The sequence below is a fragment of the Parasteatoda tepidariorum genome, chromosome 10, assembly GCF_982258835.1.
Source record: "Parasteatoda tepidariorum strain Cologne lab strain chromosome 10, Ptep-v5.0, whole genome shotgun sequence".
Classification (NCBI taxonomy): Eukaryota; Metazoa; Arthropoda; class Arachnida; order Araneae; family Theridiidae; genus Parasteatoda; species Parasteatoda tepidariorum.
Window position 1 is genome coordinate 99,822,540 of NC_141764.1, and position 144,179 is coordinate 99,966,718.

General features: G+C 31.5%; 3 protein-coding genes, 2 long non-coding RNA genes and 1 pseudogene across 10 annotated transcripts; 2 read left to right on the forward strand and 4 right to left on the reverse strand.

Moving 5' to 3' along the window:
- Positions 1–3,801: 3,801 nt before the first annotated feature.
- Positions 3,802–4,548, reverse strand: LOC147803158 (uncharacterized). The gene has a single exon (XM_087152937.1). The coding sequence runs from the start codon at positions 4,546–4,548 to the stop codon at positions 3,802–3,804; it is 747 nt and encodes a 248-aa protein (XP_087009063.1).
- Positions 4,549–18,685: 14,137 nt separating this feature from the next.
- Cpes (Ceramide phosphoethanolamine synthase) lies at positions 18,686–115,376 on the forward strand. 6 transcript variants are annotated; one of them, XM_016056966.5, is made up of 8 exons: positions 18,686–19,000; positions 57,324–57,363; positions 96,575–96,868; positions 101,209–101,491; positions 104,719–104,990; positions 106,120–106,242; positions 110,125–110,205; positions 113,475–115,376. In XM_016056966.5, the coding sequence occupies exons 3-8, from the start codon at positions 96,599–96,601 to the stop codon at positions 113,502–113,504; spliced, it is 1,059 nt and encodes a 352-aa protein (XP_015912452.2). In that variant the 5' UTR covers positions 18,686–19,000; positions 57,324–57,363; positions 96,575–96,598; the 3' UTR covers positions 113,505–115,376. The 6 variants fall into 6 exon arrangements, with proteins under 6 accessions (XP_015912452.2, XP_015912453.2, XP_015912449.2 ...); XM_016056967.5 differs by lacking the exon at positions 57,324–57,363 and having other exon boundaries at positions 18,751–19,000; XM_016056963.5 differs by lacking the exons at positions 18,686–19,000; positions 57,324–57,363 and adding an exon at positions 62,373–62,570.
- On the forward strand, positions 28,325–36,523 carry LOC147803159 (uncharacterized). The gene is made up of 2 exons (XR_015429808.1): positions 28,325–31,325; positions 35,370–36,523. It is a non-coding gene; the product is annotated as an uncharacterized LOC147803159 (long non-coding RNA).
- On the reverse strand, positions 42,226–43,491 carry LOC147803160 (uncharacterized). The gene has a single exon (XM_087153498.1). It carries the CDS (start codon positions 43,217–43,219, stop codon positions 42,461–42,463), a length of 759 nt encoding a protein of 252 aa, XP_087009624.1. The 5' UTR covers positions 43,220–43,491; the 3' UTR covers positions 42,226–42,460.
- On the reverse strand, positions 82,990–84,726 carry LOC147803161 (uncharacterized). The gene is made up of 2 exons (XR_015429809.1): positions 84,604–84,726; positions 82,990–83,189 (listed from the first exon to the last, which is right to left on the reverse strand). It is a non-coding gene; the product is annotated as an uncharacterized LOC147803161 (long non-coding RNA).
- A 15,164-nt stretch (positions 115,377–130,540) lies between the features above and the next one.
- LOC147803162 (uncharacterized) overlaps positions 130,541–144,179 on the reverse strand; it is a 17,928-nt pseudogene continuing 4,289 nt past the window's right edge.

Here is a 144,179-nt window from a genome sequence, read left to right on the forward strand (position 1 = left end):
ATCTGCTTCTCATAATGGCATTGTGAAGGATTGCATTTGAGGATGTATACGAGGTTGGTTTATCTGCTGCCTATAAAAGGATTGTGAAGGATTGCATTTGAGAATGTATACAAGGTTGGTTTATCTGCTTCTCATAATGGCATTGTGAAGGATTGCATTTGGGGATGTATACAAGGTTGTTTTATCTGCTTCTCATAATGGCATTGTGAAGGATTGCATTTGAGGATGTATACGAGATTGGTTTATCTGCTGCCTATAAAAGAATTGTTTTAGCGCGTGTGTTCATTTATGCTGGAGAATGATAGTCCATTCAAACGATGATATTAAACATATAACAGATTTAATGAATATAAGTAACTACAGTGTAGTCAAACATAATTGTAATACAGCTTCAGAAATGACGCGAAGGAAATAGCGAGAGTCTCTAGCGTCAGAGCTGATCGTTGAGATCCGCCATCGTCAGGTGCTCGAGCAGGAATGAATAGTGGCGTTCCCCCTGGTAGAGGTGAGGAAAAGGAATGACGTCAAACTCCTTGGTATCGCCATCTGTTGATGGTGGTTGATACTAGTCGCTACAGGAGCCTCCCTCTAAACGACGGAGTCGCTGTCACAAGTCTAGTCTCTGTGGGCTTTTTACTATTCGGCCTGCACGTGTCTTCCGGGTGGGATTTGTAGGAGGTGCAAATGTGACACGTTTGGTTACAGGCTTGGGAATAGTCTGGTCTAGGTTCTCCTCGGGTAGTGGAAAGGTCTCGTTGTCTAAAAAGTCCTGGTTGAGGAGGTAAGCAGGCTTCACTCTATCGATACTGACAGTCTTTGTTTTACCTTTCACGGAAATGGTGAAGAATTTATCTAGTCTTTTTAGAACCAGGAAGGGACCATCGTACACCGGTTGCAAAGGCTTCCGCTGGGCGTCGTGCCGGAGGAAAATGTGGCTGCAGGTGGCAAGGTTCTGAGGGACATAGACATTCCTCTGAATTCCATGTCTGGAGGTAGGAGTGGGCTTTACCTTTTCCATGGTACTCTGTAGCCTCCTTGTGTAGGCATCTGGAGGTTCGCCTGTGTTCTCTGAGAGAATTTCGTTTGGCAGGCGAAGTGTTTGGCCGAAAACCATCTCGGCTGTCGTGGCCTGAATATCTTCCCGGAAAAAGGTGCGAAGTCCCAGCAAAATGGATGGTAAACATTCCACCCAATCGTCAGTCAAACATGCACGTAGAGCTTGTTTTAGTTGCCTGTGTTGTCTTTCAATAAGACCGTTTGATTTTGGGTTATACGCGGTTGTATGAACATGGGTTATGCCAAAAAAATTATTAAACGAATGAAAAAGATTTGATTCGAATTGCGCTCCTTGGTCGGTTACGATTTTTCTTGGTACACCGTAACGCGACATCCAGTTCGTATATATAGTTTTCGCGCAAGTTTCGGCAGTTTGGTCGGATACGGGGATAGCTTCAAGCCACCTGGAAAACCTATCGATAATCGTTAAAATGAATCTACAGCCTTGAGATAAAGGAAGTGGTCCAACGAGATCTATATTGATTTCTGAAAATTTTTCGGATGGCACTGAAATATTTTGAATAGGGGACCTAGTGTGCTTGTGCACTTTAGATCTTTGACACTGAATGCAAGTTTGAACAAAGTTAGCAACATCTTTTTTAATATTTTTCCAAAAGAATCGCTCAGTCAATAATTTAACAGAAGCTTTAACACCAGGGTGGCATAATGAATGAAAAGAATTAAATACACATAAACGAAAAGGTTCGGGGACATAAATACGTTGTTTCCCGTTTTTGGTATTGACGTACAGGTTTAGTCCGTGTTCGGGAATGTATATTTTTTCTATGCTCAAACTATCAGCTTTGGGGTCGTTTATTAGTTCTCCTAACTCTAAATCGTCGTTTTGATACTGAGCTAAAAGATTGTAATCGATTTTCGCCGTACTTATGGATTCAGAGTAGATTCGCGACAAAGAATCAGCCGGGGCATTTAGACGACCGGGTAAGTACCTGATGTCAGTTGTAAATTCACTGATGTAACAAAGATGTCTTTGAATTATCGGAGCTGCTTTTTCCAATTTTTGATTAAAAGCGTGCGAAATCGGTTTGTGATCAGTAATCACTGTTAAAGCGCGACCCTGAATAAAATGTCTGAAATATTTGATTGACAAGTAAATCGAAAGAAGTTCACGTTCGTACGTGCTTTTTACGGTTTGAGCTCTGTTAAAAGCAGTGCTATAAAATGCTAGAGGTTTGAATTTATCTAAAAGTTTTTTTGGATCAAGAATCTCATTTTCTATAGAACGATCGTCAAGTTCACAAAGTGAAGCACCTGCATGTGTAGCACTGGCATCGGTTAACAAGAACAAATGAGAATCTGGCCTTGGGTGAGCTAATAATGTAGCATTTGCTAAAGCGTTTTTCACATCTTCGAATGCTTTTAGCTGTTCACAAGATAAGTCTATACTCTTTTTTGGTTTGTATTTACCCTTAAGTAAGTTATGTAAAGGGGATAAGATTGCGGCGCAATGCGGTATAAACCTTCTATAGAAAGTAATAAGACCTATAAATCGTTTTAATTGTTGAAGGGTACGCGGGGCTGGGAAACTTTTTACAGCTTCTACTTTATCTGATAGAGGCTGAAGCCCTTCGCGTGTTATTTTAAAACCTAAAAATGACAATTCATGGACGCCTAATACGGATTTCATAGCATTCAAGATTAACCCGTACTTCGAAAGTCTTTCAAAAATTATTCTTAAGTGCTCTTCGTGTTCGGCTTCTGAATTACTGTATACTAATAAATCGTCTAAATAGCAGAAGACAAAGGGGAGGCCGCGTAAAATGGTATCCATAAACATTTGATATGATGATGCGGCTCCCTGCATTCCAAAATTTAGCCGCGTAAATTCGTATTTACCTAACGGACAGACGATAGCGGTTTTATGCTGGTGAGCCTCGTAAACTGGAATTTGAAAATAGGCTCGAGTCATGTCAAGTTTACTGAAAATTTCGCTACCAGCTATCTGATTGTTTACATCTTGGATGTGCGGGACGGGATATAATTGGGGATTCGTGATTTTATTTAGCATTCTATAGTCACAGGTCATGCGAAAAGTGCCCGCTTTATTTTTGACTATATGAATCGGTGAACTATAGGGTGAATTACTCGGTTTTATAATACCTAATTCTAAAAGGTTCTCGATTTCTTTTTTTTCAAATGTATATTGTTCTGGGTTTAGTCTGAGTGATTTACACTGAACTGGAGCGTGATCTCCTGTTTCGATATAGTGCAAAACATCGTGCATAGGGGGATCGATTTTAGGGTTAAATGGTCTCGTTAACGAAGGAAATTGTTTTAAAATGTTGCCATATTTGTTTAGATTAACAACAGTAGAGATCGAATGAAATAACGAATCTCGAAAAATTCCTTTGGTGCTAAGTTCGGTAAGAGGGTCAGTTAAACAAAGTTTTTTAAAATCGATTAAAAGTTGAAAATGACTCAAGAAATCTGATCCTATTATCGCGTATTTTGTTTTAGCCAAAATGAAACGCCATGTGAATTTTCGTCGCAAACCTAAATCGACAGAAGTTAATTTAGTGCCAGCGTTTGGTATAAGTTCGCCGTTTGCGGCATATAAATTAAATTCGTTGCTATCTTTAATTTTATTTGGGTTAGAATGCGGTAGAATACTGATTTGGCTTCCACTATCGATTAAGAAATAAGTACCGCTTATAGCATCTTTTACAAAAAGACGACTTTTATTGTTATGCAAATGAACGGCGTGCGTCTCGTCAACCGTTCGCGTTACTCGTTTTTTGAATCATTTACGTAGTTAGGAACAAAATTACAGGGGCTTCTACATCTGCGTGCCTTATCTTTAAATTTTTCATGATAAAAACACATGCCTGAATTATTCTGTACGCGGCGGGGTGTGTTAGATCGGTTTCTACCTTGATATCTAGTTCTGGATTTACTTCGAGATAATCTATCAACTTTAATTGTGAGCTCTTCAATTTTGCTGCTTAATGCTGCAATAATAGGGTCGGGATATTTTGAAACAGCGTGGGTGTCAAATTGCTGTGGATTCGATAGAGCAATTATTTGATCTGCCTGTCTTGCTAAAGCGTCTAGCGGTTCGTTAGAAATCGCGAGTATACCTTGCACAAAATTAGGCAATTGATTGAGAAACAAAGTTTTTAAAAATTCATCCGATAGCGCATCGTCTGCTAATTCTCGCATACGTCTGAGCAAAGTTGTAGGTTGTTGGTTATCTAACTTCAGTTGTGATAACAAAGTTTTAATTTTAGTCTGCTTAGATTGCGAAAATTCAGCGATAAGGGTTTGTTTTAGTTTTGCGTAAGTACGGTCGTTAGAAGTCGGATCTAGTAGCGGTCTGACTAATTTTAATTCCTCGGGTCCGAGGGATCCTATAACTAATTGAAATTTAGTTAAATCATCGTCGATTTTATTTAAGAAAAACGTGGCCTCTACATTAGCAAAATATAGATCGGGTTCTTTACTCCAGAAACTGGGCATTCGGATGCCTGCCATGTTTGAATTTGTCACGTGTAGCTTAAGACTAAAGGTTATTCGAAAGACAAAAATACACCTAAATTATAACTAAATAAAAGCTCTACGAGATGCCTGACAAACAATCAAGTAAAATGAAATACCACTGACCTGTTATTTTTGTAATCCTTGGCCGATTAACATAGGTTGCGTGTTCAACTCCGGGTCACCATCTTTAGCGCGTGTGTTCATTTATGCTGGAGAATGATAGTCCATTCAAACGATGATATTAAACATATAACAGATTTAATGAATATAAGTAACTACAGTGTAGTCAAACATAATTGTAATACAGCTTCAGAAATGACGCGAAGGAAATAGCGAGAGTCTCTAGCGTCAGAGCTGATCGTTGAGATCCGCCATCGTCAGGTGCTCGAGCAGGAATGAATAGTGGCGTTCCCCCTGGTAGAGGTGAGGAAAAGGAATGACGTCAAACTCCTTGGTATCGCCATCTGTTGATGGTGGTTGATACTAGTCGCTACATTGTAAAGGATTGCATTTGAGAATGTATATGAGGTTGGTTTATCTGCTTCTCATGATGGCATTGTGAAGGATTGCATTTGAAGATGTATACAAGGTTGATTTATCTGCTTCTCATAATGGCATTGTGAAGGATTGCATTTGGGGATGTATACAAGGTTGGGTTATCTGCTTCTCATAATGGCATTGTGAAGGATTGCATTTGAGGATGTATACGAGATTGGTTTATCTGCTGCCTATAAAAGAATTGTTTTAGCGCGTGTGTTCATTTATGCTGGAGAATGATAGTCCATTCAAACGATGATATTAAACATATAACAGATTTAATGAATATAAGTAACTACAGTGTAGTCAAACATAATTGTAATACAGCTTCAGAAATGACGCGAAGGAAATAGCGAGAGTCTCTAGCGTCAGAGCTGATCGTTGAGATCCGCCATCGTCAGGTGCTCGAGCAGGAATGAATAGTGGCGTTCCCCCTGGTAGAGGTGAGGAAAAGGAATGACGTCAAACTCCTTGGTATCGCCATCTGTTGATGGTGGTTGATACTAGTCGCTACATTGTAAAGGATTGCATTTGAGAATGTATATGAGGTTGGTTTATCTGCTTCTCATGATGGCATTGTGAAGGATTGCATTTGAAGATGTATACAAGGTTGATTTATCTGCTTCTCATAATGGCATTGTGAAGGATTGCATTTGGGGATGTATACAAGGTTGGGTTATCTGCTTCTCATAATGGCATTGTGAAGGATTGCATTTGAGAATGCATACAAGGTTGATTTATCTGCTTCTCATAATGGCATTGTGAAGGATTGCATTTGAAGATGTATACAAGGTTGGTTTATCAGCTGCTCACTTGCGTAAGCCATGTGTTCGGCAGCAAAAACAACGCAAAAGTTCGAAGAGTTGCTTCGTTTAACCACAACAATTAAAATGATGAAAGACTCCTGATATATGATGTCAATAAAAGATTGTTTTAAAGATCCTCTTATGGGTGTAACGGTGTAACTAAGTAGACGCTGACACCCAGATAAAGAGAAATGCACAAAGCGGTCGAGGAGGAGCCTCTTAACTGTTTTGGTTTGATGTTGATGTTTGCCTCATAAATAAGGGATATCCAAAGCTAGGAAAGAAGCTCAACCGGTTCTATCACGTAACGAGCTTTGCTTTCTATTTTTTATGAAGAAATGAAAAAACTTTTAGCAGGCTCCAGAACCGGTTTTTGTTTACATTCAGAGCAAGGAAGTGACTTTTATGAGGAAAATATTTACGTTTGGCTTTAAGCTCGATTAACAGTTAATTTAGCTACGTCACAAAATAAAAATTCGATTAATTGATCATTAGTGAACGTGGCCATGCATGTCGCCTAATCGATGATTTTAAGAGCCTGGTTATGGATGTGGTTATATGGATTATTTTTTATGAAGAAAATTTAAATACCTGGCCATTTATATATCTTAGTGAATGAATTAAGGAACCTGGTCATTTGGGTGAATGGAGAGGCACTTTCTCATAAAAAGGAACTTAAAAAGACAGGTCATTTATGTGACTTAATGGAAGATTTTAATGGAAGTTTTCGAAAAGTAAATTAATGACATAATGTTAATTTCCCTGATTGTAATACTATTTTAATCCATTTCATTATTTTTATTATGCTTTTAAAAGCGATTGATTCTATCATTGTTTCAATTGATTTGATTTTTTTTTAGATATTGAAAAATACATAAACGACGTTTTTAATCGTAATACTATTTAAAATCTTTTAATTCTTTGTGTTATATATTTAAAATTATTGATTTTATTTATTAGTGTGTGGATTTTTTATCGTAATAAGTTACTTTTTCAGATAGAGCAAAAAATAAATAACAATAATTTAAATTAAAATTCACTGATACGTTATTGTTTACAGGGGCTCCAAGAGTTAGGCCATTTTTTTGTAACCAATAATTATATTTGTATTCAATCAATGATTCTTAATTTGTTTAAAAATTTTGAATGTTTAAACGGAATTATTTGTGTAAAATGCCAATAAAAAAAGTAGCAAAATTTAAAAAAAGAATATTTTTTCACTAACTTCTTATTGAATTAATTATGAAAAAAATATGCATTTATAATAAAATTTCATAATTATAGCTCATCCAACTTTTCAATTCAAAATATAATCCCTAAATTCAAAACTTAAGAATTATGTTTCTCCGTATACTATTCTCCGTATACAGTGAAAGTCATAACTCAGCTTATTTTATTCATTTTCAGCATATGCATAAGCCAAAAACTAATTTGAAATATTAAAATTTTTGCATTAAATATTTACAAAATGATTAGTAGTTTTTTTTCTTTTTTTTTGTAAGTACATTTACAACTGAAAATGAATTTTTTTCGGGGTTCCGCTAAAAGGAGCTCGATCATTTAGGGTTCCATCTCGGATCTGTAGAACAACTGACTTTTGCACTTTAACAGTAACATATTTATAAAACTAGAATAGCAGTGTTCACATTATTTTGTTTATTCTTTAAATTTTTTTACGTGGTAAGGTTCGGCTCTTGACATCTCTTCAATGAAGGGTGACACATGAATAGCATAAAACCAAATGGATCGTTTATAGTTATGGAAGAAGCAGATCTTTCTAACCATTTTATATATCTCTTGAGAGTCATTACTTAATATGGATAAACGTAACGGTAGTTGAAGTGCTTCGAGATTGGGGGGGGGGGGGCGCACTACTCTCTCTAATGGAAAAAATGTTCAACCCTCCCTGCTGTTGATATTTTTCGAACCATAACTGCTTGTATGTTCTTTCGTTAAGTAATATAATAATATGGTGTGCTAGTTTACTGACATTGGTAAACTTATGTACAACTGCGAGCATTTTCGAGAAAATTTTCTAACTATTTTGGGCGATAAAGAATTTTTTTTACTTAGAAACAAGTTTTTTAGCTTATTTATTTATTTATTTTTTTAGTTTAAAAATAAACTCAAGAATTTGCTCCATTCTCGATTAAAAATAGAATAGACAATGTCTGTCTTTCTAGACTTTGTAAAATGGAATAAACATTAAAAGTTTTTATCTGAAATCAATTCTTTATTTCAATGCCTGAAAGCTATTGCTTTGATGATTTTCCTAAGGATCTTTTTTTTAAAAATATTTTCACGTTTTATTTTATTGTTAAGAAAATAGGAAGTATTAATTTTGAAAAAGCTGTTACCACACTTGGGAAAATACATATATGAGAAATTTTGATTCCCCACAACATCAATTTAACGTTGTCATAGTTACAGACAATTTAATTTCCATTCCTTATAATCTTTTAACATTTAAAATTTTTTAAACATTCCTTTATTTATTTATTTATTTATTTTTAAACATTTTAAGCTTACTCGAAGACAGCTCAGTGATTAAGACACTGAAATGTGATTGTAAATAACTGGGGTTCGACTTTCAGTGGCTGGTAAAGACCCCTCCCTAACGTCAAATCGATGGGTATCGGCTTGTCTAGGAAGTAAAGGCGGCCTATGCGTAATGCTGACCACATTGCAAAATTATTCCGTTAGTCGAGAATTCGTGAAACCTAATCGTTCATGACCCCTTAGCCCACAATATGCTGTTACGGGAATATTAAACTTTTTAATTTAAAATTAAGCTTTTACGATTGCTGGCTTTTTTAAGAGTCAAGGGTAGATCAATTGTATATTTTTCACGTGATTTGAGATGAGATTACTGTTCTATATTATACAGTTATGATCTGCATTTTTCGCTCTTTTTAAATTCGATATTATTGCTGAGCAGTCTGAGTCTCAGTAGCTCAGTGATATAATTCGAATCGACAAAGCAGAAGGTCCCAGGTTCGATACAGGAAGCGGACACTAATTCCCAATTTTTCTTATTTAATTCTATGAACATTCCAGAAGCTTCTGGTACATTCAATTTACATCATTTCCTTTTCATTTCTAGGAAGTTTCTAGAACGTTCTTTGTTACTATATAAGCGATCCCTTCATTGTAAACAGGCAGTTGCAGGGGCGGATCTACTTAAGGGCTTTTAGGGCTGCAGCCCAGGGCCCCGTAGATACAAAGGGCCCCAGTCTCCACTGAAAACAATAGGTGGTTTTTTGAATTTAAAAAAATATCTAATATTAAAAAAAACTATTATAAGGTTGGCAACCCTGAGATCAATCAACCCATGCATGTGTGCGTCTATCTAGCGGAACAGGGAATTCCCCGTCCCTTGTTTTTGGTCAGTGTATTTTTTCGCGTCTATTACGGGGGACTTCCTGCCGCACCGCTTAACGTCCGACGTAATTTTTTTTTTTTTTTTTTTTTTTTTTTTTTTTTTTTTTTTTTTACCCGCACTTCTGTTCTTGTCGTCAAAGTGACAAACTTGTTTAGTTCACTAATAAATGATAACTTAAAAGTTATAAAGACCGGACCTTTCTCTTACTTTATTTATAATTGAAAGTACATAATCAGTATAAGAAAAGAGTTCCTGTTATTAGTTGATAAGTAAAAAGAATTATAAATCATGTTTTTTTTAATGTATTTTTTCAATACTAAATGAACTTTTTAATCGATTTTTAATGATAATTTGTGAATTACTGCACTCATTACAAAGTATTAAAATGTGACGTGAAGAACAATATTACATGGATTATCTCGTTCTCTGTTTATTGTCAGAAAATTTTCAAGTTCATTGATTATTTTCAGAAAAATATCAAAATCTTATTTTACAATATGTCTGGTAAAAAATATAAAAGTGGAGCTGAGAAACGGAAATTACAGCTAGATCGAGAAAAAGAAAGAAAGAAATGTACAGAAATGGAAACTTTTTCCAAATTAGAACATAAAAACGAGAATGAAATAGCTACAAATTTATTAACAAGTGAAAAGGAAGGGATCTTATCCAAAGAGAATCTATTTGAAGGGAGTAGAAAATCGCAACACCAGGAAAAAAATACAAGTGGTGAAAATGTGCAAAGTCTTGACTACCAGCAACCCTCTGATCCCACTGAAAACTATATTGTTCTATATATTGTAACTATATTATAACTATATTGGTGATCAGCAAGAGGATGGTAATTCCGAGGCGGAAAGAAATTTAGAGAATATTAGTTTGAGTTTGAGAAATATGTTGACGTGGGCTTGTGGCCAGAATTGCTAAATAATGATTTCATTAATGACATCCTCTCACATGAAATGACTGACTTTCAGAATAAAGATCCGAAAAATATATATTCAGCTTCAATAAAGAAATACAAAGAACAAAACAGAACATTTTCAAATAGGTATTTCATTAAGAAAATGAAAAATGGTCAATCACTGGAAAGATCTTGGCTATGTTATTCAAACAGGGATGGTACTGTTATTTGTTTGACTTGCAAACTTTTCTCTTAAATCCCTTCTCAATACACAACCGGATTTTCTGATTGGAAACACATAGGAACTTGTTTAGAAAATCATGAAAATTCTAATGAACATAAGAAATCAATGTTAGTGTGGTTGACACGAAAAGAAAATAGATCTGTTTTAGACATGCAGCTTCAGAAGCAATTAAGAAAAGAAACAGAATATTATCACAATTTCCTAAAACGGGTTATTGCAGTGGTCAAATTTTTAAGTATAAGGGGCTTATCATTTAGAGGTTCGGAGGAAGTATTTGGTTCTCCACATAATGGCAATTTTATGGGTGCTCTGGAGCTGTTGGCAGAGTTCGATCTATTATCCCTGAACACATTGAACAACGAGAATTGCGACCAAAACCGATAATATCGTACTTATCAAAAACAGTATATGAGGAAATAATTGAGATTATGGGCCGGCAGATAATTAAACAAATTATAACTCAAATAAATAACGACGACACAAAGCATTATTCAATTGTGATGGATTCTACTCCAGATCTATCTCACAATGATCAACTTGCTATTGTATTACGATACTGTTTTCCGGGAAAAGTGTATGAAAGATGTGTATCCTTCATTAAAATTAGTAGTCATACTGGCTTACATTTATTTAATATTCTACAAGACTATTTAGAAAGCCCTGGTTTAGATATTTGCAAAGGCAATAAGTTAATTATGCCATTAAAAGACTTCGTGAACAGCATAAGGTACCAATCAGATCAGAAGCTAAAGGAATACGAAGAGAAAGCTAACAAATTAAGTACTAGTGTGGGAATAGACATAAACAAGAGACGACGCATTACTCCAAAATTTTCAGATAAGTCTACAGATAAAGTCTTAGTATACGGCGCAGAAAAATTTAAAAAAAAAACGCTAAACGTTCCGTTGAATAAGCTGATTATGGATTTAAATAAAAGGAGCCAAGTCTATGAGATGTATAGCAAGACATTCAAATTTTTAAAGGATTTGCAAGACAAAAATATGGGAAACTTAGATCTGGAAAGTGCACGCAATATTGTTGATTATTATCCAGATGACGTAGACGAGCATTTAGTGAATTAGTTAAAATCTTATTTACTTCAGTCTAAGACAGAGTCTTACACCTCTTGCAGTGAAATTTTTATGTTAATTTATGAAAAGAAACTTGCTGATGTTTTCCCAAATTACTATACTACCTTAAAGATTTTTTTAACTTTGCCAATCAATAGCTGTGAAACGGAGCGCTCTTTCTCCAGGATGTCTTATATAGAAAACAAATATAGGACAACAATGTCGAACCATCGACTAAATCATTTATCAGTTCTTTCCATAAATTGTGATTTAAAACGACTTACAATGTGATGAGCAAATAAAGGAATTTGCAGCACAAAAATGCAGAAAGGTTGCTTTATAATTTATATAACATAACTGCACATGACCTGTCAATTTCTTTTGCAACAATGTTGTACAGTTGCTGTTTGTAAACACAAATAAAAATAAATAAATAAAATTATTTTATTGTCCTATTTTTTTCTATATACTTATCTACATCACTATAGAAAACAGTTTTTTGCCAAAATGGCTATTAGGACCCCTAAGTAGTTTCAGTCCAGGGCCCCACAAATTCACGATCCGCCCATGGGCAGTTGATAGAAAGTTCAGAATTAAAATCGATAGCTCGTTCTCAGCTTATAAAAACATTCAAGCCGGAGTGCCCCAAGGTAGTATCCTCGGGCCACTACTATACATCTTATACACAGCTGACTTCCCTATTAATAACGATAATCCAAACGAATTCACAGCCTTATATTCCGACGATACAGCAATTATCACGAAATCTATGAGCCATTTACAAACCTTCAAATGTATGCAAAAGAAGATCTACAATATCAAAAAATGGTGCTCACAATGGAAGATAAAACTACACCCGGATAAGTGCCAAATGATTATATTCAATAGTAAAAAGAAAGGTAGAACTATTCCTGATATTGTCCTCTGCAAGCAGATCATTAAACCCACAAAGAGTGCAAAATATCTAGGAGTCATTATCACCTCTAATTTAAGTTGGAAACAGCACATAAATAACATTATTAGAAAAGCGAATGTTGCCTATTGGGCCCTCAACTCCATATTAAACTCGAAGTCATCTTTAGACTTAAAATGCAAGCGCACTGTCTATCTAATGGCAATTAGGCCAATCCTAACCTATGCCTGCCCCGCCATTAACACTCTAAGTGATCATTTAAAAAATAAACTCTCTATGGCAGAAGGGAAGATTATAAGAAGACTCGCCGGCGCAACTAAATGCATTAGCAATAATAGCATAAAAAGGTATCATAAAATTGATGACATCAACGTCTATATAAAAAATTTAAATAAAAATTTCTACGATGAAGCAAAAACCTGCACCACCAGCAATTTTAACTCACTCCTAGATATAGAACTAATTGACGACAACACTAAATTTAGCCCACTCACTGCCTTTTTCCTTAGGGATATGGTGTTGCCCTAGCACACGAAATACAATCAGCTCCACACACTCAAACGAACCCCCTCTCGATTTTTTGGTGCTAAGTACCCCCTCTTCCTCCCATCTCCATTCCTCCTCATCATCGAGTAGTTACTACAGATGAATCGGTTAATGCCGCTTCGCGGCAGCGCACCGAGATTTATGTGATTTCTACCATTCTACCATAAACAGGCAGTTCTTAGTGCAGACTGATTCTCGTCATTTGTACTTTCTTCCCTTTAATAAATTCGTTATTTAAAATCTCATCTTTTCATCTGTATTAAACCACTTTAACGTGACATTATTAAAAAATTGTATAAACTAAAAATAATTAAATAAGTAAGGAAATAAAAAAGGTTTTAAAATGTTTAATTGCACCAAAATTAAAAAAAATTATGCTTGGTCTCTAAAGAGGACAACACTTCAAAAATAATTGAAATTTTCGAATGTATTTGAACTAGTGCATCATGAGTAGATAATTAAAAAAAAAAGCTATTTTCTATTTTAAATAAATTACTTATATGTAAATTAAATGTTAAATAGAAATTTAAAACGCAGTATTTTGACTCACGAGTTTTATAAGAAATTTGAAAAAGAATTTTTTTTTCTTCCTCTTTTTTTATAATGTGTTTTCTCCTGGAGGGAACAAATAACCTTTCCCATCCTTCTACATCCTTCTGTGTCTGCGCCACTTGTCTAACAAAACTAATGAAGTTAACTTTTTTGTTAGTTGAAGGTCATTTTTAATTTTATAAGTAATCCATTATTTCCCCAAGAAATTTCACGATAAAAAGTATTTTTATAAATACCTACAATGGGATACCTGAAAGTAACGCAGTGTGGGTCTCTCGATCCTGATTGGTTCTTGAAACGTGGCATTTGCTTAGGTTAGCAACTGTTCTTTCCATTCTATTTCGAGTAAGCCAAGCCCGTCAAGTATTGATTCTCCTCAATGAAACATTCTAGATTCTTACACAAAGATTTCAATTCTACCACCCTATATTTACTCAAAGACAAGCACGAAGCCATGTGGAACATAAATAAACTTATTATGCATCGAAGTTGCCAGGTACACAAAACAAAATATATCACGGTTACAATAAAATACATAAACAAATAATAAATATAAGTCAAGTAAATGAAGTTGACTAGAAAGAATTATATTTCAACACATTCCGTGTGTGATACGGAGCTGTATTTAATTAACTCAACGTTAATTAACATTTTAAGTTATGTAGAGAAACTTAGCTCAACTTTAATACTGCTGATAAAGATTAGCTGGTGCTGACGTCATAGGTCACGTGCGCGAAAATTGGTTGTCTTCTTCTTCTTCTTCTTGGAGTGCAAGTACCCAATTTTTATAAACAACATTTTATAAATACAAATAATTTAACAAATAAATAGCCGTGATGACTCAGGGGATAGAGCGTGCACCTTCCAATAAGGTGAACCGGGTTCGAATCCCAGTCGATAAGAATTTTGCATCCGGCTTGCACCGACCACAGTCATGACATGAAATATGCTCTGTGGTAGAGTGATCATGGGTTAGAGCCCCCTTGCCATCAGGCTAACCGTGGAAGGTTCGCGTAGTCTTCCTCTCCATGTTACGCAAATGCGGGTTAGCTTCAGCAAACAGTCCTCCACGAAGGCAAATTTCTCCCAATACTCGATCCAGCAGTTCCCTTGTCTTCTGGATTGGGTTCAAAACTACAAGGCTGCGGAGTTGAACATTAGTAGTTGTAAACCCATAAAATTGGGTTGGCTGTTCAACGACGGTTATAAAATAAAATAAATAAATAATGCAAACTATTCTTCTTGAAGATAAGAAACGAAAACTAAAACTAGAATGCTAGAAACATTGATAAAAAAAAAAAAAAATAGATTGCTTACAAAATCATTTAAGTAAATTTTAGGTCGAACAAAAATTAATACTTAAATCTATTCGATGCACTTTCGTTGGAATTATGGGTCAGAGTCGTCAGTCTGTGCTTGGTCTTGGACAAAACATTTTGCAGGGCCAACGAAATTTTTTTCGCAGGGAAAGTGGGCTTAGGAAAATGAAACTTTTTTATCAGGTTTTCACTCATAAGTAAAATTGTTTTACTCCCGGTTACAGTGACATTGAAATATTACGTAAACATTTTTTCGACATCTCGCATTTAAATAAATATTTACCAGTCGTTCTTACTCAGAATTTGCGTAATTGGTACAACTTGTTACATCGAATTCAGGTTTTACTTTTTACCTACGGCGCCTTATAGCACTATTCTGGACCATCAGTTGTGCCATTCGTAAGCAAAAGGGTTAATCGAGCTTAAGGAGGATATCCAGCTTATTGATCAACCAGCAGCTTTTGTAAATTATTTTTGTACAGACTATATTTCAGCTTAAATTCCTCTTGTTCACCTAAATCTAGTTTCTCAGGAATCAATTTAGGTGTTTTGCATAAATATTGGATGCATAATTGTAACAAATTGCAATGAATGGAGACTTGGCAAATACGGTGCACTCCCGATTATCTGGGTTAATCATTGGGACAGGTCGCACGGACAATCGGGAAACACGCAGTATGATCTTTCTCCAAGATCGTGATAACGTAGACGATTTTACCTTTGACCATGCTGCTGATATTCCATATAATACAATCCAATAACGAATATTGCTTCCAAAAATTTGGCAGTGTGCCAAAATTTGGAAACTTCATGAATCAAATTTTTTTAATCTTGAAAATGTTTCTCTTTATATTTTTTGTGTGACTCCGGAATGAGCACGGATAATCCGCAAACCGGATAATCGAGAGTGTACTGTATTTGTACTACTCTTTCTGTATGAATATCGTGAGCTGTATCAACTAGATATTTTTGCTGTGGGTAAAAAATTCTCATTAGATGAAAAATCACCAATGGGATACCTGCAAGTGACGTTGTGTGGGTATCTTGATCTTGAAGGGTTGTTGAAATTTGTTTTTACTGTTCTTTTTTGAGTAAGCCAAGCCCATCGAGTATCTATTCTATTAAGCAACACATTCTATATTCTTTCACAAATATTTCAATTCTTTCGCTATATATTTCTAACTTAACGCAAAGACCGCCACGAAGCCACGCAGAACATAAACAAATGAATGATGCATCGCAGTTGCCCGGTACACAGAACAAAAATATATCACGATTACAATAAAAATACATAAATAATGAATCTAAGTTAAGTAAAAGCGATAAATTATATTTTAACAAATTCGATGTGCGACACGGCATTGTATTTAACTAGCTTCACGTTAATTACCATTCTAACTTATGTGGAGAAACTTAGTGCGACTTTAACACGCCATCTTGTTTATAAACAATTAGCTGGCGCTGAGGTCATAAATCACGCTCGTCTGTGTATTAGTTATCGTCTTCTTCTAGAGTTGCAAGTACCCCAATTACATCGGTACTTAAACCTATTAAACTGGTAAATAGTCAACGGAGTTTTAATTTGCGCACATTTGGTTATCTAGCTTTTTCTCAAAAGTTTTTCAAATCTTTAGTAAGTACAACGACATTAGCGACTTCCTAGTTACGGTTCATTCCACATCCCCTGATAGCCACCAGGCAGTGATTGTATTGTAAACAAACATACTACGTAGATCAGTATACAATAAAAAGATTTTGATTTTTAATTTTTTTTGTTTTCCACCCCTTATTAGCAACATAAGCAAATCACCAGCCTCTCCCTCGCTTATGTAAGAATATCACACCAGTTCACCACCCCTTACTTTAATTTACACTTTTACTGATTTACTTTAATATTTTTGTACTAACACTATAAATATTTTTGTGCACTTTAACGATGTTAGCCTTAGTTTTTATTTTAGCACAAAGGTCGCCCACTTGTGTATTTTGTAGGTAAGTATAGTAAGTAAACTAACAAACTATGGGGGCCATATTAACCCAGATTGCGGCTATCCCCTCAGAATCAGAACCGGCGGTCAGAAATCCAAATCAATCAATCAATAAATAAAAATGCACGTTTATTCAGAAAAAGTGCTTTTTCGTGTCTGATTTCGTAACTTAAAATATCGTTTGCATTAATTAATTAGCACATTTGAGGTCAAGACCTCTAACCATTGAGAAACAAACTATCCTGAATAATTTTTGATCTAATGATCAGATCTTCACGTTTCAAGACTCTATCTTAATAGTCTGAGGGTGTGTCCTTGAACAAGCTAATTAGTTGGTGTCAGCGATATTTTAAGTTACGAAATCAGACATAAATACGCACTTTTTCACAGAATAAAATACCTTTTTATTCAACGGATTAATATTTCTGACAAAATATAGGGGGGGGGGGGGTAGCTGCAATCTGGGAAATATTGTCCCAAATTATTTAGACAGGAGAACGACCCAAAGTATGAAACTCCTAATGATAATTAGGGGGTCCAAACTTTTATTCCCTAATCATAATAATTTTAGGGGGTCAATGATAATTTTTTTACATTATGATAATTGTATTTAATATTTCACCATATCTTGAGAAGTTTTTAAGCAAATTGAAAAATTTTTGCACACAATTATTAAATTCGTTAATCCAAAGTAATTCCATGCAAAAAAATAACTTTATTTGCATACTTATTATTTTCATTATTTTATTTAATAATAGTCGAAAAAATTATTTGAGGAGTACGATAAGGCAAGATGGATTGAATGAACTTTAATGTCTATTGAAAAATGAAAGAGCACGAAATATTGATTTTATCAATGAATTTGCGGTAAAAAAAGGACAGGAGAAATAAATTTTAGGTTAATAATGTAATTTTCTCGAAATTTTTTATTTCAAATTAATACAAAAATTCCTCATGAAAATTTATGCTGGAAAATTTAAAAAATTGCTATGATTTTATTATTAATTAACAACAGATTAGCAATTTTTAGTGGATTGTGTTTCAAATTATTGATGCATTTATATTTTGTTCGAATTGTAGACATTAATTTTATAACTTTTTATTTATTTCATATTACTATTTTTTTAAATTTTTTTATTCCCGTAAAGTCTTTTTTACAGATTTACCTTAAATATTTTACAAAAACTGAAACTAATCTAAATTTTTAAATATTAAATCTTTATTCCAGACATTTATTTTAATGCAACCTGATATATACCTTTCTCAACAAACTTAAGTTTATAAATCTATCTTTCAAACTAGAAACATAAAATGCGTTTAAAAATCTGTATTTAGTATGTGTTTTGTAATTATTTTTTAGATGTCTTAAAGTCTTTAACACTTATTTGTGTTTTGTAACCAAAAATGAATTTTTTTAACTATGACAATATTTTATATTCTAGTGTTAAATTTAAAACTTTTATTATTCTGTGATTCCATTTATAAGTGAACAAGTAACTAATAAATTTAAATATATTCGATAACACGATACATAAATAGCTAAAATGATGATGCAGTACAGAAAGTTTTAGAAAGAGTTGAGAGAAAATTTACGGCACTAGTTATAATGGATTAAAAGTGAAAAGAAATCAGATTTAAAAGAAAAACAAAGTCAAAATTTCTCATAGATAATATAATTTGTTAAAAACACTCCATATTCTAATTGATAACAAATTACATTCTCGTTTACACACAATGGCTGCATTCCATAAATCATATTCTACTGTGGACATCCTCATTCACAAACATCATGAGTCACTGCAACAGTCTTTTTATTTGGCAAGCGCCAAAAACGATAAACTCTGATAATGTAGCAAACCTAAAACGGCTTAACGTTTGTGAAAGCATGGCATTCCTGGAGAGAGGCTTGCGTCTGGCTTTGTTTATTTCCTACATCTTGAGATGACAGAAATGTGTTCATTCTGTTGAAAACACAAGTCTTGGCGGACATCAGATTCATTCCGCTGAGCAATCGTTATGAAATAAACACGTGAAACATTTTTCCACAACGTACGTAGAATTCATCCATCGAACTGTATTGTTTTAAACTCGCTAATCGAAGATTTTTATGAATGAAATGTTTGAATTCGTGTGTGTGTGATCTTAGAATAAAGTGTAGCGCGAAGCCATCGTTGAAGTTTAAGTGAAGGTGAGTCCTTATTTTATTTTTATTTTCTCGATTTGATTTTTATGTTTTATGTGCTTCGTTTTGAAGTTCGTAAATTATTATAAGAGATAACGTAATCCAAGCCGGTATATGAGAAATACATATGTGTTTAATATCGTCTGCGTGTTAAGATATTCCCCGTGTTTAAAAATGTTAAAATAACTGACTATCTTTAAAGATTAATAGATAATTTTAATACTAGACAATGTTTAATATTAAGAAAGCAAATTAGAGTTGGTTTATGTGGAATGCGTCTATCTTTTAAATCGTCTGCGTGTTTATTTTCTATCTAGAAAGGAAGAATATAGAACGTTTAAGAAACAAATAATCTTTATTCAAAGTTTGTTTATGGTTTATTTGTATATATTTAATTCTTTTGCTAAAGAAAGCTGATAAATGTGATGATGGAAATATGTCTAATATCTGCGCGTAAGTATTTCCATTATTAAAGGAAGAGATTTAAAAAAAATGTTTAAAGAAGAAATAATTTTATTCTGAAATTAGTTTACGGAATGTTTTCCTTAAATATTTAGTTGTTTTTTTTTCCATCTAGAACAACAGAAAATGTCATTAGCATTTAAATCGTCAAGTTTAGCTATATTATTATTAATTCGTTGTGATTGTAAATTTTAGAATAAAATTTTTGTAGGATTTACAGAAGTTTTGTAAGATAGTTTGAGTACGATTTTTAATCTTTTTTTTTTTATTGTTCTCTCATATATTTTATAGTTTTGAAGACTGAAAAAGAAGAGAAAGACTAATATTTTGTAAACAAATATTTTAATGCGAAACTGAAAAGAGTTTATTAAATTTAGTTATTGTTTAATTTCATAGATATTTAAATTTGTATTTGGTTCAATCAGTCGATTTTATTTATGATTTTTCAATATAACATTCCATTTTTTATACTTTATCCTCATTATACTTTTGTTTCCCTTTCATTTAATTTTCTATGAAATTTGCGTTTTAGTTACCTTTTTTTTTTACATGGTAATTTATATGATAATTTTCAATGAAAGAAAGTTGAGGAATTAGCAAATAATCAAAAACCTTTTTTCTATTGATGAGTAACAAACTAATCTATGAATTGAATAAAATTTCTCATAATTATTTTTTTACTTAACTTTAAAGTGTTTATGTCGTAAACTGCAATTTTAAGCCAGGTATTTTTTTTATGAACGATGCTAAACTGTTAGTTAATTGGCTAAATAGTTTTATAATTAAAATATATCGATATTTAAGAATTATACTATCATATTTTTAAAATGTATTTCAAATTGGAAGAAACAGTTGGTTTTATTTTAAATACTCAAAATGTAAGCTTGAAGTACAAAGTTTTAATATCGTTAGAGTTAATGTAGTATATCTACATAAATATAGTTTTATAATTTTGTAATAAAGTCTAAAATGTACAATACGAAAAAAAAAAAGTGATTAGCTTTTGATCTAATAGTCTGTTTTTCATGTAATTCCCAATCTTAGGATTGGGTCTTAGTACGTGAACCAATAATTATAGGTTCAAGGGCATCACCTTAAATATGCAAATATATATAAAGAATTTGTCAGAATTAGATAAACCCCTTCAAATATACATACTGCAGCTACTTAACAAACTACGCTACTGCATAAAACTTAGTGATTTTAAGCTAGTTAGTACTAATATTGAAATAAAAAGATTAATTCTAAAAATACAACTATACAGTGCAAAAATGAACACTGCGGTATTAATCGGAAATTAAGTCTTCAAACAATCGCTGATCATTGGAGAAAGTATAAAATTTCTTTTCCTTGCTAGGCAAGAATTTTGATATAAGTTCTGTGATTTTTCAATAAAATGAACAAAATGCAATTTTTTTTATTCTTACGTACAGTAAACTTTTTTACAGGCCACAGTTGACTATAGTTATTGGGCTACATCTGGCTCATGAACCGCATGTTTGACATGCATGCTTTATGGAAAGAAAAAAAAAATGTTTGGCCACAGTAACTTAAATTCCTTCATGTGCATACGTAGTTGAAAACCAGTCGCCCATTCTCGGTCGAAGAAACAAATAGATGCCAATTTTTCACTTTCACATCTTGACTTTCTTTTGTTTATTGTCGAATAACAGCATTCATGACACGCCTTTCTTTTTCTGTTTTTCATAACTGGATCTGTCGTTTTATGATTTTTTCCGTTCTCTCCTGTTTTATTGTTAGAATTGTCCTTGGAGGTAAGGCATGATTTGCTTTTCTTTCACAAAAACAAATCCGCTATTCTATGGAGGTCCCGTTTCCTGTTTTTGATAGATTATTACTCAGGCAATATTTCATATCGAAACTAAAATGTGATTTATAGTACTGGAAACAGTGTCACGGAAAAGTCTCTGTTAGAATTTTATTCATCGAAAAAGAAATAAATAGTAATTAAGAAAAAACTCATTAAAAATACTGTACTACTACCCTGTGATAGATGAGGAATTAAATCCATTCAAGTATAAATGTGTGTTTGTAGTAGAGAAAACGTTTTTTTCCCTATTTGATAATTTAAAAAAAGTTGATTCTTTTTTAAACTTATAAAAAAGTATTTATTAAAAAAGGTACTGGTCGACCCATGTGTCGGCGACTGTTTTTCCGAGTTGTCACTATCATGAACATTGATCCCTGTAACCGATAATAGCGAATTGTAATATCGTTATGTGTTGTCAAAAAATATAACAATATTTATCAATATATCGCGATATTTTCCCAATTTTATTAATTTCTATTTTTTTGCATTCGTTGTCATTTTCGTTACCCAAATAAAATATATCAACAATTATAATTTCGTATTATTGGATATTATCTTTTTGATACGTTATGCTACAGATAATGATCACGATAATACAGTATTCGATTCTTATAGTAGTTATCAATAGTGATTGCGGTTATATCTTATTAGATATTTATTTTTATCGGTAATAATTTCTTATCGTCAAGTATTTTTTTTATGCTGTTAGTTAATAATTATTTTTTGCGCACTCGTAATGTAACGACCTCCCGTTATAACGTCTCTTTTAGTCTTGACCACGATGGACGTTATACCTAGCACCCACCGTACGATTTTAACATTTAACGCACCGCGCATGAACGGAGAGAATAACGCTTTGTTTTAGTAATGAGGGCTCCCACGTTTTCGGGGAGAACAGGGAAAACCTGATATTGTCAGGGAATTTTATTTTTACTCTAGTAAGCAGGGAATAGTCAGGGAAAGCTGCAATTCTTTGCAAAGAATCTGGAAAATTCTTATATCATACCTGGAAAACAACCAGTCCTAGAAGAATTGTCAGTAAAAGTATGTTAACAATTATTGAGATTCGAGTTAAATAATTATAACATGTATTATAATTATGTTACTAAGTTCCACTTGTTAGTGAAACCTTTATATGTTTCCATTCTTATTCTATTTTATGTTTTTGCTCATAAAATCTAATATTTGACATTACAAATAAAAAAAAATTAAAGTTTTCTGATGATGAATTGCAAGGTATAGATAAAATAGGATATGGATTTCCATTGAAATTTTTTCCTGAAAAGTCGGGGAATTATTTTTCTTCTGAAATTAAGTGGGAACAGTGTATGAGAACTAATAAATTGATAGCTTATGTCAGTAGACATACGTTATATAGAAGAAAGAAAGGGTAAATACTATGTTGATACATCTTCCTCTAATGTAATTTTTGTAAGTGCTTTTGTTCTCTTCTAATTAAGTAACGGCTTCATGATTAAATAACTATGCTTCGCTTTTTCTAGCTATATACAGATTAGCTATTATTTTTATATTACATATATTTTGTATCCAATGGACTTCAGGGGATTGCCTTCGGAAGGGGTCAATTTAGGATTTTTTGCTAAGATCCTGTTTTTGGAATTTTGAGAAAACAATTTGAATCTTTTGCATGACAAAGTGGAATTATCAGTTAATTTTTTTCTTTCTCTTCAAAGCTTTGACCGCTTTCCCGTGAAACATATTTTCACAAGAACCGCATTTACATAAGACTCTATGAAGATTTAAATGTCGAAAATTAAAACGACTTGTGTTTAGTGTTGGTTGTTACAATACTTTTTATATAAGTTTTTATAGTTAGTTCCTTTAGTTGCATTTAGTTATTAATCAGCACAAAAATAGTCATTTTTACGTCTTTCAAAGTAATGGAATTTGAAGTTGTTAAAAAAAAGAAGGCTTACATAATGAAATTTACTGTAGAAGAAAAGGTTTTGTGAAAATATCGTCTTCGAAGTAAAGAACTTTGTAAAAGGTCCTTTTTTGAGGTTACAGATTTTAAAAAGTTCCTTTTGGAGGTTTAGATTTTTGTGAAGGGTCTTTTTTTCAAATTTTGAATTTTTATGAAGGGTCCTTTCTGAGGTTTGGACATTTGTGAAGGGTTCTTAAATGGTCCCAAATTTTTTTTTTAGATTGTCCTTTGATAGGTTAGGTAAACACAGGTTACGCAACCACGTTGTGTTCTAGTGATATTGCCTTATTTTTTTCCTCCAATTCATAAGTTTATAAAAATAAATACATAAGATAGAGAAAAGTTACTTCGTTTTTTACTACTTTTTTACGTTACTAACGTTACTACTATTTAAATTACCTATTTTTTCCGGATTATGAATATTTGTATTAGGTTAGGCTAAACTGACTAAAACGGGGGGGGGAAATGAACATTTGTATATTTAGGAGAAATTTGGGCTAATTAACGATCCCGTCTCCAAATATTTTATCTTTAAACGGATCATTCGCGATACTCTACATTTTAAAAATGGACCCTTCAAAACTTTCTCTCGAAAATCGGAGTATGTGATAATTTTAATTCATAATTTTAAATCATTCATTCTCAGAAGTTACACTTCTTGAAAAACATAATTTCTATGTTTTTTTTTTTTTTTTTTTTTTTTTTTTTTTTTTTTTTTTTTACAAACAAGCAGAAAGAGTCACCAAGCTAATTTTAGATTCAGAAAATTATTATTATTTTTTAGTTCTTCATTTACATCACACTAGAGCTGCACAGTGGGCTATTGGCGACGGTCTGGGAAACAGCCCTGAGGATGATCTAAAGACATGCCATCACACTTTTGATTCTTTGAGGAGGGGATGGTTTCCACGCTTCGATAGCCTGACGATTGTTGCCAAGTGCTTATTTGGTCGCCTGCGTGCGAAGTCAAGCAATTTATGGTAGATCATTTTTAACGTTTCTAGATCCCGCGCATCTTCGGTCCCTTCGCAGACCGATCAAAGTAATCATTCACCCGCACACTTACCGCAGCCAGTGATCTTTTGGGAACTGTGTCTTTATGATCCATCTTCTGTGAGATAGGAAAATTGCTTTTCTAACAAAAGACTGGGAAATAATCAGATTTTTGATTTTTCACAAAATCTCAAAAATGGATCATTCATAAAAAGTCTGGATTAAGCCCCCCCCCCGTTCTTCAGCGAAATTACATAATACGACAAGTATGCGTATTATGTAATTTCAGCAGCTATCAGACCAGCGTCATTAATTTATTGAGTAGCACGTTTTAATTGATCATTTTTAAATATTTATGGCTGTTTGATTTAACCTATAATAAGCTTTTGTTTGGAAGTTTGCCATTCTATTTTTTCTTCTTCTTCTTCAATTCATGATTAATTACATTCTTATTTTGAAAAGGAAGCTCCATTTAAGTATTGATGCGTAAATTGGAAGTAAGAATCATTAATTGTTGGTGTTGTAAGTGAAAAGCAAGCCCATCCATTGTGCGTGCTTTTTTTTCTGATAGTGTTACCGATGTTTTATGAATCGCTACTACCTCTTTCATGTTTCTAATCGCAATTAGTTTCTTAGCAACCCCGAATAATGTTAACGAATTATTTCTAAAACTCCTGTTCTAAGTACAATATCTCCAATTTTAGATTTTTTTTGGTTTTCTTCTTTATCTGATTTCTAATACAATATACATTCATTAGGTATTACAATAATACACTAAGAACCTGTTATAACAGTATGTATTAGAAATATGACTTTATCAGGTTCCTAATACTTAAAATAATAACAAAATTCTCTAAATACCAAGTATAACAATGTGCATTGGAAACATGACTTTACCATTTGTTAATACTTAAGATAATAATAATATTTAATTATAATAATATGTATTAGAACCATGACTTTATACCAGTTCCTAATGCATGAATAATACCTCATTCTCTAGATACCTATTTTAACACTATGTATTAGAAACTTGATAAAGAAATCCGAAAATGGCAAAAAATTCAAGATGCTGCTTTTTTACTTAGGAATGCAGAACTGTTGAGTTATCTTTACTTTTTTTTCGATCTTAATTTTTAGGTTAAGTTCTTTGCTGTCAAGAAATTTAAATGTTGTTATGCAAGAGCTTTTGAAATGTTTGATATTTATGCTGATTAATAAATCTGTGTAATTTAGTCGCAATTTTATTTTATAACCGTCGTTGATCAGCCGCTTCAACTTCGTAGCCTTGTCATTTTGAACCCAATCCACAAGACAAGGGAACTCCTGTATTGGGAGAAAATTGTCTTCGCGGAGGACTTTTTGAAGAAACTAACCAGCATTTGCGTTACATGGAGAGGAAAACCACCCCCGGTTAGCCTGATGGCAAGGGGACTCTATCCCATGATCCGTCTACCACTGAGGATATTTTAACATCAGCACTGTGGTCGGTGCAAACCAGGTGCGGAATTTGTATCGACCAGCCATCGCATCCATTCAAACCCGGTTCACCTCATTGTAAGGCCCACGCTTTATCCCCGAAGCCATTATGGCTCCCTTTAGTCACTATTAAAAATTTTAATCTTGTAATGTTAGACTCAATTCAGAAGACAAGGCAACTCCTGTTTCTGTAAAGACAAGTATCAGTATAAACTCTCCTTCTTGGAATACTTTTTGAGTGAAACTGACATGTACCCAGCACATAAAAAAAAAAATCGAACCTCTCGAAAGCCTCCCTCTCATTCTCAGACTTGGAAATAAAGGAACTTATCGCAAAACGAAATATCGGACACATTCAAACTAGCAGACGCCTGGGCGATATCAGAAAGCGATATATCACCAGAAAATATCACTATTTGTGGCATATCGCAATATTTTCCCAATTTACCTAATTTATATTTTTTTATATTGGTCAAACTTTACGTTATACAATGTAAATTTATTAGCACTCAGGAATTTTTTATTGCATATTGTTATTCGTTACTTATCGAAATATTATTGTTGTCGATAATTATCGATATGTTAGGATGGACGGCTGCCTTGAAGTAGGCTCAAGTGGACTGTTGGGCCAATGACTAGTAGTTATAGCATTCTATAATTATCGCGATCATATTTTATTTAACTTAGAATGTGTAATAACAATATAAATAATAACAGTAACGTTTTCGACATTTATTGTGGATAATAACCGTGTTACAGCGGTATTATAGTTGCCGATACTTATCGAACATTTGTTATTTATAGAGATAATGCTTTTGAAAATACCGTTGTCGCGATATTTAAAAAAGATGGTTAGTTAACGAAATTTTTCAGCTCCAACAGACACAATACTAAAATGGAAAAGAAATAAAATTAATTTTTTTTAAAAAAAATCACGCTTCTTTAGTGGACTAAAAAGAAAAAAAACTATATTAAAAATTGCCATATGAACCTCTCTTCTTAGTTGTGATTAAAATTTAATTACATTTTATCTTTTTTAATCCACTTGAAAATTGTGGTGTTAAAAAACATTTTATATTTTCTTATTTAATTGTCGCAACTCTTTACCCTCACTCCAACTATTATCTGCCGCAAAAGAAGTTGTAGGCGTAGATGAGATTACTCAACCATGTCACTGTTGTATCACATGTTGACTTAATAAACAATATGTCGGTAAGAAATAAAAGGAGTAGTATTATATTTCCTGAACATGACCTGGTTGTGTGCGTGTGTTGAAGGTTTACTTTTTTTAGAGTTATTAATACATCTGATTGAGCGTTACTTTTCCTTGAAGCGCTTTTATTAGAAATTTTACCGTTCATTTGTCCTTCATTGATATTGTTATTTTCTGACCTTGAAATTTATTGAATTTAAATATTTTTATGTTTACTTCCTCTAATTCATAGTACTGCAGTTAAAAATATTATTGCATACGTCATCGGTCTTGATTGAGTTTTCGGAAATTCACTGTAGAAGGTGGAACCGAGTACGGCTTCTATGACTAGTTGTCATGGGTTATTACTATGAGTTGTGTTGAAGATTAGTCAGACTATCGTTGATTTTTTTTACGATGATCTTACTCTCTTCACTGCTTTTTCACTACCACTACAGGTTTCCACATCTTTAATTTATTTTGTTTTATTTCTGGATATTTTGTTTTCGCGAACGGATCTGTTAACGCAGCCATTCCCAATTGTTTTCCACAATGGAACACTAAATGATTGAGCTTCTTAAGTACATAAAAAAAGTTCATTAGCAGCTTTCAATATGCCATTCAAAAATTAATTATTATAAATATATTTAATGCGAAGAATGAAATGTTTGATTTCATGGATTTGTTCTTGATGCATGCATATGCTAATAATGAATAAAATGAGGTGAAATAATTGTGTGTATATATATATATATATATATATATATATATATATATATATATATATATATATATATATATATATATATATATATATTCTCGAATTTTAGTTAATTTATTTTGAATTGATAATCTCTTTTTATGAATGCATTATTTCTACAAAACATTATTTATGAAAAAATAAATATATATATATTTTTTTAAAATTTTGCTACTTATTTTTTCTTTTGAATTTTACAGAAATAATTTCATACAAACAAATGAAATATCAAATAAGTTATGAATTGTAGATTGGATATAATAGTAATAATTTCAGGTATAATAGAAAGTCCCAACTGACGAAATCCTTGTGATCTTTCGGCGGTGCAATTTTTTTGGAAACCGCTACTGTTACAACTTTTGATTTTGTTATTTGTGTTTGGCGCAGTGAAGCCGCTTTTGAATCTTGTTCCATTTAATCCCTCTTCCATTCTTCCGCCTTCCATGTACTTTTAACTCAATTTCTGTTACCAGGTCTCGCGCAACATGTTTTACTTGGACTTTGCATCATTAAATTTACAGTTTTATATACGGACTTGGTGTCATTACACCCATATCTTGTTTTACTTGAACTTTGTTCTATTGAATTCACAGCATGCTCTATTTTGACCTGTGCTTGCTTCTAAATCTATTGCTTCTGAATCTGTGCTTCTGATTCTATCAATCTATTTACTTGGACAAATTTTTTTTTGCCTTTTAATTTGTTCTGTGTATTCACTGTTCATATTGCTTCTTAATTTTTCTTATTCGTTTAGCTGCTCCAACTTATTTTTAAACACTGACGGGAAAATTTGCTAAAATCTCAACTCAAAACCCTGTTTCAAAAGAGGCATTTGTTTTTACAAAGATTATATATATATTATTCCTGCTTTTAAAAGTATTTCACATCGTTGCTTCCGATTTTACATAATTGTTTCAAAAATTGCATTGTTTCTGTTTCAAAATAATTTCCTATTATATCCTTCTAAATTTACTTTTAATTCTTAATTAACATTATTGCCTGGAAAATATTTTAAGTGAAAAAATATTGTTTCGAAATCGTTACTGTTCTAAAAAATATTGTTTCGAAAGCTTTTCAATGTACCTTAACCAGTGGGCGGATTTTTCGAAAGTTCGGCAACTCCAGTTCACTAAACAATTTTCTGTTTTAATTTTCCTCTAAAATTCCAGACAAGTCTGAGACTTTAAATCCCCAATTTCGTCTTGTATTGGCATCTTTGTCTGGCGAAGAAAACCATAGCCAATGTTTGGACTGAAAAGTTCAACCATTCATTCCAATAAATCATTCGGCGAGCTTCTTTCTGTTTGGCTTCTTTTAATTTCATGAAAGATGGATTGGTTGAGTGACATCAAAAGAGAAGTTGTTCCAGACTGAGTTGGTGTCCAAAAAATAAACGCTGAGAGAGAGAGAATATCCGTGTGCTCATTTTTCTTTCTTTTTGCGGATCGATAACTCCGCTCTTGAGCTTCCCAGGAGGGCAGAAATGATGTCCGGGATGATTCCTTGGAAAAACTTTTTGTGTTCGGGAGCTGTATCGATGTTTTTCAAGTTTCTGGGTTTCCACCTTCCATTTAAAGTGACTCGGGAAGAAATTGGATTTCTTCTATGCATTTGTATGTTAGTTGTCGAAAAGTTTTTTTTTTTTTTTTAAGTTTATTTGAGTCAATAGTTATTTTTCGTATGAGTGTAAATAGGAAAGGGAATAAATAGACGCTTTTGCAATAAGAATTCGTGTAATATTAGAGATATGTACATCATAAAAATTACTCGTACTCATACATTTTATATTGTGCAGTGCGCAAAAGAAAAAAAAAAAACGAACCACCCTGAATAATAACTTTTGATCTAATGATCGGACCTTCGCGTTATCGAATCTTAGAGACAATGCAGAGACTCCTTGTTTTTTTAATGTTATTTAGCTACAATTTAAGTCTATTTTAAATTTTTTTCTTTCACAAAATAATAAAAAATAAGTTGGTGGCAGCTCCATGTGTGGCTGGTCTTCAAAAAGTAGCACCTCACTGGGCTCATGGATTTATTTTCTGAAACATAAAAACATTATCCAAAAAGTATCATAGCGGTTTTTTGATATTCGCAAAATTACCAAAATGGCGGCAACTTAAAAAAAAAGTTAAGTTTTTCATTAAAAAAAATATTCATTAAAATACTAATCGAAATATAAAAATATTAAAAAAATTCCTATGCTTCTTTCTAAAGAATGTATTTTTACGTAATTTAAAATAAAGAACAGCTTATTTCGTTGTATAGATCACGAGAAAAACGTTAGGCCAGGTCAAAAGACAGCGTTTTGAGAAAAACGCGTTTAAAGTTTTGACTTATGGTAGGGGAAAACGTTTAATTTCATGTATATAATGGTCGATAAATGAAATGCCTACAGTAAGTTTCTATATACAGTCAACAGAATGGATGAGACACAAAAAGAATGTCGCCCCTACTAATCCGGCCGAACGGGCCTTTTTACCTGCTTAGCGACGACTCTCTATTTTCCGGTATAACTTCCAAACGAAGTTAGGTACTGAGAAATCGTTTTACACTGACGTTAGGAAGGGTACACGAATGATGCAATCAAATTTTTTCGAATTTTTGAAATATTCAGGGTGGGGTCCCCCCTTAATGGTTCGAGGGGATTACCTCAAATATGTAGATTAATTAGTGAAGACAAATAATTTATGTTACGAAATCTGGCACAAAAGCGTTCTTTCCCTGAATAAACATATTTCAGATTTGCATTGTTGACCCCCTAAATATTAGTCGCAATCTGAGAAATGGGGTCTTTGTTAGGAGAGCGGTGCAAAGTTTGGATCGCTTAATGTTAATTATACATTTTGCCCTATCTCGAAAGCTTTTTAAATGAATTGAAAAATTTTTGCACGCAGTTATATTTGTCCAAAGATAATTCCGTGCACAAAATAGCCTTTAGTAATAGTCGAAAACCTGCAAGGCTTACAACTTCTTACATTATTTTAAAGAGTGTAATTGGCATGACAAAATACAAAGTTTGAGCGAAATTGGTTGAATACTTTCTGGGAAATCGAGATTTAAATATCTGACTTTCGTAAAATTTGATTTTTGTCACAAACTATTCAACCGATTTCGTTTATTTTTTGTGCACTCGAATGCTCATTTTATTTCTTAGAAAATGTGTCATTAATTCCGTTTGCATTTACTAAATAGGCATGTTTTCAGCTTTTAAAACTGAAGTTTATTGTGAAGAAAACTTTAATGGGAATATAGTAGAATTTTTTATACTTTAGTTTGTACGTAAGAGTATCCATACCGGGTAAACTTTTCGCGGCAAATTCTTTTAAATCTGCATAAGTCATATAAAATTTAAAGTTTTGAGAAAACTCATTTCTGGTAAAATAAACCATTGTGGAGAATGAACTTTCGACAATGTCAACTTTCATCTATCATGAGGTACCCCAAGAGAGAATCGAGTTAAAATGTCTCATATACTAGTGAATTGGTATTTAATAATAGCAATGGTAGACACGCTATAGTATTCTCTCACCAGAATTTTATATGTAATAGAATTCGAGGAATGGATATCTAAATACTTAGTTGATTCATTGTTGTTTCGCGAGAGGCCGAGAGAGCTGTATAAAGGTCACCGGATTTTCAATACTGATTGTGAGAGCTGTATTAAGGGTGTCTTGGAGAGAGATTCTACTTTCGTCGTTCTCCATGTTAGTCTATGGAGAATTATATGATTCTTAGCCTACTCATTATATAGTCACTAATTAACATTTTGGAATTTCTTTTGCTTCATTGTATGCTTTGAAATGTCTACTATTAAACTATCTTACAAAATTTTCAGTTGGAAGATTTTAAATATTTTTAAAACTTTTTTGAAACTAACATGTTCTTCGAAAGACTGAAATTTAGGAGATAAACTTTAATTACAAGTTTATTTTTAACATTTTTGAAAAAATTTTAAGACAGATTTAAAGCTTAAGACACTCTCTATAACTTAAGATTAATATTTTAATTCTAGGTTTTATACATATTACGTAAATCGTAAATTAGTTTCAATAATTTCAATCATCAGACTCAAAATTTCCTTCCCCTTCTAACACCCTTTTCAACATAATTACCCACAGCGAAAATTACCCTTTGCACCGCAGGAGGCTGAAACCAGCTTTCACTGTGATTTATGACTCTCCCTACCACCTTTTCTTATGTGCATCCTCATGCATTTCTGTTTGTATTTCATGCTTAGATTTTGTGGAGGAGCGTTTGTTATAGATTATCGTAGATTGCTAATATGGGACATTACTTTTAAAATTAAAAAAGAAGGCTGCATTGACGTCGTCAGATAAAATTTATGTATGTATATATATATATATATATATATATATATATATATATATATATATATATATATATATATATATATATATATATATGTGTATATATATATATATATAATATAAACCGAAATACACGCATGGATTGATAAAAATAACTTTTTCTAATATATGACAAAAACATGACATTAAACAGAAGAAAATTATATTTCACAATCAAATCAATATCTTTTACTAACATTCAATATCTAATTATGAAAACTGAAACATCTTGTTTCTATGATGGAGAGTGTTCCGTAATCTACATCCTCATATATAATTTTAGAATCTTCTTTAAGAATTAAGTTTAAAAAAATATACAAATTAGGAATCGCAAAATATAATTTAAGAGCGGGAGAAAACGATAAGAAAATCGTCAGAATCACTATTAAGATAAACGGAATTAAAACTTTAAAAACAGTTTGATTGCCGAATTTAGTTTGAAGTGTCTCAAATAAGTGTCTTTCAATTCCTCTATGTTTTTTCGGAATCTAAACATACATTTTTAATCTCACCTTCTCAATTGATGAATGATCATGTTTTAATTTTTTTTTCTTCCCTAAAGTGTTATTTTGTGATCCTTTTTTTTTTTAATCTCATTTGTGACAAGATTTCTAGACATTTATCGAGGAGGTAGTATTTACGGAACATTCTATACACAATTCAATGAAAAAGTACTGTTAAGTGAGCAGAAAATTACTAATCAATTACAAATTATCTAATATCGAGTGATAATCAGCAAAAAGATTGATATCCATCGAATTTAAATCAATGTTTCTTTATTTGTCATGACATTTACAGAATACATTTTTCTTTTCGAAAACTATCAGTGAGACAATTGATTTTGTGAAGAAATAAAGGAAAGATTTTTTACTATGCATGGCTCTCTTATTTTATTGAAAATGTAATTAATAAAATATTTAGAGTAATCTATGTGTAATTATCAAGTGAACAATATATATATATATATATATATATATATATATATATATATATATATATATATATATATATATATATATATATATATATATATATATATATATATAGAGAGAGAGAGAGAGAGAGAGAGAGAGAGAGAGAGAGATTTCAAGCGTAACAGAGGGGAAATCACCCAAATATTTTATTCTAAAAAATATATTTAATATTTTTGAAAACAAAAATTCTATTAGGATATGCTACTTTAGGGTGCAATGTTTAATTAATTGGCATAAAATAATAAAAGAACCCCATGAATAAATTGATTAAATGTAGTTTTAACAGAGGGGACAAATAAAATCCCATATTTTTATCTAATCCCATATCATTATCTTTATTAAATCCCATATTATTATAGCACTCTTATTTAAGCTAAATTCTGTGATTTAGACCATCCGAAACATTATCTGTGTTTTATTATTTTTTTATAAATTATCACATTTCGAGGAAAAATAAATTATTATAAGACAGAAAGGATATGGAATGTAACAGAGGGGACGTCTTACAAATTTGACTAAAAGTTAAAGGGAAATATCACTATTAAATGTGACTCTTCGGTTATTTAAAATTGGAGTTGGCAGCATTACTATAATTGAAACCCGTACTACATCTTTGTAGTTATATTTGAAAGTTTTTGTTTTACCAGACTCTGTTTAAAAAGAAAAAAAAGTGCATCCTTTGCTTCTTTCTCAATTTCAGCTTTTCGGGCAACGAAATTAACTACCGATTTTTTTCCAAGAACTTTTTACACTTGCGAAACTATCTATAGCAACATCAAAAGATTCCCAGTGTTTTAAATGGTGACTGGCATACATTAAATACGTCGGGTCCCAAAGTCCACCAAGTTCCTAAACAAATCTATGCCTCTGGGGGTACTGATCGATGTGTTGCCTTGTCTTTTGGATTGGATTCAAAATTATGAGGCTACGGAGTTGAACATTGGTAGCCGCAAGCTAAAATTTGGGTCTGCTGTTCAACGACGGTTATAAAATAAAAAGTCAATCGAGTGATTGTCTCAAGTCGCTATATTTAGTAATTCTATGTATTTCTTAGGCAAATAACGGTGATTTTAATAGAAAATTCACATTTTCGTCAATAGCACATACACATTTTATATGGTGTTTTACCTACGTATGAAATATAGATAGGAGACACTATATATTTGAGATAATTTTTGACTTAAAATATAAGAAAATTTTTTTTTGACAGTAATTACTGCATAATTAAACAGGAACAATTTATTTAACAATATAAATCAAACTATACGTAAAATCGTTTTATTTTTAATAACGGATTCTTCTTTAAAAAAGAGTTTGTTTGGTAGAATTAGTCAAAATCATGAATGCCCTCTATGATAAATTTTCAAGCAGAAGTGATAAATAAATTTATATAGATTTATATAGATGATAAATTGTCATGCATTGATCATGCAGAACTCAAAAAATAAATAAATAAATGAATAACTTTTGAATTTATAAATTACAACAAATTTACTTAAAAATGATACCAAATACAATGATATTGCTTAAACTTTAAAAATTCACTACTGGTTTCAATTGGCACGGAATTCAACAATCATATATATATATATGATTACATGAACAATATCATATATATATATATATATATATATATATATATATATATATATATATATATATATATATATATATATATATATATATATATATATATATATATATAAAATCGTCGTTTGATTTGAACTTCAAATTATCTTGGTTGAGATGATAATAAACTAACGAAGGAAAAGAAAGTAACTATGAGAACTTTAAAATGAAAATGATAACTATAAAATATTACGCTTTACTTAGAATTGTAGAAAGAACACAAAATACATATAGGCTTTATGAATTTTCTTAGAGTTCAAGCTTAAAAACACTGAAATTATCTAAATTTAAAAAATCGGAAAAAAGTAACAGTGAATAGTAGAACCACGTTTGGAATTTAAAACGCTATGCATGTAACATTATGAATAAAATTTAAAAAGTGAATAATGAAGTAAAAGAAATATCTCTAAGAAATTTTTTTATTAAAATTTTAAATAATTAAATTGATAAGATTTCACGAAGTATAATTTATTTGTTATAAAAAGAAAAACTTGCTTATTTCATTCACCAGGAAAATAAGAAATTCGTGCTTTTACTTAGTCCTTTTCTGAAGTAAGGCATGACCGCAGTGGTCAGACCCATGGAGTTGTCAGACCTCCCAAACAGTGTAAAAAGAGTGTGAAATGGGGGTTTGACATGATTGACGACTTAACTGTACTACTTGGGGGAAAGAAAAGCACCTGGTTATTTTTGTCCGAGTGTCTCATCGAAGTTTTTCCTGACTCCAAGACACCCTTAAGATCAGGATGTGTGCGCGGTCGCTCCTGTGTTGCTTATTAGCAGTCTAGCTGGGACAGGCTTCGACGTGTGTGAACGAGACAGCGCGAGGAGGACAATTTCGTATCTCAAATAGCAAGTCAACTGTTCAATGTGGACCAATCATCAAAGTGTCCGATAATGTGTGACTCTGACGATTTTGAATATGCCAATTTATCAGAAAGTTTCAGCGGTGAAAGTTATGATCCCTTGAGTTGTTTCAATTTGAATGTAATATTTTGAAATTCTGAATAAACCTGTAATCAAATTGTTTAACAGTAATTTGTACAGTAATGTTTTTTTGTACAGTAATTTTTTTTTAATAACGTTTACACAAACCCCCGCTCCCTTATTATTCCCACAACTGAAATTGCAAAAAATAACTTACACTATGCCTATATATTCATCTTCTGTCAAAAAATAAATAAAGAAAGAAATAAAAATAAAAAACTCCATCATTTTTTACCTGAGGTTAACTTAGTTACTTCAAATTTCTATTCTTGCTTTATTAATTTTTCCAAGAATTTTATTAGAAGTTTCCCTGAGGATGGAAAGTATACGAATCACTAATTCCTGAAACGTGTTCACCAGGTGACTTGACTCAGCTTCGGTTTATCCTTATCTGAAAAATCATCTTTTTTTCATTTTTTGATGCTGTGTTTTTTAAGTATTATAAAAATAAGTTTTACAAAAAGATTTTTACCCTTTTTTCATTCAAATTTAGAATACATAAAAGTTTTTATATTTGCATGAAAAATCAAAATAAGTAAAAGTTTAATATTCAAATAAAAATCGACAGGATTTGGGTAAATATGTTTTCAATTTAAACAATTAACAGAGTTTTTCTTAGTTCTTTCGCCGAGGAAATAAAAAAACAACCGTTTAACTGCTTTAAGCACTTTAGCCTAAGCTATATTTTCAAACTATATGTACCATACTGCCGCAAAGAATTATCCAGACCGGACAAATGACTTAATTATTTTAAAAGTTATTTAATTCTTTGAAAATTTGCCAGATTTTTCTTCATCGAAATAAAACCATCATAATCGATGGAAAATTTTAAATTTTTACAAACTTTTACGAATTTAGATAATATGCAACGTAGGAGTAGCTTTTTGAAGCATAAAAAAAAGAAAAATTCCAAACATTTTTCAAAACTAAAGTGTTTATTCCTACGATGTTTTGCGCCATTTTTAGAATTAGCATAGAGGGCGCTCCCTAAAAATAGGCTGGCTTAACTTGACCTAACACTCATGATTAACTGTTGCGAACTTGCAGCAATAATGAAAATAGAATATTAATCTGAAAAAAGTGATATTTCATACCATAAAAAAGAGCCTTTGAAAAACACTCTCAACTAGGTAATTCTCTTTCTTGTGCTGGATTTAAAAAAAAAAAAAAACTATTATTGCAACAATTCTTATGTTAAAAATACATATTCCATTTTATTATTTTTGTTAGTAATAGCAAAAAAAAACTTTTTATTTCATTAAAAGATTGTTGTTTATATGTTTGTTACTAACATGAGAATTTAAGACCTTTTTAATTTTTGGTTTAGTGTCTTTGTTCATTCATAAAAGGAAAATGTGAACACCATGTGAAGAAAAATGAAAGAACGAGGATTAGCATGGTAACTGGTTGGAAATTACCATTACCAGAATATACAGAAAAATATTTTGAAGATAATTTTTTTGATTAATTTTACGTTTTTTATAGTTTTATATATATAGAAATAAAGATGAAGTGTTTTCTGTTCGCCAAGAGCAATTTTTTAAAAACACAATTGGAACTGCTTTCCCTTTTCATTTTTTTTGCTTTCCCTTTTCAATCTTGAAGCGCTTTCTCCTTTCTTAAATTGTCTTTAATGCAACCTTGGAGCTTTTTCGGTCGAATTAAGTTTCCTTTAATCTGATTAAAACGCTGCATAAGTGCTTGAAAAAATTGAGTTGGCGTATTTTTGTTCTCAGAAAATTGATATTTCTTCTGAAGTTTTGCCAAGAATTAAATAAATGTGACTAAATTTTAACTTCTGTTTCATTATCATGCATAAGATCTATTTCGAAATAATTCTCTTTTTTCTTTATTATTTTATTTGTCTTTGGTCTGCGGATGGCTGGAGCAAATATTAAACATTGTTTACGTAGTGATGGTTGAATTTAACGCTGTTTTTCGAAGCTGTGTTGCTAATGAAAATAAAAAAAAAACAATAGTTTAAGTGCCTTACACTTGAAGCAATGTGGTGATGTTAAACTATGCTTATAATCTTAAGGTGAAGAATCATCTGGTTTATAGAATAGACAGATGACTTAAATATTTTAAAAAGTTTTTCAACTGTTCTAAAAATCGCCAATTTGGCGACATTTTTCTACCGAGATGAAAATTATCAAGATCACTGTCTTGTTCTCAGTTATTATACATTTATACCAGCCCAGGTAATGCAGCAATGGAGTTAAGTTTTTATATATTAAAAAATTAGACCACAAACGCTTTTTATTTTCACAAAACTGTGACTTTTCTCCATATTGATGTTTTGTGCCATTTTCAAAATAGTCGAAGACAGCGCTGGCTTTAGATGGCCAAACTTGACCTAACATTCATGAGTAACAATTGCAAAAATCACAGCAGTTATAAAAACAGCATATTATCCGCAACCCCCCCCCATCATTTCATATTACGACGGAGCTTTCGAAAAGCAGTCTTAACTAACAATGGTTAATAAATGCGTTCCAAAAAATCTACTTTCTTTTTCACCCGGAGAAAAGGTTGATGCGTTTGGCATGCACGGGAAATAGTATAATTAGAGAATTTTTTTTTTTTATTTTTTTTTTTAGTTTTCTTTTTTGTGTCCATCGTTAACATACTTCGAAATTCATTATGTCTTCAAGGTTTTGTGAAAAACTTTTAAACAAAAATTTCGTGTAGAGTATATGTCTGGAGTTATAAATGGCTAAACAGATGTACAGTGCTAAAAATAAAACAGATGAACAGTGCACAAGAAAGAAAAAAAAGCTTTATTTGAATAAACATACTTTTTTTCGACGCATTTAGATTTCTAACTCTCAAAAGGGTATCTGAGAAATTGGGACCCAATAGTTCGACCAGAAGGTTTGATGTTTTTTATAATTCGATTTTTCAGAAACAATTCAATCGATTTCGTTCAAATTTTGCATTTTGCCACATAAAATTACATTTTTTAAAATGATGTAAACATTTGTGTACCTTACATTTTTCGATTATTATTTTTATAACATAATAAAAAAATAATAAACAACTATTAAAAATTATTTTTCCATGGAATTATTTTTGGATAAACGAATTTTATAATTGTGTGCAAAAATTTTTTCAATTTGCTCAAAAAGTTCTCGAAATATAGAAAAGCACGCAAAAAGTGAAATTTAGCATTAAGGGGTCCAAATTTCGGACCCGCTCTCCTGATCAAACTATTGGGTCCCTATTTCTCAGATAGCAGCTACTTCTATACTTAGAGAAACGAAATAAAATTCTATATACTACTATAGCCGGAAAAAAAGTTTTGTTTATCTAGAGAAAGGGATCAGTTTGTGTCTGATTTCGTAACTTAAAACTGTTCAAACTAATCAGCATACTTGAGGTCATTCCATCATTCCATTAAGCATAAGTCTGAAGTGTTGTTTCATCGCTTTAATACAAGACATCTTATTCAGAAGGTTAGTAAGTAAGTATTTATTCATCGTTGCTGTTCTATCTTTTTCCTGTAGCTGTTGCCATCCAACATATAATAAAATATTTATAATCATCTCATTAATCGATTCATTATCGATTAATAATAATACTACAGAGTATCCCCCCAGTGTCAGAGAATTATACTCTGAAACGACATAATATTTTACATAAAATTTTGAATATTACTCTATTTACATCATTGAAAATAATATTTTATACTAAACAACCTTGCTTAGTTAATAATGTTAATAACTAACATAAGTTGCCAGTTTTGCTGGAAAGTGTACATATCTTTCAGACCTAGTCACAATTTTGTCGGATTCCTTGGGAGAATGATTTTTTTCTGTATGTAAGGATTTGGAAATTCCAGGTTTTACAACCCGTAAGTTTGATTCAACCTTCTCTGTAGTAGGAATCAAATATGCTGGCTTTACACGGTCTATGGACACAGTAGATTGCCTGCCATTTAGTTGAATTGTAAGGTTTTTAGCTGATCGCTTCAAAACCTTATGTGGACCTGTATAGGGTTGACATAAGGGAGGTTTTACACAATCCACTCTTAAAAACACGTGAGAACAAGTGCTTAGTGTGGGATTAACGTAAAATGTAGTTCGTCCATGAGCAGATGTTGCAATTGGATTCAATTCACGCATGATGTTTCTAAGACGATCAACAAAAATATCATTACATGGTGGAATGATGGATGTTTCTAGCATGTCGCTTGGAAGTTGAAGAGTTGTTCCGTATACCAGTTCGGCACACGATGCGTTGATATCCTCCTTTACAGCAGTACGGATTCCTAAAAGGACTACTGGAAGTACTTCTGTCCACTGTGAGTTTTCATGCGCTTTTATTGATGATTTTAAGTGGCGATGAAATCTTTCCACAATGCCATTTGAAATGGGATGGTATGCTGTCGTACGAATTCGGCTTGTTCCTAACATTCCGGAAAACTCACGATATAAAGATGATCGCATCTGAGAACCTTGATCTGTTGTAATTATCGAAGGGCATCCAAATCGAGATATCCAAGTGTGGAAAATTGCACGACAGATGGTTTTAGCTTGCATGTCCACAATCGGTATGGCTTCTGGCCATCTTGAAAATCTATCGATCATTGTTAATAAGTAGCGGTAACCATCAGATGAAGGTAACGGGCCTACAATGTCGACGTGTATTTGTTGAAATCGAGCATCAGGTAAGCTGAATGTTCCTAGAGGGGCTTTGGTGTGTCTTTGAATTTTAGAACGCTGACAAGGTTCACAGCATTTCACCCATTCTTTTATGTTTTTCTTCATATTTGGCCAAACATATCTGGCACAGATGAGCTTAGTAGTAGCTGTAATACCAGGATGTGATATGCCATGCAAGTGCTCGAAAATTTGTCTTCGAAATGTTGTCGGAATGAATAGACGTGGAGAACCATTTGAATTGTCGTATATTAAGTCAATGTCTGTGTTTTGACATGGTTTGAGTTCAAGATGAAGAGAAGAATTTTTATTTTGAATAATATCTTGAATTTCTGCATCAGTTTGTTGAGCCTTCGCCAGATCGTGAAAATTCAGAAAATTCGATTTAGTAATTGAATCTAATTCTATACGCGAAAGTGTGTCTGCTACTATATTTTCGGGTCCCTGTACATGTCTAAGGTCAGTTGAATATTGAGATATAAAATCTAAATGGCGTAGTTGTCTTGGGGAACATTTATCCGGATTTTGTTTGAATGCATAGATTAGTGGTTTTTGATCAGTATATATTTGAAATTCTCTGCCCTCTAACATGTGTTTGAATTTTTTTATTGCCGAATAAATAGAAAATAACTCGCGGTCATAGGTTGACCATTTTTTTTGAGAATTATTTAATTTCATATAAAAAGCTAAAGGCTCCCATTTCCCCTCTGAAAGTTGCATTAATGAACCCCCTATTGCAAAATCCGATGCGTCGACCCATAAGCTTAAGTTTGCACCAGGAATAGGGTGTTTTAAGAGGGTTGCCTGCGCGATTGCTTCCTTTGCCTTTAAGAAGGATTTTTCTGCGTTTTCATTCCATTTTAATGGCTCATTTTTGACCTTAGAATGATTTTTCTTTTTATTTCCTTCTAAAAATTGTATTAAAGGATTAAGGATATCAGCGGCTTTTGGGATAAATCTGCGATAGAAATTAAACATGCCTAAAAATCTGCGAAGTTGTGTTAAATTGGAAGGTTGAGGGAATTCTAATATGCATTGTACGCGATCGGGTAGAGGTTCGATTCCTAATTCTGTTAATTTAAAGCCTAAGAAATTTAAAGAATTTTTACTGAATGTACATTTTTCAACATTGATACAAAGACCATATTGTTCTAATCTTGCAAATAAATTCTTAAGGTTTTGTATATGTTCACTATGATTTTTAGACGCGATTAATATGTCGTCGACAAATGCATAAATATTAGGTAAATCTCTAGTGACTTCGTCAATAAATCTTTGGAATGTAGCTGCTGCGTTGCACAGTCCGAACAGCATGCGTGTACTTTCGAATAGTCCAAAAGGTGTACAAATGGCCGTTTTATGAATATCATCAGGGTTAATTGGAATCTGGTGATAGGCCTTTACTAAGTCAATGTGACTGAAAATTTTGGCGCCATGCAGCTCAGATGTGAAATCAGCTACACAAGGAATGGGATATTTTTCCTTCACTGTTTGTGCATTTAGTGCCCTAAAATCACCAACTGGCCTCCACTCCAGTGTTCCCTTTTTTGGGACCATGTGAAGTGGGGATGCATAATTACTTCTAGATGGTCTTATGTGCCCTAATTCCATCATTTTTTTAAATTCTGATTTTGCAATTTTTAGTCTATCCGGAGCTAATCTGCGAGGTCTTGCTACTACTGGAGGACCTACCGTATTTATAAAATGAAGGGTGTTATGTTTTACGGGTTGATTGGGATCCGGTAATTTAGTAATTGAGGGAAATTCTGCTAAAAGTGAATGAATCACGGAATCACCTGATATTGTTTTAACTGAATGCAAAATTGTTTCCTTAACATGACCTTTTGTTTTAAATTTAGTCGTCAAATCTCTTAGACATTTATTGCGTAAAAAAGAGTGAAGGAAATCGGCACCTAAAATTGGCGTCATAATATTAGCAATAAAAAATGACCAAGAAAAAATTCGTCTTAATCCGAAATCTAAAGAAAGTGTTTTTTGTCCATAAACATTAATTGGTGTAGAATTAGCAGCGAAAACTGTTTGCAGAGGATTATTTCTTTTTTGAATATAATTTGCCGGGAGAATGGACACGTCGGATCCAGTATCGACCAGAAATGATAAGTTTGTTGTCCGGTCTCGAATGAACAGGCGACGCGATGTTTGTGGCAAAGAACATGTCGCGTTTATTCTTCGCCAACTCCGTTTTCCCGAAACTTACATGGCATAACGCATTTTCCTGGTTTACATTTGTTTCCAAAATTGCGATGGTACCAGCAAACAGATGAATCTCGTTTTTTAACACTATTACTTATCTTCCTGCGATAAGGAGAACGAGAGCGAGAAATTTCAAGTTTGTCAATTCTTTCATTTAATTTTTTTATTTGGCGAAGTAATTTCTCTTCCATTGAATTTGAATCGTTTTCAGTTATAGAGTGGGTTTCCATGGGAACTGGCGTGACTTCTAATATCCTATCAGAAATGTCGGCTGCTTTTTCTAAAGTTAAATCTGAAACAGCTGCTAAAATCGTTTGTACTGATGTTGGCAAACGCTGCAAAAATAATTCTAACATAAGCTTTTCAGGGACTTTTAATGTTTCTGCACGACGTTTCATAATCCTTAATAGTTCGGAAGGCTTCCTGTTACCCAGTTCTTCACCAGACAAAAGTTGGCGAATTTCTTGTTGCGATGACTCGCCTGATCTAACAATTAATTCTGTTTTTAAATTATTGTAAGGATCTGTAGCATCAGGATTCATTAAAATATCTCGTACAATCGATGCAATCTCTGGCGGTAATTGAGAAACAATGTAATTATATTTGGTTATAGATTCTGTTATAGGTTTGGGAGATGCCAATCTAAACGTGCTTTCACACATAATAAACCAAAGAGCAGGATCTGATCTGTTATATAGTGGTATTTGTACAGCACTTACCTCAGACATGGCGAAAGAAGTCTGAATGGCGTCACCAGATTTTTTTTTTTTTTTTTTTTCAAACTGAGATCAGAATCAACTAAACAAAATTCTTGATGGGTATAATTAATATCAATTCAAATCGTCCGCATAGTCACCATTGAAGTGTTGTTTCATCGCTTTAATACAAGACATCTTATTCAGAAGGTTAGTAAGTAAGTATTTATTCATCGTTGCTGTTCTATCTTTTTCCTGTAGCTGTTGCCATCCAACATATAATAAAATATTTATAATCATCTCATTAATCGATTCATTATCGATTAATACTAATACTACAAGTCGTTGTACATGAAAATTCGATCATTAAATCAAAAGATATTCAGGGCGTCCTTTTTTGTGCACTTTACGATAAGAAATGAAAGTTGAAATATTATAACTCAGAATCTACTCGGCGTTTTCTTTAAAATTTTGCATTTTGTCACTTAAAATTACACAGTATCAAATATTGTTAAGTTCCGATTTAATACTAAAGGCGATGACTTTGAATATTTAAAATTAATTTATAAGATAAAATTGTCTTCATGTTTATTTGAAAGTTTAATGGGGGTATTTTAATAAGAATTAAAACTAATGTGTTAGATGTGTCCAAGTTATTTCTGGTCACCCATGTTTTTTTGCGGCGACATTTTTTTGGTGTTAAATTGAAGAGAAAAACTTGATTTTTAATTCTATTTACCAGTTACAATTATTATTTCAGTTTCTTTTGCTATAAGTAGAGGCACACTGGAGGTGGTTTGTTGGTAAAAGCAAGTGATAAATGAAATAAATATGAATAAATAAAAAATAAAAAAGTGGGAAAAAATTGCACTCGTCTTTTTTTTTTTTCTTTTTCTTTTTTTGCATAAAAGTTAAATTATTGCAGATTTTCGAATTTTCATTGAAAAGTAAACCTTTATAGCCCAAAATTTTTCGAACATATTTAGGTTAAAAAACATATGTAAATCTATTATATATCTTACGTGGCTCCCAAATTTTGGCTGTATTTCTTTTCCGCCGGTGGCAACGTTTGCTTTGTTTTGAAAACACCAAAGCATTCTGCCTTTTAATGATGTGTTTCTGATCTAATATATATAATTCTCTTACGTGGCTCCCAAATTTTGGCTGAAGTACTTTGTACAACTAAATAAGATTCTTTTCACAACACTTAAATATTTACTTTATTTTCTTCATATATCAGTCGGCAAAGAATTCTGTTAGGTTAAAAAACATTTCACTAAAAAAATAACGAATTCGCGATCGCAACGCTCGAGTACGCCGTCTAGCGGGAGCCTGAAAATATCGGACATTAATTTATCACGTTTTCATTTAGTTCCATCAAAGTCATTGACTGAATCAGACGCCATTTTTTAGCAGCAAATAAGAAACAAAATTTCCCTAAGGAAAAGGCCGAAGAACTTGAAAAAAATCTCCAGAATATTAGTAAATCTTTCAGGAACAGAACACGCCAAACATTTGAAGAAAAATTCCTCAATAATTTTTTATTTCTATTATCAACAAACTTGCAACTGATGACTTCCGATTTCGGATACTGTTACAGATGTGTGTATTAAGGTAAAATGCATTTCTTCTGTCTTCAATTCATTACGAATTAAAGTGAAGTCAACATTGCTTTCGTCATTCCAGTGAATAAATATGAATTCAGAACATACAGAATTGTAATAGTTATAGCATATTCTTCTTCGTTATAGAATAGTATATATTTCTGTATCCATATAATTCGGAAAACAACAATAAAAAATTATCCAAGTTACTTGAAATAGTGCCATTTGTGCTGATTCTTAATTAATTTAAATCGTTTTCTTAGTAAGTTTTTTTTAATTTTGAAAGAATAAGTTCAACTAGAATTCAGCTATTCTGTTTTTAGCTGCATATTCAAATTCATATCAATTATAAAATTTTGCTGTGTAGTATGTTATCTAAAAGTAATGAAGGTATAAACTATGTATCTATTATTTGAGAATAAAGTTTTTAAACAAGGAACTTATCATTTTGGAATTCTCCGGGAATCATAAATCAGGTAAGTGCAATGATTTTTACAATAAAAAATTTGCTTGTAAATATTTTTTTTCATTTGATGATGGTTCTCTACAGAATGGTTTTTTACGTCTGATTAAGAACTATAAGAATAATAAAAAAAGAAACAATATGAAAGTTTTTATTTCAATGTTAATAATTCTTAAAATCGTTTTTTTTATCCTAAGAATTCTTTATTTTCCGTTTTTTAGTTTATAATTTTTTGATAAAAATTGTTCTCAAAATACTTTTGAAAAATTAAATGGTATAACATTATGTGTTTATGTATACTTCTTGTATATTCCAATGTTTGAAATAATATGATTCAGAAAAGTATGGAATAAAAATTCGGTACTTACGACGTATTAACGCCACCGCCGCTACAGATTTGGCGGTTTTTAAGTGCCGCCAATCTACACTTAAAATTTTTGCGACAGTTCATAAAATAAAACACTTTATTTAAAATCAAAATAGTTAATTGGATTTCGGTGGAAAATGAGCCGATATAGAGTTTAGCATAGATTCAAAACAATCATATCACCATATGAACTCTGATGAATAAGATTCCAAATGAAATAACATTTCCAAAACGTACGTTTGCCAAGATAAAGTTTTATGTTGTGGGAATTGGTACATTTTCGTTTTTTCGGTAAAATATTTCCCTCCTGAAAAAATAAAATTGCATCTTGTTTTGTTTTTGGTAAATTCCAAAGACGAATATTCGTAGCACTAAAAATGGCGACAAAAAAGAATTGTCTTTTTTTTTTTTTTTGTTTCGTCAGCATTCTTTATTTTACGTTTCTTAGTTTCTAAATAATGATTTTTATTGAAACTTGAAATTTTTTGATAAAAATTGTTGTCAAAAAACGTTGTTTACAAAATTAAATTTCATAAAATTATGAGGCTTATGTATACTTTTTGTTCATTTTAATTTTTGAACTAATATGATTCTTAAAACTATAGAATGTAAAATTTAAATGGGCCTTTCATGTTATATCATTAAATTTAGTAATACTATTTCTCGGGCATTAGGTTTTAACTCTTATAAGAATATACATATCTTTTTCTGTTAATGTACAAATATTTTTCCGATGTGTTTTGGATATTCCTTCTCTAATAAAAAGAGATACCATTTTGTTTTCTGTTGTACAAGAAAGAAGATCAAGCATTTTTCTTTTTTAAATTTAATAAGCCACATTAAAGAAGGAACGTTGCAATGCTACACGCTACATTAACGACGTCTCCAGAGTAACTGAATGACGGTTCATATGGAAATCGCAGGTAAGCGTCTCATACAACAACGCCCCCTATAGTTCGTTGCGATCGCGAATTCTAAAAGAAATAAAAATTAACAACTTAAAAAATAAAAATGCTGTTGCCAGCCATAGAATTTTTTGAGAGTTAACTTAGCAACATAAATCAAAATGACATAGTAGCGCAACTAGATCAAAATTATGATACCTGAGCGCTTGACGTAACAAATCCTTCAATTCTAAAAGTGTTGTATCGCCAAATGCCAAAACAAAACTTACAACAAAACTTTAAAACAAAACTTACAACAGTTACTTTTCTCAACAACTGAAATTTAGAATAGTGTGATTAAGAAAAATATGTGAACTGTTTGCAATTTCAAATTAATATTGAAATGTACAGGTTTAGAATTTTCTACAGTGAAAAGTTTTCGGAACTTCAGTATTCAAAAAAGTATACAAAAACTAGATGTTAAGAACGTATCCAATGAGCGAGCAAAGCGAGCATTGGATTGCGAAGCAATCCAAAATGAACTGTGAAAGCAGTTCCGGGGGTTGGTGAGCGCCAGCGAGCAGGGGGCGAAGCCTCCTAGTAATAAATAAAAAGCAATAATGCTAAAAAATTGAGATTTTTTATACCTTAAATTTGTCGCCGTAACTCTTCTTTTTGAAATTGTATCTGTTTTCATGGTCTTTGGACAAATTATGGTACTTTTCATCAACACAATATGTTTGTTACCTTTTTTTTCCTTCTTTCTTTTTATAATTGATGCCTCGCCTATTATGTTTGAACACTCAAGCTCCTAAATTCAATTTTCTGAGTAACTACTATTGTTAAATTTAAGATTTCACTAATTCTTTGAGGCCTTCTGGTGTTGCCATGGATCGCCACCAAGCCTACCTTTTTTAATCCAATTTTCTTTTGCTGAGAGGTCATGTACGCGCACTTACAGCCTCCAGTATTCTCCGGATGCCCCCTGTCGGGGGCGAGAAGGGGTTAAGCTTTGATACCTTAAATTTGTATTTTTGTATTTAAAAAATTTTAATGATAAAATTTCTGTGTTTTTTTTCTTCAAAAGTTATTCAAAATAGTTTGTAAAACAATTATAATAATTTTTCTGAAAATTGTTTAGTTTTTAAAACTTCTATTGAATATAAACAAAACGCGACTTTAAAAGGGTTAACATTACTTTTTGTTTAGGACGTGGTGGCCGCATTCTGATAATTTAAGAGGCGCTTGTTAAGCATTTTTACTGTAAATAATTCCAAATGTATACTAATACTATTGCTTCGAATTTAACTCAATTTAGAAACAGCTTCTTTAAATTCTCCTGAGTGATAAATAATCGCACCTCAGAACAGCTTCTAAGATTATACCAAAATGCTCGTGGTGATTAATTGAAACCTGTTTCCGAGAAATTACACACTGTACTTATTAAAGTATACCGTTGATTAATATAGGAAAAGTTTTTTTTTTAAAGTCTTAAATTGCATTCATTTACAAATAACGCTTTAAAATGACTTTAACGAAACGTTTAACTATACAAAACGGCGTTTGTCTGAATTATAAATAACCACCCCTTCAACCTCAAGAGAGAAACTTTCCTCGAAAACACGTCGTTCAGCTTAATTTAATTACTTTCATTAAAGATCGCAACTCCTTGAACTGCACGCAAAACTAAGAAGTTATTGTTTCAAATTAAGATTAAGGATTTCATTTTCGTCGGAAAACTCATTTTACAGGAAAAGGTTGAATCTGTATTGGGCTTTAATTATTAACAGCAGTAATAGTTTTCTGTGCAAAATTTACGACTTCATTCTGCATTTCTTTTTAAAGATGAACGACCTTTTTTAACGCTTATGTATTACATTCTGTGAAATAATGGTGGGTGTGTGTAATTGAAAAAGATCTCTCTGTGTATGTATAGATATATAAAAAAATGTATAATGTGTTGTGATTTTGGTGTTGCTATGGTAACGAGTCACTCCTATCATGGTGATTACTCCTTTCTCCATTTCAGCGCCTATGTTGGAATTTGCACGCACTGTCGAACTAGATGAATATTTGAGGAACGTGACTTTAGTTTTCTTGTCTACATGGTTTAAGGCTTTAGTTACCTTTAAAAAAAGTTCTTCCTTATAGTTCTCTTTGGAAGGTTATTCGGCGTAGGTTTTATTTTAAATCTGAATGGATTATGATGGATTATACCTTTTTGGTTTCATTCCAGAAACGAAAGCATGACATTGATATTTTTCTGACCCCACCCCCACTGAAACTTGTCTTTGTTTTTAAGTCATTTTTATGCATTATTAATGAGTGAGATTCTTTGGGGATATGAAATAGGTACATACACACTACCCTACATGAGTGGAAGAGACACTTTCAGTTTTTACTCAAGAAATACTTGAAGAATTATTTTATAACTTTACAGGTGTTTAGATCATGCGATTTCTCATACTTATCAATGTAGTTGAAAGCTTTTAAATTGTTTGAGGGGCCGGCAGTAAATTGCGAACGAAAAAGAATATTTTTGAACTAACCCATGCCAGAAAATGTTAAATTAGCTTGTGTCTGATAACGACTACTTTGATTATTGTACGCAATAACTGCATAGAATTTCTTTAACCGAACTTGAATACTCATAGTTACGGACATTTTTTTTTTTGCCTTGCGATCATACTATAACAACAAATATTCAATAAAGTTAAATAAAATTTTCGGAGCAATTTTAAATTAATACCAAAAATATCATTTTAAAATTTAAACCGTTTGATTATCGTTTTGATTGTGATCATTTCTCGACTAACTACACTCGTTATATCTGGAACTCTGTGTCTGGTGATAATAGTTCTAATCGTGTCCTGGTCACTACAAACAAAATTTATTTCTTTATTATCGACAGAAAGAATTACCGTAAGTCGAAACTTCGACCACTGTCCGACAAGGCGGAACGAAGGTTTTACAGGCCCCGGGACAAAATTTATTGCTCTTCTACATATTTGTATAATTATTTTTTTCATCACCCTTTATAAAAAATCGTAGTTTTTTTTTTTTTTTTTTTTTTTATTTTTTATTTTTTTTTATTTTTTAAATAAGAGCAAAGAAATTATCTGCAATTTTGTTTAACAAACTAATTAATAAGCTTTATATTTTTTGTAAGGAATTTTGGTGGGGCCATCAGCAGTCCCGAGAACAATCGTTCCTCTCTTTCTTGAATACGCGATATTGCTGTCCAACTAGCTAGAGCTTTCAAATTTCAACTGGAGTTCTATGCTTGACTACTACTCAAGTAACAAGTTTTTCCAAAATGATGCTAGCACCCGAGCCGTGAGGGCTCAAGGGATAGAGCGTTCGCCTTCCAATGAGGTGAACCTGGTTCGAATCCCAGCAATGGCTGGTCGATGCGAGTTATGCATCCGTCCTGCATCGACCACAGAGCTGACAAAAATGTCCTCAGTGGTAGATGGATTATGGGTTAGAGTTCCCTTGCCGTCAGACTAACCGTGGGAGGTTTTCGTGGTTTTCTTCTCCATGTAACGCAAATGCTGGTTAGTTTTTCTAAGAGTCCTCCACGATGGCAACTTTCTCCCAATACTTGATCCAGAAGTTCACCTTTCTTCTGGATTGGATTCAAAATGACAAGGTTACTCAAAATTGGGTCGGCTGTTCAACGACGGTTATAAAAAAAAATGATGCTAGCAATATTTATCGCCCATCTAACTTTTTGACATAAACTAACATAAATTCAAAACTATAAATTCAAAAGAAGAAAATAATAAAATAAAAGTTTTTAGTAAAGCAGTGTCAGGAATTGACTTTCACACTATAACTAAATAATCTCTTTAAAGAAAAACATTAGATAATTTTTTATAGTAACCAAAACTTAATTATTAAACATTTAAAACCAAATTTGTGGATAGGTTAAAATTTCAACCGAGAAAAATGATAAGGCTCAAATTTTATCCCTATAACATTGTAAATAAATTCTGTGAAATCAATCATCTGTGTTAACTTTGAAATTTTGGAATTTTTTAAAACGAATTATTTTTAATTTTATTTAACAATACGTTTATCGACAACAAACGGAAATGATAGCGAGAGTCAATCGTGGGAATTTGTGAAAGAAGCGAGCCGACACCTTTATTTGAAACAAAATTTCCCCCCTGAAATTATGGGATGTTTTTTTTTATTTTATAGAATTATAGTGCTGTTGCATAGTACGCTAGCTGCGCATGATATGTGTTCTTAGTCAATGTTGATTAAGCCCATTTTATTTTATTTTATAATCGTCGTTGAACAGCCGACACAGTTTTGGTTTTACGACTTCTAATGTTCAACTCCGTAGCCTTGTCATTTTGAACCAATCCAGAAGACAAGGAAACTCCTGGGTCAGTACCCCCAGAGACATGATTGATTATGGGAACATGGAGGACTATGTGACTCGACAAATTTAACATGCATTAGTCACCATTTTCTACACGGCCGACTTTGGCCGACGGGGATCGAACCCACGCCCTCTTGGACATAGGCCCAGTGTCCTACCAACCAGGCTATCCCGGCCAGATTATTAAATCTGCTTTTTTTTTTTTAAATTTTATAACCGTCGTTGAAAAGTCGACCCAATTTTATGGGTTTACGACTACTAATGTTCAACTCCGTAGCCTTGTAATTTTGAACCCAATCAAGAAATCAAGGACATTCCTGGATCGAGTAGAGGGACCTTCCTGGAGAACTTTTTGATGGAGCTACCCCGCATTTGCGTGACATGGAGAGGAAGACCACGAGAACCTCCCACAGTTAGCCTGACGACAAGGAGACTCTAACCCATGATCCGCCTACCACTGATGATATTTTACATCGGCTGTGGTCGGCACAAGCCGGATGCGGAATTCGTATTGACTGGGATTCGCACCCGGTTCGCCTCATTGGAAGGCAAACGCTCTATCCCCTGAGCCGTCACGGCTCGATTAAGTCTACTGTAATAATCAAGCTTGAATTACCAGAACGAGCATAATTCTATCTAAAATGATTTAAAACAATTTGGTCCAAGGACTTTGTAAGCGCTGAAAAGTACATACACTTTTAAACAAATATTGACCCGCAAAAGACAATATTTTTGAACTACTTAGTCATTTATTGTATACGTTTTAGTATTAAATATACATTTTTTAGATAACTTTTATAATAACAGATGAAAACAATTTATTTCATTTACGGTGGAACATTAGAAAAGAATTTTGAATCGTTTATTCTTGAGAAATTCCAACTGCCGTTTCAACATATTTTTGAGTCAATAGTTCAGTTATGGTGATTCACAGATGTATTCTAACGTTAAAAGAATTCGCATTTTTTTCAACGTAATTCATGCGTCGTTCATTTCTTTTTGTCACCCTGGAATTTCTCTGCATTTTCGCACTGAATAATAGAAACGAGTGAATAATTTATCATGAGTTATATTTAAAAAAAATATTACTAAAACATTGAATAAACCGTGGCACATAATTAACTTGTCTTGTATTAATTTTCATTTTATATTTACTTTTTTTCTATTTTTTATGCAAATTTTATAGATTTAATATGATTGACAAATTATTTTGATCATGTTGTGATTATACTGACAAATATAATTATATTGATATATTTTGATTATATTGTCAAATAATTTGACAATGTTTATTTCTTTTAAAGCAGTTGTATGGGAAAAAACTCTGATATCAGACATAAGTCGACTGACAGACATCTAACATGAGACTTACTTGAATAATTTAGTCAAGAAAAGTAGTGCAGAATTTTTTTTTTGGAATGTGTAATGAGATATTTTTGCATTAATAATAGTAATAGTAATTCAAGAAACAAATTATTTAAAGAAAAACTTAATTTTTGTGTTGCTTATATGTACTATATTAAGTGGTTTTTCTCATTATCAAACACAAGAAAGATATTTAATGATTGCATGCTATCCCTAGTTCACTCATTTTTTTCACATCAGATTTAGTTTACTACACCATTTGGACTCTTAACCTTAGTAACGAAATATTTAAATGTTGCAATTAAAGTTATGTTTTCTATATTTATCATTGCTATTATAGATCTCTGTGTGTCATCATTACAAATAATTATATCGTATTTTCTATATTTATCGTAATATATGGTGATTTCACGATATATCATGCGAATACTTTAATTCAAATATCGTTATTGTGATATTTTAAAAATATCGATATTTTACAATATTATAAACTCTTCTGAAGCTATTTCGTCTCTCGTGAACGTAAAATTGACAGATCTCAAATTGGATTGGTACAAGATGTCTTTTTCAGAGATGAGACGGGAATATAGGTCTCGGGATCGTGATAAAATTTTCATAAACATTTTAACTACTGTTGAACAAATGTTTGATACTGAACGTATATAAAAAAAAAAAACTTAAAAAATTACAATCTGTTCGGTACTTTTGCTTTGTGAAAGTAACACTAATTGTCAAATGATGCTTTATTTGAATTTTCTTTTTTAATTTTTTTTAGTCATTTTGCTGTTTCAGTCTTAAAGATTTCAGTTTAATCACAGTCTTGATTTCATTCGTAAACTTAAAGGTTTGCGAAGAGGGTTAAAAAATTGGGAATCCTACACACGATAAAAAACTTGAAAGTTTGCTGTTGCTGATAATTCCTCTTCGACATTTCCCTTTTGCATTCAATTCTAGGTTTTTCTCTTCGCTTTTTGCGTTGTTTCTAGCGACACTTAGACAAGCCAAGCTCGCCAATCGTAGGCTTTTTGTCAATTAAGTCTGGAAGGTGCGTCTTTCGTTTTACAGGAGAGCACCATAGGGGTGAAAATACGTTTTAGTTCAGATCTCTACGGATAGATGGCAGCACCACTCATTCGTGAGGTCACTTCCTCAATTTAGACATATATCTGAAAGAAAAGGAAAGTTTCCCCAGATTTCTGTACTCATAGTACGGCTCAGCAGTCGAACACAGGACTGTTGATTACACAGATTTACGACCACCTATATCACATGTACTCGATCTTAGCGGAGTCGAGAATCGAACCCCGGCCCCCTCGGTCTGGAGTCCGATTCTTTTACCACTAGAAAAAAGGTTTTAGTGATCAATTTCCGTATTTAGCCACCTAAGACCAAATGGCAAAAGCGCGACATTTGGCCTTTGTCCGACGTATATGTCCGTCGCGGTCGGACTTGGATTACAATTCTCTGGGCTCAGACCTCCAAAGGAGAGCCTACTCTCCTTTAAAACATCTTTTAACTCTTTGAATGGAAGTGTTTTTCAACGCTAACCCCACAAAGTTAACAAATTGATGTAAAAATTCATTTCAATAAAATATTCTACTAGAGTCAAACTAAAATTTTACAATTCTGGTGTTTTATTTTTCAAAATACAATTTCAGGTATCTTAAAGAGTTGAAAAATGAATATGCTTTGAGACTAAAACTAGCACTTAAGTTATTAGTCGCAAGCGTTTTGTTATTTATTTTTCTTCTTTTCCGTCGAGGCTGGGATTAGTGTTTATAATCGCACTTCTATTCCGGAAGTTCGGATTTTCTCAAAATAAACTTTAATGACCTGGAAACATGATAATTTTTATTTTATGGTATCAGCGGATGTTGGAATATTAATGAGTTACATTTTTAAATTTGCCCTCTAAAATTATTTCTTTTCACTTTATTTTTAAATGTGAAACTAAAAAGTATGAAGGATTAGATTTAAGGTTATGAAATGATTTGAACACCAGATGAAGCACTGCTTAACTCATTCATTTTAATTTTATTTTTATTATTTGATTTATTAATGAACCACCTAAAAATGGTTGTGCAATGCGTATGCTGAAAATGAATTAACTAAGCTGAATCATGGTGTTTTGACTTTTAATTATAATTTCAATAACAGATGGAGCCACTGGAGCCACAGTTTTTTTTTTCTTCCCTTTTTTTTCAGTTTTAGTTTAGATTTATTCATTATGTTGGTAAGATGAGTAATATTTTATGTTTTGGCATTATGGCCATTGAAATTTCAATTACTCATTTATAATTCAATTAAAAATATTTCAATGTTATCTACAAATCATGCTCTGTTAAATCAATCAAAGAAATAAATTAAATGTCCGGTAAGATTTAAAATATTCTTTGTTGTGCTAAGTTGTCATTATTGCCATTTTCCCACATTGTATTAGTTTCTATCATTTTAATGACATTCTATTTAAATTTTTGATTTTTCCATTGTAAGTTTATGATTTATTTAAAATTCATTCCACATGGTTTTCGCAAAAAGAACTGTTATAAACTTTGAATAGTTATTGGAGGAGTGTAATTCTTCATTATTGAATTTAGTTATTTCATTTTGAATTGAAAAGCTCTATGAGACCAATAAAATTGTTTAACTTTTTCATAATTTATTAAGTACATTCTTATTAATTGTTTTTTTAAATTTTTGCTATGGCCAACACTTTTTAAAAGTTGTTGGCCTTTTTATATAAATAAGTTCATATAAACAAGCGATTTAATAAATATTTTATGTATTAATGATTTGCTCTAAATATAATTTCCGGTTTAAAAAAATCAAACTCGCGGAACCCTTGAAACCCTACCACGGAACCTTTGAGTTTCGCGTAACACTATTTGGGAACCGTATCTCTAAACAAATAAAGTTAATTTTCGCAGAGCGCTCTTCGTACTGTCATAACTCAAAAAGTATTTTATGAAACATGTTATAAATTTGCTCATTTCTAGAGAAATGTTTTAAGAACATTCCGTTATCAAAATTTTGCAGCGACTGTTTTTGATAAAGAGAAAAAAAAAGTTTATTACAATCAGAAATAGAATTCAATCTTTTATGAAAATATTTTTTTTTGTGTTCATAATTCAGGTTATATGAATGATAAATTTTCAATTCTTTGATAATCTGGCATTAAAACCTTTTGATTTTCTTAATGAATGCAAAACATTTTTGTGACTATACTTTCAAAATTACCTATTTAACTCAGATGTTAGAATATTTAGTAACATAACCTTTATTAAATTTATTCATTTAACGTTATTACTTTCAATCTAAAAAATTATTATCATTATCAGAATATTTAGTGACATAACCTTTATTAAATTTATTCATTTAATGTTTTTACTTAAAAAGATCAAGAATATTCGTTTTCTAACTGCAACATTAAATAAATACTGTTCTTATCTCTTATTGTATGGGTCTAAGTAAATATTTATCTATTCTAGGAAAGTTTTTATCTTTTTCTAATTGAAAATTATGCTTTTTTTTCCCTTTTTTTTATTTAAAAGAAGAGTATTTTCTGTTTATACAGCATCTTATCATGGTGAACAAAGTAATTTCGCCTGGCGTTTTTACTGTCTAAATTCATTTTTGGAAAAAATTTGTTTTTATTTTGTTTTAGGATAAGTTTAAAGTCTTCTAATCACTCAACGAGAACAAAGGTTTGTTCCGCGGCTCTTTTTTTTTTTATAGTCTTTGCAGTTTAAAATAACTTACTAGATATTGATGTTAAACAAGGTATCACAAGATATTGAGCTAAATATTGAAATAATAGAGCTCAAATGAAGGCGAAAATTCACAGTTGAACTTGCAAGCATAATATTCCATATCTAAATATTCCTTCAGATAACTTGACGCTGTTAGTTGAGACCTTTACATTGCTGAAGTGGAGAAAAAAAAAAAAATTCTACTAATTTGCATAGAGGTAAACCTGAAAATAACTACTTGCCCCCAGGAGAGTAAAAAAAAAAAAAAAAAAAAAGTGTGACTATTTAAATAAAGAACCGGCTATTTTTTCTCGTGTGTTTCTTTTTTATTTTGAAATTATTAGATGATAAAGTACATTAACGCAGAAAAAGACTCTGGAAAACGGAATTTTCATTAAAATGCCCAATAGGTCTCCATTCAAAAGTACTCACCTAATAGTGTACGCAACAAACAACCCTCATATTATCGAGCAAAAAAAAAACGATCTGTTTTAATTATTCTCCATTTTACGTCGGATCGGTATCCCTTTTTCTTACAAGTGTGAGCTGTATTGAAAAAATATTGTTCCAATTGTTAAATCACGGTGAACCATTTTTTTTTTTTTTTAGTAAAAGAAACTGATTATGAAAAGTGAAGCAAGTTTCCTCCATTTAACTATAAAATTCGTTTATCCTACAATAATTTCAAGCAAAAATAATTTAAAATACTTATTTATTTTTAAAAATATAATTATCATTGAAAAATGTTGAATTACTAAAGTATTCGCGTTATATCAGACTGTAATATAAAATGCTAAAAGTTTGAAAGACTTTAGATGAATAGTTTTTGAAAATTATTTTGTTTAAAATTTGATTCAATAGAAAATAGGATTTCAATTGAAAATGAATTACAATCATCAAAGGAATCAAAATTTTTTCATTCTTTTTAATTCAAAAGTGTTTTTTTAATTAATGAAGAAATAAATCTTTCAAAAGTAACGAATAATATCTGAATTTTTTCTTCTTTTGTAAACGTGCAAATGTCATAGAATCAGTTGCAACCTCAGTAAACAAAGGGAATAAATTGCTACATTTTTATCAGGGTGTCAAAATTGAATAATATTACTTTGCAAGTATTGTTTTTTATTTATTGGGAAACATTTGAACGTTTCGTTAAATTCACGCACTTCAACGGTTCAAAAAAAATTATTGTGTCATTAATTATTATTATTTAACCTGAACCAATTTGTTTTTAATGTTTATAAAAATGTGAATTTCTTAAAATAAATCATGCTCGTTTACTTAGAAATTCCTTTCTGTTTTTTATTTACAGGTACATAAAACCGCATTTAAATTCATGTTTCCTGTATAAGGTGAGTTTTTTTAAATTTATTTTGTTCTGGAAAATGTAGCCTCTCATGAGAATTACTCAGTTTATCCGTAAACGAAGTTAAATTTTCCAACCTACTACAGGCTTGAAATAAAATTGAATTAGTTCAAATGTTGTGCAAACAAATAATTTCATAATCATTAAAAAAGTTATTGGAAATCGGATTTCTACCCAACTGAGTCAATAACAGAATTGAGGCTGTTATTTATCAATGCAGTCTTGTGGTTATCTTATTATTTTTAACGATTAAAGATAAAATGTTATCTCATGAAATGTGTAAGTGAATTGATTACCCCTGTGTCTGACACCGCATTTAGCAAATGAGGTGATGAGCGGTGACGTTTCACAAAAAAGTGTTTTAAATATTAATAACTTTACTGTGGTAATGAGTTTAAAAATAACGAAGATTACTTTATTTAATCATCAAGTGAATTGATTCCTGAAAATATATGCGCCATATAAAATTTTCTTGCATTTTCACAAAAGTATTAGCATTAATTTTTTTTCTACACTAGAAATCGATTACGAACTTTCTTTGTATTGACGCATAGCGTGCATGGATGCGATAAATTTTCGCTAACTTTATATGACATTTTCTGAAAGCAGTGTTTTTAATGTGAGCAAACACGACAACTTCTCTCTTTTTCAACCGATTTGATTAGAAATTCAACAACCAACAATTCTGTTGCTTTAATTGTATTCTTTTTTTAAAATATTGGACAAGAAAAAAGTATGAATATTTAAAGTATGAGTATGAAGAAAAAGTAAGTAAAGTATGAGAAAAGTGACAGCATTTTTTTTCTACTCTAAAAATCGATTCTAAACTTTATTTGTATTGACGCATCGCATGCATGGATGCGATTAATTTTCGCTAACTTTTTATGGCGTTTCCTGAAAACGGTGTTTTTAATGTGAGAAAACACAACTTCTTTTTTTTTTTTACCGATTTGATTACAAATTTAACAACCAACAATTCTATTGTTTTAATAGTATTCATTTTTTAAAATATTAGACAAGAAAAAAAGTACGAGTGTTATTTAATTCATCATAATCGTTATAAAAAGAATATTAAGTGCATCGGAAACTTTTAGTATAAAAGGTGTTTTAAGGAAATCAATTAAAAATGAGATAAGTTCAGAGAGCCTAAGAAATATTTTTTTTTTTTTAAGAAAGTCACTTCAATTTTTTTCTAGTTTTAATTATTTATATAAAACTTCTTTTCATTTTTTCCATTAATTTGTATTTTTAAGTATAATAAAAACATCGGAATATAAAGATGATCATTATTGTTTTTACAAGTCATTTTTTATTCGTTTATTTAAATTATTAATAGCCCGTTTTCTTTTGACGATTATCCCTACGGGGAGATCTCCGTATTGTGATCTGTGGCAGAATAATCGCCATGTCTTGAACCCTTCCGGACAGGGGCCAGCGAGAAAATGGAAAAAACATCATAGAAAGGGACCAACTCGAAAGGTATAGCTCGTAACTATTCCTGGCCAAACATCTGCATGTTTTTATTTTTTTATTTTAAAAAATGCAAGTTTAAAATCTATTTGGCACCTTGGCAATTGTAGTTAGCGCAACAGATCTTTGTGGGTCACATCCCCACAGTTTGAAAAGCTCTGAAATAAAGAAGAAAAATTACTATAAAAGTAGGCTGCAGATGGAGTTGATGTGATATCAAGATCTTAATATTGACGTATCGCCATGATATACACCATAAAGTATCGATATAACATCAAAAGATATCGATATTTTATGATATATCGGAAAATATCCTTAATTTAAAAATAATTTATATTATTTCTTCATTATTCGGTATTTTTTTTACCAAATGAAATTTATAACATTCAAGATAATATTATATTCGATCATTATCTTTTTTGCAAAATTCGTGGCAAAATGCATTTCATTATCATCGTTATTCGAAATAGTGTGATGTTTAAATAGTGTCGATAATGATCACCATTTTTATCGTATTTGATAATAATCGCTTTAAATTATCGTTGATAGTATCGATAATCGTCGCGTTATTATAGTTGATAATTATCGTATATTCAATATTTATTGTAGGACATTGTAATCATGACATATTCCGAGAATACAATTTCAAGTATCGTTATCGCCGTGTTTAAAAAGATCGATGCTCCACGATATATCGCCCAACTCCAATATGGAAATGTCGATTTATTTAAAAATAAAACCTTGCGTTTTATTTAAGTACAATCCATGTTGATAGACTTAAGACATGAAGTCTAATGTATTCGGAATTTTTTAAAAAAAAATTGTCTGCCGCATCTAAGTTTTGAATTATTAACGGAAGTATTACTTTTAAATCGTCTGTTGTTGAAAACTCCTTCCGTCCTCCTTTATTTTGTTCTAGCCCTCCCAATTGCAAGATCGGAAAGCTGGCATATTGACAAGAAAGCCGGAAAGGCTCTCCGCTCCGAGTCAGCTGTTGCGTCATTCTCCTCCCCATGTTTTAGTCACGTGACTTATGACGCTTTCGTGTGACAAAAAAATCGTAAGGTCAAAGTCTCAGGTCTTCATTTTTATACTTTTCTCTGCAATTAATTCTGTTTGTTTTCTCTGAGGACCTCCCCATTCCAACTATTTTTAACTTCCCCCTCCAAATGGGATGACGCAGAAAGGCTTAAGACGTCACTTTGTATTTACTAAAGAGATGAATTAAGCCATTGGGGTAATGGTCAATTAGGCCTCATGTCGCCTTTCATTTCTTATATTTTATTCATGTCATTGTTCCACTGGCTGCAGAGAGATGCTGGCGCATCTATCGGCTACAACTTTTATTGATAAAAATAAAAGAGAAAAGTTGATTGGAACTCCTGACTTTCATCCCATAACTCATGAACATTATTTCTGATGATTCTATGATTACTTCTGAATTAAATAATAATAGGAAATTAGTTTTTAAAAAAATAAGGGGTTATGTTTCACTTCAAGAAAAAAAAGTTCGGCTACGTTTTTCTACAACAAAAAAAAAAGTGTAGATTCTTTCTTGGGAAAACAATTGTCCAAGAATTACCATGCCAGTTTTAAAAGACAATTTTATTGCAACATAGACACACAGAGAACACAATGCATAAAACATAAAAATAAACACTCGCCCAGGGGATAGAGCGTTTGCCTTCCAACGAGGCGAACCGAGATTGAATCCTAGCGATGGCTGGTTGATACGAATTCCGCATCCGACTCGTACCGACCACAGTGACATCCGACTCGTACCGACCACATATCCTCAATGGTAGACGGATCATGGGATAAGATTGCCCTTGTCGTCAGGCCAACCGTGGGAGGTGTTCGTGATTTTCCTCCCCGTGCAACACAAATACTGGTTAATTCTATCAAAAAGTCCCCCACAAAGGCAAACTTCTCTCAGTACTTGATCCAGGAGTTCCCTTGTCCTCTGGATTGGGTTCAAAATTGCAAGGCTACGGAGTTGAACATTAGTAGTTGTAAACCCATAAAATTGGGTCGGCTGTTCAACGACGGTTATAATTATAATAATTATAATATAAAATCACGTGACTTGAGCAGTGATCGCTCAGAGGATAGAGCGCTCGCTTTCCAATGAGGTGAACCGGGTTAGAATCCCAGCGATGGCTGGTTGATACGGATTCCGCATCCGGCTTGCGGCGACCACAGAGGTGACATAATATATCCTCAGTGGTAGACGGATCCTGGTTTAGAGTCCCCGTGCAGTCAAGCTTACCGTGGGAGGAGATTTCGTGGTTTTCCTCACCATGTAAGGCAAATACCGTTAGTTCCATCTTGCAGTCATGACTTACTGTAACAAACTCAAAAGAGTTATTAAAAAAGTTTATTATATATTCACTAAAAATCTTTTATTTCATATGTGGAAAAAGCGTTCTGAAAAGAGTCTTTGAGTCCCAAAAATTAAGTCCGAACAAACTTATAATATTTTTTAACGCATATAAATATCGATTTTCTCTGTATTAAGAAAAAAAGAGAAAAGAATTGGGAGTAGCTGTTTTAAGTGCTCAACTTTACACGACATTTTGTTTTGCTTTTAAAAAACTATAAGACTTAGAAATTTTAAACTATTCAGATGTGTAGCGAAATGTTCAGGGATTACGATGTATGAAATAGAAAAATTATCATTCGATAATTAGCGTAGACCGAGATTAATTACAAATAACTGTTAAACTTGCAGTAAAAAATACCATGTGGGTCGCTCTGCAGCTTAAAGGGTCTTTTTTATTTATCAACTGAAAGAGTTTTTTTTCTTCTTCAAAATTCCAATTTGTACGAAAGCTATTGTAATTTTAAAGTATATTTTCAAAATATTTAGAAATTTAATTCTAGAGAAGAAAAAGAAAAAAAAAACGTTTCCTATTGGAACTTTTATAATGATATGTTACTTTAATATGTGATAATTACTTCTAATTTATTTTTCCTTATTATTTTTTCTTCCAAATGTGTATACACTCCGAATGTATACACATTAGGAGTTTAATTTTTCTCTTTAAAGTACATTCAATTAATTTTCATATCAAGGTAATTATTAATTTCGTTACAATTAACGTAGTAAAATGTTCTTACAAAAAAATGATAGTAGTTATAGATTTTATTAACAAAATGTTCCTTGTTTTTGTGGAAAATATCGAATGAAAAGCAATCACGGAGGTTGCTGAGCGGAGCGAAAAGGGGATCGAGCCTCTTGCTTTTTTACACAATTTCGAATCTGTATCCCCGTTGCGATTTTTTTTTATTTTATCATCTTGAATTCGTCCTAAATTAAAAACGCGCGTGATTCTAAGCCATTTATATCGTCATTAACTTTTGAAAACCGCCATTCATTAAAGCGAAAGTTGTCGTTCGCGATACTCAGTATTGTTTCTTAAGTGGGGATTGAACTCTGACTTGCTCATTATGGTTCGCTGACCGTTGAACAAGATAATATCTCAAGATCATAAATATATCTAACTTCCATCGATACACACGTCTCTTTTACACTGGAGACCTCTTTTAAGAGAGTCATACACTCTTCCAACAGAATCTTACTTGAAACACAAAAATCGGTAGATTTGGTAGAGGTTTTTAATAATGTTTCCAGCAGTTGTATCTTCGCGACGAATCACCAAGCTCGGATTAGTGGATATTTACTCCCCAATCGCAAATCATAAAAGAGGAGGAATATTTCAGGTAATCTAAATATTTAAATTATAATTTAAATTTTTTCTTTCTTTTTTAGAATTTGAGTAGCCTACTGTTATTCGAAAACACATTTAATTCTTGGGGGAAAATGTTTGGACTAACTACGTTGCTATCTCTATGGAAACAAGATTTTTTTTTAACTTTAATTGAGTTGCTGTTTTTTTATTATTTTTATTTAAATCATATTTATATGTTGTCTTGTAAAAATGTTTGACTTTGCTGTGTTATTTCCATAGAAACAGACCTTTCCAATCTTTATTTGGATGCATTATACTTTTATTGAATACAGGAGTACCCACTTATTACGATGAAAACAATTCTTTGCAATTTATTCCTCTGAAAACTGAGCTCACTACTTGCTCGCTATCGCTCGATTAACCTCCGAAGCTTGGTTTTAGATCTCTTCGCAATCTGAGCTTTCCTTTGGATCATTCATAATACTACTTTAATATCCATTATACTTTAAATTATCAGGGATGAGATTTTTCCTCTTTTTAGCGGATTTCCGCTTTTTTTACTTTTATCTCTTAAATTTCAGCTTTTTTTTTAATCAAAAATTCAGATTTTCTAAAAATTTCATTTTTTTTTTATTATAAGTCTTTCGCTTTTTCAGAAAATTCACCGATTTTCAAAGAGGAACAGAAAATTCAAACTACATAGCTACCAATCCTTTCTCATTTTTGCCTGTTTTAGCTATTTTCTGCCCTTTTACACGCAGCAGATAAGATTTTCCGAATTTTTTACTCGCACTCCAGGTAGATCCGATTTTCGTAGTTCAAACGACGCTGCTTCTGACAAGCCTTTTAGAGGTCCCAAGCCTGGAATCTGCTAATATCTCGATTTTTATTCACACGATTTTAATACAAAACATAGCTTTTCATATTTGCGTGTTGCGATTCTTATTCACGCGATTTGAATATTGTACGTTGCGATTCTTATTTACGAGATTTAAAAATCCGATATTGTGATTCGTATTTACGCCTTTTTAAAAACCTATGTAGCGATTCGTATTCACGCAAGTTTAAAATTAAATTTCTTGATTTGCTCATGCGGTTTACAATATCGAACATTGATTTTCGTATTTATATGTGATTTTAAAATAAGGCATTGAGATTCGCATTCACGCATTCTAACAATTATGCATCATAATTCCTATTTATGCAATCTAAAAATTACGCATCATGATTCGTATTTACGTGATCTAAAAATTATGAATACTGATTTGTATTTACGCGTTTTAAAAATTCTATATCCCAGTTTGTATTTTCTCATTTTCAAAATCGTATACCCAGTTTCATATTCATGTGATTTCAAAATCCATAATTGTTATTCATATTCACGCAATTTTAAGATCAACTATCGCAATTCTTGTAAGAAGTAAATTTCTTTTTAAAATTAGTTACTATAAAGGTGACTGTTTTTCTAACGATGATTATTAGTATATGTAAGTGTTACAACATCAGAGAAACTGGAAGGGAATATATTCGAAACTTACATTCTGTGCTTGCAAAGAAGAAAAAATAGGATTTGTCACAAGATGTTTGAAGATGGACTAACGACTAAATATAGCAAACATAAAAGATATAGCAAACAAAAGCAATCCCTTAAAAAGGGATTTAATGAATTTTTTTTTTTTGGAAAAAGAGTTAATTAACTCAACATCAAAATTTTATTTATAATTGCTGTTATTTATGCTATAAAATACAAAATTCTTATTAAATAAAAAAACAATTATCTAAACAGTTGCTGATTGTCATGTAATTTTTCAAAACTAAAATAGCAATTTTTGTATGTTAAGGAGTTACTATATATTTCTACTTCACTGTTATTGATATGTTTCAGAGGGCTCTAGTTAGATTAGACTAAAATATGAATATAATGATTCGGTCCATTGTTAAAGTTTTTTTTTCCAATATAATTTAAAAAGTAATATTACTGATATATTTGCTATAAATCACATAACAGTATTTATTAAAAGAAAAGAAATATTAATGTATATTCTCAGTAGTTTTAATTTGCTAAACCAGGTAGTTTTTCAAGTAATAATTGTCTCTTATGTGAACCGAGGAAAAATATAATTTCCAGCTTTATTTTTTAAATTGATAATTTTTATTTTCACTAAATGTTAAGTATCAATGTAATCATTTATATAATAATAGATTAGTACACAATTGTATGTCAACACATTATTTATTACCTTAAACTGTCTGGAATTTATTATTAAAGGGTTGCGCTTGCGTAAAATTTACTATCGTGGAAATTCAGCTTTTTTGTCTTTTGGCTAATCTCATCCCTGTATATTAATTATTTTAGAGGTCATGCTCATTATAGCTCAGCCATCTGAGACTTTTCACTAGAGGGTGGAAACCGTATTAATAATAAAGATATTGGAATTGATGGATATTTGTTCCTAATAATAATAATAATAATAATAATTAAAAACACAATTTTGTGAAGTGTATCGGCTAAAGATTATAATTTAAGTTCTAGTAGTTTTCGATAAACTAAATGTTTCGGCGAAAGGAGAAAAAAAAAACTTTTTTCGAAATATTTCAAAATTTAGTAATTGTTTTAGATGGTTTACTATTTGCTGACCGTCACTCGATATCCCTTGGAACTACTTGCTGAGTTCTTAAATTCGTGCGTATCTCAGTGGACTGCTCGTACAACTTGGTTCCCAGTACATCCCCGAAGTCAAATATCGCTGGTTGCGGTCAGTGACCACTTTAATCTTACTGCGAATGAACCGAGAGTGTACGGTGTCGGTCCTCGTTAAACTGATGTACCGTAAACAGTTCGACTTCGCATTCACGCTGTCGGTCTGCCAAAGCGGGGAGGCCATCTCATCTGCAGAGGATCAATATTATGATGACTTGTCTTTGGATCATCCCTAGGAATGTTTCCCAAACTGCCGCCAATAGCCCATTGAGCGAAACGTGGTGGCTTAGGGAATAGAATGTTCGCCTTCCCATGAGGTGAACCGAGTTCGAATTCCAGCTTTGGCTGTTCGATACGAATTCGGCTCCCGGCTCGCACCCAACTCTGTGCGGCCGTAAAAATATCCTCAGTTGTAGACGGATCATGGGTTAGAATTCCCTTGACGTCAAACTACACATGGGAGGTTTTCATGGTTTTAGCCTCCATGTAACGCAAATGCGGATTAGTTTTATCAGAAAGCCTTCACAAAGGCAAATTTCTCCCATTACTTGATCCAGGAGTTCAATTGTTTTCATGGGTTCAAAAGTACAAGGCTACGGAGTTGAACATTGGTAGCTGTAAACTCAAATTTGGATCGGCTGTTTAACGACGGTTATAAAATTATGAAATAAAATAACCCATTGTACAGCTCGTAAATAAACTTCTGCTACTTGCATTCGTTCATTTTCCCTGTCCAACATAGAGTGGGACGGAATGCCGATAAACTTGAGAAAAATTAAAATATTGAAGTGATTTCATATTTGTTCGTAAGAAAACAAAACAAAATTACAATTTTATCACCTCAAAACCAATTAGAAATTTAAATTACTATTTAGATTTAAAAATAATTTTACTGATTAGAAATTAGCGTATTGCTCGTCTGCAAAAAATTATAACTCTTCTGCTGATCGTTTTCCGATAAACCAGGGCTCGAAAAAAGTCAGAAATTTTACCCGTCCCCGAGGACGGCTTGTCCAACAATGTACCCGTCCTCCTTTGAAACTAACCCGTCGTTTCTAAATAAATAAAAATATAATTTTCTCCTATTTATTACTAACAATTATATAAATTGCACAATGAATTAGTAGTTACTAGGATTACAAATACTACGATAGCATTATACGGTAATAAAAGAAATACTAGGTTACTAATAGTAAAACCTATTATTTCTTTAATGAAATAATTTATTTCTTTAATGAAATAATTTATTTCTTTAATGAAATAATTTATTTCTTTAATGAAATAATTTATTTCTTTAATGAAATAATTTATTTCTTTAATGAAATAATTTAAATAACAAAGGTCAAGTTATCTGTCAATTATCATGTCAATTTATCCGATGGTACTGCGTTTTTTAAATGAATCAATTATGACGTTTGCCAGTTCCACAATCAAGCCAATGATTTACAGAGGTTTCTGCACAGAAATCTGAAAGAGGTTTTTCATTTATTAAGACCAGCACGTAATGTGTTTTTCTTTTTCTTTTTTGTAAGTTCATCGCTGAAAAGCCCCTTTCAACCGCTGCAGTACTCCCAGACAGAGAAAACATCCATTCCACCATGCGCAGTATGTTGCTGTATTTCGAGATTAGAGGGTCATTTTAGAAGTGAGGAGCTAGACTCTTGTAAGATAACAAAAATTGAAAATATATCACGAACATTAACGGGAAAATGGCCGTCCGCGCGGACGTTGGATTCGAGAAATTTGTTGTCCGCGGGGAATTTTTGACCGCCGAGGACGGGTGGACGGGCGGTTTTTCGAGCCCTGCGATAAACTAAATAAAGCTAAAAACGAAGACCATAATATACCCAATCATAATCAATCGAAATCATAATATACTCAAAAACTAATGTTCTCCTATCATCTTACATTAAACTCTTACTTTATCTGTATACATGAAATAAAATTTATATCAGATATGATAAAACAATATTACGTGAACTGAGTCTTGCCGAAAATTGACAACTTGCCAAAACATGAAAGAAAATTTACTTTAAATACGCGGTAACTTAAATATCTCAGTCGAGAGGCTTGTTTCTCAATTGCTGGTCCGCAAACAACTGTTCACTGGTTCGCAATCTTACTCAAGTTAGAACTTATTGAACTCACTTTAAAACTAGGGTTGTAAGAACTAAAATCACACTTCAATTCAATGAACATATAATACTTCTGGATAAAATCTTGAAACGAATAGATTTATGCAAAAGGAATTATATTTTTTTGTACCTTTTTCTTTGTCTTGAAACTACGTTTTCGGTTCGGTTAACTACATTTTCATTTCGGTTATATTAAAATAAAACATCGAAATCTTTCGCCTGCTTTACGTGTTGCTGTTACTGGTTTGACACTTTGAATTGACTTGTTAGTATGCAACAAACAACAACTGTACTTAGTTATTTATTTAAATTATTTCCGTATTATTTCCTTTTTTGTATTTACTTCGCATCTCTTGCTTTTTTTCCCCATTTGTATTAGAATTAATAAAAATGTTATCTATATAGGAAGCTTCGCTTACCAACTCCCCTAATAGTTTCTCATTCATCATTGTTTTTTCCCCCCTAATCTGTATATTTTCTACAAAAACATCTTATTTTTAAATGATACAATTATTTTATGTTTATATAAGAACATTTTGTTAAGGTATTAATCAAAACCAAATAGACAAGTACCTGTATTCGTAAAATAATCATCTGTTCTTGAACAAACAAAGAAAAAAAAATTAAATCAAAGGAATATAGATTACGGATCTTAATAGGAAGACATAAGTGAGAAGTAATTTAACTCGTTGACGAAGCTTATAACATTTCAAATAGAGAATAGTTTTTATCGCTCTTTATAATTTTTTTTAAATTTTTAATAAAACCATATTAAGATTTTTATATCAGACAACATATAATCTCATTCTCTCTTTCTGTGAAGAAATAACGAGCTTGTGAGCGAAAAATCAATTTTCTGCAACAATGGATGAATAGTCAATACTTAAAGCAGAAAAATTGAAAAAAAAATTACGAAAAAGCACTTAAATTCATTTGATTGAATTGACACATTAGAACCTTGTACGAAATTCGCGCTATGTTTACAATCATAACGGGCTTTTTCAGCATGTCAAATTATAACTCTGTAGTTGCATTTCAGCGGGTTACAGACAGATAGTTCAAACACGGTTTTATTAATTTTTTTTACTTGTTTTACATTTCTTAACTAATTCTCGAACTAGTTGTCGAATGTAAACTTTTTTTTAATTCCGAGTACATTTTTTCACAGTTCATAATAATTTAAAAGCTTTATATCTTATAGTTTTTGCTCAGCAAAACTAAATGTAACGTAAAAAAAAAAACATTGCGAAAGAAATACAAATAATTGCAATAACTGTTTTTTTTTTCTTCGAAATTTGTTTAAAAGAGGAAAAACTTCTGTTAAAGTCAAAAACAAAATTAAACTGAACACAATGTAGCGTTAGATTAACACCCAAAGCAACAACCCTTACGTTTTTTTATTATTTTTTTATGTATAGAGAAATATGTTTCGGCTTAAAAATATTTTTCATCGTAAAGAGTGTGTATGTGATACAACTTTCCAGGAAACTGTTACAGTGTCACAATTTTGTGTATGTAAACACAAATGTCGATAGTCCAATTTATTATTTGGACTTATAACATGAAAATTATTTAAAATTACAATTTTATTGTGATTAATGAGTTTTATTTTCCACAAAAAAATCCGGAAAAAAAATATCAATGTAAACTATTTAGCTATTTCAAAACAAATTCGAAATTTAAATCAACTTAGACGTTTTACTCGTTTTATTTTTACCATAAGATTACGTGGCTGCAAGAAGCAAAAAAATTCTAGTTTTCTTGAGAATTGTTTTCGCTAAACTGTAGTACTCGGCGCTAAATAAACTCGCTACAGTTTAAACATAAAATAACTTGAAAACAGATGACCGGATCAATAACATGTTGATATCAGAATGTTCTTCGAACAGTTCTCTAGAAATGTGTACGGAATTTCACATTGCTTCATCTAATAGCTTTTTTTTTTTTTTTTAAATTATGACTTTTATATCTGCTTTATTTACGAATTATCAGTTGGATGTCGCCATTTTGTTTTCATACAAAGCTTATACTATCACCAACTGTGGAGAGCTGGAAAAGGTTTTATGATTTGCTTCTTTTTGAATAACTCTGATTTTGTAAATGTTCACAATTTGTCAGTAATTTGCTTTTTCAGATCAATATATACATTCTCCTGATAGTTTGTACACAGGTGACCTATTTATGAAGGAAAAAAAATAACAGTAATTAAATGTTTAGTTTTAGAGAAAAATCTTCTTAGAATTGTCAGTCAGGATTTCACCTACAAAAGTTAGTTTATTGTAGCTTCACTTATTGTTCGTCCAAATTTTGTCTCTGATTCAAGTTGTAATTTTTTCTTCTTCTAAAACTACTGCTAATTTTTATGAAGGTCCACATTTCTTTTATCATATTCCAAGTAGAATATTGATTTAATTCTCTTTATATAAGTAGGTTATGAAGAACAAACAGAAAGCACGCCATCTTATCAGTAATAAAAAAGAGAAACTGAATTTAGATAACATTTCAGTGCTCTTTTATAGCCTCCATATAACTAATAAAATAAATTCAACTGTGTGATTCGTTTCAGAGTTTTCCTATTAATGTTACTTTATTATTTGAATTTATCTATTTTACACACTCTACAAAACCATATTATTATTATAATATTATAACCGTCGTTGAACAGATTTGGGTTTACGACTACTAATGCTCAACTCCGTAGCTTTGTAATTTGGAACCCAATTCAGAAGATAAGGGAACTCCTGGAACAAGTATTGGGAGAAATTTGTTTGAAGAAACTAACTCGCATTTGCCTTACATGGAGGGGAAAACCACGAAAATCTCCCACGCAGAGCTTGACGGCAGAACTCTAATCCATGATCCGTCTACCATTGAGGACATTTTACGTCAACATTGTGGCAACTTTATGGCATCATAGACACATAGAGAACTAAATTACAAACTGCGTAAAACATAAAAATAAACATTTCATAACCTCGTTGATAGAGAGTTCGCCTTCCCATGAGGTGAACCGGGTTTGAATCCCAGCGATGGTCGATACGAACTCCGCATCCGGCTCCTACCGACCGCAGTGCTTATTTAATATATCTTCAGTGGTAGACGGATCATGGGTTAGAGTCCATTTGTCGTCAGGCTAACCGTGGGAGGTTTCCGTGGTTTTCTTCTCTATTCAACGCAAATGCTGGTTAATTCCATCAAAAAGTTCTCCACGAAGGAAAATTTCTCTCAGTACTTGATTCAGGAGTTCCCTTGTCTTCTGGATTGGGTTCAAAATGACAAGGCTACAAAGTTGAACATTGGCAGTCGTAAAACCAAAAAATTGTGTCGGCTGTTCAATGACTGTTACAAAATGAAATTATATATATATCGAGATAACTTAAGCGGTTAAAAGGTGCATATATAACCATTATTAATTTTTAAAAAAAAACCCTGATGTGTGTTAAACAAACTGAATGATCTTATTTTAGAAGTAATAATATATATTTTATTTTCAGATCGTAAAATTTTTAATAGCAGTGACGTCAATGATTATACATATGTCTATTGACGTCAATATTTTTTAAACCATTTTGAGAGTAACTATTTCCTTATTATTTATTGTAGGAATAAGGCTCTTTATATTCGTGTTAAAAGAGCATTAATTTTATTTCCAACCTCAATCGATTTTAAGCTCGTGTTTCCAATTGTTTCGAATCTGCCAAACATATTGAATTGCAAACTTTTAAGTCTCTATTTCCATTGTTATTCCTTAAATAAAATTTTGTTGTTATTTTCTTTTTATTGATTTTAGGGCAATAAAGATAGTTTTTTCCCCAATAATTTTTTTCTGTAAACTTGTTATGTGCATAAATTTAGGATTTGAAACGAATTTTTTTTAAAACTGATGTTGTTTGTATCTGCATAAATAAGTTTTTTTCCAAACAAGGATAATCAAGCAATTATATATACTTATGATCATCTCTAGAGATCATTAGACACGGTTGTATTACAATTACTTCCTATTTATTGAAAAAAAATTCAATTTTTTTAAAAATAATTTTTTAATAAAATAAAACTTTTTTTTTGCTATTAACAAATGACAATTGTAGTTACTCATAAATAAAATTGAGGAAAATCATAATTAGGTTAGAATTATTTTAATAAAACCAACTTAAGAAATGTTATTTAAAATGTAATTAACGATAAATTTTTGTTAAAAAATTAAGGTATTTTCTATTAAAATTATTTTTTTTCTATACTGTTAGGTACAACAATCCCTTAGAATAAGGAGAGAATAGTAATGTCAATACAAGGATAAATTTAGATAGTGTAAACTTAATTATGTTATAACAATATTAATTTAAATATTTTGTACTTTAATATTCCATGAGGGGCTTCAGAAGTACATTTACAATACACACTATTGCAAAAGAAAAAAAAAAAGAAATATTAAGCATTTCTCAATTTATGTCACTATAGGCTCTATAATTTCACCACAAAAAGATGTTTGGCTCATAATTATTATTAAAAATTGATCATTGAAATTTTTTTAATTAAATTTAAAAAGTAAATTAACAAGAATTAAAATACTTTGTAGCTTGCCTTTACTAAAATAGGTTATAATTCGTCTCGTATAATATGTTTGCCCTAGAACAATAAAAAGTTTATTAGCAGTATGAAATTCAAAAAATATATAATATTGAGTTAATAGAATTTTGTGTCTTGCTCATGCAGTTTAATAGCATATAAGTTAATAATTGGTCTCCAACAGCAGATGGTTGTCCCTGAACAATTAAGTATAGCACTAAATGAACAATAATTGGTCTGTAGTAAAATGTTAGCCTCAAGAAATAAAATAATATTTAAAAAGTATTAAATTAAATTAAGATTGTGAGAACTTAATCAGTTCAGTGTAAATTGATGTGAGTTAAAAAAAAATTATACTTTGGTTTTCCCATAATGCGTTTCCTGTATTAATTGATTTACTGTAACTGTAAAATAAATTAACCAAATATTGTGTTTAAGTCAATAATTAATAGTCGAATAGCAGATGATTCTCCCTGAACAATCAAATATTTTTATAGCACTATCTGAACACAATAATTGGTATATAATAAAATGTTAGCCTCAGAAATTAAAATCATATTTAAAAAGATATTGAATTGAATTAAGATTGAGAGAACTTAATTTATTCAGAGTAAATTGATGTGAGTTTAAAACAGGGTTAGCATTTCTTCCAGGATGAGGCAAGAAACTGGTCAAAATAAAAAACCTTATTTCATATTATTTTTTTATAGTTTTATGCAGAATTTTAAAATATATGTATCACTTTATATCAGAGTCCGTTTGATTATTTATACTTATCAGAATTTGATTAAAAGATTAGTATGCTTTTGTAAATTGAATTCAATATGCGTTTTTTTAACTGTGTATATGTTCTTCTGGGATTTGTTAATTTAGTTGCATTAATGAAAATTTGTTATTTTAACAGTTCTTTATTATAATTATAAAAATTTGGATTTACTATACATTATTACTTAAAATATTGAAAAACTGCGGTTATTTTAATATCTTAAGTAACTCATTATATTTATTTTTTCCAACTTGTTTCTCTTAAATTTTCACTTATTTAAAAACGATGTATTAAGAAGCTTGAAAATTAAAACTATTATTTAAACCGGATTGCAATTATAAACTGCTTAAAAAACTGTTTGAATATTTTATATTTCTTTTCGAAAAAGAGTTTGTTCCATTTCTTCCACTTGGGATGGAAGAAACCTATTTCTTCCGGGGCTATTTTTTCCATAGTTTTTTTCCCTTGGATTTTTCTTGGTTTACTTTGTACTGTGCACCAAACAAATAAATAAGCAAATAAACATGCCACCCTTAATAACTTATGATCCTAATGATCTGATCTTCTCGTTGTAATACTCAATCTTCATGATTTGAGGGTGTGACCTCAAATATGCTAATGAATTAGTGCAGACGATATCTTAAGTTACGAAGTTCAGAGAAAGTCCGTTTCTGTGTCTGATTTCGTAACTTAAAATATCGTTTGCTCTTATTAATTAGCATGTTTGTGGTCACCCTATCGAGCCATTAATATTGAGTTCTAGAACGTGATGATCCAATCATTAGATCAAAAATTATTCAGAGTGATCCGTTTTTTTGTTGTTTTTTCCCCCCTGTACCTTCACTTTACCTTAATGGATTCTAATTTACCATAACTATAAAATAATTATTTTACCAAACGTTGTGATGTTTAATCGTTTTAAAATCGATATTTTGTCTGACTCAGCGTATATGCCTCAGAATAATAAAAAATGAGTAATCATATTTGAAATTTCGAACAACGCACTGAAAATGAAAAAGAACAGTTTGAACCGTAATCCACTTTGATTAGGTAGTCTCAGGTTCTTGAATTTTTTATTCTATTTAAAGAAAAGGAAATAGTAAGTTTATCACATGTTATTCAATTTTTATAGTATTAAATACATTTTGGTAAAGATGCTTCTTTTTTTATTGAATGTAAGCACGATAGATAAATGAAAAGGAAAAAAGACAGCCGGTTTTGCTTGTCAATCAATCCCCTTTTTTTTATCTGTCAATAAAATGCTATCTTATGGCGTGACCTTCTCCCAACCATCTTTATTCTCGTGATTACGAACGGCTCAGTTTTTATTTTGTAGGCGTAGTTGGCGTATCATCGTGATTGCTTCCTTCTGTTATGTGAGGTGTGCTTTTGTTTGGCTTCGTAAAGCGCTCAGTTTTGGCCGACTTTTTTACTTTAATTTTATTACTTACCGCAAACTAAAATGGTTTGTGATTCCGTGGGACGAGTTTCTGGTCAGTGATAGTTAAGGAATCGCGGGATGCGTGTTTACCATTTACTGTATTTGGATATAAATAGTTACCGGCCGCATGAATGGTAAGCTATTTTATTTCTACAATGATTCCTTCTCTTATTACCTTTAGAGATAAATGTTATTTTCTAATGTCATTGTATAACGTTTACGTTACACTTTGTATAATATAAATATTATTTATTGTATAATATTTATATTGGATAATGAAATTTAATATATTTAATATAATATTTTAAACTATTGTATTCTGTTTCTTTCTTCAATATGCAGAAATAAAACGTTATTCCTCATTTTAATTAATATTGTTAAATATTTATGTTAAGCATTGACATGTTATCTTCCGCATTATTTATAATTTGTATAACATTTATTTTAGCATATTATTTGGCATATTATTTAAACTCTTATATAAAGTTTCTTTCTTCGTTATGTAGGTATGAAACTTTATTTGTCATTGTTAATATTATTCATAGATATTCGGCATTAAAATTTTATTCGTTGTATTATTTATAATGTTGTATAATAATTATAATCTACAATGAGTTGTTATTTATTATATTGCTTAGACTTTCGTCTAGAATTATTTTTTTTTTAAATATGGCAGGTATGAAACGTTTATTTTTTAGCATTATTAATATTATTGTTAGATATTTCTGTTAAGGATTAAAATGTTATTCGCCATATTATTTTTCACAAGTTTAAACTTTTTTCAGAGAGGAAGTAATTTTTGTAAAAATATTCAAGGTGGTGTTTAATCCGGTCAGTCTAAAAATCCTGGATAGAGCCCAATATTTTACGTAGATTAAATAAGTGTAAACTCCGTTTCTGCCATTATTTAAATTAAATTAAAATAAATAATGATGAAGAAAATAAATTTTTATATGGAATTTTCTTCACATTAAAATGTTTTTTAATTGTGTGCATGCTTCATTAGTGCTGGAGGTATGGCCGAATACACAAAAAGTGGAATAAACTATGTATGAATAAGAGGTCTTCAGCTGCCCTGCAATTGATAAAAAAGAACTACGTAAATGCTTTACGATAGCTTTTGAGAAAAGAGGCTTAACAGCTATTTTCTTTCCCTTGCTTATTCTAAAGCCCTGGATACTTAGATAAAGGAGCGACATGCCGCCATCTTGGTGACTGTAGCTCTCTTGTGACAGCAACTTTCAGTGTAGAAATACTGAGTTTCTATTTTTAAACGTGACTTTTTATTGATTAATGTTTTCGTATTGTTAAAGATAACTTAAATATTTACTATTTTATCTTTTAATTCTTTTTTTTCCCTTTTGAAATTACATATTTTGTTTTTATTCCATGAAAATAATACCTTATCTATAAGTTACTTTCTCATTTTGTCTTTCATAATATGCTAAAACTTTTTTTTCTAAACTCTTTGAAATTTTCTGAAGTGGGTTTCTTTTGTGAGATTCAAAGGGTTAAATATAGTTAGATATAATTAAAATAATATCAGTTTTTATATGCTTTGAAATTAAGACACGTGATAAAACGGTCAATAATTAGTAGATGGGAGCTTTGTCACTTTTAGTAACAAAATAGATGAGTTCTGATTTATTCAAAAATTTATAAATATTCTGAGGATTCTTATTCAAATTCCGGATATTAAATGTAACAAACTTATTTTGCACTGTCGCAAAACTTTACTATAATGTATGAAATATTTAAAAAAATAAAGAAACTAAGAGTTCAAATTATTTGCTCTACACAGTTAATAAATAATATGTAAAATTTGTAACCAATGAATAAATAAATTTCAAACTTACCTTTTGCACTCTGTTGTTATCGTTTGGATTCCATTTATCTCTGCCAATTCTATGCAGACATATTTTCCGTCTTTTTTTTATTCCGACCTCCAATAAGTAAACGATATAATTTAGTAATATTTCGCAGGTTCTTTTTCAGATTTTTCAATGTGAAATGATTTCACCATAAACCTTTCTTGGCATAAACGATTTTATTTAGATGCATACTTATGCCACGGCACAAACATGAAGTATATAGAAAATAATCGCATAATCGATGAAACTTCACGCTCCATCATAAAACATTCCAGTCTTCTCACACCAAGCTAGAGAACACTCAGCTTCTTTTCTTTTCTTAAGTTTTTTCGTATCTCGCAGCGCCATCTATTGTCGACGATTCTTACAAGTCCCCCCAAAGGAAGCACATTCGTCACCTTAGAGACAATGCTGCTGAGAGAGAGAGAGAGAAAACCTGAAAAATACAATAAAAAAAAAAACAGCAACCCAGCTTCTATTCAGGTGATGAAATTCAAGTGAGAGCTCCAAAATATGCAGCTCCCAAAAATCATAAATATATATATAAGTATATAAAAAAAACTATATTCCTTATGATAAATAAAAACATAAATATAAACAATTCAAAATATTACAAAAAAAAATTATTTATTTATATATTTTTTTCTTTTACACGTTATCAATGTAAAAAAAACACTTTTTTTTTTTTTTAAACAGCCCTGACATTTAAGTTTTGTTCCGAGTTTAAGACAAATATATATACATGATTTCTTTAGGAATTAACTGTTAACCTTGATAATGCGTCGGCATTTCCATGTGAACTGCCCTTACGGTATGTTAAAGTCATATTATAGCGTTGTAATGCTAAGGCCCACCGAGAGAGTTTAGCCCCATGAAGGGTACTTCGGGTCAGGTAAGTAAGGGGATTATGGTCTGATACAATTTGTACCTTGGCACCGAAAATCCAAGTATCAAACTTTTTCAACGCTTCGATGACACAAAACGCTTCCCTCTCAATGGTTGACCATCGTTGTTGGCAAGGATTCAGTTTTTTGCTAAAAAATGCGATGGGCATCTCTTTCCCTTGTTCATTATTTTGAGCTAAACATGCTCCAATTGCAAACGCAGACGCATCAGTATAGAGTTGAAAGGGTTTATCGATGTCTGGAGTATGTAGTGATGGCATTTTAATCAGCTCTTCTTTAAGTTTGTTGAAGGATGCTTCTGCTTTCGAGTCCCATGAAATATTATTCGGAACATTCTTTTTAGTAAGGTTCGTTAAAGGTAGAACTATTTCAGAAAAATTTTGGATATATTCTCTATAATAGCTCACCAGCCCTAATAGACTTCTAACTTCCTTTTTGGTGGTAGGCTTAGACAAATTTTGGATGACTTCTACTTTTTCAGGATCTGGAGAGTGAGTACCAGAACCTATAATATGGCCTAAGAACTTCACGTGACTCTTTCCGAAATCACACTTTTCTAGATTTGCGGTTAGACCAACACTTCGCAGAGTTTGAACCACCTGGTCGATGTGGTAGAGATGTTCATCCCAGGATCTAGAAAATATCGCCACATCATCAATATATGAGCGACAGTAGCGTCTATGGCGAGCTAGTACTTTATCCATGGATTTCTGAAAGGTACTTCCAGCATTCTTTACACCGAACGGAAGGACCTTCCATTGGTAATGGCCAGCATGAGTGACAAATGCTGTATATGGTTTGGCGCTTTCCTTCATCGGGATTTGCCAGTACCCTTTCGTTAAATCGATTACTGTTATAAAGTGGGCTTTACCTATTTCAAAAAGTAGGTCTTTTGCGATCTTCATTGGATATGCGTCAGGAACTGTGAAGCTATTCAGAAGTCTAAAGTCAATGCACAGTCTAACGCTACCATCCTTTTTTGCAACGCATACCACAGGATGTGCCCATTCACTGTCACTGGGCTCTATTAGATCCCATTCTAGTAATTCCTTAACTTGGCGATCAACTTCGTCTTGTAGCGAAATGGGGACACGATAGGGTTTTAATCTCTTCGGACTGCAGTCTGCTGTAACTTTTATGTCATGACCATCGACATGGGCTTGACCTGGTTTGCTACTAAAAACATCGGTGTATGATTTTAACACATTGAATAGTTCCTTTCGCTGGTAATATTTCAGGTCACCTTTCATATTTTGCAAGTGGGTCCATAAGTCTTCAGTAGATTTGTCCATAAGATCCGCTGGTGCATAGTGGATATCTCCAAAGTCTTCATCTTGGTCGAAAATGATACCAATATGATCCACTCGAACAATATAAGGCCTTAATTTATTTATGTGGAGTTCCCTTATACTCCCGTTTTCCATTTCGACTTTGGCAGAGTGAGGTCTGGTAAGTTCGATTACAGTAGCTGGTCCTTGCCAAGTACTGAGCAATTTGTGAGATGACGATGGAATTAGCACGAGGACTTTGTCCCCAACATTCAAAGTCTTATCCTTAGACCGTAAGTTGTATCTTGATGTGTATCCGTCTTGAGAGATTTTGGAGTTTTCAGCTGCAATGTCATGAGCTTTTCTTATTTTTCCGATAAGATCATGTAGGTAAGTTTCAATTGAGCGGGATGCAGTGACTGGAACGCTACGTTCGCCTGTCCAGATCTCTTTCAATAAGGATAAAGGTCCCGGTGGCAGTCTTCCGTACACCATCTGGAAGGGAGACAAACCAGTGGTGCTATGTGGCACTTCCCTGTAGGCAAACAGAAGATAGGGAAGGTGTAGGTCCCAATTTCTTCCATGTTCCTGGATATTTTTATTCATCATTTCTTTTAAAGTCCTATTCCATCGTTCGACAGCACCCATACTCTCGGGGTGTCCGGGAGTGGAAAATCTGGGACATACGCCAAGTAAGTCTTCAAAAGATCGGGTGAGTTTGGCTGTGAAATTAGTTCCCTGATCGGAACAAATCATTTTCGGAAATCCGGTTTGAGAAAAAATCTTCATCAGGACGTTGCATGTGGTCTTTGCACTTATTTCTCTAACAGGGATGGCTTCTGCCCATCTAGTGCATAAATCAATTGCACATATCACAAACCGATGACCTCTTCTGGATGGTGGTTCTAACGGTCCAATGCAATCAACACTCCATACTTCAAAGGGTGTTTCTGGTCTGACGATAGGTTGGATTGGAATTCTATCTTTATATGTGATTGTTCGCTTCAATTGACATTCCTTGCAGCTTTCACAGAACTTCTTAACGTCTTGTTTGATAGTAGGCCAGAAGAATGAATATTTAATTCGTTGAGTTGTCTTTTTCTCACCGAGGTGACCAGCAAGAGGAATTTCATGAGCCATTCTCAGAACTTCTGTTCTTTTCTCTAAGGGTAACACAACTTGTTTGATGTTTTCGCCACAAATATTCTCCGAGTGAAGTAGAATTTCGTTTTGAACTGTATAAGCATTTCTGTTCCTTTTCGCCCAGTCAAAGCATTTTTCTAGACTCTCATCTTGTTCTTGAAGAGTCTTAAAATCCAATTTAGTGTCATTTTCCATTCTTGCATTCTTAATGTCTTTTTGTGAAATTTGGGTAATGACAGCACAATTTGAAGTATTTTCTTTCAATGGTGATGGTTCGTCGCTAGAGTCTTCCCCCTCTGAAGAGGTATTCCATTGAAGATTACTGTGACAAAGCTCAATATTTTCACACAGTATCTCATAAGCTGAAGAACTTAGCAGCAAATCGGTTACCAGCTTCTTTGAAACAGCACAGGTGATAGGTACACTACCATGAAGTTCGTCATTTATTTTCATTTGGAAAATTTTCAGTGGAGTGACTTCGCTTTCTCCGAAAGCAGAAGATATCTCTATTTTACTTTCTCCTTCAGAAGGTATGTCGGCGACTAACTTCTCGCGGACTACCGATATCTGGGCTCCTGTGTCTACAATGCCATTTAGAACCACGTTTCCGCATTTAACTCTGACGAGTTTTAAATCATCTATGTTTCCAGATATATCCACGGATTTTGAGACAGGAATAGAGATCTTGGCAGTTAGCACTTCTGGTTTTTCTTTTTCTAAAGGGAGTGGTGACGATTGGATTAGATTGTTTTGGGCAGTTGTAGGAGTGTTTCTAGGTTGCCGATTTTTAAGGCAAAATCTGGATGTATGGCCTTCTCTTCCCCAAGTATAACAAGATAGTTTGGAAAACGACCTCTGTAGTTCATCACTCTTACGGGGTGTATATGCGCTTGATGAGCCCTGTTTGTAGAATGATTTGTTTCTTGAATTTCTTTCTGAAGGTGGAGAACGAGGTCGCCACTTTTCATTAGTTTTGTCTTTTGAGGGAATTCCAGTTGTTTTCCTTGAATCATTACGTACACTGTCATATTCGTCAAGCTTATCCGCTAATTTGGTTGGAGAAACGAAATTTGCCCACTCATCAAGAAGGTGGTCTCTTACTTCATGAGGTACCTTTTTCTTAAGTTGATCAGTGATAATGAGATTTTTTAAACTGGCAAAGTCTTTGATTTCAAGTCCATCAATCCACTCTTCGAAATAATTCGTGATTTCATAACAAAAATCCCTCCACGATTTTTCAGTGCTTTTCTGGTGCATCACAAACTTTTTTCTAAAACTTTCAGGATTCAATTTAAATCTCTTTAATAAGATGGTCTTAATGTATTCGTAGTCTTCAAATTTTTCTTCAGATTCTCTACCAATTAGTTGAATGATTTCAGAAGGCAATAAAGTTAATAAACATGACACCCAGTCTTTAGAATCAATCCCTGTTCTTTTAGCCTGTCTTTCAAATAAAGATAAATAAATCACGATATCATCATCCCTTAACTTGAATTTAGGAATGAGCTTAATTAAGTCAACGTTATGTTGTACGTTTCCATTGGGCGATGAAGTTTGAGTTAGTTGAGTACGGGATTCAATTTCAAGTTTTTTCAACTCAAATTCCATTTGTTCTCTTTTCTCCTGAGCTTCGATTTCGTCTTTCCTTCGCTGTTCCTCAATTTCTTCCTTCCTTCGCTGTTCCTCAATTTCTTCCTTCCTTCGCTGTTCCTCAATTTCTTCCTTCCTTCGCTGTTCCTCAATTTCTTCCTTCCTTTTCCTCTCTTCCACAATTGAGAAAAACATTTCTCTGGCAAACGCTTCATCATATGTGTCACTTTGTGTTATTTTGTTTTTTAGTGTTATAATTTTCATACTTGGCTCCACATCAATTTCTAATTCGGTGGCCAACGTTAACAAATCCTCCTTCTTACCCTTTCCCAAAAATGCCATGGCTTAAATTTAATAATTCTCAATCATAAAAAAAATTAACGGAAAAAATTGACTACTTCCTAATTAATATTCCAATAATTTCTTAAAAGAAAACACATAAATGAACATCGTTCACAAATCTATAGAAAATGTCTATTTTTGACAACCTCAAAACGAAATTAACAACCTCAAAATACTGAGAATACTTTGTAATATTCAGTTATCGATTTGTTATATAATAAACCTTATATAATAAACCTTAACACCTATGAACATTTTAAATCAATACTTTGTTTACACTAGATATAATATATACTTTCCTACAAGTTCACAAATTCAAAACATAAAAATTATTTTAACCAAAATAATTATTCTTAGAACAAAAATCAAATTCTACGTGAGAATGAAAACTTTAACTGAATATTTTAAATCATTAAATGCGATAAGAAATTTATAAATAACTTTCGTATAAATTTCTCTTTAAAATGTACGAAAACAAAATATATCATATGTATAAAAAAAATTCAACAATGATACAATTCAATATCAAAATAATCAAATAGAATAAAACAAACTCAGTTTTGTATTTTTTTCTTATTAAAAGTCACTTGCCTCTTCTTTCAGAAATAAAAAAAAAACATTTTATACAAAAATAAAAGAACCAAAACAATCGTTTTAAGGCCATATCACACTTAAGGAAATTCGTCCAACTCAACCTTCAACTCAACCTCAACTTCAACTTTCTGTTCAACTACTACCTGAAACAGTTGAACTATGGTTGCCATGCGGTTGAAAAGAGTTGATCATTGATAAACGAGTGATTTCTTTCTTTTTAGGCGATTTAGCGCTTTATACATAGACGGATAAAAATTTTCATCGAAAGACTCAGCGCGTGTGGTAATTAAATTTAATTTAATCGACGGCAATGGATCCTTCCTCAGCAATTTCAAGTTTGATCATTTACAGTTTGGTAAAGAAAAAAAAAAGATAAGAGAAGGACACTTTGGAGTAAAGCATGACGCTTACGAAGACAGAGATTAGGCTGTTAGGAAAATTTATTGAGAGAACTGTTTGTTTTCATTTGTGCAATCTTTGACATAGAAGTTAAAAATATATAATTAGTTTTAATATTGGAAAAGTAAATTAGGAAAAAAAAATCACCATTTTGTTATAAATATATTCGTTGCATGCTGTATTAATTTCACTTATTATCAGAAATTAAACACATAAGTAGCAATGGATATTTATCTTTAGTTAATAAATATATTTTTAGATTATTCTTTACCTTTAGTCATATAGTACTTATTTTAAATTATTCAAATAAATTACCTTTAAGTTTTTCATATATTTAATAACATAATATAGCTTTTTGCAACTTACATTTACTATGTATATTTTACAACGGAGAAAACAAAATCTAATATAAGAGTAAAAATAAGCAGTTATAACAAAATTTAGGAGTTTGATAATTTTTTGCACCAAATTAATGCAATTAATTTTTTTAATGTTGACTTTAAGTTCTTGAAAAATTATTAAAATAGTTTTTTAAGAGTTCGATAAGTATTATTATATATGTTTAGTGAAATACTCTAATTTGAAAAAAATTGTGCTATTTGTTGAAAATTAAAAGTTTATGTGAAACTGAATTTTAAAAAAAAGAAAGCTATTAAACGGCACTATTTTGTTAAAGGTTCAACATGAATAAACACAAACTATTCAAAAATTAGGAAAAACAAGAACTGATAAAAGTGAACAATTTATTCCAAAAGCAGTTTCGATTAATTTTTTATGAGCTCTTAAATGATATTTCCTGTGGTGGTGGGATGTTACATTCCAAATGTTCTCTTTTTTCTTCAAGAGTTCAATAAATGTGCTCTCCATTTCGATGCTCCATTTAAAAGTTTCTCCAACAGGAGCTTGTTCAAAATTTTGACTCATCTTTGCTGCAATACAAGTAAAAAACTTTATTAAGAAAGGTGAAGCAAATGTATTTAAGGCAACAGACAATAAGGAACAGTCATTAAAAATTACCAACCAATTAATTCTGTCAGCATATTGTTATGGTATGAGTAAGTTTTTTATTATCAGTAAAAACTGAAATAAATTTTTAATGGTTTTCCATGTTTTTATAATAAGATTAATAGAAAGTGAAATTAAAATTATGTATAATTACAAGGAGTATCAGTTACTTGTCCCATTTTTTCAAATATTTAACCTTAAGAAGAAGACTTCTTTTTTAGATAAATAATTTTAACTTTATCTTTAATTTCAAAAAATAAACTAATCTATTAAACTATGAAAAAAGCAGATATAAAAAGTACCTACATATTAGTATATTTAAAGTTAAACGTGTGTTAATACTTTTTTATTAAAAAAATTACATTGAAAAAACCTGTTAGGTGCTTTAATGGGTAAAAAAATATTTTCAACTTCCTTCATAATTTATTCAAAACCTGCTTATTAATAATATAAAGAATGCAACTGCATTTGAAAAATTGATCCTTACAGTCTATGTTATTTAAATTTCCATCTAATCTAATTTCATTAAATATTACTTTTTGAAAAAACCCTCTTTAAGTTTTTAATAGTAATACAAAATTACAGATACAAGTTTCTTCAACTTTATAAATATTAAAAACTTAATCATATAAAGCATGCAGATCTATTTGACAAACTTATGCTGCACAATAAATTACATAAGATTAAATGTGAATCAATAAGTTTCAATAAAAACATTTTTTTTAATAAAACCCACTTAGCGTCCCAAGTGGGTTTTTTCAAGGTGGGCCCACTTGTCAATAGAAAGTGCAAAGTAATTGGAAAAAAACAAATTTTTATTCCGCGAATACTGACAAATATACAGTTTAAAAATAAAATAATACAAAGAAATTAATTCTGTCAGCATATTGTTTAGGTATGAGTAAGTTTACTTTTTATAACGCAATTTTTTCCTTTGTAAAAAAATATTCAAAATCGCTGAATTCAGTACCAACTGTAGAATAATTGCTGGTATAATGTTATCGGAACTATAGAAAGAGCAAAGTAATTGTACAAAAAAAAAAAAAACTATATTTGAATTCGGCGAATACTAATAAATATACAGATACGTACGAAAAAGATTAAATGCAATTCATAACACTTGTTTATCATTTAAAGTAATGTCAAAATATAAAACAAAACTACTTTTATGTATTTGCAAAATTTACTTCAGATTGGCGAATTTGGCGTAAAAAATCATGCTTTTAATTCACGGTTAAAAACATAACACATTTATAACATAAACTTCTTTAATGGATAGAAACAGATTTATACTTCTTATAAAATAACTTTAAAATCAATACTCAATTAAAAACTCACCTGAATTAATATATAACAAATTAGATTCGCTGCTTTTTCACATAAACTTCGCCGCCATATTGTTTTGACTTGTGCTATCCCATAATCCCATGCGGTTGCTGCCACCTGATTGGTTGAATTGTGAAGTTGAATCAACTTTTTCGAGGAGATCTGAAAGAGTTGAGCAATAGTTGATCCAACTCGGATAAGTATAGCACACCTATGTTTTCGGACGAAGTTGGACGAAAAGTTGAAGTTGAGGTTGAGTTGAAGGTTGAGTTGGACGAATTTCTTTAAGTGTGATATGGCCTTTAGAATGAGACTTCCAAGGTTGGTTGACGCCAAATTATATTCCGTTATTTGATACAACCTATGCTTTTTTTTTTTTTTGGTTTAATAAATCTTATTTGATATAAATAATAGATCATTCAGCATTCTTTATTTTTCGAAATACGATTGCAACATTATATTTTATGCTGCTTCCAATAATTTCCCAAACAGAATTTAAAAACCACAATAAATTCAATTTTATCAAATAAAATTTTCAATTACGATACCACGCTATACGTTATGCACTGGCGTGCTTCCAACAATTTCCAAAACAGAACTTAAAAACCACAATAAATTCAATATAATGAAATAAAATTTTCAATTATTTGGGACGAAAATCAAAACAACAAGAACAACCAAATTCTTTTTAGAAATATGCTATCTACGTACTCTGGCGAGTAAAAGAATTCACTTTAGAACACTGGCGTGTTCGTACTCTGACGAGTAAACTAAATTAATGTTCCATGTCGGAACACAAACATTTAATTTCCATTTTGTATAATTTTCGCCCAAATAATTATAATTACTTATTTATGGGAGCATACATTTACAAATATAAAGTGAGCTCTCACCTGGTTTTTGGTTCTGCATCATCTTCGGCGGCTGCGCCAGTAATATTTCGCAGGTTCTTTTTCAGATTTTTCAATGTGAAATGATTTCACCATAAACCTTTCTTGGCATAAACGATTTTATTTAGATGCATACTTATGCCACGGCACAAACATGAAGTATATAGAAAATAATCGCATAATCGATGAAACTTCACGCTCCATCATAAAACATTCCAGTCTTCTCACACCAAGCTAGAGAACACTCAGCTTCTTTTCTTTTCTTAAGTTTTTTCGTATCTCGCAGCGCCATCTATTGTCGACGATTCTTACAAATTTGAAGCCTAAATTTGTTTTATTTGAATCATCAAAATGTCATTATAAATTTAAAAGTATGAAACACTAAAAGTTAAAAGAAAAGCAAAAATAAAAATAACAGATCTTCGCCTGTCAAGCCAGTCAACAAAATGTCGGCAGTTTACCCATGTGATCAGCGGCAGCCAATTAAAATCAAAACCAGCACAAAAGTCGCCAAGAAAAAGATTGGCGCAGCTTTATCTAAGTATGCAGGGCTTTAGCTAATACTATCAACGAAAATATATAATTTCAGTAAAATGATTTTTTCTTAAAAAATCGCCTTTTTTTTTCATTTTGTAGTATATTGTACAAGGTAGCGAAATATGTAAAAATCTCAATTGTAATTTTTTTTTCGCTCATTACATGGATTTTTTTATTGCACGACATTAAACTTAATCTTGTCTAAACTATCGGGACCATATTTTTCAGAATTGGGTATAATATGAAAAAAACACAACTACTTCGATTTAGTAGGAACAACATATGACGCAATGCTAAACGAATGGAATTTAGTTGTGGTTTATTAAGTTATTGTTATTAGTAGTTGTTGTTATTTGTTTTAGTTGTTGTTGTTTATTTAGTTGTATTTAGTTTCAATAACTTTTCTTTATAATGCAATAAAATCTGGCGAGCAGCTATTTAAACGATCGAACACTTCGTTTGTTTATTTGTGGCTTGAAGTTAGGCTCGCAGAAAATGCCGTTCATGGGTTAAATTTAGTAGGAACAACACAACCTGTGACGTAGGCTGTATTATACCCAATTGTGAAGACTAAATCTCCTCCCCTCCAATGTTGAGGGTCAAAAAAACTGAAAACCGTCGAAAACAGCGTTTTTTCAGGGAAAGTGCGTTTTCGTGTCTGAGAAATATCGTCTTTTTCCTTGTAAATCCGATCATTTAGAGCCTAATTTATATTAGGTTAATTAAATTTATTTATTTATTATCTTATAATATTATTAGACCATACGTCAGATTTATGATCTTTATTTAATGTTTTTTAAGCTGTATTATAATGTAATTATTTATTCTGATGTATATGTGTTTTTGGGATTAAAAGTAATTGTCTTTTGAAGTGAATATACTACCCATTAACCTATCTCAATTTAGTTGCGTGTTTGTACTTAAAGCAAACATCAAATCTCATTGGATTCAGACTCTTCAAATCGCGCTGAGCACTGATCGTACTGACACGGTTCTCAGTAGAGCATCGAAATCAACTACATCGTAGTCATCGAAGTCAATTAATTGTATTATCATTGGTGCCTGTCAAACTACTGGCACAACTACTTTCAGATCGCTTCGATACCTGAGCTCACTGCTTTTTTTTTTCAGTTTTAATTAATTCCCAATTTTTTTAAAAAATGTTTTACAGTTTTTTTTTTTTTTAATTCTATTATCCCCCTCTTCGTTTTGGTTTGCCAAAACCTCAGTTCTTTTCTGATCGCAGCTCTCTTCGCCTGTTCAGACCGCTATGATTCCGATAACCGCTAGTTTTTGTTAACTAAATTACACGATGCAATGAAAAATTATTTTATGTGCATAATTGGTTCATAAACTGTTCTCTTATTTAACTATATTAATGGGCAGTCATTTAATTTGCAATAGCGATCTGGAAAGAACATATTTTATAACTAGTTAAACAGCTGACCCAATTTTGAGTTAAGGTCTACGCATGTTCAACTAAGAATTAGAACTTTTGAGAGTTAGAATTTTTTTTTTTTTGACCAGTTGTGATATTTGAAACCTATAATTAAAGTTATATCCAATTAATAATCCATTATTTATTTAATGTTTCCATTGTTTTGTGAAATTATTTAATTATAAAGAAAATTAAAAAAATTTTTTTTTTTTTACAAATAACAACATAATAAATGAATTATGGAAAAGATATGCATTTATTAAAAATTGGCTTAGTATTTCGCATCGAATAATAGAAACCCAATTCAACAATGCAGATGCAACAATCCCAATTCAACAATGTCTATTTTCATTTTTTTTCGTTTTTATTTTAACGGAATATATTACAAACTGTAACGGATCATCCTAGTTAATCTCCGCATTAGCTGGATAATCTGTAGAATAACTAGCTGTTTTCTGACTGGGAACCGCTGATCTAGGTAGTTTGCAAATTACTTAGATAATTTAAGAAATAAATTTTATAAACTGTAACGGATCATCCTAGTTAATCTCCACATTGGCTGGATAATCTGTAGAATAACTAGCTGTTTTCTGACTGGGAACCGCTGATCTAGGTAGTTTGCAGATTACTAAGATAATTTAAGAAATAAATTTTATAAACTCTAACGGATCATCCTAGTTAATCTCCACATTAGCTGGATTATCTGTAGAATAACTAGTTGTTTTCTGACTGGGAACCGCTGATCTAGGTAGTTTGCAGATTACTTAGATAATTTAAGAAATAAATTTTATAAACTCTAACGGATCATCCTAGTTAATCTCCACATTAGCTGGATTATCTGTAGAATAACTAGTTGTTTTCTGTCTGGGAACCGCTGATCTAGGTAGTTTGCAGATTACTTAGATAATTTAAGAAATAAATTTTATAAACTGTAACGGATCGTCCTAGTTAATCTCCACATTAGCTGGATTATCTGTAGAATAACTAGCTGTTTTCTGACTGGGAACCGCTGATCTAGGTAGTTTCCAGATTACTTAGATAATTTAAGAAATAAATTTTATAAACTGTAACGGATCATCCTAGTTAATCTCCGCATTAGCTGGATAATCTGTAAACTAGCTGTTTTCTGACTGGAAACCGCTGATCTAGGTAGTTTGCAGATTACTTAGGTAATTTAAGAAATAAATTTTATAAACTGTAACGAATCATCCTAGTTAATCTCAACATTAGCTGGATTATCTGTAGAATAACTAGCCGTTTTTTGATTGGGAACCTCTGATCTAGGTAGTTTGCAGATTACTTAGGTAATTTAAGAAATAAATTTTATAAATTGTAACGAATGATCCTAGTTAATCTCAACATTTGCTGGATAATTAATAGAATAGCTAACTGATTTCTACACTTTAGCGATAACATATAAAATCAATACAACTCAAAGGTAAAGTAATAATTATCAAATTCGGCTGATATATCAGCTTTACTGATACATCTGATTTGCCAATGAAATATGCAATTTTCTTTTTTTATTTTTGCCGTCGCAACAATATGACGACGTTCGATAAAATTTTACCTCAAATATTTATTGCAATGAGAATAACAGTTATTTCCAGAACTGTTGTTCAACGATAAAGAATCTGGTAAAAACATGCCAGTCAGCATCTAAAAATTATATATCAATTCTAATTTCGTTGTCAACAGTTGTTTTTGTTTGTATATAAACACAGTTACTAATAAGCAAAAAATAAAATAAAATATTCCAATGATCATCTGCCGTGAGAGATAAGTTTTGTTTTGAAAATTTATTATTCGCTTGTAATTGTTTACTTTTTATATCCATTCTAACTCAAGTTAATATGCATTTGTGTAATTTTACAAATGTATGCATTTCGGCACGGTTTGTTGCTTTATTTGAGCAAAATATACAAAAATAAACATTTGGTTATAAAAGTGTTATTGTTATGAATTATTCATTGTATTGTTCTAAGCGCTTTACAGTTTTTTTTTAAAAACAGAACACTTTATGCGTAGATGTTAAAAATATGCTGTGCATTGTGTCATTGTTTCCAACGTAAATTATTATAGCTATTTCTGTTATTTTTTTAAAGCTCCTTCGCCGTCTGTTTTCTTTTTATGTGCACTACTTTTTTAGAATTCTGTTTTCGTATTTTCAAAGTTAGTAGTACTTTGTTTTAATAATATTTTTGTTTGTTTTAGCACTAAATTACTTTTTTATCATATTTTTTGCTCACTAATGTATATATGTTTGGAACATGGAACTCAATGCACCACAATAAAGTATAATTGCCTTTGCGACAAATCTGCTTTTAAGACATATCTGTTGTTTGACAAACTTTAATTATATATTCATAGTTCACTAATCGATGTTTAGAAAGTATATTTAATTTTGACAAATTTATTGTTTGACATGGCATATGCATATTCATAGTTCTTTAAAGTACGGTTAGAACTTAGAATTCAAAGTGCCAAAATAAAGTCATTTGACTTCGCCAAGTTTGTTGTTTGACAAATTATGTCTACATATTCATTGTTCACTAATATATGTTTGTTTAGAACATAGAATTTAATGCATCAGACTTAAGTACAATTGGCAAATTTTATCCACAATTTGGTTGTTCAATGCTCATTAATGTATGTTTAGAGCATAGAACTCAGTACACTAGAATGAAGTGCAGATTGACATTACGGCAAATCTGTTGTTTAACAAATTCTATATATACATTGTTTACTAATGCGTGCTTAGAACATAGATCCTAGTGTGCCAGAATAAAATACTTTTGACAAACTTGTTGTTGGAAAAATTGTATCCTCATATTCATTGTTCACTAATTCGTGTTTAGAATATAGAATTCAGTGCACCAGAATAAAGTGCATTTAACTTTAACAAATTTGTTGTTTGGCGAATTGTATCTATTCATTGTTCACTAATGTATGCTTAGAACTTAGTGTGCCATTAAAAAATACATTTGATTTTGATAAACTTTATCAATTTGCATAAAGGATATCCAATGTCCATAAATCTTGTGAATAGAATAAGGCATGCCGTGAAGTTTCAGTTTTAAAGATACTACCAGGGCTAAAATCTTTACTATACACAATTTAACATTCATGAAAAATATGAACCATTTTTTAAATCTTAAAAGATGAAGTATGAAAAAATTTTTGGTAACCTAAACTATAGTAGAATGCAGAAACTTAAAACTCCAAACGTGGTTTCTGAGGTGATAATCGAGTGTCTCAGAATTGTTTGTTTTAAAAGACTAAAAATACTGTCACTTGGTATCAAAACATTTACTGAGGCACAACAATCTAAGTGCTTATATAGGGTGTGCCAGGATTATTGGGACAATCTTTAAAAGGAAGTAGGGGACACCACAATTCGGAATTGAAATTTTAGTCAGAAATGCCATTGGAAAGTAATATTATAGGTACAAGAAACAAAGAAAAAAAAGACTGACCACCAAGCCCAATCCATCTTGTACAACAACACTTAGCAGCGAACGAAGGCGTTTCCGACGATGGTTTTCTATGCTTCTAGTTTGAATTGAAAAGTTCGATGAGGAAAACTGATGCAATTTTTTTATAACTGCATATCATTTTCTAATTTTTTCAATAAATTGTTGAATTTTATAAAAATCGTAATCAACCTATCAACATTTTAAAAAAGGAATCTTACTGGCCAGCCTTACATATTTGATCGCAAATGGAGTGTTGAGAAATTTCACCCCTAGATTTAGGGGTTATTAAAATATTATATAAGCTTATTTCGGGCAATTTTAGACCTGTCCCATCCAATTAGTATTGCTTATTTTTGTTTGGGTATAAGAATAGCTTTGGATCATTCTCAGGGATGATTAGACCGTTGCCATTTCATTGTAACAAAACACAAACTAAATACTACTAGGCATAAGGATCGCGACATTTTTCATTCTATTCAAATTTCACCCATGTTTATATTTTCACAATATAGGTATTTAGAACTTGTATGCTTACATGTTATAATTTTTAATTTATAATTTTTTTTAATAGATCTGATTATTTTCAATTTACAAGGGGGTTTAGACGGCAATGAATATTTACTGTTGTACCGTGAAATGTTACCGTAAATGTAAAAGTGTAGTGTGAATTTTACCATGTTAGTGTTCCTTTAAAATCAATGCACCTTTTTTTGGTAAAACTATTATAAAATAATTTTTTCCCTTGAAAACTGTGAGTAAGAAGCACTTCACGTTATTAAGAAAAAGATTACTTTTTCTAGAAGTAAAGACCAATTCTCAAACAGACAAAATAAATAATAATAATTATCACTGTTATTGTGTGTTTATATTTCTCTTGAATTGGTCTTTAAAAAAAAAAAATCGTGAACTTTCTTTTACTAATTTTCGTGTTTCATTCCTTTATTGTGTTTCCATAACTAAGCGCTAATTATTATTATCCTTTTTTTTTTAAGTTAAGAGTTTATTTGTATTTAAATAAATCGTAATAGTATAGAAACTACACTTTTGCTAGACCGAAAATTAAATAACACTATTTTCCAATTTATTACATTTTTGTTGCAGGGATTTTTCATATCATATCCATTGAAAATAAATCATGAGAAATTCCCACGAAACTATCTCAGAAATTGATTTTTCCACCCCTATTTCAATTAAGTATTCAATTCAGTAGCTGGATTTAAATAAAATTATTTTCCAGCAGTTAACGAATTAAAAGTAACTTTAGTTTTCATGGAGCACTTTTAATCCTGAGTATTTCTACTCAGAAATCATTTCTTCAAAAACAGAGAGCGAAGTCAATATGTTACTAACTGACCGTGTTTACTATCTGGATTTCAAATTTCGTTATCGTTTCATCCCGAGTTAACCTTTGAACAATGAATATGTGGCTGAAAATTCGGACAACACTTGTTTCTTTAGAAAACTGCAGAATGGCAGGCTGGTTAAAACTTCGAAATGTTAATTATGCGCCTGTATACTCCCCTCTGCCAAGTTTCCCCCATGCCTCAAAGGTTAGTTTTTCTTTTCTCTAGAACTTTTAGAAATTTACTGGACTTAAGACTTGTTTTTGCGGCTTTTGGTGAGGCGAAACATATTCGCTGTATTTTTAAATTTGCTGCTGCACCCTGAAATTTTTTTGTCTTTTAAAATATTTATTGCATAGATACTATTATGTAACATTAAATATACACATAATTTCAATTATAATAAATGTGTGTTGTATTGTTATAATATAGAATACTTCAAATTGTTCCTATTTTAAAATTTCATCAGCATGAATGAACTCTGGGATTGAGCTGTTTTTTAGCAGCCCTAGACAATCTCTTAATCACGGTTCTTTATATTTATTATTAAAAGCTATTGTAAAGTGTGCAAAACAGGTATGAGAATAAAACAAAATCGCTCTAGCTATAACTTTTACTCTAATGATTAGTTTTTCATACATTCATAATAATAGCATTACAGTGAGGGGAAAAAAAGATGCAACCCCCTGAATAGCTTGACTTTTGTACCAGTGACTGAATTTTCATGCTCTAAGTGCCAATCTTAATTACGAAATCAGACATAAAAACCTTTTTTTGTTTTGTTTCTGAATTAATATCTTTCCTTCGACTGATTTGAATTTTTAATCATTGAAATAGGAAGGATTAGTTTAGTCAGGATAGCGGTCAAAGGTTTGGGCCCCTTAATGTTAATTTCACTTTTTGCGTATTTAGTCATTTCTCGGCAAGTTCTGAAGTGAATCAAAAAATTTTTTGTACGAAATTGAATCAAAAGAATCAGTTGAATTTGTACGAAATTGAATCAAAAGAATCAATTGAATTTGTACGAAATGAAGTGAATCAAAATTTTTTTGTTCGTTTATTCAAAAATAATTCAATGTGAAAAAGTTTTATAACAAGTATTTATTATTTTATATGATAATGATCGAAAAAAATTGAATTGTAAGGTATACAAATTTTTACACCATTTAAAACTGTGTAAAGTAAAATGAACAAAAATGGCCGAATTGTTTCAGAGAAGTGATCATTTTAAAATACGACTTTTCGCCTAATTTTCATGTCACATTAATACTTAACTTAAAAGGTCACAGTTTATTACCCGCTAAGAAAACTTATTACCTGTGATTTATAGAGGTATGGATTTTTTTTTTCTACCAAAAAAAAAAAAGTTGTAAAAGGATGCGATGAAGAGTAAATTTTATTATTTTGAAGTCTTGATTAATACTACAACACGATAGGATATTACCTTACATATTTAATTTATTGGCGCCCTTTAAATTGTTGTCTTTTTATTACCTGAAATGAGAAAACAATAAAACTTGTTTTAAGATCTTTAAAGATGCTTTACAAATTTTTGCGAACTAATCAGTTACTGATACAATCGATTGTTTTTAACAAAATCTTATCGGAATAACAGTATTACTGACCTTGAACTTTTTATTATTTTCCATTTTGTTTAGTAACGTGATATTCATTGTTTACAATTTAAAAAACATTAATACCTTTGATGAGTTGTGTTTAATTGTTGATTATAATAAATTCATAAATAGAGCTAGTACGTAATTGTTGAACTGTTTAATAAAATCAATTAATTATTTTTTTGTAGATCTAAGGAATGTAAATCTATCGTCTAAAATCCTGAAATATTGGTGTTAGTAGTGGCAATCTGGTAATAAAAAAAATAATAAGTGGTGGCTTATGTATCAATGAAGATATTTCGCTGGATTTTATTAAAACTTTTGCCCACTCTCTCTCAGCATTTTTACGAAAGTTATAAATACTCTGAGGTAAAGAATATTAAATTTTTTTAATTCGGCGAGTGAAACGATTATGTTAATTATTTTTTCTATTCTGTTATTTCAATTTCTTTTTTATTGATGCTACTTATTTCGCATACTGTTTTTCTGCTGTTGTTTCTTGCGCTGTTTAATTAAAATTTTTTAAAGCCATTTTTTTAAGCGACGAATTTCAGAATTTTTTTTGAATACGCGTATTGAAATATTTTATTTTTCATCCTGTTATTACACATGCTGTTTTTTTTTTTTTTTTTTTTGCAATTATTTTTTATATACTGTTACTTTATTTCCATTTTTCTTTAAATAATTTTTTAAAATTACAAATTATTTCAGAAATATACGAAAATTTTAACATTTATTCGCATACTTTTTTTAACAGTAAAATATTTTGACATTTTTACCATCATATTAATTATTATTACCAAAATGTGGTAAAAAATTGACGTTTTTACCACATTTTTACCATAATATTCATAATAATTATACCATAATATTTATCACCATAATATTATTAATATATGGAAAGTTTTTGACAAATTTTTTATTTGTATTATTTTTTTTTTTACTGCATTTTAAATTTTTATTTATTTATTGATGTTTTCATCGAAAAATAAAGAAGAGTTTCTTCATTGACGGGATTTTTAAAATATTTCTTTTTTTTTCTTTTTATAGATTTAGTGAAAAGAAAACCATCCCCCCCCCCCGAAAAAAAAATTCTAATTGTTAATCTCTAAATTGCTGAAGCGATTTTTATTTCTTGAGAACCATTCAAATAATTTGCTTAATTTTTTTTGTTCTACAGTGATTTTAGTTATTATTAAATTAATTTAAAAAAAATTAAATATTGTTTTTTGTAGGAAATATTATTAGGTCGACAAATTTTAAAGATAATCTTGAAAAATTTGCAATAATTCAATTGCAAAAGGTAAAAAAAAAAAAATAGTAACAACATAATTGCAACTAATTGTTGATGATCTTTGTATTATGTCCTATATGTAATCCCCTATTATGTACTACGAAAAATACGAAGAAAAAAGGTGAACATTTTAATGTTTTGATGACCGAATATTCACGTACTGGGGCACAATCTTAACCTTAAATATGTTAATTAATTTGTGCTGGCGATATTTTAAGATACGATATCAGACACAAAACCTATTTTCTCTGAATGAATATACCCCCCACGGATTTAGTACGGAGTCATTCATTGGGCCCTCAAAGTATTAATCAGATAATATAGTGCCAATAGTTTTTTTTTTTTTTTGAATTTATTTTTATTAAATAATTTATTTCTCAAGAATTGTTTGACTAATTTCCTTCAAATTTCGGATTATGGCATTTAAGTAACATGGATTAAATTGGTGTAAAAACTAGTATATCTTATAATTCAAACTGTTTTTGACCGTTAGTTAATTTTGTAACAAGAAGTAATAATTATTAAAAAATTATTTCTATTCAAAACACTTTTTTTAAATACTTTTTCTTTACATGCAATTTTTTTTACATTGCCTTTAGATAAACAAGTTCTGTGTCCGAAATATTTTGATTCACTTTATTAGTGCCGAAAATATGGCGAAGGGAAATTTAACTTTCGATTAAACTTTTGATCTCTCTTCTGCCTAAACTATTTTGATCACTTCTCTCATTGACCCTCAAAACACGATGTCTCCTCTCCCCTTATTTTGAGGACTATTAAGTCTAAAAATATTAAAAATTATCGGGCTAGCAAAAGCGTGAATCAAAGTAAAAATATTAAAAAATAACGGGCTAGCTAAAGCATGAATAAAATAAACTATACACATAAATAGATGAATTAAAAAAATAAAAGCAAGCGATAAAAATTAGAAGCAGGAGATGATCTGATCAACAGAGAGTTGATATTTTGGTGAGTAGTTTTTTCGAACAAGACTGTTATTTTAAACTAAATTTACATGTTTAGTTACGAATTTGTTTTAAATTATAACAAATAAATTGTGTAATATTTGTAAATCTGAACTTATATTTATATAAATTATTGTTTACTCATATCTCTATTAGACATTTCTTAAGGAAAAATGAAAAAAGAATTATTTGCAACATTTGGGATCCCCCTACGCTTAGGGCTGATAAATCAGACAACTCCCTTCAAGCCTTTAAGATCGAAATTAATTAAGTGAAGCATTTTTTTTTCTTCTGCTCTCTATATACTTTTTTTTTTATTTTCTGTTTTTCGAGGAATCTGAAAATCTATACAAAACTTGTGATTTGATCCAAGATAACAAATGTGAACTTATGAAACATAATTTTTTTAAATATTGTATTGCAGACTAAACGATTTGGCAAAACCAGAATGGCTTCCCTTTACGAAAACAAGGCGACTGTGATCGTTATAGGTGCTCTTCTTCTCTATTTCCTATGGATGGACATAGCTCTCTTTTATCTTGTAAATACACGCACTATATCTCACCATGTCCTGAGTGAGACCACCCCTGCTGTCCCCACAACTCCTGCCACTGTTCCAGAACTCTTCTCTCCTTTTGCGGGACTCTCCGTTAAACTCATGATGATGGACCCTGTCAATAATTACATTCATACTCCAGCAGCTCATATTTTCAACGAAGTAAGCTTTTTTTAGAGGTTATAATGATTTCCTCCTTCTTCGGGGAGCCGAATTTATGACGTCATACATGAGTGCCACTCTTCAGTCCTAGGAACTAAAATCAGCGTTGAGAAAAATTAAATTTTTAAATTCTATCGATCAAATTAAATTTTCTTTTTTTTCTCATTAAAATTAATTTTTTGTTGATAAAAAAAAATGAAACATTAATTTAAACATTGTTATTTTTTTCCAAGTAGGTACTTGCACTTCAAGAAGACCTCCCATACTCAGACACGTGACCTGTTAAAAGATTCGAAATAAATACTAAGGAATTTTATAAAAGGAAAACGCTTTAATTACGATATTTAAAATAATTTTGGAAGCCTAACGAAATTCGAATATCAACATATCTAAATCAAAATACACAACTATGATAGAGTTGAGTTGTGGGCTGCTGATACTTCAACATGACCCATGACGTCAGCGCCGGCTAATCTTTATAAGCAAAATGACGTATTAAAGTTGAGCTAAGTTTCTCTACTTAAGTTAGAATGTTAATAAACGATATGTTAATAAAACACAGATTTTTAAGTTAATTAAATACAAGCAACTTCGATGCATAATTAGTTTGTTTATGTACCTCACGGATTCATGTCTGTGTAGATATAGTGTATTGAAATCTTTGCGAAAGAATCCTTGTGAAAAAATTCAGAATGTGTCACTTTACAGCTTGACTTACTGGAAATAGAGTGGAAAGAACAGTCGCTAACGTAAACAAATGCCGCGTTTCAACAACATGTCATAATCGAGATACCCACACTACGACACTTGCTGGTGTCCCATTATTACGAAATGAAACGTGATGTCACAAGGCAATGAAAGAATGGTGTCAGGACTTGAATTAATCTTCCTTTTGTCAGCCTCACTTTAAAAGTTTTGACAAATGGGATTGATTGAACTTCATCTGTAAACAAAATGTGTATGATTGCTAAATATAAATCTGCTTCCCCCTAACCTATCGACATGCTGGTAAAGGAAAAAAAGGTGATGGAACAAAAAATAAATAATGGTGAATTGAATAATAAAGATATGAATGGTTTCAGGAAACAGTGAGTCGTTCGGTAATAGGTGTGAAAAGATATACAAGGTTAGCTGTTATTTTTATTTTGTTTGCTGAAGAAGAAAAAACAGAAAATAAAGAGAAAAAGAATTAGAAGAAAAAAACGAAATGATTGATTTAATATGTAAGTTATTATCAAGGAAATATAAATTTTAGTGACAGTGAGCTATAAATTTCTTATAGTTCGGTAAACAACGCTAGATGGTATTATTTGGTGAAAAATTATGTTCAGTCTTTTTAGAGTAGGTTCACTTAAGGTTGTTTTTCGAAAGGCGTCATGCTAAATCTCTCTTTTTTTTTGCAAATAATATATGCTATTTTCATAACTGCTGGGAGTTTGCAACAGTTACTCATGACGTTTAGGACAAGTTGGCGCTGTCTACTCTTATTCTGTTAATAGCACAAAACTTCAACATGGAGAAATGTAAAGCGTTCGTGGGACAATTTTTTAATATTTTTAAAAAAATGCTCCAATGCAGTGGTCGGAAGTTGCGCGCGCTACAAGCAGCGAAACTACTGTAGTCGCTACTTTTTCCCTAGTTAGTAATGCAGTGCTCTACTTTTTAAAAGAAGTAATTTAGAGAGTAGTGCGATACAAAAAAGAAAGAAAAAAACAGTAGTTTGAAACTATTTCTTGGAACTACTTTTAACGTTGGTAAAATAAAGAAACTAAGTTCGAGTGCAGAAAATTTTTCGAATCTGATTGGTGCAAATCCTTCTCCTGCCCGTCAACGTACACAATGCCTCTGTGAACAAGCGTTAATGAGATCTGGGTCAGATGCTCGGAAAAATTAGTGTGAAATCGATCAAATTGTTCTTGAGAAATCGAATTTTAAATATTTGGCTTTCTTAAAATTCGATTTTACAGGAACTATAAAGTATGTTTCTGTGTCTGATTTTTAAAATATCGTCTACATTAATTTATTAGCATATTTGCGGTCTGCCCCTTAATAGAATGTGAAGATCCGGTCTTTAGATCAAAAGTTATTCAGGGTGGTCCGTTTTTTGCACTTTTCCTTATTTCTTGAAGGATATAAGAAAGCATTGAAATCACAAATATTTGATAATTTCCTAGCCTAAATCACTGATGAGAAAAAGCATAAGAGTTTGAAAGTTTAAAGACCGAATTCGTAAAAAGTGCTTTAGAATGAAAAAACTTTTTCGTGTGCACATGAATTAAAACTTCTTAATATCTCCTCATATTTAACCTCGCCAATTTTTTATTCAAAATCACTTTGAATATTGCTGAAAATGTAGTTCTCCAGTTAAGTTTGTCTTCTGAAAGTAGCGAAGAAGTGACTTCATTTCGAAAGTAGTTTGTAATCGCTGCATTTAAAAATAAATAGTTGGTAACTGCAATTGTAATACTTAATTGCAAAGAAAAGGTAGTTTTTCCGACCACTGCTCCAATGCCATATTATCTGTGTTCATAAAAATTTGCAAAAATTGAGGCAGTAATTTTATTACTTTTCATCTAGGTAGTAAAATGTCGCCCCATTGACAATTTTTGAAAAAAGTTTAATAACTTAAATTTTTTTTTGTTTAAGTTACTAGTCCGTTTTAAAGCCAAGATAATTCCAACAACTATTACTATCAAACTATTAATATTTAAACTATTTGTATCATCCAGGCACGATGATATAAATAGTTTAAAATCATCGTTTTGATTCAAGTGTGTGACACTTAAACTGCTGTTTTTTTTTAAATAAATATTTTCCTTTCCGACAGAGCTTTGAATAACCAAAAGCAATCGCATCTTTTATTGTTATTCGTATTATTAGCAACTCTGTTTGAAGTCTCAGATTTATATTTTATTTTATCATTTGTTCACACATAAGTTACTGTTCCGTTGCATCTGAAAGCTTTTATTAATGTTTTAAATGACATTTTATTGAAATGCTAATAATGAGTTCTATTATTAAAAAAAAAGAAATTAAAATGCAATGAAAATGCCCCTGCGACTGAGCGTTAGCAAGAATTACGTATTCAGAATCACATGTAACTAATATTTAAACTAGCCATTGCGAATAATAGATAATTTCTGACTTTGGATACACTTTCTCATGCGAATGTATACTCATGCAAAGGAAAGGAACATAATTTTGATGTACACAAAATCTCTTAGAGGAAATAATAGAGCATTAAACACTTTTACAAAACTGCAAATATTTGATAATTTCTCAAATTAAATATTTGCTATCGAGAAGGGCATTAAAAGTTGAATTTATAAATGAACGAACTCGAAAAAAATATGTTTTAGAATAACAAACTGGCTTATGTAAACAGGAATAATATTTCTTAATAATTTTTCATGTTTAATAGAAGTCAATTTCTTATTCAAAAGCATTTTGAACGTAGGTATAAATTAAGTTCTCGAGCAAAGTTCGTCTCCTTTGTGTAGTTCAGGGCTTGAAAAAACTCAGAAATTTTACCCGTTCCCGAGGACGGCTTATTCAACAATGTCCCCGTCCTCCTTTGAAACTAACCCGTAGCTTCTAAATAAATAAAAATATAATTTTCTCTTATTTATTACAAACATTTGTATAAATTGCACAATGAATTAGTAGTTACGAGGATTACATTATACAGTAATAAAAAAAATACTAGGTTACTAATAATAACCTTGTATTTCTTTTATGAAATAATTTAAATGACAAAGGTCAAGTTATCTGGAATGTCAATTTATCCGAGGGTACTGTGTTTTTTAAATGAATCAAATATGACGTTTGCCAGTTCCACAATCAAACCAATGATTTACAGAGGTTTCTGCACAGAAATCTGAAAGGGGTTTGCTATTTAGGTAGATGTTCATGATTGCGTTTAATACTTCTTGTTTAAGACCAGTACGTAATGTGTTTTTTTGGAAGTTCATTGCTGAAAAGCCCCTTTCAACCGCTGCAGTACTCCCAGACAGAGAAAACATCAATTCCACCATGCGCAGTGTGTTGCTGTATTTCTAGATTAGAGGGTCATTTTAGAAGTGAGGCGCTAGACTCTTGTAAGATAAAAAAAATTGAAAATGTATCACGAACATTAACGGGAAAATGGCCGCCCGCGCGGACGTCGAATTCGAGAAATTCGTTGTCCGCGGGGAATTTTCGACCGCCGAGGACGGGCTGTTTTTCGAGCCCTAGTGTAGTTGCTATATTTTGAAAGTAATTTGAAGTCCCTACGTTTAAAAAAAATTAGTTTTAGTTAATTATATTTGTAAGAAAGTAATGATGTAATAATGTAATTTCAGGTGACTCAGTTCAGTTCCATATTCTACTTTATAACGCCTAACATGGTGAGCTTCATTGGACTCCTATTTGCAATTGGTGCAGGCAAGTGCATGTGCATGGACGCCCGCATCTATCATTGTGTAGCTATTTTCCTCTTCCAAATGCGTAGTTGGTTTGATGCATTGGATGGAATCGTGGCACGAAGTCGACTGGGAATGGTGCAACACGTCTCACTCAGAAACACCAGCGGATATGTTGTCGATGGTGTGGCTGATGCTCTTGGATTCACAGCATTCTTAATAGGTTTGATAGTTTCTTCTTTTGCATCCCAGTTTAACTCTGCTGTTCAAATTAAGGTGTATATTTATTTTAAAGCTTGAACTAACTATTATTTTACTCAAAATATTATGTGTTGTGATCATAACGCGGAGGAGTTCGGGTAGGAGGGTGAACCTTGCACCCTCACAGGTTTTTTGATGAAATTCAATTTTTTTTAAATATAAATTAAAATTTTTTTGCACATTTTTCATTTTTTTTTCTTATAGTGGGTTAAGTCTCCAATGGCTACCGTTGTTTTATAGTTTTTTTTTTATTTATCATTTATTAACGTTATGAATTTGAAACAGGAGGGAACGAGCCAAATCTAAATCAATGTAGTTTTTTGATCATTTTCCGTTGGTTGTCGCAACGAATTTCCGAAGTTTTTGAAATCCTTATATTTTTAATTTGACAAAATTATGATACGATAATTTCGAATTTTAGTAACTACTTTTAAAGCTCTTTAATTGCGTTCATTTATGGTTAATCTAAATGACTTTTCGATCATGTTTTATGAGATTATTATCGAATTTTCGCTTTTTTCTTAAAATCCCGATATTTTTATCATTAATCAATCGGGAGTTTCGAATTGTGCACTTTTGATGTGCTTTTATTTGTGTCAATGTTATTTCACTATTTTCTTACTACTCTCTTTCACTATTTCTGTATAGTTTCTCGAAGTACGCACATCTGAGATTTATTTTATAACCGTCGTTGAACAACCGACCCAATTTTGGGCTTACGACTACCAATGTTCAACCCCGTAGCCTTGTCATTTTGAACCTAATCCTGAAGTCAAGGAGGATCTGTACCCCAGAGGCAGATTTGTTATGGGAACTTGGAGAACTTTGACGTGCATCAGTCACCATTTACTACACTTCTTCGCCGGAGTCTTCGGCCGGTGGGGATCGAACTCACGATTTCTCGGAAAAGAGCCCAGTGCCCTACCAACCAGACTATCCCAGACTACAGGTCTAAGTTTGACTCGTAACTAAGTTTTGAACTCGTAACTCGGTTTTCTAAGTATCGTATCGTTTTTCGGAGTAATTTTTGTTCTATTGTCTTTTTCCGCACTTATTGCCACATGATTTCTTAATCTCGACATTTTTGATATTTATTAATACGACACTCGAAAAGCGATGGCCAGGTGGCCGAGCGGTCAGCGTGCCTGACTTTGAAGACAATGGTTGCGGCTCAATAATTAGATCTGAATAATTTAGGCGAACGCCGTTGACGGAAAATTTGTCACAATCGCTGGAAATTCTTTACTACGTATTTGTAGCGTATCTACCACTACAAAATTACAACTACAATTCACTAGTATATAAGACATGTTAACTTGACTCTATGTCGGGGTACCTTTTCATAGATGAAGGTTGACATGGTCTGTAACTCTGCCCCCCACATTGGTGACCCGGACGTGATGTGAACACGCCTACCTAGACAGTAACGCCTACTTCGATGAATGATCCACATTGAACAGTTGACTTGCTACTTGTGACTGCGACATTATCCACCTCCTCGCACTGTTGCTACTCAGTCTCGTCTCGATCACGCACAACGTCGGCTTGCATACTTGTGATTACTCGACTACTAACGGCAACAGAGGAGCGACTACGACCGTGAAGTTAATACACCTCTCACATTCAGCACTCAAAAAATACGGTGATCTTAATACAGCTCTCCCGGCTTCTTACAAAACAGCAATGATTCAACTAGTGGTATCCATTCATCGAATTCTATCACAGATATAATTCTGGTAGGGGAGTACTGTAGCGTATCTACCTCTACAAAATTACAACTACAATTCACTAGTATATAAGACATGTTAACTCCACTCTATGTCAGGGTACCTTTTCATAGATGAAGGTTGACATGGTCTGTAACTCTGCCCCCCACAGTATTACTAAAAAGAAGGGAAAAAAATTCAGCCTCTTCAAACAAAAGTTTGTCTTTTTCAAATTTCCCAGAAAAAAAAAATCGTTTTTTACGCTTTAAACTTCTAATGCAAATGCGATTTAAAATTACATTCACAAGATTTAAAATCACGCATCGCGATTTGAATTTTCACTATTTTAAGTCAAATATCGCGTGATTTACGAACTATTACCATGATTCGTATTCACGCTATTTTGAAATGAAACAGGGAGATCGTATTCACTTGATTCTAAAATCAAACATCGACAATCGTGGTAACGCGATTTTGAAATCAAATATCGAGATTCACGAAATTTTAAAATGAAATGTCGAGATTTGTATTCACTTGATTTAAAAATCACACATTGAGATTCATATTTGCACAATTTAAATAACTAAATAAAAATCTTGCTTCAATATTTCAATTAAAACATTCTGTGGATAAATGCTTCCAACATACACTTTTTTCTTGCTCACATTTCAGGTATTTTCTCAATTATTTAAAAAGTGTTTGTGTGCATGACTATCTTGGATCTCTATTTTCAGTTCTTTTAGTTTTTTTTTACCAAACTCATCCCTGTGGTATGAATCAATACAGAGTTCTATAAAAACTAAACATTTATTTAAAAAAATGTGTGATTTTCCAAAAATTTCGCCAATATGAGATAGGAACAAAAGAGTTTGAACTAGTTACAAGAGTTAATCAGTGTCTGCAGAAAGTTTTTTTTGTTGAAATTTTGTAGTTGTAGAAAGTCCGGTCGTAGTTATGTTTGGTCATAATGTTAAAACCTAAATATTATATCTCAGGTGTTAAAATTAATTAATAAATAGAATATTATATTTTAGTATGGTAGATTATAAAATTATGCCATAACAATTCACTGAGCTCTTCATTTAACTTGTTTAGAACTCTATTTTTCTTATTCTTCAATGGCTTGACAATCCAGTGTGGCTTTCTCAAGAACAGATTTTTCCATCTGATACCCCCTTGTTTTCCTGTTTTTAATTTTAATATCTTGTTCAAGGTATTTAATAGGTCATAATTTTTTGCCTTCCTGTAGTTACACACTATGATTTGACCATAAAAACTTCTTTGACATTTCTATTTTCTCCCATTCTGAGGAGGTACTCAGTACATTTTAATGTGTGTATTTTAATGAATTTCGCAACATCTGGTTCTTTATAGCTCTTATACAGTTCTGAATTCATTCTGTTGAACTTAATCATTCCTTTGAACTTTAATTGTTAGAGTGTTCTTTTTTGTAAAAAGTTTAAAAACATGTTTTTATTTATAGGATGCTTCCAATATTTGCGTACTGTTGTACCGAAGCACAAGTACTACTTACCACTTTGTACAAATGAGTCCTACAAAGACTGTAAAGATGGCAGCTCAACTACTGGAGGTTCCCCCACCAACATAGTCTCAACGACTGCAGCTCAGAGAAGAGTCTTGTATGTTGTCGTATGTTTTGGAGTTCAGATGGCCATTGGTGCTTTCTTCTGGGACCATTACATAAATGCCTATCACAATTTACTTGAGTCAAGTGCTCCTTCACAATCACAAACAGTAAGTTTTAACATAATTTCGTAGTTTATGGTGTTTTGTGCTACTTTAAAAATAAAAAAAAACAGTAAATTGTAGCAATTCCTGACAACTTTTAGCATTAGTTTAGTAAGGAAGCACTGCTCCAACGCAACTAATTTTTCGAATTGGATGGGTTCAAATCTTTGCATGTCCGTCAGTGGAGGCATTGAAAATGAACCCGTGACTGCAGTTGAACTTTAACGGGAATTGTGTATCTAGAATCGTATCTAACTAATATTTCAACTATAGTCAGTTTGAAAAATCGATAATTAATCACATGGGTCACACTTCCACTTGTGAATGTGCACTCGGGAAACATTGATGTTATTTAAAAGGAAGGGAACATATGTTAGATGTACTTAATTTGTTAGAGGAATTAAAAGAGCATTAAACAAGTTAAAAATTGCAAATATTTGATAATTTTGCATTTCTTAAATTAAATATTCGCTGTCGAAAGAAACGTTAGATTTGAATGTTTAATGAACAAATTCGAAAAAAATGTTTTAGAATAAGAAATTGTCTCATGTAAACATGAATATATGTTTGTAAAAAAGAAAATTTCTTAATGTTTATTATAAGCCAATTTTTTTATTCAAAACCATTTTAAACATAATGTGTAAATTAAATTCTCCAGCAAAGTTCGGTTCCTTAAAGTAGTACATTTCAAAAGTATAGTTTGTAGTCACTACATTTAAAAAAAAGTACTATATGTTAACTACATCTGTAACAAAGTGGTTGTAAACTACAAGAATAATGTAGTTTTTCCGACTATTGACTATGAATGTGCAAATAATGCTGGATAGATGAGTGTTAAATAGGAAAAAAAGTAGCAATCATTTCATACAAAAAATAATGCGCTATTCTTGTTTCCATAGCAGCATACGGCCTCAGACTTTGTGACGGGGGGAGTTTTTACCATAGACAAACTATAAATTTTGACTTACTGTAAAAAATTTAAGCAAAGATTTTAATCTTTTGCAGAGCAGTCTATAATTCCCACCTAAATTTTAAGAGTAGACAATTGTTTATAGAAAATGATTATTTATGTTATTTTTGAACCATGAAAATTCAATCTATACTTTAATAAAAATAATGTCTTTTTTATTTACAGGATGCTCAAAATGAAGTTTTGAAATCATCTATAACGTGGATAATTATGTGGTTTTGGAGGTTATCTAATGCTCATAATTTTATCCAGTTCCTTTTATTTTCAATATATATAAATAAGTTATGGGTGAGTATTGCATAGTAGAATAATCCAATTTCCTCACATGCATGAGAGTGTTATGGATTATTTAAGAAACAATTTTTGTGTTCTTGTTTATCATAAAGTAAAAATTATTATTATTTTTTTTTAAATTTAAAATATGCAAGTTTATACTTGTAGTTATTTTATACTTATCTTTTAAAATATCTACTATAAATGAAAAATATGGATGTTTGACTAAATGTAAACAATAACAAGCTACCTAAAACCGGAAGAAATTTAGGAAACTTCTGGTGTATCCCTCCAATTATGTTAAGCTTTTACGAGGCGCTGTGGGAACGGGCTTAATATTCTGGGAAGTTTTGTTAATGTGAATCGTGTTTAAATTTGTGAGTCATTTCACCATTTGAATGAGTTTCCTGTAATTTATGAATTATAACGGGTTGTAACCCTAAAATAAATTTCAGAAAATTAATATAATAACATATATAAAGTGTATAAGGTTTGCATCTTGCAGAGCATAGCATGCATGAAGTCTTCCAAATTCTGATGTTGTTTGTTTCGTTGAAATTTAAATTAAAAAAACGTGTTATATTGTAAACACTACAAGTTTAATATTATTTGATGGAACCCTTTTCCAAGTTAAAGGGTAAAAATCAATCCAAAGTAGTGACCCGGAAGTCTTACAACGAATTTTAGTCCGTAGCGCCATATGTGCTTAGTTTACACGGTCAACCATCCATAAGTAGAGCGTGAAATTTTTTTTTATTTAAATAAAAAAGAAATCTTTATATTTTCTTCTCGCAATCTTTTTTAATTTTATTTATAGCTAGAGTAACTTTTATTATTGCTTATTATTATTATTTTGTTAAAATAATTTTGGTGTTAAAATAATTTGGATTAAATTTACTTTCTTATCTAAAACTTAAACATTTTATTGCAAACCAGAAATTGTTCATTTTGTCTAATGGCATACATCAATAGCCACTTATAATTTTAGATTTAGACCAAGAGTTTTATTAAGTTTTTTTTTCTAAAAAAATTATTCTTTTATAAAGTACAATATTTACATATTCTTTTTTTCATATAACTTCTAAAATATGACTTATTTTACGTATTTGTTTACTTTATAAAGTTGTTTATTGAAAATGTTATATGCGATGTTAGCTACAGCGAGTAATCTGTCCCAGAAAACGTATCTTTTTTTTAATAAAAATATTTATTTAAGTAAAATTGCTTAATATGTGTTTTTGTAAAGTTTCTAAACTTTATTGCACTCATCATTATATTTTGTTTCTGCAGAGTGTTAAAGTTCCAATAACATAATGTTTATTTATATGCATATTTCTATGGATTTTAGCTTTGGTTACAGAATTGTAGAAAGCTTTTCTAAAATGTAAATAAGTGTTATTTTCCCAATTTTTACAATTCTCAATGGCTATTAATTCTTAGTCTTGTATTTTTTTTTTCAATATTTGACTGACCCCTTATTTTTAATAACATTTATATTTAGAAAATATCTTTATTTTTTTACATTCTAAAGAATCATTTTATTTGTTCAGTTCCCGATTTTACTCTTTTTTGTTTTAGGGAAGTCGTAATATTTTAAGTACTCCTATAAATTCTGATTATTTGTCTCCCTCTAACTAAATGTATTTAATAGTAATTTTTTTGTTTGGAACTAAATTTCTTAAATGAAATAACAATTAAATGTATAATTTTGCATTTTAAATAGAAAATACTTAAATGGAAATAATATTTATTAGTTTTAAAATAATTTCCAATTAATATTAACATAGAAAAATTATGTTTGTCTCTGTAGGAAAAAAAAATTGAAATATAATAATAAATAACTCTGAAGAATAAAAAATGCTAAACTGAATTGTAATTAAAAGTCTCTGAATAATATTGATTCAAACTTTCATCTTAGAATCAGTTTTGCATGACATCAAAATATTTTTTTGCTATCCCATTGTTTGCATTATGCAATACTGTCATAAGCTTTAGAAACTATTAAATAAACAAAACTCTTAAAAAAATAAATAAATTAATAAATGATTAAAAAAGTTAATATGTTTGAAACATTATTTTTATTACATGAAGCAGATAAGTTTTTTTTAATTTAAATTATAAACAAAACATTGAGTTTTAAAATAACTAAGGTATTACTTTCAAACATATTTCAAAATTGTAAAAAAAAAATAATTGTTGTAAAAATATTCGATATATGTTTTACTGTAAAACATACAATACTAATTAGAAATATTGGTTAATGTCAAGGAAAATGCTACAAACTAAATATATTTGTTATTAAATAAAAAATTTTTAATTTTAATTTAATTAGATATTAACCATTTATTGCATTATTTATTCAATAATATCAAATTGTAATTAGCATTAAAAATTTACAATTTCATTTTGTATTGAATGTTGTAAATTTGTTTGTACTGCATTAGTTTGTCATATTATTTATTGGGATTAGGTTTTTCAACTTCATTTCACACAGTTGTTTTTGAAGTAAACTATTTTTAGTTATAAATTGCCCCTTACTAACTTTTTTTAAAATTTTTTTTTAAAAATTTTGAAACAAATTTGATGATATAATTTTTGCTAATTCTTTGAATGAATGTGGATTTACAAACCATTTTTCAAATTAAAATAATTTTGAAATTTGCTATTTTTTTAATAAAATTAATAAATATTGCTTAATCTTTTTTTTTAAAAAGATGAATGAAAAATTAAAGATGACTTAGTTCTTAGTTTTATACACACAGATTTTTTTTTTTTTTTTTACTATTTCCTCATCTTGTCACTTTTGCCACTTAGTTATTTTTCCCTAAAATAAACTTTTTTTGTTTTTATCTTAACCCCTTTAACTGTCAACTCTAAACTAAATTTGTAGCACGATCTGTATACTTTCCTGCACTGAGAACTATTTTTTCTTTGCCTGTAATTCAAATGCGATAATGTGGTTAGCAGGGGAGACATTTTTGTATAAACCAGTTTGCATTTTTGCACTGAAAACTGGTTTATTTTAATTTTGCATGTAATTCACTCTTAATTCTGTGCTTACCAGGTAAATTTTTGCAGAAATTTACTCTAGTCTTAAAACAAGTTTAAAAGATTATCGAGGTTAAGGATACCTTGTAAAAGCATTCATAACATCATTTAAAAGCTCAATAAAAGAATATTATCATGAATCAATTTAGAAGAAATGACTGATTGTTAAGACATGCAGATCTCAGAACCCCAGCAGATCACCAAAGTCAAGCATCACTGGCTGTGATCAGTGTGTGGGTGGGTGACCACTTGGATAGGGTCCGAGGGTGTGCGGCATTGATCCTCGTTAAATTGTGCTACTGTAAAGTTCTCGACTTCACGTACAGGTCATCGGGCTACCAAAGCACGGGTGCCATCATCCCCTCTGCAGAGGATCAAAATTGTTATGGCACGTCTTTGGACCATCTTCAGAGATTTTTCCCAGACCATCGCCAATAGCCCATTGTGCAGCTCTATTGTGACGTAAATGAACTATAACAATTTAGAAAATTAAGAACAGTCATCTTTGGACTGTATAGAAACATCAAGAAGTTGCATACAAATATTTTGAACCCAGTAAAATCTGTCTTATTTAAAGACTTGGTAGAGTAAAATGAATGCTTTTTTTTAAAAATTTTTAAAGTCAAGCACAACATATCTTTCAATTTAGTATTCTTAAATTGTTACTGAAGTTATTTTTTTCTTAGATCTTCAATTGAGTTTATAATTGTCTGTTGGGCAATTCCACCATTTAGAAATATTATATTTTGAGACTTTGAAAAGCTTTTAACTCATTTCAAAAAATTTCGTCAATAAGTTTTGTATATTGCTTTTTACATTGTACTAAAAAATTGTCTTTTTTTCTTTTAGGAATTTCTGACGTGGATACAATATGTTGGATTTGCACACATCTTAACATTAGCTTTTTTCACAGAACTACATCTATCAACTGTAAGTCACTAGTTACATATGTAATATAGTAGTAGTCTCTGCTTTATGGGATAACTTTGAGACATAATGATTTTGATTGCGATAAAAGAAACACAAAATTAAATCAATTTACTAATTTAGGACACATTTACTGATTTTAAAAATAAATTTAAAAGTTAAATTCGCATTATATTTATGACTGTAAGTTTTCTTTAACATATGAAAATTACACATGGTTTTAAAAAAAATCATCAATTGTTGATTCCCTACGCTGTTTCCTCAGATGCTCATTTTATTTTATAAATGTAATGCTTTTTAAAGTTATCAGCATATTTATCAAGAGCTTTAAGGCAGAATTCCGCTTTTTAACGAATTTAATAAAGAGATAAATTCAACCTTTTCAAGGAAACTTGCTTTTTCCTAAATTCTTAGAAAAGAATTATTTGACAAGCCTTTTCTTATGTTTGTAAACTCTTTAGTTATTTTTAGAAAATTTGTAAGTTAATTTTATTATTTCATGCAGTTATGAAAATCACTTTTGGACTGCATAAAGTTTCCGTCAGTGATTATTCATGCATTGTATGTTACATTGCATGTTTAACATTATCTTGCACATTTTTTATTAATGTTCTTCAAAGGTAATTTAAATGATTTTTTTTTATAAGAAAAGGAGAAGTAAAAGCCTTGAACAGCAAAATGTTTTAGCCGAAAATGTTATTTTTTTTAAAAAAAACTTTTTTTGTTTGTTAGATATAAAATAATATTATGTATTATTGGTTCAATTTAAATTGGATTGGTATTAAAATAAAAATATTTAGCGAAAAGTTGATTTTCTGATTGTTTTTGACAAATGAATTCAGCATTCTCCATTAGTTGTTGAGAGAAAATGAAGATTTAGCTTTAAAGATTGGTTTAAATCATTTGTGTCTTTGTCTTACAAAATAATATTTCTTGAATATATAAACTTACTCTGTCTTAGCTTATATTTCATAAATATAATGCAATGTAAAATATATTTGTATATTGTGAATCATTCTTAGTATTTTATGTTAAAATAAATTTCATTTTTGAAAGATTTGATGCAGAATTTACATTTTAAGTGTTTTTACTCTGCCTAAAATTGTATAGAATTTTTTTTTATTTATTTTGTATTGCTTTCATGCTGCAGAAGTGCAGTTTCTGTGTCAGATTATATAGAAAAAGCTGGAACTAATACTTCGTGCGTTAATAAGTTTAAAGGATGGATGGTGACACATTGACTGTCTATACTTCAGGGTTTTTGGTGTGTTTTGAAGCCTTGTGCCTCACAACCTGATCATTGAGTTTTTAAACTCTCTTGAGTGGTATTTCTTTTATACGTGTATTTGTTACCTGATTTATTATTTGTGTTTAAAAAAGGAATCAATATAAGAATCGTCATTTGAAGACCTGTCATTTCAAGATGTAAGAATTGTAATTTGAAAAAAAGAATCTTCATATAACACTTCTTACCCTGTCAACACTGTACCAACTTTAAAATTTTAAACCGAAATGATAATTTGTAAAATGAACTTAATCTCGCTGCTCGAACAATATGCTAACACTAACCTATGATGGTGCAAGGCTTGCAACAAAAACAAACTGAAATAAACAAGTAAAAAGAGGCTTGGAGAGGAATCAAAACTGCCAAAAAAGCGAGTTCTTTCTAAATCTAGCAACCACGTCACCTTTTTTAATAACGCATCTCTCAATAACTAAAATAAATGTTCACTTCAAACTCAGCAGAATTGCTTAATATAATTAATACCTTATGAAATACAGCTGATTTGAGCTCAAAAATCATGTAATTTATATCTTTTCATTAAAAACAAAATTATTTGTTTGAAACTATCATGTCGCAGAGTAAGCAGCTGTATACTTTCAAACCAAAAAAAGAGCAGGCCAGGAGTTCGAGATTGTTGTTTACATTTATATTGAAAACACCATCCATATTAATATTTAATGTGAAATGTAAGAACTTTATTTATACAAATAGGACATTTTCATGGATTTCTATCCAGAACAATTTATTATCTATTAATTGTAATATTATTCAACAATAATACATTTTTTAGGTCACTAATGTCAAACATCAGATTAGAATGAATTTATTTTTTATAAAACAATGTGTATTGAAAGTCTAAAAATACCTAGTAGATTTTTGCTTCCTTAAAAGTCACACTATTTATAATTTGGTGTTATCAAAAAAATTAATATTAATTTGATGTTGATATTAAGATTATTTTGTTTTAGTAATTATAATGTAAATAACGCACGAAATTGTCTGTAGAAAGAAAAAAAAATTGAAATTTCTGGTTAAAAGTTATTTATTTTCTTACAATATCATTTAGAAGTTAATGTTAAGACTTTATTTAATTTCATTTGCATTCATGTTAACAAGTAGAACATACTTATTTTTATGTTAAGTTTATTTATATTGGTGTATTGATTGATAGATATTCACTGAAATATATATTATGACTAAACTAATTTCTTTTTTGAACAGAACAAACTTTATTGATAGTATTGTATTAGAAATTATCTTTCATAAGTAAATAGGTAGGAATTCGTCAAAATTAGTGAAGTTTTGATTAGCTTAATGAAATATACATCAATTTAATTTATTCATATACTCTAACTAAATCCATTTCTTCTCTGATTCGACTAACTTTAGTGATGTCAGCATATTAAAGATTATCTGCTAAACTAAAGTGATAAGAATGAATTAAAATTAGTCATTAGTGTAATTCTGATTTGTTTAATGTATTATGCTTGAATTTAATTCATTAATCTGTACCAATGGAGCTCTTTTTTTTATCATTATAGAACTAGCTTTATTGATTTCACTATAATAAAAATTATCTGTTAAAACTCAACTGAAAGGAATTCATTAAAATTAGTCGGTAGTATAACTCTGATTTGTTCATCTATTTTGCTTGAATTTAATTCATTCATATGCACCCATTATACTCTTTTTTTTAAAATATAAAACTAGCTTTAATGATGTCACTACATTAAAAAATCATATATTAAAACTCTATAAGAATTCATTACAATTAATCATCAGTATAATTTTGATTTGCTTAATCTATCCATCAGGAACTTAAATCATTAAATTCTTTTCTATAGAACTAGCTTTATTGATTATTAAACTAGCTATATTTAAAATTATTTACTAAAACTAAATTGATAAGAATGCATTAAAATTATTCATCTGTATAGTTCTGATTTGTTTAATGAATTTTGCTCTAAGCTTTTTTCTGTTTTTTCAGGTGCGAAATTACATTTTGGGTTTCTCATGATTGCTGTGAAAATTCAATGTCCGTCCCACTGCTGAACATCTTCCATTTACTGTTTAAAAAAAGCAAAACATAATTGATGTACCATTCTTTTTTCAAATAAAAGTTTTTTTTTAAAAAAAAAAAAGAAGAGAGAGAGAGAGACAATGACCTTTAGTCGAAGCTTTGGTTTCTTTCACCTAATTTAAATTTTTTTAGAGATATTTGTCATCGTGATAAATTGCATTGTTGTAAATATGGAGCAATTATTTTCTGTTATAGTTTATTGTTGAATCTTTATTTTGTTCTTTTTTTTTTTTTTAAATCTGTTTACTAGTAGTTTACTATTATCATGTTGTGCATATCACTAGTTTTTAATGAATTCTCTTATTTCATGTTAGATTGGCAGCTTGCAAATTTTTTCAAAAAGAGAAATGCCTAGCAATTTCTTTAAAAAAAAGTTTTTTAATTCTCTTTGTTAATTTTTTACTGTTCCTATTAGAGTGATAAATTTGTTTAAAATAAATATTTAGTTGAAACAATCACTACTGATTTTGATCAAAAAATATTTTTTTTTAAAGGAAACTAATAATTTTCAAATCTATTTTATTAATCAACGTGTATATTTAATATACCACACAGAAAAGGTAGTTATATTGTAATATTCTTTAAGCAATAGTTGTTTGTTTAGCAATTAATAGTGTAACTTGTTTTAATTAGAAACGTTTTTCAATGAATGTTTTTTAATATTAATAATAGATTTGTAAATGAGTATTTTTTAGTTGTTGTGCCTAGAATTTTAAGTTCAATAACTTTTAATTGAGTCAAACCCTGATTATTCAAGAAATTGATTGTTCAAGGTTGATTATGCTTTTTATTTTTGATTTTTAAAATTATTGAATTTAAATAATTATTATAATAAAATTGTACAGTAATATTCTCTAATATCACTTTAGTTGAGTTACGACTATAGTCATTAAAGTCATATTAAAATAACAAAAAAATAGTGTTATTTGATTTAAAAATAGTACTTAATTTATATTAATAGATATTATAAATGATAATAGCAATAGCAATTTGTATTTGCCTGATTTGTGAACCTCACATCATATTTCATTTTCAATCTATTCACAAATCTCTTGCCTCAATTTGTAAGGAAGTGATTTAAAAATCGCACATTTATCAGTTACTATTGCTGATTATCAAAATTGATAATGTTGCTATTTTTAAACAGATCTTTAAAAAAAAGAATAGAAAGCAATCTTTTTTTCAACTTTTGTTTTTTAATGCAAAGCAGAATAGTCAGGGATCTACTGTTATAACAAAGATTTGAAATTGATAATTTTCAAACTTAGTTTATTCATTAATAAATAAGTGTACTATCTACTATTTTTTATAAGTATTACTAATTATAATACTAATAATACTAATTAATTTTAGTAATACTAATGTAAGTAATACTAATTAATTTTCACATGTTTACATTTTTTCTTATTTTAATAAAAAGAATATTGTTTTGCTGCACAAATTTCTTAAGTTTACAATTCTTTTTGCTAAAGTATTTTCAGTAACTGACATTTACAAGACACTGTGACTGTAACCTTTTTTGAAAAATATAAATTTTATGCATTATACAATATGTGCCACATCAATATGTAAATAAACTAAAATTGTTAATTTGTGCAATAATTTTTTCTGCAATTTTTCTTGCAAAGAAAGGTATTTTCTTACAAAGTATGACTTTGTTCTTAATCCTTTGTTATTTTATGAAAATCATAAAAAGAAGCCTTTTTAAAGACTTCTTTTATGACATTAGCGAAATTTTGATTTTGTTAATGTCAATTATGAATTTTGCTTATTTTGTGTATTTTTATATTAAATTATTGTCTTCCACAATTCAGTGTGCTTATTCTTTTTTAATAATTTTCATAATACAACTGCTCAAATAAAAAAACAAAATTAAAAAAAATCAAAATACTGTGAATAATTTTAGATCTACTGATTAGATCTTCACATATAGTACTGAGATTTTCACATTCTGATTAGATCTTCTGATTAGATCTTCACATACTAGGACTCAATGGTTTAAATGGGTGGTACCAATGGCAATAAACACACCTATTTTTCCAGGGATTTGGATACTTGACCTTCAAAATAAGGGGGGGGGAGATAGCTACAATGAGAGAAATATGCTTAGAGGAGTAATTTATATCTCTTCTATCCTAATATCTCCTCTCAGGAAATATGATCCAAATTGTTTGGTTAGGTGCAGGGTCATGCTTAGGGGTTGCAAACTGGAATCACTGCCCTAGGGCTCCCAAACATACTAGATTGATTAATAGTTATATTGCTATAAATTTTTTTAAACCTGGGATATTTTTACTGCTCCTTGGTTTCATAGGAGTTATTTCTAAATATGTCTAGTTTTTATTTCAGTTAATGTTCCTTTATATAGGAAGTGAAATTTTTAAAACTTTTTGTCTACTTTCAAATTTTATCTCTTAGAAATTAATTACATTCCATTATTGACGATTTGTAAGTGTGTGTGGAGGGCAATCCCTAAGAACTGATGTGGAAAAATTTTAAAACAATAAATAAAAAACAGGGTTGGCATTATTTTTTAAAAAAATCATAGATTTATCTTAAAATATTATTTATATAGCATTATCTAATGTTACATTATCTAATTACATTTAAGGCTGTAATAATAAACCATTAAAATAAAATTTTATTGATAATAAATATTTTATTCGTAGAATTAAGGAATAAATTATTAAATTCAGAAACCAAATATTATATTTTATTTTTTGTTCCAGTGCTCAAATGTTTCTTAGATTTTATAATTTTTCATGATTCATTTCATATCATTTTCATATTTTAATGTGCTTATTGTAGTATGTCAAATAATTTGCTGTTTTATTATCAATGAATAGATTCAAATTATACCCATTTAATTTTATACACATTTATTCCATTACAAGTCATTTTAAATGTAGCAAATAGGTTGTTAGGATATCTACTTGTAAATAAAGACCTGTTCTGCCAACAATAGCTTATTTTTAAAAAAATTTTTGTTCTAAATTAATTTACTTTTCATTTGACAAGAAGTTCTAGTCTTTGGCAATTCATTAATGTTTTTAATTTAATAACAAAAAGTAATAACTGACTTCATTTATTCAGTAATTTGTTTGCAATAATTAAATAATGCTATTAACCTTTTTATTATTTGTGGTTATAGGAATTTTAGTTGCAGCATTATGTTAAATAATATTAAGTACTATTTATAAATTTTGTCAGAGTTTTACACTTTAAGTTTAGAAAGTTTAGACCCTTTAGTGTTAATTTTACTTTTAGCATATTTTGCTATATCACAAAAACTTCTTAAGCAAATTAAAATACTTTTGCTCAAAATTATAAAATTTGTTCTTGCAAAGATAGTTCCAGGAAAAAAAATTTAAATGAAAGGTAAATAAATTCTTACACTATTTTAAAGAAATTAAGCTTATGTGGCAAAGTACAAAATTTGAACGAAATCGGTCAAATAATTTTGGAGAAATAAAATTTAAAAACAAAAGTCGCGTGTTTAAAATTTCATTTAAAGAAAAGAGAAAATTCAGAATTCGAAAACTTCTGAGAAATTCGAATTTGTGAAGAAAAAAAAGCATGTCTAATCAGGGAAAGTACGTTTTGGTGTATGATTTCATAACTTATCGTGTGTACTTTTTAATTAGCATATTTGAGGTCACCTCTTTAAATCATAAATATTGAACATTACCATCTGAAAATCCGATCAAAAGTTATTCAGGATTTTTTCCCGCACTGCAAACTACCACTCATTGGTTTTTAAACCTTTGTTTAAACCAACCACACAACCTTTGTTTTTTCATTTTTTTTTTCAAGAAACATGCATAATAAACTCTTGCACGAATATTATCTTTTTGTTAAAGGAAAGATATGTATTTTATGACACAATTTTTATAGCGCAACATAATTTTAATTAGCATCTCAGCCATCTAGAATGATTTTGATAAAAAAAAAAAATTCCTTCTAAATTTTAAAAGAATATTTTTTGGACTTTTTTAATGTTTTAAAAGTGAGATGAATACAAATACTAAAAAAATTAAGTTTTTTTTTATTTTTATCAAAACCAGATTTATAGAAAATAAGTTTTTAAATTTTATAAAAAACTGATCAATTTTCGTTGACGAAAACCATTAGTCATCCTCAGTTCTTTCAAAAAATAAAAGCTGAATGCCCTACTCGTCTTCTTCCTCGTTGGCGTGTTCGCGAATACTGTATGTGCATCACTGTATCGGTCAAGTAGTGGCGCTTAGTAACGCAAGAGTTAGATTTCAGCAAACAATTTCAACTAAATTCCTAAAAATGTCACTATCAAAAAGTTTTGAAAAGATATCACTTTTCAAAAAGTTTTCTCGTGTTAAATTACCTCCTAGCTAAAGGGAGATTTCACGAGCATTGTTAAATTTTTAATTATTATTAATAATCTGAAATATTTAAGATTACAACATCATTTATATATGAATATACAGTAAATTAATAAGGTCAAGTCGTTGCGGTAGAAGCTTATTGATTTACTCATATTTGTACGCCTGAGTTGCAATTCGCTCAACTGAAACGTTACCGAAGTAGCACATATCTCCAATACGATATCGTAAAAACTCAGCTTCGTACATTGTACAATATCGTAGCGAAATACTGTACAATATAAAAATTGGACCCCTTTTATAACGTATTTTCAATATCGCAAGAAGATATTGTAAGAGACGTTGTGGAATGTCGATCGGTATCTCTCAGCATTTACAAATGTTATACAATGCCGACCGACATCGTCAACACGATATTTAAAAAACGAATGCTGTGGAATGCCGACAATCGCCAAAATTACGTTATTTTTGAAAATATTCGTGCCTGTTCGTAACCTGGGAAAAGTTGATAATAAAACCGTGCTAGCTTGTTTAAAACTAAATGACCAAAATTTGCAGAATTTTAAAGTTTGTATAGCTTAGTTTTTCTTTTTCATTGTTTTTCTATAAGCTATCTACTTTACAGCAGGTAAGTCATGCGTATATGTTATTACAATTAATAAGTTTTTGTGTATATTTTACTATTATTCTAGAAAATAAGCTTAGAATTAGAATAGTTCTGTTACGTGTTTTTTTCTCTTTTTCAGGGTACAAACAGACATGTATAATGTGTAGTAATTGTAATCTTTTTAGTGATTTGAGCAATAATTTTTATAGAATCTACATTTTACCTTGTAGATTAAAATTACAATATGTTTAATTTAGAATGATAAACTTTTTTTAAAAAATCTTTAGTATTGTATAATCTGCATTTAACTAAAATAGTGTTTTCGTGGAAGGAGGGATTGAAAACATAGAAATCTGCTTAATTTGCCAGAAGAAACAGGATTAGAAACGTGCTTCATTAAGCAATTAAAAAAGGTTTTATCCCTCCTTCCTCACTAGTAATTCAAAACATTTCAATGCTGTTATTTTTTATTTTGATTCCAATATTATATAAGGCTCGTGCATATACTTTTTTTGAAACTTTACCTTTAAAAAGAGCTCTTATAGTAACTGCAGCAATGTTATTATGAATTGTTCATTCTTTTAAAAAAATACTTTGATTTCCGAGTATTATTCTTGCTTTGAGATTTAAGTAAGTTGAGGATCTTAACGCTGCTTGCTCGTCTCTGGTGAAATGTTGGTCTGTGAAAATTTCTCTTGGCATCTTGTATTGCGTTGTTATATGTCAACGCCATTTTATCTTCAATGATCTGCTTCAGAACAAAACCCATAGTTTTGTCAAATAATTCATCGGGAATCTTTTCTAGCATCTCCAGAGGCTGTCCTTCGAACCACCAAGAGTAGATGTAATGTTTACTCTGTCAATTTCTGGAAAACTCCTGATCGTTTTGAGCTTTCTTTTAATTTTTGATTTATTGTTTAATTTTGCAATTTTTTTTTTCATTTTAAATTTTTGCTCAATAAGTTCCATTTCTGTTTCAATTTTTTGGTGCTCCTCAGACTATTGTATTGATAAATTTTGATTTGGCTGCATTAATGCAATATTAGAAAGCACTCCTTTTTTGTGGATATAATCGTGTGAGCTGATGACGAGATTATTTTTATTTCTTCTTTATTTTGATTTGCGGCTTTATATATATATATATATATATATATATATATATATATATATATATATATATATATATATATATATATATATATATATATATATATATATATATGTGTGTGTGTGTGTGTGTCAATGTTAATGTCAATGTCCGTCAAATCTCCAGCAAATTCAATTAATTGATCACTATTTACGCTAGAATCATTTGTGCATTCATCATCATCGTCATTATCTTCATTAACATCATTATCATCACCTACTGCGTCGTTCAATATCTCCATAAATTCTCTGTCATCGCCAGAACTGCTATCACTATCTGAAGTACTGTTACACGCTTTGAAATTATCGAGTAGATGAAAGAAAAATTTCTTTTTGTTAGCAGGAGAATAACCATATTCATCCTCAGAAAATTCCTCATCTTCAAGATCCCGCTTTAAAGAGTCGACTGATTTTCTTGAAAGCGGTGAAAACCATTTCAAAATGTTTTTCACGTTGTTCTAGTTAGGATATTTTCGGTCTATTTTATAAAAAATAATTCTACTTCCTTCCTCGGAGAGGAACAATTCATTCTTAAATTCCTTGATTTCTTTGGAGGAATCCAAGCACCAGTGTAAAAGATGGATAGCAAATTCGAAGTAATAGCGATCTACTAAACTTGCTATTTGTTCCAGGCATATTTTTTTAAAATTTGCAACTATCTCCGTAGAAAATGAGCTGTATTTTAAAAACTCCTAAAAAAATCCCACCCGTTTTCACCGGAATAACCAAATCCTTGTAATAATTGTCTGCATGTCGTAGAATTACGTACGTATGATTGTTTAAAATTATTACTTTCATCTACACTTTTAAAACACCAATTCATAAATCGGTCAATAAGTCCAAAATCACCCAAGCATACTAATGATGTGTATATTGAAAACTTATTAAGTCTATTTTTCTTAAAGCTTTCAATCTCTTCACTCGTTTGAATAACCCACTTTAACATTTCGTCTACTGCTTGAAAATTCTTGCCAAGAATCCATTCATGGTACAGTCCGTCTCCATATTTCTGTTCCAAACTTTCTTTGAAACGTTTGATATCACAATCTGACGGAAGAGTATTTTTTGCCAAAGAATCAAGCAGAGTGAATTTACTTAGATATAGAAGCTTCCGCAGCTCTTCACTTCCGATTAGGTTAAATATTACTTCCTTTTTATCATTGGCTGAGAAACTACTTAGTACTAAATTGATTGTTTCCAAGTCTTCCAACAGAAAGCGAATGGCGTGACTACAATGACTGGCAGACATACGTTTTTGAGTCTTACTGGACTTGTACGCCAAATTTTCCTAAACAATTCCACCTCCCTTCTTTGATTTCTCTAACAATGTATGTCATCGTTTTAGTATATGTGTCCTCTTCAAGATAGTCGAACATTAAATTGATTGTTGATAAGAAGAAGCGTTGATATGGCCAAAAGCTTTCAGTATTGTTTCAGAATGAGTTTGAAAAACCTGGTTTTGATCCTTTAAATGAGATAACAAAAAATACAAAATATTAGTAAATACGTGATAGTTTTGGTATTCATATCTTCTACTCAATACTCTATTATATTTTTGTATAATTTGTTCTAACCAATTTTCTATATTAGCTTCTTTCTGTTCAGCAATCAATTTGTGCCAAAAATATCAGAGACTAAATTCATTACAAACAAAAATTGATAACGTAACCATGTTGTGATGATATTACGATGACCAGTCTTCTTAATCTTACTTAACAGACTAGGTAATTCATCATTTATGCAAGCAGTCCAATAATCATAACCATAATGAATGTATAAAGTTGACCTTTCGTTTGAGATATATGTATTTTTTTTATCGAGTGGTATATTTTCCCATAAAGAAAAAACATGTTCCTCTAAACAGTATTTACACGCTAACTCATACAATTGACAAATAATGTTTTCTTGATTTTCATTTTTGATCAGTTCTACAAGTGATCTACGTTTATCGATGAGGATAAAAATATAATCACATTAAAGATACGCAGAAATAATATTTTTTTATATGCATTGTCAAAAAAATTCAACTTAACAAAATATCGAATAAAATAAAACAGACATGAAAAAAATGAAATATAAGTTAATTGTTTTGATATTAAAATAAACACGCGGTCTCAATGCGTTTTTATACTATACACATATAGAAGAAAATATAGACATATTCTCATTATAGATGCGAACATATATTATACATATAAGATAAAATATGGAAATAATCTTATTATAAATGCGAATACATAAAAATAATAATTTTTTTAATAATTAAAAATAAACGAAACACCGAAGAAGAGTAAAATAGTTAAAAAGAAAATAGTATTATGACTTACTTATTTTAACATCAATAAAACAAACATGCGCACACATATTTCTTTTTCGTGGCCTTCAAACGCGTGTATACTTAAATCAATAACAACTGTTGTAGGGGAAGTCCTGGTTTATTTGTATTTCTACCAATTCACATAAATAATGAAAGACTAGAAATTATCTAACTCTAAATATTTATTGAAAAGGACAAAACACATAAAAATAAAACAAGGATAAAAAAAATACAAGAATTTGGAAGAGGGGGTTTTGGGCTCGAATAAACGTCCGTGCTTAACGGCGGTTCCTGGCAGACTGTCTTAGTTCACCGCCAGAGGCGCTGTAGTGGGGGGGGGAGAGGAGAGCTTGTTACACTCCCCCTCTGGTTCCGATTTAACGTCTCGTCGAGGGACCAGCACTTTTTCGTTTTTGGCTTCTTCTGAGGGTCATCAAGGTTTTGGGGTCAGAATCAAGAGTTTTTGGTCTGCCTCGTTTACGTAAAGGTGCCACCGGCACTGCATTTTCATCAGAACACTTTTTCAATGCGGATACATGATACTGTCCTAACGGTTCATGTGGCTTATCAACGTGGGCCACTTCATACGATGTTGGGGACCTTTGGGTGAGAATGATGTACGGTCCATCTCTCTTTGGCATGAACTTGGCCGACTTTGATTTTGCAGCATTGCTCTTAGGATGCAAAGTAACCCATACTTTATCACCAGGTGCGTACTGTGGTGATTTTTGACGCTTTTGGTCTGCGTAGGTCTTTCTCTGATCTTGTTTGGATTCAACTCTATCTCGGATGTCGTTAGAGATATTAGCTAATCTTTTCAGGTAAGGAGTGATCTCGGGCACGAAATTATCGTTGTTGACGATGGCACGAAAATCACTCGTAACGTCATCTATGGTTCTCATTTCTCGTCCAAACATGAGAAATGATGCTATTTCGCCAGTTGTTTCACACTTTGCACTGTTCATGGCGAATCTAATCATAGGAAGTTTTTCAGCCCAGGAAATGTGATCTTGTCCCACAAGGATTGCAAGACGTGGCTTCAGGTCACGATTTTTGCGCTCTACAGGATTTGCCTGTGGGTGATATACTGATGCGAGGTTCTGATCTATTTTCAAAAGGAAACACAATTGCTGCATGACAGCAGAGACGAACTGAGTTCCGTTATCACTTATTATTCTTCGAGGAATCCCATAGCGAAGAAAAATCTCTTCTACAAGAACAGTGGCGCATTCTTTAGCAGTGGCGGTAGTCAGAGAAAATAGTTCTACCCACTTAGTTGAACAATCTTCCACTATAAAAACCCAGGATTTACCCTCTTTAGTTGTGGGTAATGGTCCAAAGAGATCTATTGCCAAGGTTTCAAATCGTTGGCTGTATATTGGTGTCTGTAGAAGTCCACAAGGTTTTTGATTACTGGCTTTGTATCTGGCGCATTCAACACAGCTCTTAACATAGTCAGCTATGAAGGATCTCATACCAGTCCAATAGTATCGTTGATTTATTCTATTTAATGTTCCCTCTACTCCGTAGTGTCCAGCACTTGGAGCGTCATGGTGTAATTTTAAAATTTGAGCTCTTTCATGCAACGGTACTACCAACTGTGCTTCTTCAGCATCTGAAGCAGGAGAATATCGGAATAATACGCCTTGATTCATTATATATCCTCTTTGTGTCCAATTGGAATAGTCTACTCCTTTTTCTGGATCTTCAAAACATGTAATTATTTTCTTAAGCTCTTCATCTTTCATTTGCTCCTCTCTTATTTCTTTAGGTGTTTTCTTAGGGAAGTCTACGGAAATAGTGGAAGCTTCGCAAAATATTTCATCAGTTTGACATATGGGTCTTGAAAGCATGTCTGCCACATAGTTCGATTTCCCTGGGAGATATTCTATCTTAAGATTGAACTCTTGCAGCTGCAGGGCCCATCTCGCCAGTCTTCCAGATGGAGATTTTAAACTCATGAGCCACTTGAGAGGTTGATGATCGGACGAAATGATGACTTCGGTACCTTCCACGTATCCTCGGAATTTTTGAAGTGCCCAAATGACAGCAAGGGCCTCACGCTCTGTTGTCGAGTAATTCCTTTCCGCAGAACTCAGCAATCTGCTTGCGTATTCAACAGGATGTTCTTGAGTTCCGTGTTTTTGCAAAAGGACAGCACCCAAAGCATAGTACTAGCGTCTGTCCGTATGAGGAATGGTTTAGTTTCATCCGCTTGCTTTAGAATCGGAGGAGAACTCAAGCTTCGTTTCAGTTCTTCAAATGCTTTTTGCTGTTCAACACCCCATTCCCAAGAGGCATTTTTCTTTGTCAAATTGGTAAGTGGTCTGGCAATTTCGGAAAAACCAGGAATAAATTTTCGATACCATGAACATGTTTGTATAAACGACTGAACTTGTTTCACGTTTCTTGGAGAAGGCATGGAGGTGATGGCATTTACTTTATCTGGGTCTGTTTCAATTCCCTCAGATGTTATCCAAAGTCCAAGATACTTTACTTTAGAACATGCAAATTTGCATTTCTTTCTGTTTGCACTAAGTCGAAATTTGTCAAGACGGTCAAAGACATCTTTCAGATCTTGGATATGTTGTTCAAAGGTAGGAGACAACACAAACAGATCATCTAGGTAAACCAGCAGTTTTACTGAAGGAAGTCCGTTGCGGAAACGATCCATCAGGCGTTGGAACGTTGCTACAGCGTTTCGTAAACCAAAAGGCATTCTTTTGAATCGGAAAGTGCCAGAAGAACAGATGAATGCTGTTTTATCTCTGTCAGCTGGATTAACTTCTACCTGATGATAGCTAGCTGTTAAGTCAATGGTTGACATATATTTACATGTTTTTGCATCATGCCATAAATCATCCATTCTGGGTAATGGGTATGTATCGGGTAAAGTTTTCTCATTTAGTTTTCGATAGTCCACGCAGAGTCTATAACCGTTCGGTTTAGGAACTAAAACCACGGGTGCGGCGTAAGGCGACTCGCACTCTTCAATTATATCTTTCTCTAGCAAATCATCGATTTGTCTCTTCAATTCTTCTTTCTTAGAAGGAGGTAATCTGTACGGGGGAACAGATACAGGAGGATGATCACCAGTATTGATGTAATGTTTTGCGTATGGAGTAGCATCTCCCCCTGGTTCGAAGATTCTTTCATACTGTTTCAACAGGGTGTTGAGTTTGTTTTTTTCTTCACTTGACAGTTGTTGACCTTCTTCCTCTCTCAGTTGACAAGTATTGGATTCAGCACATAGCGTATTCTTGATATCACACAAATTGGCTTCCTCAGCAAAATTAAATTTTCGTCGGGGAAAATCGTTGAAAAACCATCTGCGACTTCTTAGATCAAGGACGATACCAGCATCTTGAAGGAAATCTGTACCAAGGAGAGTACGATTTTCTTTAGCATGGGGTAATGCAATTAAGTTTGTTTTAAAGACTCTTCCTTCAAGTCCTATATCTACCAAAGTAGTGAAGGCTTCCACTTGTCGTTTTTCTCCGTCAGCAAGTGTCATAGTGAGTCGGGTCTCTTGAAAGTCTGCACATTCTTGTTTGAGAATTTGATACAACCGTTCTCCAGCAATACAATGGCTTGCTCCACTGTCAGCACATGCAGTTCCCAAGAGTCCATTTACTGTAATACTCAATATAGCTAGTTGTGATGATTCGTCTACACATGACTGGAAGAGGACGTTTCCAACACTGGGAGAAGAGTTTGTGCTCGATGGATTGCATTTAGGACAGCGAGATTTGATAATGCCAGGTTCACCACATCCATAGCACCTTCTACCAGTTCTGCTCTCTTCAAATCTGTCATTGTTTACTTTATGATGTTGATCATCATACATTAAATCATTTCTTCTGGGAATTCTTTCATTATTATAAAAGTCCTGCTTGTTATGACTTTGAACTCCAGTATCTCGCCTATTTTCTTGTCTGAAAGAATGCATGTTATATTTCTGGTCATATTGTACCCTGGGACTACGCGAATACTTGTTTTGGTTATAAAGTCTTCGTGATTCTGTTTGTTTCAAATTAAGCTTCTTTTCTGTATTTGTTTTCTGCAAATCATTTTTGTTCATACGAAGATTTTCATATGCATCAATTTTCTCAATTATATCTTCAGGCGTTTTCCATTCACACCAGACATCTAAGAAGTGCTCTTTAGCTTCTGGAGGAATTCTTTTCTTCATTTGATCGACGATCATCAAGTTTTTTAATTCATCAAAAGTTTTAATGTCTAATTCCATTAACCAATTTTCGAAAAAAGTTTGGAGTTCAAAATGAAAATCTTTCCAAGTTTTCTCAGGTGTTTTTCTGTGAGTGGCATATAACTGTCGAAGCTTTTCTGCACTTAGCTTAAATCTTTTCAGAAGCATTTCTTTGATATAGTCAAAATCTTGGGCTTTATCTTCTGCTTCTCTTGCGATGAGTTGCGCAATATCGTTTGGCAGGACACCAAGTAAATAAGCTACCCAATTCTCTTTGTCTACTTTTAAAAATTTCAATTGGCGTTGAAATAAGTTGAGATATAAAACCATATCGTCCTCTTTGGGATTGAATTCAGGTAGTAATTTCTTTAATTGTAAGTTGACAGGACAACTACTAGTTAAACCAGATGATGGTTGTATGGATTTTTGAGCTTCAATTTGCAAACGTAATTTTTCCAGCTCAAAATTCTGTTCTTGTTCCTTTTCTTTCAATATTCGATTTTGTTCTTCTTCTTTTTCTCTATTTAATTTTTCGCTTCTTTCTCTTTCGACTCTGTCATCAATAATATTTTGTAGCACATTGAGGCAAAATTCTTCATCGTATGCTTCATTTTCTGTGATTAGTTTCTTAATTTGAATGACTTTAGCATCGGGGGGAACCTTGAGACCCATTTCTTCAGCTAATACACATAAATCGACCTTTTTTCCCTTTCCTAAAAATGTCATTGTAGCAGATTGTGAAAGCACCACTTAATAGATATTGTTTAATACCCCCAATAGTCTTAAAATGTCACTGATAATGAAATGTCACTTATTATTTAATATAAAATGTTTCTAATTATAGATACCCTATCACACAGTATTACTTGAGATAATTTGAACTAGTTAATATAATCTATTCAAACAACCAATGGAAAATAAAAATATACGATGTATTAATTATAGAGAAAGAAGTGGTAATGTAAATTATAACACATCAACAAAATTCCCATATAAAACACCAATATTGTAAATAAATCAATATTTTGAACAATAAACATTATACTGTATAAACACTATGCAGACATTTTACTTTTATTTTTCTGGATAAAATTCTATTAAACAAAGATAAAAAAATTTTTTTCTTTTCAAAATACCCTATTCTTTATTTATCAAAATTATCCACCTTTGTTACTAAAGTGTATTCAATATAGAAACATATATATGAAACACATAGCAATAGAAAAAAATTCTTCTCCTTCCTTTTTTTTTTTTTATGAAGTAATAACAAATAGAAATTGTAATAATAAAACTATACTACAAGTCACATGAGTGAATTAAAAGGAAGCATATTCTTAAATTTCTTTTCCTCTTTCTTAGTTTTGAATATTTTTCTTTTAAATAACAAGTTTTATTTTAACCTTAGCTAAATTCAATTTATATCTGTAATTGAGATCAATGAAAATAAAACAAAATACAATATAACAACAACTAAAACATAAGTTCTTTATAATCATTAGCATAAGTTTCAGTTTCGGTTTACAAACACTCTCATTTTACCATGAAAAGAAATTCGTCTGTGGTTTTGGCGCCACAGAAAGCAATAAAGAAAGAATCTTGTCTGATTCACAGACGCGCAAGCATTAATCGAAAGTGATATTCATAAAATAATATTCAAACAGATGAATAATTTTAAGCACACTTTTTAAATGAGAAAAAAAAAATCAATGCTTAAATATTTTAGAATGCAGTTTGTTTAACTTTTGCACAATATATATTCATTTTGAAACATAAAAAGATAGCTAACTCTCATGATATATTTCTCTAACAGATTCTTAGTTTATAAAAATTATTTTTAGAATGAATGATTCAAAATATTTATAATATATTTAAACTTCACACACAGAATTACTATACAACATAATATTTTTCACTAAGTTTGAAATCAATCGATAGTAAATATTAGTATTTTATTTTAGTAAGCCTTACTACTATAAAATTTATACTTATCGATGTTGAGCGGGAAAGGGTTTTCCCGGTTTTCCTCGTCTAGCTGGGGTAAGCTGGGAAAACGGAAATACTGAATCAAAATTCAGGCAATCGAGGTGCGGGATGACCTCATTATATTCCACAAATTGAACAGGTCGTTCATTCACTTTCTGAAAAAAAAATTTGAGCCAGCAAGGAACCGTTAGTTCGGCCACGAGTTGGGCGTCATTTTTGTAGGGGAAGTCCTGGTTTATTTGTATTTCTACCAATTCACATAAATAATGAAAGACTAGAAATTATCTAACTCTAAATATTTATTGAAAAGGACAAAACACATAAAAATAAAACAAGGATAAAAAAAATACAAGAATTTGGAAGAGGGGGTTTTGGGCTCGAATAAACGTCCGTGCTTAACGGCGGTTCCTGGCAGACTGTCTTAGTTCACCGCCAGAGGCGCTGTAGTGGGGGGGGGGAAGAGGAGAGCTTGTTACACTGTGTTTTTCTTTTTCATATTTGCTCCACTTATGTGGAATATTATTTAAAACAATATTTTTTTTTGCTCTCAACATGAATGTAATAATAAATACAGTTTTTATGTTGCGTTTTTAATGAAAGATAGCTTTACAATTACAACCAGAAAGATTCATTGTATTGAAGCAATACATTTTACTTTAGATATAAATAGTGATAACGGTTATTTATTAGATAACAATTTGTTGAAGATAAAGGGTATTTTTTTCTTTATTTTTTATTATCAAAGAAGTTTTCTCGCTAATTTTTGTCGCCAAATTCTTTTCTACCTCTCAGTTTTATGACTTTCTTAGGAAAAGCGGTATTAGACATTTATTTATCTGAAATAAGTTTAGTTATATACTATTCAACACTTTAACTTTTCCAAAATTAACAGTTTGAATTATCCGAAATATTCGTCGAATGCTTTAAAAAAGGCTGATGGTTTCAAAGTAGGTGGCGTTCTAGTGTCATCATAAATTAAGAATATTTTCTCGATATTACGCTTCGAAATAAAAACTAATTAAAACTCGATTTTTTTTTGTACATTTACAAAAATATAAAATAATAAAAACCTATTTAAAATGGTAGTGAAGTATAAAAAAGGTTTAGTTTTTTGCCACTTTTTAATAATTTTATCAACCAAAATTTAAATCACAGATAGTTAGATTCAGGGCTGAATTTACTAACAACCAAAAGGTTCTTTCTTTAAATACAGATGTCCAAGTTAGAGGCTCAACTAGATCAGTGTTCCACTATCATTCAATCAATATTCACTTCCACTAATCCTAATTAGACGATTCGAATTCTTATCCTGACAGGAACGTATTCCTATTGGTTGCGTCTGTAACTGATTGATCATTAATGAATTTCCAGTAAATGAAGTGATGTCATCTTAGATATATTTATTATTTGATTTACTGAGATCTAACTGATATCCTATCCACGAAATATAAGAAGCCGCTTTAACAACGAACGTGTTGTCAAAACGAAGGTGCTTCGGCTGCCTTTGTAAAACTTGAAAGGTGAGAGACAACTTATGAATTTTGAAATTGATTTATTTAATTAATTGCGCGAAAATGAAGTAAGTTATTGAGTTTACTTAAAAGCATTTGAAGTGAATTTAAAGTAATAGTAAGGTTTTTAGGGTTCTGTCTGACAAATTTCAGGCAAATATTGAGAGTTGCATGTCGATTGATTCCAATCTCTTCATCAACAACAAAAATTCACACGGTACTAGACTATATTCATAATCTTGGGAGATGTGCCTTTGACATTGACAAAAACTTTTACATATCTTCTGCTCACATGTTTTTCTGAGACAGTGTACGCCATGAATAGAAAACATTCGAGAATTATGTTCTGTCAGTAAAATCTGTAATGACGAGAGTTGTTCTCTCATGAGCTGATCCATCTTAGAGAGACTAAACATATTAGATGGTGTGATGGATGGAATCCCCTTTTGTACGCGAAAAAGGATGAAGAGTTATGACGTGCGGCATTCTGATTGTCCACAAAATGTTATGACATCCTGTTTGGCCATGTGACAAGAAATGAAATCTTAAAGAATGATAAACAGTATTGAAAAAAAATAAACCCCAGGGTTTTATTTATTTATATTATAATACAATACATTCAAATTTACAATACAACACAATACTTTCAATACTATGCGATATTTACATTATATATGCGTTTCCTTTGTTTTTTTTATTGATCCAAGGGTTTTCCTGGATTAAATGGATACTGTCTTTTCCAACAGGGTATCACAACTGTACGTAATTCCAAAGAGTCCGAAAAATTGTATAAAAAGTCTCGGATGTTATCCCATTCTTGATACTTCTTTGGTGCAATGAGTTAAAAATCCACATTAAAAAACGCGTCTTGGGGCTCTTTAGATTCAACAAACACTTGAGGCACATCCAATACTTTCGTTTCAATAAACACTTGAGGCTTATCCAACACTTCTGATTCATCTAACGTTTGAGGCATATCCAACACTTCTGTTTCATCACAAGGCACTTGGGCTCCATCCAACATTCCCTTGAGTTCCTCATTCCCTTGAGGCATATTCCCTTGAGCACTTGGGTACTGGATACTTGTGGAACTTGAAACTCTTCAGGAAGCATTTGCACAAAAGACTTCGCTGTGGATGCTCATCTCAAACGTTACGTAGCATCGCATAGACTTCAACAGGCTGAGCAAACAACCGCAATTAATGCTAGGCTACGCAATGTTTGAGCTTAGCATTCACCCCCTCCCCCACGGATGCAACAGCGTTGCAACGTAAAAGCCGAGCTTCTTCTCCGGGCACTACAGTCACCGTAACTTACAGTTACAGACCAGGCTTCAACCGCAATCAATAAGGGACTACGTAACGTTTAGCTGAGCATACACCCCACCCCCACTGATGCCACAGCATTGCAACGTAAAAGCCAAGCTTCAGCTATGGAAGCAACAGCCAGCGTAGTCTCGTATCGACTGCGGTTGCAGCTCGGCCGGTAACTGTAAGTTACGGGAGCTGTAGAGCCCGGAGTTGAAGATCGGCTTGTACGTTACAATTAAGTAACACCCGTGGTAGAGGTGGTGGATGCTCGACTCAAGCATTACGTAGTCTCGCAAAGACTTCAACAGGCTGAGCAAACAGCAAGCAATCAATGCGAGGCTACGCAACGTTTGAGCTTAGCTTTCCTCCCCACCCCCACGGACGCAACAGCGTTGTAACGTACAAGCCGAGCTTCTTCTCCGGGCGCTACAGTCTCCGTAACTTACAGTTACAGACCAGGCTTCAACCGCAATCGATAAGGGACCCCACCCCCACTGATGCCACAGCACTGCAACGTAAAAGCCAAGCTTCAGCTATGGAAGCAACAGCCAGCGTAGTCTCGTATCGACTGCGGTTGAAGCTCGGCCGGTAACTGTAAGTTACGGGAGCTGTAGAGCCCGGAGTTGAAGATCGGCTTGTATGTTACAATTAAGTAACACCCGTGGTAGAGGTGGTGGATGCTCAACTCAAGCATTACGTAGTCTCGCAAAGACTTCAACAGGCTGAGCAAACAGCAAGCAATCAATGCGAGGCTACGCAACGTTTGAGCTTAGCATTCACCCCTCCCGCACAGACGCAACAGGGTTGCAGCGTACAAGCCGAGCTTCTTCTCCGGGCGCTGCAGTCACCGTAACTTACAGTTACAGACCAGGCTTCAACCGCAATCGATAAGGGACTACGTAACGTTTAGCTGAGCATACACCCCACCCCCACTGATGCCACAGCATTGCAACGTAAAAGCCAAGTTTCAGCTATGGAAGCAACAGCCAGCGTAGTCTCGTATCGACTGCGGTTGAAGCTCGGCCGGTAGCTGTAAGTTACGGGAGCTGTAGAGCCCGGAGTTGAAGATCGGCTTTACGTTACAATTAAGTAACACCAGTGGTAGAGGTGGTGGATGCTCGACTCACGCATTACGTAGCCTCACAAAAACTTCATCAGGCTGAGCAAACAGCAAGCTGCGAGGCTACGCAACGTTTTAGCTTAGCATTCACCCCCTCACCCACGGTCGCAACAGCGTCGCAACGTACAAGCCGAGTATCTACTCCAGGCGCTACAATCACCGTAACTTACAGCTACTGACCAGGCTTCAACCGCAATCAATGTGAGATTACGTAACGTCGGAGCTGAGCATCCACCACCTTTATTTCGATCCTCCACCTCTACCTCCCTTGACAGAAACTTCCAATTAGATTTGAACACGCCTACTTGAACAGTTGACTTGCTACTTGTGACTGCGATATTATCCTACTCCTGGCATCCGTTCATCGAATTCTATCACACATATAGTTCTGGCGGGGGAGTACAGTAGTGTATCTACCTCTACAAAAATATAATTCCATTCCAGTAGTATATGAGCCGTGTTAACTTCTTTATATGATGGGGTTAGATGAAGGTTGATATAATCGAGATGACTCTCCCCACTTTGATAAAATTTTTTTCTGTAAAATAAGAAAAGAAGTTTGTTTTTTTATAATTTAAAGTGTATTAATTTGTCAAAGTTTTTAAATAAAAGTGTTTTAATAGTTATATATTTTTTCTTTAACCTATTTTGTCATGGAAACGAAATTGGTTTCATCTACGGAGCTAAAATTCTAAAAATAAATTAAAGAATGTGTTTAGTTCATTGTTACATAAAGCTCGCCTGCTATTTTTTTTAACTTATTTTTTTAAAAATCTAAATTGTTTAATTCGTGTGGTTTTTTCCTACCAGCTGCCGTCTGCAGCTTATTTTGATAGGCGATATTTTCATACAAATAATTTTGCTTCCAGTAAATTAGATAATATAATTTTTGAGTTCAAATATGCTTCATTTCATAACATAATAATGATATTAAGTAATTCTGATATGTTTGAAGCGTGCAATTGTTTTAGATACTTATTGAGAGATTGTTAAAAAAAGGCAATATGTTTGCTATATTTTAAAAAAAACTCGATCTTTTTTCAATTCAAATTTGGCTTAATAGTATGAGGTGCTCCTTCTCTAAAAGATCCCATTTGTTAAGTAATCAAATAGAGGATAATTTTATAAGTCAAAATGTTGGATAGAATATTTTTTAATATTCTGAGTAATATTAATGGATTTAATATTATGTATTATTGAACATAATATTATGTATTATCTATATATATATTTCTCTTACACGGCGACAAAAAAAAGCCTCACTACAACTCCTCGAATGGATTGCGTAGCAATTTTCGGGGATTGGCGAGCGTTAGCGAGCAGGGGGCGTAGCCCACTAGTTGAATATAATATTTTATGTAATATTATTGAATATGTCATTAGTTCTTATATTAGCAGTCATTAAATTATTGCTCATCATGCTGGCTGTTCATACCAAAAATGTTTTCATAGCTTATTTAACAAGCATATGTGTCTACGTTCGTTAATGTGTCTACTTCTCTATTTGGTTTAAGCTTAAACAGCAAATAAGCACAAGATGCTCGTATATAGCTTATCATGCTATTGCTATATAGACTAGCTTTTTAGCACTTGATGCAGGTTAGAATTGTGAAGCATATAATCTTGCAAACACAAGATTGTAGTCATAACAATACATAGCAGAAACTAACTCATTCCTGTTGTTCCTATTGCTATTTCTAGCACGGCACTTTTGACTTGGGAAACCTTAAATTTTATTATTATTATTAATTATCCAATTTATGATCTGTTATGCTATTTGATTTTAAATTTTAATTCTATTATTTTAAACTCTGTTTACTATGCAATTTAAACTTCATTACCTGATGGTCACTTGATTACCCGTTGTCTGCCATATTTTGAAGATAACTGTACTTCGTGTAACTATTTGTAACTGTTACTGTGATATGTCATTTAAATCGACTATGATATTGACATGTGATCTTGATTCATTATAAAACTATGGAGTGTTTGGGAAATTATAATAATGCCTTCTGTTGAGCAGAGTTGCCAGGGAAATATAAACATGATCCCATTATAAAACACTCTTTTTATGCTGGAACATTTGTGACACCTACTTTTTCGCTAAAGAGTTTGCTTTAAGACAATTAATTAGATTTCAAATTTTGAGCCTATTTCATTTGTAAAAACGTTTTTTTTTTTTTTTTTTTTTTTTTTTTTTTTTTTTTTTTTTCTAATTCTTTTTTTTTTGGCTTTTTTTTTATTTTAATCAAGCGACACAGGGGATAGAACACAGGTGATAGGATGGTCCATCTGGATAATTTAGCCTGGGTACCGGACATGGATTCCCTCCGTCAAAAAATTTGGTGGGTTCATTTGACTACTTTTCAATCATTTTTAAGAGGTACTTTAAGTACTTATTTCCAATTCTGTTTTCATGCTACGAATAAAACTAGTCAACTTATATCAGTAACTGCAAATATCGTATTGTAAAAATTTTAATTTTTCATTTTATTTTATCTTTTATTAAATCAATTTTGTTTGGTTAAGGTCATGCAAAAATTCAGAATACATTTAATGAAATACTGAGCGATAGAATTGCACGTTTTTCAGAAATGTTATGTATAATGATATTGACCCTACTAGCCCATAACTATGAATTGGGCATATAAAAATCAATGACTGATTAGTCAAATTGCCTTATACATGTTTTTTTTTAATATTAAATATTATAACATTCGGCCCGTGATCGAACTAATTTATAAGTGAACTAATTATAGGGCATACTGGCTATAATTAAGCAAAAGGAGAACTTTTTTCAGCTAAAAGCACTTCATTGGTTATAAAGAGTCTTACGTAGAAGTTAAGTTCTCTTTATTCTATTAAATGACTTTTATTAGTAAGCGGTGAAGAAAAGACGTTTAATTTACAAAAAAAGAAAAAAAAGAAAACGAAAATAAATAAAAATATCATTAAAATAATACTACTTACAATTTTCATGCGAACTTCAATGTTGCCTTCAGTCAAGAATTTTTGAGAAGAAATGACAAAGCATTTAATCAATCGAAATAACAATTGCTTATGCCATTGTTAAAATAAAAGTTTACATTGTTAAAAGCATACGAAAAATGTTACAGCTTGTTTCGATATTTTAAGTAAAAATAACTTTTGTCTTATTGCAAAAAATCAGCAACAATGTGTATAATTGTTTTTTTTTAACTTTGTTTATTTAGTAGTTAATCTGAAATAAAAATGGTTTGGGTTAGTCGATTAAAGACAAGATTAAAAAAAAGGTACGGAAACGGTCAAATATCGCGAGAATACATCGACCCAGAAATTTAAAAATACCCTCGTAAAATCACATCAAATGAGGAATTCAATTACACAACTTATTCTTTAAATCTCCTCCCCCCCGGGGGTGGTTGAGTGGAGTCATCTTCAATATCTTAAAAATAAGCTCCTGTTTTTTAAATTTTTTATCGTAGATTTAAATTTTCCGAAAAAGAACGAACCCCAATTTGACTTGCAAAAGCTGCATTTTTGTTTTCAGATATCATTATTGTTTTATTTTGCATTATGAGAGGTGCTAAAGGCCCACCCATTTTTGTGTTTATTACTGTCAATGCTCAACTCTGTAGACTTTTGATTTTGAATCCAGCCCCAAAGACAAGTGAACTTCTACGTCAAGCATTGGGACAAACTTGCCTTTCTTATTGCCCTCTGGTTTTTGATAACTCTTTTTTTAAAACTCGCCTTTGCATAGCATGCAGAGGAAAGCCACGAAAAAGTCCCATATTTAGACTGATGGCAAAAGTATTCTGACCCAAAGTTTCTGTACGACCACTGAGAATATTTAAAGTTCATTCGAACTGGGAATAACAAGCTGGGAATAACGAACTGGTATATAATAATTCGAACGAATATATATAACGAACTGGTATAATAATTCGAACTGGGAATAACGAACTGGGAATACATCAAGCATTGGGACAAACTTGCCTTTCTTATTGCCCTCTGGTTCTTGATAACTTTTTTTTTAAAACTCGCCTTTGCATAGCATGCAGAGGAAAGCCACGAAAATGTCCCATATTTAGACTGATGGCAAAAGCATTCTAACCCAAAGTTTCTGTACGACCACTGAGAATATTCAAAGTTCATTCGAACTGAATAAAAAAAACACAAAAGCAATAAATTCGGAGATGAGAACGAGACGCTAGCTGGCAAGATTTTTGCAAGTAAATACATTCCACCAATCAGGTTTACAAGCGCATCTCTAATTTTGCTTAAGCGAATTTTTCGCATATTTTGTGCACGATCCCTTTTGACAGCTTTGTGGTCGGTGCCAGCCGGGAGTGGAACCAGCTAAGAATACTTTTCTGTTCGGTTTTAGGTGCAAACCGGATGCAATATACAGAAGCATCAGCAAGAGATCAAACTTTTCGATGAGTTCCGGGTACCCGAACTTATTTATCTTCTTCTTTCAAATCCCCATTTCTAGCCTAGCTAGACAAGGTTCATGAGATTGTTCACCTTCAAAAAGTCTAAAACAAGTAAGGGTCTTTCAAAAAGTTCTTGTTTTATAAGACCGAGACAGTCCAGTTGATGTTCAGGGGATGCCTGGGCCGAAGAGCACTTGGTACAGAGGGCAAAGCACTTTTCTCCTCCAGAGTACCTCAGTGATTTCAGGTGTTCACAGCGGAGACGCGTGATGGCGGTTTGAGACTGACAGTCTTTGTCAGCTGTCAAACAGCTACCCGGTCTGGTACCCTGGTACCAATTGTGACTGGGTGGAGTGAGCTATGCTGATTTATTTTTGGCTTTAGCAATGGAGAAGAGCTCTGAGGAGGTAAGAGACACTGGAGGCCCAGTGGCTTCAGCTGCACCTCTCTTGGCAAGACTATCTGCCATTTCATTGCCTTATGAATGAACTTATTTATATTTTATGTAACTATAACTTACTGAACTTATATAGTTTTATATAAAAAAAACTATCAAATTATAAATACCTTCTAAACAACTTAGACCTTCACTCTAGTAGCTGTCGATTGCATCAGAACCAATATAATATGACATCCTAACCAACCGTGAAGAACTTGAAGTTGCAATTCAACAGTTTAAAAATTTTTTTAAAAGTCTGTCGTTCGCGAATCGAATTATTTTTCAATAAACTATAGATTCCATATCTCTAACACCTTACCTCTACGAGTTTCGGTTACTGCAACTGATTGTGTGGAAACGATATTTCCAAACAGATAAATTTGTTTCCAATAAAAATATACATTTAAAAAGAACTCGCTTTTTTGGAAATCCCGATTTGGCTTCGATTGACTTAATTAATATTATTTGCTTTTCTTTTGTTCCTACATGCGTAAAAGTTAGTATTCAGTTAGAGTATAACTAGAAAAAGTACATTTCTCAAATTTTCATTTAGATTTAAATTTCGAAATTTGTATATTGTTGATAAGGTAATCGTTGTTTTTAACCCTTTGACTACTAACGGGACTCGTTTGTCCCAACAAATGTTTAAAAATGACTAATGGGGTGAAAAGCACTTAGAAACTCATTGTAATATGCCAAATGTTTCAAATATCCCCTAGATGGCGCTAAAGAGCTTCTCGCATGAAATAGCATTGTGATTTTGCGCTGGGACAGATATATCCCACTAGTATTCTTTATTGGGACAGATGTATCCCACTCGTATTCTTCATTGGTATTGTTATGTCCATTCATATTTTCTCAAAGGAACATAGAAAAAAGAATAAATATGAGTTGTCCAATGTGTAATGTCGGGTTATGCAAAGATTGCTTCATCTTGTATAATATCAAGTAAAAAAAGTTCATATAATAAATTTTTCCGGAATGATAGATGTGCTTGTAGTAAGTTGATCACTACAGGTGGGACATATGTATCCCACCATTAAGTACGGCCGGGACATATATGTCCCAGCCTCTAAATTAATAACCGCTTGTCAGAAAAATCTCAAGTATTAAATTTGCCTTATTTGTGACCTATTTTGTCCTTTTGAATAATAAACGGGACAAAAAAAATCATTTTTTAAAATTCGTAGTCAAAGGGTTAAAGTTTAGATTTTATTCTAATCTTAAATTTTTCTTACTTCTCAAACACCTGTTCTTATTCACAATATATCTTATTTACCAGCGCAAATCTTATTCACAATATATGTTTATTATTATATAACATTTTCAGTATTCACTATGTTTACTGTTTTTTCATTGTTCACTTATTTTACGGTCAATGCAGAGAACAAGTTGAGCTAAATAGTCTCAAAATAAAGCACATACAGTATCTCTGAAATAGTATAGGTGGTAAAGAGATAATGTAGTAGTAAAGAAAACACCAACTTTTTCTGGTATAAAATTGAATTGACGAGAAAGGATATTTCATGAAGTATTTTAACTTACTGTTTTCTTTCACGAATAAATCTTTATTTATTAATAATATGAGGTGCTATTTCACAAAAAAGTGGTCCCAGTATTTAAGTAATGAAATTGACGAAAAGTTTAGAAGTCGAAATGTTATATTGAATATAATTTAATAGAATTCTTACTAGCACATTATGCCGTTCATACCTAAAATATCCTCATAGCCTATTAAATTAAGAAGTATTAACACGACTCAATTATTCCTTAAAGTACCTACCCACTCATGATTGGAAAATCGTATCCAACAAATTAGCAATTCATAATGATGCATAGAACGTTATGCTCTTTTCGCCTAAGCTGCCTACAAAACATATTACGGTGGCAAGCATTAAAAAGCATATAATGGCACGTTAATGTGTCTACATCTCCATGCTTTGGAAGAAGCGTAAACAGATACTTGTATTTCGGTATGGTTCGGGTATGGACGGAGTTAAGCTTGGATAAGATACTTGTATATAACTTATCGTGCTATTGCAGTGGTAGCTAGGTATGCAGAATTTGATGCTAGCTTGCAATATGTAGTATATAATAGAATAGCTTGAAAACGTTGCATACATAGCAAGGTATAGTAGAAGCAAGGTATAGTTTGGTTGCTGGTACTAGCATGGATTTTGACTTGGGAATCCTAAAAGTTATTAATTATCCAATTTATGATCTTTTTTCTTATCTGATTTTAAATTCTTTTCTATTATTTTAAATTTTTTTCTATTATTTTAAACTTTGTTTACTATAATGTAATTCGTACTTCATTACCTCAGACCTGATGTCTGCCATATGACAAAGACAACTGTACTTAGTGGAACTATTTGCATCTGTTATTATGATATGTGGTCTTGATCTACTGCAATATTGATTTTGGCCCACTATAAAACAATGGAGTGTTTGGAAATTTTAATGAAGCCCACTACGAAACGGTTCCTTGGGATATTCATCCATTTTTCCTTCGAAGTTAATATCTTCCTTACCTATACTATGCATGATTCTTTATCGCCTTACGAGATCATCGCCAACAAAACCAATTATTTTTATTTTTTGAAATGCCGGATGCTATTAAGGCAAAGTATGAAATAATCGTTCTGATGAGGTTATTATGTAAATGATGTGCATGTTGGCGGCAATCAAATTAGTCGCTTTGGTGAATCTCCGAAATATTTATTACATCCAATTTGATATTAATTTATTCGTGGATATAATTACATTTATTCGATATTTTAATGCTTACTGACAATAGATTAGGACAAACATCAGTGTTTGGAGTATCGGGCAAATATATAGCTGGCACTGGCACTTGACTTTAAAAAAACATCAGTGCAGGGTATACCGGGCAAATGTATACCGGGCAGTGGCACTTGACCTTAAAAAAACATCAGTGTAGGGTATATTGGGCGAATGTATACCGGGCAGTGGCACTTGACCTTAAAAAACATCAGTGTAGGGTATACCGGGCAAACGTATACCGGGCAATGGCACTTGACCTTAAAAAAACATCAGTGTAGGATGTACTGGGCAATGACACTTAACCAGACCTAGTAGGACTAGACCTTTGGAAAATGTCCGAAATATATACTAGGTCTAGTGCCACTTTTGCTATAGCTTAAATATTTAAAAAAGAACAAAACAAAGCGTTTGAATTAATTTTAAACTGATAACAAAATTATTGCTTTAAAATTAAAAAAAATAATAATAAAAACTGCGCCAGATAAGAGTAATTGAAGTAGTTGCTTTATACAGCGCATGTGCGGAAAAAAATTAAAAAAAAATTATCCAGGTGCATCTAAAAGTGGATGAATATCCCAAGACACCCTACGAAACAGAGTTGTTGGGGAAATATAAGTGAGGTCGTATTATAAAACATTCGTTTTGTTAGAGCATTAATTTGTGATATCTACTATTTTGTTTTAGACTGTTGTAAAATAATCAATTGTATGAGCACTTTTGGGTCAGTTGTCATGGCAAAAATTTATGTATTTTTTTGAATTTTAGATTAAAACCATGGTGGTGGCCTATCCGGGTCGTTTGACTGAGGAGCCGGACTTGGGAGGTTTTTTCTTTCAGAAGATTCGGTGAGTTCACTAGGTTATTTTTGAAGCATTTTTACGAGGAAATGATTAGTTATGTATGTCTTATTCTGCTTCTTGAGTAAGTATGAAATTAAAACTATATAAGCAACTGTAAATGTTGTATAGTAAAAATTTTAATTTCTTAATTTTTTTTAGGAAATCAACGTAGTAGGACTTTGTTCATTTTAACATTATGCCGTATAGATTCTTAATTTAAAGTTTTTAAACTGCGAAATCTAGTGTCCTACTAATAACGTTGTTCAAGATAGAGACATGCTCAATTGATGGGCAACAGACAAAATAGAGGGTTAGATACATTGCTCCATGCTACATGTTATTCTCAAATAATATTACATGGTAGTTTTTTGCATCGAAAAATTGTTATCAGTACAATTTAAATCTCTTATGGACTAATTCAGTACTTTTAACTCAAAGAAAAACTTAGAAAGTTTTTCTTTTGAGTTAAAAGTACTGAATTAGTCATTAAGAGATTTAATTTGTACTGCATAACAATTTTTCGATGCAAAAAACTACATGTAATAATATTTTGAGAATAACAAGTAGATGGAAGCCTTTTTACTTATTTTGTCTGTTGCCATCAATTGAGCATGTCTCTATTCTTGAACAACGTTATTAGTAGGACACTAGATTTCGCAGTTTAAAAACTTTAAAATTAAGGAATATAGAATAATGTAAAAATGAACAAAGTCCTACTACGTTGACCTCAAGACCGAAAGAGTGAAGTTGTTTCGATTACATTCAAATATTTTTAATAATATACTGTAAAGTAAAATTACAAAAAAAAAAAACTAGCATAATTAAAACTATCAGTAAAAGGAAATCACTTACAATTTTCTTGCGAACTTCATTGTCGACTACTATCAAGAAATCCGATGACTAAATGAAAGAGCTGTTAAGATTTAAAAACACCTATTGTTTATATCATTGTTGAAATACATGGTTACATTATTAAAGCATGCGAATAATGATACAACTTACTTCGACATTTTATACAAAAATGAATACTGTTTTGTTGAAAAAAAGAAGCAACAATACTTGTTCGTATTCTTTCACTTTGTTTAAATAATAGTTAATTTAGAATTAAAATGTGTTGAGGTGGTTGAGTAAAGATAAGGTACAAAAAAAATATGGAAACGATGAAATACCTCGAGAATTACACATCGACTCAAAAATTTAAAAATAGGCTCGTAAAATCGTTTCAAATGAGGAATTCAAATACACAGAACATCGTAACAATCTTTTCCCCTTAGGTAGTGTGGGGTCAACTTCAGTAAATTCAAAAGGGGTTAGTAAATTCAGTGGGGGTCAACTTCAAAAAATTATACCCCTCTTTTTCATTTCAGATTTGAATTTGCTAGAAAAAAAACAGATGTTGCATTTTGGTTGATAAGTGGAGTTATTATTTTATTTTCTATAATAACCGGTGTTAAAGAGCCAACCCAGGGCTCGAAAAAACTCAGAAATTTTACCCGTCCCCAAGGACGGCTTCTCCAACAATGTACCCGTCCTCCTTTGAAACTAACCCGTAGCTTCTAAATAAATAAAAATATAATTTTCTCTTATTTATTACAAACATTCATATAAATTACACAATGAATTAGTAGTTACTAAGATTGCATTATACAGTAATAAAAGAAACACTAGGTTACTAATAGTAACCTAGTATTTTTTTTATGAAATAATTCATTTCTTTTATGAAATAATTTAAAAGACAAAGGTCAAGTTATCTGGAATGTCAATTTATCCGAGGGTACTGCGTTTTTTAAATGAATCAAATATGACGTTTGCCAGTTCCACAATCAAGCCAATGATTTACAGAGGTTTCTGCATAGAAATCTGAAAGGGGTTTTCCATTTAGGTAGATGTTCATAATTGCGTTTAGCGCTTCTTGTTTAAGACCAGTACGTAATGCATTTTTTTGTAAGTTCATTGCTGAAGTTCATTGCTGAAGTTCATTGCTAAGTTCAACAGCTGCAGTACTCCCAGACGGAGAAAACATCAATTCAATTTCAGGGTCATTTCATAAATGAGGCGTTAGACTCTTGTAAGATAACAGAAATTGAAAATGTATCACGAACATTAACGGGAAAATGGCCGTCCGCGCGGACGTCGGATTCGAGAAATTCGTTGTCCGCGGGGAATTTTTGACCGCCGAGGACGGGCGGACGGGCGGTTTTTCGAGCCCTGAACCAACCCATTTTCAGGTTTACAACTACCAATGTTCACCTCCGTAGTCTTTTTTTATCCCAGCTTAAAAGACAAGGGGACTCTTAGATCAAGCATTGGGATAAACTAGCCTGTGTGGAGGACTTTTTGATGGAACTAACTTCTATTTGCACCAGGGCTCGAAAAACCGCCCGTCCACCCGTCCTCGGCGGTGAAAAATTTCCCGCCGACAACGAATTTCTCGAATCAGACGTCCGCGCGGACGGCCATTTTCCCGTTAATGTTCGTGATACACTTTCAATTTCTGTTATCTTACAAGAGTCTAGCGCCTCACTTCTAAAATGACCCTCTAATCTAGAAATCCCGTACAGCAACATACTGCGCATGGTGGATTGATGTTTTTTCCGTCTGGGAGTACGGCAGCAGTTGAAAGGGACTTTTCAGCAATGAACTTACAGAAAAACACATTACGTAAGCGTTAAACGCAATTATGAGCATCCTCTTAAATGGAAAACCCCTTTCAGATTTCTGTTCAGAAACCTCTGTCGCTTCTAAATAAATAAAAAAAATATTTTTATTTATTTAGAAGCGACGGGTTATTTTCAAAGGAGGACGGGTACATTGTTGGACATGCCGTCCTCGGGGACGGGTAAAATTTCTGAGTTTTTTCGTGCCCTGATTTGCACTAAGTTTAGAGGAAAACCACGAAAAAGCCCATTGATTAGTTTGATTTCAAAAGGATTCTAACCCGTGTTTAATTTACCCCTGAGAATATTTTAAGGGTCATTCTAACGGCAAAAAAAAAAAAAAAAAAGAATCGTAAGCAAATTCGAGGATCAGAACGAGAAGCCCGACTGGTGAGATTTTTCCGGGTTTCATTCCACTAATCAAGTTCTTATTCCAATCTCTGAATTCACCTGCGTGAATTTTTCTTACGCTGTGAACGATGATACAATTGAACGATTCCTGACGTCAGCACTTTGGTTTTGGACCTCTAAGAGTAAAATTCACATTTACCAGCTAGGGATACTACTCTGCACTTTTTTCAGTTCAATCGGTTTACTTTTATTCATTATGAAATGCACCACTAAAATTATATATGCCCAAAGATTATTTTGAATTCAAATCTTTCATAAATATTCTGCAAATTTTCAAATTACTTGACTCAAATGACTATTAGAAATACGTAAATTGATCATTCTATTGATCAAAACAACATTCCCGGATGCTTGTTAGAATTCTTGGAATATGTGAGCCATCGGTTTGGTGGTTTTTTTTTCCGAATATCTATGGCCTGCACTCGTTGGTCTGTATTTGATAGTTTCCGGGGTCTGGGTAAATAATCATTTTCTGTGGTGATTACAAGAGGTCATAACTACT

Excerpts from the sequence above, each read along its gene's own strand:
- LOC147803158 (XM_087152937.1), bottom strand. The coding sequence starts at position 4,548 with ATGGCAGGCATCCGAATGCCCAGTTTCTGGAGTAAAGAACCCGATCTA.
- LOC147803160 (XM_087153498.1), bottom strand. The coding sequence starts at position 43,219 with ATGTCTGAGGTAAGTGCTGTACAAATACCACTATATAACAGATCAGAT.
- Cpes (XM_016056962.5), top strand. The coding sequence starts at position 92,348 with ATGAATATGTGGCTGAAAATTCGGACAACACTTGTTTCTTTAGAAAAC. Across the intron at positions 101,492-104,718 it reads ATTCACAGCATTCTTAATAG|GATGCTTCCAATATTTGCGT; the intron begins GTTTGATAGTTT and ends TTTTATTTATAG. Across the intron at positions 104,991-106,119 it reads CTCCTTCACAATCACAAACA|GATGCTCAAAATGAAGTTTT; the intron begins GTAAGTTTTAAC and ends TTTTATTTACAG.